Source organism: Lathamus discolor, chromosome 2 (assembly GCF_037157495.1).
Source record: "Lathamus discolor isolate bLatDis1 chromosome 2, bLatDis1.hap1, whole genome shotgun sequence".
Taxonomy (NCBI): domain Eukaryota; kingdom Metazoa; phylum Chordata; class Aves; order Psittaciformes; family Psittacidae; genus Lathamus; species Lathamus discolor.
The window spans coordinates 118,651,179-118,795,357 of record NC_088885.1 but is presented as its reverse complement, the minus strand read 5'-3'; the positions used below and the strand labels follow the sequence as shown (position 1 = coordinate 118,795,357).

The following is a 144,179-nucleotide window of genomic DNA, read 5'->3' as shown; positions in this document are numbered from 1 at the left end:
ATTTTCCCTTTTGTGCGTTGTGTCCTTCAATTGGGAATCCTCCTTCTGACCACATCAAGGCATTACTGGGGAAGCTGGCATTTTCAGGAGGCAGAGGACCCAGTATGCTGCAGCTAGGATGAGGCCTATGTATGCCTGACCTGCCATACACTTTTGAAAGAAATTAATAGACAAGCTTCACACTCTCCATATCCCCTAAGAATCCCCAACTCTTAAAATAATGAGCCTTTAAAAGTACAACTTAAAAAAAAAAAAAAAAGACTGCCATCTGAGATACAGAAATACACCAAAGCTTAATGTAGCTGACCAAATGTGCCATTACAGTACACACTAATACATCTAACAGTTTTCTTCTCAGCTGCAGCACAGAACAAATGGAGTGAAAAGGCAGACAGTAAAAGCAAAAGATAACTCCTTTCCAAGCTTTGTCACATTCCTCCTTTGCCCCCATACATATGCACTCTAAAGCAGCATTTCCTGTGCTCATGACAGGTTTGCAGGTCTTTAAGCTCACATGTCTTTGGGTCCCAAGCAAGATACCAAGGCCCTGATGCAAAGGACATTGAGATTATATGTCACATTCAGCATTTCAGCGGTACCTGCTCAGCATTTTGACATATCAGTAGCCCAATGAGTGCTCTGTTCATGCAGTCTGTGAGCAAGTCCTGGGTCATACCACTGGGGCAGGTCAACTACACCAAGTGCTACAGCTCTGAGTCTCAGCCCAAGGCAAACAGACAAATAAAACCTTTAATCCTACCAGGAACCAGCTCAGCTTTACCAGGTCCAGACATGGTCTTAAGATCACAGAATCACAGAATCACAGAATCCCAAGGGTTGGAAGGGACCTAAAAAGATCATCTAGTCCAACTGCAGGGTAACCTACAGTACATCACACAGGAACTTGTCCAGGCAGGCCTTGAATATCTCCAGTGTAGGAGACTCCACAACCCCCCTGGGCAACCTGTTCCAGTGCTCTGTCACTCTTACAGTAAAGAAGTTCTTCCTGATGTTAACGTGGAACTTCCTATGTTCCAGTTTACACCCATTGCCCCTTGTCCTGTCACTGGATATCACTGAAAAAAGCCTAGCTCCATCATCCTGACACCTACCCTTTACCTATTTGTAAACATTGATGAGGTCACCCCTCAGTCTCCTCTTCTCCAAGCTAAAGAGACCCAGCTCCCTCAGCCTCTCCTCATAAGGGAGATGTTCCACTCCCTTAATCATCTTTGTGGCTCTGCGCTGGACTCCTACAAGCAATTCCCTGTCCTTCTTGAACAGAGGGGCCCAGAACTGGACGCAATATTCCAGATGCGGCCTCACCAAGGCTGAGTAGAGGGGGAGGAGAACCTCTCTTGACCTACTAACCACTCCCTTTCTAATGCACCCTAAGATGCCATTTGCCTTCTTGGCCACAAGAGCACATTGCTGGCTCATGGTCATCCTCCTATCCACCAGGACCCCCAGGTCCCTTTCCCCTTCACTACTTTCCAGCAGGTCAACCCCCAACCTGTACTGGTACATGGGGTTGTTCTTCCCCAGATGCAAGACTCTACACTTGCCCTTGTTAAATTTCATCAAGTTTCTCCCCGCCCAACTCTCCAGCCTGTCCAGGTCTCGCTGAATGGCAGCACAGTCCTCTGGTGTGTCAGCCACTCCTCCCAGTTTTGTGTCATCAGCAAACTTGCTGAGGGTGCACTCAGTTCCCTCATCCAGGTCATTGATGAAAATATTAAACAGCACCGGTCCCAGCACCGACCCCTGAGGGACTCCACTAGTCACAGACCTCCAGCTAGATTCTGCGCCATTGACCACAACTCTCTGCCTTCTTCCTTTCAACCAGTTCTCGATCCACCTCACTACTTGATCGTCAAGCCCACACTTCCTTAGCTTATCTATGAGGATGCTGTGGGAGACAGTATCAAATGCCTTACTGAAATCAAGAAAAACTACATCTACCACTCTACCATCATCCCCCCACCTAGTCACTTCCTCATAGAAGGCTATAAGGTTGGTCATACATGACTTCCCCCTCATAAAACCATGTTGGCTGTTCTTAATGACCCCCTCATCCTTGATATGCCTAGTGATGGAGTCAAGAATAAGTTGTTCCATCATCTTTCCAGGGATGGAGGTAAGGCTGGCCGGTCTATAATTACCCGGGTCCTCCTTCTTGCCCTTCTTATAGATTGGTGTGACCTTTGCCATCCGCCAATCCTCAGGCACCTCGCCCGTTTCCCACGACTTACCAAAGATGATGGAAAGTGGCCTAGCAATGACCTCCGCCAGCTCCCTCAGCACCCGTGGGTGCATTCCATCCGGACCCATCGATTTACAGATGTCCAGTTTGCATAGCTGATCCCTAACCCAATCCTCATCTACCAAAGCAAACTCCTCCTTTGTCCTGACTCCTTCTGGGGCTATAGAAATCCGGGGCCCTCGGGGAGAGTCTGCAGGAGTAAAGACAGAGGCAAAGAAGGCATTCAGCACCTCTGCCTTCTTTATATCCTCTGTCTCCAGGGTACCCACTTCGTTCAGCAGTGGGCCTATATTGCCTCTTGTTTTAGTTTTATTTGCTATGTATTTGAAGAAGCCCTTTCTATTGTCTTTAACCCAACTAGCAAGATTGAGTTCCAAGGAGGCCTTTGCTGTCCTAATTGCCTCCCTACATCCTCTAACAACTGTCCTATATTCCTCCCAAGCGGCCAGCCCCTCCTTCCATAATCCATAGATTCTCCTTTTCCACTTGAGTTTGCCCAGCAGCTCCTTGTTTAACCACGCCGGTCTCCTAGATCCCTTACTTGACTTCCTACTCATTGGAACGCTCCGATCCTGAGCTTGGAAGAAGCGGTCCTTGAATGCTAACCAACTATCTTGAGCCCCTTTACCGCCTAGTACACTTTCCCATGAGACTTCCCTTAGCAGTTGACTGAAGAGGCCAAAGTTGGCCCTTCGGAAATCCAGAACTGTGGCTTTGCTAGGTATTCTATTCCTCCCACACAGGATCCTAAACTCCACCATCTCATGGTCACTGCAGCCAAGGCTGCCATTGACCGTCACCACTTCGACCAAACCCTCCTTGTTGGCGAGTACTAAATCTAGCAGTGCTGCTCCCCTAGTTGGTACGTCCACCATTTGCATTAAGAAATTATCATCAGTGCACTCAAGGAACCTCCTAGACTGTGAATGACTGGCTGTGTGAGTCTTCCAGCAAATATCGGGGTAGTTAAAGTCCCCCACGACGACTAAGGCATGTAGTCGCGAGGCTACTTCCAGTTGCCTGTAGAAAGCCTCATCAACTCCTTCGTCCTGATCAGGAGGTCTGTAATAGACCCCCACAACTGTATCACCCGTGCCAGTCAGCCCCTTGATTCGTACCCACAGACATTCCACTTGCTCCTCATCCGACCCCGGACAGAACTCAATACATTCTAGTTGCTCTCTCACGTAAAGAGCAACTCCACCACCTCGCTTTGCTGACCTATCTTTCCTAAAAAGGACATAGCCATCCATGACCACATTCCAGTCATGTGAACTGTCCCACCATGTCTCTGTAATCGCCACTAGATCATAACCTTTAGCCCGCACACAGACTTCTAACTCCTCCTGTTTATTCCCCATGCTGCGTGCATTGGTGTACAGGCATTTCAGGGAGCCAGTCCTAGTACCCTTTTTCCCCTGCAGGACAGGGTCTAAAAAGCTATCCTTTCCCACAAGTGAAACAAGAGATTGATAGTCCTCCTTAGCCCGCCATCCTTCAATCCCTAGCATGTTCCTCTTGGGCTTGTCCCCAACAGGCCCAGTTAAATCCCCTCCCCCCTTCATAACTAGTTTAAAGCCCTGTCAATAAGCCCTGCTAACTCCTGCCCCAAAACCCTTTTTCCTCTCTGGGACTGGTGTATCCCGCCTGTCACCAGCAAACCAGGTGTCCCATACAGCAGCCCGTGACTGAAAAACCCAAACCCCTGCCTTTGGCACCAGTCACGTAGCCATACATTAACCTGCAGAGTCTTCTTATATATCCCTTCACCCTCGCTTGTAACAGGTATGGAGGCAAACACCACTTGCGCTCCAGACCCTTTAACCAGCCGTCCCAGGGCCCTGTAGTCTCTCTTCATTGCCCTTACGTTCCTCGTAATAATTTCGTCACTGCCAACCTGAAAAACCAGCAGCGGGTAGTAGTCAGACGGCTGCACCAGTTCAGAGAGCTTCTTTTTAACATCTCTAATCCGAGCCCCAGGCAGGCAGCAGACTTCCCTGTGGGGTGGATCCGGTCGACAAATGGGCCCTTCTGTTCCCCTCAGAAGGGAGTCACCCACCACAATTACTCTTCTTTTCTTCTTGGTTGGGGAAGTTCTGAGGTATGTGGGTGAGTGACTAGCCCTGGGTGACTCACTAGATAGATTTGCCTCACCATCTCCATTCACCTGGCCCTGAATTTCCAAGACCTCGTACCTGTTATTCAAGGGCAACTGGGAGGGAGGAAGGGATTGTGAGGGTTTTCGCTTACCTCTCCGAGGAGGAACCTCCCTCCATCCATCCTTGTCCATTAAGCTCAACATTAAGATCTAACAACAATCTTCCACGGACAGAAGAGAGCTCATCTGTTTAACAGATAAGTTTGTGAAAAGCTTCTGGGCAAACTGCAGGATTGGAGAATGTGCCCAAGAAGACATTGAGGTCCTGCTTCACACATCCAGGTGCATTTTTTCCGCCCGTATTCTGATCAAAGCAAAGCCATCTAGGACTGTGTCAGTGCAGAAGTGGACCTGGGCTGATCATTGCTGGCGTAAACAGGCCCTGAGTGGCAGGACTAAATGCTGCAAATGCATCACTGATCAGGTATTCACACACACGTATCTGCCTAGCTTCTAGTCCTGGTCTGCCATGGGTTCAGCTGGCCCCTGGCACCAACTAAGCACAAACACCATTGCCTGCTCTCTGTCAGTCACACCCAAAGAGAATTTGGCTTGTTTAATCTAGAATAACAAAAGCCAAGAGAACATTTGTGTTCTAAAGATATCAACTATGTAAACACTGGGGACAAACATCTGCTTAAGTTTAAAATTAACTTTTGATTGGAGACAGGCATAGACTTCAGATAAACTTGGATATGCGCATGTGAAACCAGCTTTTTGGTGGGAATTGCAGGCCGCTGTGGAGGGGAAGGAGACAGGGCAAGAGCAGGACAAAGCTGTGTTAATGCTGTTTATTTATGGATGGTAGTTAGGAGTGAATCAAGAACTGTGAAGTTAAAAAAAACCTAACCCAAACCAACCAAAAAACCCTCAAGAACAAAGTGGCAGCCTTCCCTATTGCCCACTGGCAGCCAGCTGCTCTTTCCAGTGCTGTGTCTGGAAGTGATATCAAAAGCGCAGATTGAGAATAACCAGCTGACTGCAATCTATCATTTTGGGCTGCTGTTTTTCAGATTAAATACTCTCTTAACTGACAAGACAACTAGACCATCCTCATTGTTTTGGAGAACCTGTGGAAGCTTGGAAGTCGGTGAGAGCACTTGACATGGGCACATGGATCTTTTGGCACATGGACCAGATACTGCTCTTTTTGAAGTAGACTTAAGATAGGTAACAACATTACTAGACCAGCACAGATACAAACCTGTCAAGAACCTGGGAAAAGTGTGAGAGATGCTTCCCATTTTAGACTGAAAACAGTGATCCGTAAGAGTGCAGGGGTGATATGTCCTAAACAACAAAGAGGGAGAGCTGGAAAGATGGTGCAAATACACCAACAAATTTGAATACTTTTTTTTTTTTTTTTTTTTTGCCTTTGGCCAGATGATTTGACAGTTTGTAGTATGTGAATGATCAACTGCTTGGAAGGTGTTGCTGACCTCTTACCAGTCCCTCCAAAAAGGAAAGAGGGAGTAACTTCTATAGATGCTAAAGGCTTCCAATGCACCCCAATAATCCACTTTCAGCAGGGATAGAGATCCTCAGTGAAATAAACTGTATTTGGCCTTTCTGCCCTATGAAGATGAACATGCTGTCAGTCCTGCTGACTTCTGTAGTTAACCCAGTGCTTACTAGATGATAGCGGGATATTTTCCTGAGATATGTTGTCATTATGTATGTGTTTGATAGTAAATATTACCCTTGACCTGTTAAAGTGCTCCTGATTCTCCATATAGATCTCTCCTGACATTAAACCGCCAGGTACTGAAGGTGTTGTGCTTAGATAGAGTGGTATGGGACTTAAATATCTATAAAGAACCCTGATAAATCACAGGCTTTGCAGATAAACCTCTGCCAAATTCTATTCAAATGGCAAAGAGATAATGTGAATATGAGTCTAATGAAGGAAGGCTAGAGTTGCCATAATGCATGCAGGTGCAATTGCTCCAAATCTCTCTTAAAATCCATTTTCCTGCCAGTACTCATTCTTCCTTTAAACAGAAGTTAATACTCTGCTGACATTACTGAACTCCATCATGCTCATTATCTCAGGCTAGCATTTAGATCAGGGTTTTGGAGGTGAAAGACCAATTCATTAACTCTATTGTGTCACTCAATGACTTCCTGTAGAGAGATCATAAGTCAGATGGTGGGTGTCACTGCTGGAAGATAAAAGACAGCAATAAAGTAGGAAGACAACTGTTATAATTCGCAAAAAAATAGGAAAAATTACCCTATAGCCTTTAATTTCTATTCAGAGTTCATGTTTTAAGTATGTTATTTAGATAACAGTGCATTTGAGGGATTTTTTATTTTTTTTAAATGAGTTTCAAATACAGAATGGAAGAGGTTATTGGTTGGTTATTTCTTTTTGACCTAAAGAGAAGAAATAATATAGGCAACAAATAACACAGCAATTTCTGTAAAAATGAATTAAAAATGAGTGGTTTAAAGCCGGATGTTTTGAAATGTCCATATATACTAACTTGTCTTGGCTTATGGGGAAAAAAATAGTGTTTGGAATGTTGTTACTTTGTCAAAACGATAATGTTACTAAACTATCTGAATTTTTGTTAAAGAAAAAAACAGCTGCCAGGGATCAAAATCTATTTATTTGATAAAAACAAAAACAAATCCCCACTGCGTTTCCTCAAAGTACAGAAAATGCTTATTTTTAGAATGCTCTTTGGATGAAAGAATTTTTAAGCCTTTTTTATGGTAAGTAGGTTCCTGCTGCTACTGGTTATCGACTGAACATCAAGCTTCTCAGTGTGCACATGAAAAATGCTTTTCATGCTTGTACTTGAGGTTTTCTAAGAAAAATTTCAAGAACAAGCCTTTTCAAGTGTAATTAGCAACTACTTAACATGAAGAAGTAGTGTCAAATAAGGAAAGCCTTTGCCAGAGAGCTTTGCAGCTTCTGTTCGGCTTCCCTCTACCTGTTGCACAACAAAACCGTGGAAGATAGCATGACTTTTTTCTCCCATTGCAGGTGTGAACCTTTAACAATATAAGTATTTGCAGGGCTTCTCCAGCTTCAAAGCACAGAGAACAAGAGACCATTTTTTAAAAGAGGTAGGGCAGCAGCTTTACAGAACGCCCTGGTCTCCCTTGGAGGACTCACCTGAAGCACAGACCTTCGTAACTGGTTGTTACTGGGAGGTGCTGGTTGGGGCTCTCATTTGCTGAAGAAAAAGAAAAGAACCCTTGTAGAACAATGTTGAGATTAAAACAACTAAACTTACATGTTTTAGTACTTTAGTATTCTTCTTACTTTCCAGGTCTCAAGCTGTCAAAAAACCCCCATGACTTGGGAAGGCCATGCTGGATGTGGCTTTGAGCAACCTGGTCTAGTGGAAGGTGTCCCTGCTCTGTGGAACTAGATGATCTTTAAGGTCCTTTCCAACTCAAACCATTCTATGAGTCTATAAGCTTAAGATCTTCCTCTGTTCCAGATCTATTCAAACCCTCTTATCCCAAAAACCCTCTAAAACATTGGTTGTTTTGTTTTTGTTTTTTTTTCCTCCATTGATTCCTTCATATTCATTAACAATAAAAAGGAGTGCAGTTCCCAAGCTACATATGAAAGAGGAAATAAGTTTTCCTTTCATCAAGCTGTTTTGAATCACTACCTTACCTTCTTAATCCTGCCTGCGTTTCAGCAAACTCTCTTTAATGCTAAACTATTCTTACCTTAAGTGAGAATCCCCTTCTCGGCTCTTTTAAAGATGAAAGACAAAACTGAAAGGGATCACAGAAAAAACTGGAAATGCTATGGTTGTGTCAATCTCTCTATTATTCATGCAGTTACTTATTGACAAATGTTGTTCCTCTTACTGTGTTATCTATCAGCATCCTCGGCTCTATTTTTCATCTAGATTGAGGCACTCTCCACAAAAAACTCCATTACTTTTTATCCGTTTTATTCCTTCTGTCCCCCCTCCTCACACCCTGCAATTGTAGGCTGTGCTCACTTGCAATATTTTCTACTGTTAACAGACTGGTTGATTTTTTTTCCATCAAAGAGCAGCTCTGTAATTGGAGACCTAAGAGTCACTTAATATAAAGATCACCGAGAATCATAAACCATTTTCTTCTTGACCTTTTCTACCAAAACATTAGCTTCTGAGTCAGCCTGCTTTGAAGCTACAGAAGCACTCCATATTGTCTTCCTGATTTCTGACTCGAGGCAGTTCTCTTCTTCCATTTCCTCCTTTTTTTAGCATCTGAAGCCTGAAATTTTATAATATGCTATTGCTCTTTTTCTTTTTTTTCTTCTTTTCTGAGAACAAATGTCAGCACATCAAGAGCCCACTGCCTTTAGTGTGTGTCACTTGAGATCACTAGGGAAAAAAATATGTTGTATGTCTCCTTATTAAATCGTAAACCATGGGTGATACTACGAATATTTTTCACAAAAGTTCTGGGATCAGTCATTTGAGCATCACTTCACTGATAAGCTAAATCCATAAAAACTCTAAACACTGAAGATGGGGGCTAAAAATAAATATTATCCCCAAACCAAACGGCTATGCAATCAAAACATTGCTCTTGTATGTAAATTTTATGTTTTGCTGCATAGTTTATGCTTTTTTCCTATCAATTCTATACCATTTGTAATAAAAATAACTGTACAGTCATATACATATATACTTGAGTTGTTCACCTCTTCTCTGTTTAGATGCCAATCTTAAATCTTCCACACATGAAATGTCTTCTGCAGCAATTTAATTCTCTCAGACAACCATATCATAGTTGATTTTAAGGAAAACAGCCTTCAACTTCTAGGAAAATGGCTCATACCATCTTCCTGGTCTTTAGTTAGCAGGGAGAGGGGTATGTGAAATCACCACAGATACATTTGGCAGTTACAGACAAAAGCCACTCTCCTGCTGCCACACAAATTCACCTTCAGTAGATGCAGAAAGCTATCTCATGATCATATAGCTATGGCTGTGGACAGGGTCCTTCTCCTCATAGCTACAACTTTTATATACCCTGCAACACTAAATAGTTAGAAGAACTTTGATATTTCCATGATAATTGATAATTCCCTGCCCTGCCAGCCGGCCAGAGGTGTTCACTGCGACATTCAGAAGCACTCACTGAATTTAATGGACATCTGGGAGGGGTACAGTAAGCAGAAAGACTTCAGCATATCTGGCCGGAACAGCTAGTACAGATTTTCCATAACTTTTTTCAGTTTGCCATTCATCAAGTTTCTGTCTAACGCAATAAAGAAACTGAATACATTAAACATTTACAACAGGGCTGCTAAATTGCCACCTAGTGGTCTTGTAATGAAGTTAATGTCTCCGGCACCCTGATCTGGGTGAACAAATATCAGTGTGGTTTTTGTACTTTTGTCAGGACCTTCATAATGGTGCTCAGTGACAGCTTGCCCGTGATGTGGCCAGAGTAGAAGGGCAGAAGAGCACAACTTCCAAGCAAGACAGGACTGTTGGGACTGCTGGGGGGCAGCTTGTGCAGGATTTAGGACACCAAAGGGGAATTTCTATGCCAACCAACCAGCCTGTGCACAGGGTTAATAATGCTACCAGGTCTATTCTCTGTACTACTATAATTTTCCTTTTTTAACACAACCCTACCCACCAAAAAAAAAAAAAAAAAAAAAAAAAAAGTAAACAGTTGGTATGAAAGGAAATAGAAGATTTTCTGACTGTTGATAATGGGTAAAAAGTTAGGGGTTTTGTCCTTTCAAGGCTCAACCAGCTCCAGTGTAGGAAGCACTTTGCTTTCTCCCACCTTCTAGTCCCACCCTGCCTGAGCCATATGTTCATCAGCATGTGCTGTTTACACAGAGCCAAGCAGATGGGAAACAACGAAGAAACACAAGTAGAACAATAAGTTTTGCAGTTCTGCTTTTGTGGTTAGTCACATATGTCTCCCCAGAAGCTACTATAAGAGACTAAAAATAATTTTCAGTGTGATGAGCTGCACAAGCAAAATCTTCAGGGATTTACGTGAATCATCTCACCAATAATCAGCTTGGTGTGCACCGGATTGTGTGTTGGCAAAGGTGATGCTCGCAAGAGGTGGAAGCAGCAAAGGCCTTGTGTTAGGAAGCAGTCCTGGAGCGGGGGCTGCAAGCTACATCTCTGGGAGGATGCATCAGCTGTGTCAGAGATAAGTCAGCAATAAGTCAGTCCACAGCAGCAGAATCCAAATGATTCATCTTCCTCCTCCATCCTGTCACCTGCTGAGACATAGTGCACTTAGCAGCTAAAGAAGAAACATCAGCCCTGGGAGACAGGCTGAGTACCTGTATTGCACCTTCAGTGAGGTCCTGGATAGTTTAAAGTGTCACATGAGTATGGCATTGGTCTAAAAATGCTTCATAATCTGAAAGCTTAACCCCGGCCAAAACACATCCCCTCACTGGGTCCTACATCAAGGTATTGGCACTTCTTAAGTCTCCCTACCTCTCATAATGAACTAAAAGCCCAATAACTGAGGGTCATCACTCCCACAGAAAGAATATGAAGTGAGACAGGCCAGGAAAACTAGATAAGGAAGAGAAAAATAGGGCAGGATAAGGGACAGGACTCGCACAGTAACAAAAATATTAAATTGGTAACAGTCTTCCTACATTTGTGACTAGGTTTTGTGACTAAAGTACAACTCACCATATATAGTACCTTATATGGTTCCCTTTTTTAATTTCCAATTCTTTTGGCCTTTTTGAGCTTAATCTATTTTAAAATACAGTCTGATTTCTATTTGTGGACATTTTCCCCCTCTTTTTTTGTTTTGTATGTCACATATAACTTTTTTTGTTTCACACTGTACTTCGTTCCTTTTCAGGATTGATCTGGTTAAATTTGCACCTTGTTTCTCTCGCTTTGCAACTGTTTTGTTTAAAACAAGTATTTATTGTTTCACTGCTGTCTGGCTCCATTAACTTAAACATATTTTATTTCAATGAAGTTCTCTGTACAGTGAATAGTTATCTCTAAACTGACTTAATATTTCTTTTTGTAAGACCACAGCTTCCCTTTTTTTAGCTATTCTGGAAGTACAGCAATAGAGGAAGTTGTAAATATACTCCACAACAAACATACCGCTAGTACAAAGCACCCAGCATAATAAAAAAGGCATGCAACTGAAAATCAGTTTACCCCTTAATGTACTCTAGATCATTTGATCTTTAAGGAGTACACAATAAAAGGTGAAAGGTAATCAATACAATACCGTCTGAGAAACTACAGGGTTAACCGCATACCTGTTTTCAATGAAATTATCCAGGGGCGGAATGCCCTATGAATGCAACCAGCTTTCAAATAATAAATTACCCGTTCCAAAACCCAGAAGCTGGTAAGCCACAAAACAGAATCTAGGTAGTAATTAATCATTTGAAGTGTGATGTGTGCCATGAGTTTCTGTTTCCCCTAGCCTTTCCTGAGCTGGCCTTTTCAGGGTTGATTAGGATTGGCTGTTACTAAGGGATTTACCATAGAGTCAATCTGTCACTGTTCTGCTGTCCTAGTATCCTGATTTTTCAGATCTTGTTCAGACTGCCATGTCAAATGGCATTCACATGACTCTGGAAGAAATGCCTTTAATCTTTTATGCCTGACATAGACAACATTAAAAACCTTCAAACACATCTCTCAACAACTTCTGCTGCTCTTTGCAGGTAGGAAGTTCTAGGTCCTCCTGTCTTCTTCCCTACAAATAGCCAGAGTTAGTGCCTTGAGAACATGGGATGGATCATTCATTACATTTTTTACTTGATGCTTATACACAGATTTACAAAAACACCAAATGCTTCCAGTAGGAAGAAAGCATATTCCAGGGTTACTGTGCTAGCCTTGAACAAGAGACAAAACTATTCAGCTGCCAAGTATAGAGAATACGTGGCAGCTTGAGAGTGGTGGAAACCTATTTACAGTGGCTCCATTGGCTCTAAGATGGTATACTGTCTCTGTCTTGTCTTCATCTTATATGGCTATGCAATTTTTCCTCAGTTCAGAGAAAACAGAAGGAACTATTTCCCCCTAAAAACCCTCAAACTAGTTGTCATACCTGAAGATGAGCTGTGTGGGGCAAGCTACCTACACTAAGTGCTTTAGCAGGGATGCTGGACTAGATGAATCCTGAGGTCCCTTCCAGCATCAATCATCCTTTGATTCTGCAACTAGTCTGGCAAAGAGCTGCTCTGACTTTTAAAAATTGAGGTATGTTCAGACATTTAAAAATAGCCCATAGCTTTCTTGGCCAATTAGCACATCTCAGGTTAACTGCCAAAACAGGTCTTTCACAGAGTTTCTTTGAAAGATGTTAAAAACATGAGCAGGTAACTCACAGGACTCACAGTAACAGTCGTGATCTAAGTTAAGATTAATTTTTGAATGGATAGACTGTGTTTCAGTTAAAGGGATTTAAAAGTTCAAGTAACTGGAATCTTACGGAGTTTTTTAATCATTTTCAATAAAAAATGGTGTGTGGATGAGACAAGTTTGACCCTTTATAAGCAAAAGTTACTTTCATTTATTCATTTTTTATTTTCATTTTTTGTCTGTCAACTCCAGGAATAAAAAAAGCTGAGGATACTGAAGCCAGTTCCCTCCTGCCTTTTTTTATATGGAGCTGGTATCTGTAATGAGCCTCCAGTAAGGTCTGTCATGTTAAAATGAACTTTCTGAATTACTGTTGTCCACCTGATTTCACAATCAGCCCATTGCAACCCACAACACTGTCACTAACCATCTAACCAAAGGCAACAATTTCTTTAATGTCTAGATCAGTTGTGATGAACAATCTCAACACCTTTCAGCAGCAGCAGCACTTAAATACAGCTGGACTTGAACAAAAGAGAACATCTGAATTTTTCCAAAAGCCTCATGTATCCGCTATACTTTCTCTCCTGCTGGAATCCTGTAAGTTATAAATGTTGTGGGCTTTTTTCATTTTTCTGCTGTGCCTTGCAAATACTTTGTGTCTTGTCCTGGGCGTAAACATTAGCAAGATGGATGGTTATAGGAAAGTGAGTTCTCTGTTAGAAAGCCAGTAGATTTATAAGCCATATATAAATACTATGTATAAAAATTTGGGTCAAGAAAAAATATCAATTTACCTACCAGGTATATATCTCTTGTACTTTTTGGTGTGGACAAATCATACAAGCTATTGTGTTTTGGAACTTTACAGGAATAAAACAGAGACGGTACCTTTCCTTGCAGCTTGAAGTCCACTTCCAGTTACCACTTTAGATGTATTTTTCTCTACTTTTCCATGACCACCTCTACTTACTGTTTTTCAAAGAAAGACAATATCAGGTAGATGGGACTGGAGCTGTGGAGAAGAGGTTGCCTATATTCATTCTTCATTTGTCTTTACAATCATCTTTTCATCCCCTTTCCTACAATAATGAAAACCTTCACAAAACGCTAGCTAGGCAATTCTTCTGCTCATTTGTGTATCTGTTGGGGAAAAAGAAAATGTTTCCAATGTCTGGTTCTGATAAGTGTGCTAAAAGAAAAAAAAAATAATATAGATTCACAGCAGTTCTTTGTAAGAAAATGTATGAGATATAAAAAAAATAATAAGGCTTAAAGAATAAGTAAAAAATTATTCTTCTCTGGCAGCAACGGAACTGTTCAGATGCTAGGGTCCAGGTTAAGATGAGCTTTGAAAAAAATACTAGAGATAGGCCACTGATGCATATTACCAGATTAAATCCTTTCTTTGTTATCTAATCCTCCTTGTGCATTAATGATACAGATACCTAAATTCTGAATAAGACATGTGATTTCTTTCTAGTCCTATGACAGTGCAATTCGGACTACAATCTGACTTTAATTCTGCTTCAGCATTGGCATGAGTTTTACCTGTTCCAAGAGCAGTACATCTCGCCCTTGGAAAGGCTGCAAGAGCTCTGAATAAAACCACCTTACTACTAACCTCAACTGCTTGCCAAAAGAGTTATCAAAACTGTATATAGCTCGAATAGCTCTGTCACAGTAATATCAGAGTGGACGAAAGGGTGCACTCCAAACTGTTAATTTCCAGTACTTGACATAAAACATGCGCACCAGCAGAGGGCATTAAATGCCTCAATAAAATGCAGGTTGATAAACAATTTGAAAGGAAGGGGAAATTATTTTTCTAGCCTCCTTAGCATACAGGACATTTTATATAAATAATCAAAAGCTTAATACAAAGTGAAATATTCCAAACACAGGGTCTTTCAGGTATTTCTCAAGTGCTTATTCATCCCAGTATCTCCTTTACTGGGAAAAATAGTAAATTCATTAGTTCTCAATTGTAATCAAAGGATGAAACTGAACTGAAAACATATTTTTACTTTTAAACAGATGAATCTGAGGAAAAAATAATAAAAGTATGTTTATTTTCAACCTATTCATTGTATAGGTTTTGTTGTATTTCTCCTACTGCATAGCTAACACACTGCAGCCTTCTTCTATGAAACTGAGGTGTGTGCTTGCATGGATTTTGCTTCACTAGCATCAAGTAATACTGAATCTCATCACCTGAGGAGCCAGTCTTTTGGGTATCATTAGTTATAGAAATATGTGACAGCTGGGAATATATTTATAATTTAAAAAAGTTATTAGAAAAATAAACCTTTCTGTCTTTCCCATTGCAAGTCTGCGATATTGTATCAGGATCCCAAACTTTTCCATAAATATTTTTAACCTCAAAGAGTTTAACATGTAGCCAGCTTCAAAATTTGTATCTGCAAATTTTAGTTTTCTATAAAACAAGGAAAATGAGTGGAGTCACTAGAGTGTAACTGGAGAGTAACTGGAGAAAACACAAAGAAAACAGTCTTTTTCATGGCCCTGTGTGGTTTTTCATTGCAAGTGGATTAATGTTTGCCTTTAATTTTTTTTTCAGAGTCTGAGGGTTTTAGCAGTTTATGCAATGATCCCTTGATTTCACCCATTAAAACAACTTTACCATGAAAAGACAAATTGTCCATCTGGAGAGCTGAAAAGAAGTTCTCACAAACATTTTCTACCAAGTGATGTCTTGCTGCTTTGTGATACTGGTGTATTTCTGTTCTTCCTGTAGAAGCAGGCTCTTCTTGGAAAGCAATACAACAGGAGAGTTCATATACTAATGAATGAACGCACAATTACGTGTTACAAGACAATCGAATGTACACTTCTTCACTGTAGCATACTAGTAGATTTTCTAGAATGTTCTTAAAATAAAAGAAAAAAATGAGGGTAAATAATGTTTTTTTAATTCAACCCAGCAGACAAAATTTGGAAGCAGCTGTATCTCTGAAAGGCATTAAACACAAAGCTTACTGAATAAACTATGCAAAATAATACATTTCTTTCTAGAAAAATACTGAATTATCATTGAAGTTGTTGATAAAACTCTGTTATGTAAGAAACAAATCTAAAATGTAGGCAAGTAATCAACAATTTCTTCAGAGCCACACTTTTTTTACACAAGAATGTAAAGAATAGAGCAGACAATAAAATTTTATTATACAAGCATTCCGGCTCTTCAAGTTTGTAGATGAGTATGTAACTTTAGATCTTAGAAGGTAAACATAATAATTATTTGTTTGTTCACAAGGCAGGGATATGTAGTGACTAAACATACTGCATATATATCACAAGTCAATTTTCAGGGTGGTTTACAAAGTATCATTACTGCGAAGGATGCATTCACTTGCCTGTTCTTCCAGTATGGTTTTCTGTCCTTACTTGAATAGCAAATTAGTAACTTATGCGTATATAATAAATCTACTATTTGGAAGTACAATGTTTGTATTCAAGCCCAGTCCTAAAATTAAAATACTATTTCCTTTTCTTCAGTGGATCAGAGGATAAATGTCTTTCCAATAAAAGGATAAATGCAAACAATACACTGGCACTTTGTGTATGTTTTCCTTCTGCTTGTTTCAGAACTCAGTAAAACACTCTGCTGGCTGTAGATGAGAAAAGTCCTAAATCTAAAATGGTCTTAACTAAATTTCAGCATCATCTAGTCTGCTCTACAAACAGGAAGAACTGTGCTAGGAAGCAAAGACTAATTGGTTTTGAAAGCAGCTGTCCTGGCAAGTAGAATATATATGCATGAAAAACTATGGGGCAACATTAATTCAGACTCTAAGGTTAATAAGGACAGTATTCGAGATGTAAAACTCTCTAACACAAACAAAAGAAGTCATTTGAGTTTAAGCAGACCAATGTTTAGTGACTTGTATGCACTAAGTCTGTAAGGCACTGAACTAGAACACAGCTTAAAGGCCCATTTCTGGCGGCGGGACCTGGCTGCTGTAAATGCTTATGCAAGTGGTCTGAAATTCGAGCTATCAAAGTCAAGGAGACTACTATCAGGATAAAAAAAGCAAATAATCTCGTGCTTCATGTTGCAAGGATGAGGTGACATATCGCAAACTCTGCGTGACCTATTTGGCATACAAATAGGTTAATTTGCCTCATGTCAGCAAATGCTTCTTAAGTAAAAACTTCTGCAGACATTATAAAGAAAGACTACATATGCACGTGGCAAATTTTCATTCATTCCCTAACCAGTAATAAACTCACTGAAAAGTTCTGGTTTGTTGTCAGAAAGTTGGCTTTCAACAAATGTTTTGAATAATTATTGTTATTACATCATCATCAGATCCATGATTTATTAATGTGTTGGGGGTTCTGTGTTTTGATGATTTTTTGTTGTTTTGGGGTGTTTTTTTTTTTTTCTTTTAACACCATTTTAAATTTTTGATAGACAATAGATAGAAGGGGGTTGCAAAGAATCATCCCAGATCATAACAAACCTGGGGAAAAGAGAAATCTAGCCTAACCCACATGGCAAATAATATGCTGCCACTACTACTGCTGCTGCCAAGAATAGGAACTGCAGGCCAATGGCAGCAGATGAAGGGCTTCTAAAAAAGAGGTGAGAGGATAGTCACCAGCATGATCAAGGAGGAGATGCCTTTGCATCAACTTGTAAACAAGTGCTTTAATCATGTTTGCTACTTCATTAGCATTCGAACAATTCAGGTTGGGATACAAGTGATGGACTTAGCTCCCTTCTCTTTTATGCAGGTCCTGGATTGCTGTATGCAAAGCACTTCTCATCTGAGTAATAAACATAAAAATAAAAACATTTCTCTATCTCAAAGGGCTGATCATGAGAATAAATTAGATACTCAGATGTTTTAGTAATACATCCAGTAAATGAAAAAGAATTTTCAAAACAAAATAATCACACTGACATAATTTTCTGGATACATGCAATTCAAACATTTCTTTTTGGCAATCATAAGCCATTTGCATGTATGCAAGGAATTTATGGATGGTTAGCCCCAGAAATACGGAGAACACATTGGGAAATACTTCAGCTAGTTGACAGCAGAATAGATTAAGATGAGATTATTAAATTATTACATGACCTACACTACAGCTTCTCATATGTAGCTTTGCAGCTGGGGAGAAGTGACTGCAAGGATGCCTAGTTTGGTCTCTTCAAAATGTCTACAGTGAGGCTCTGGTTTGAAAACTGATTATGTAAAAATAGCACTTCCTACTCAGCAGATCTGTTCTTGTGTGCTTCAGTGGGGAGAGGGAAGAAAGAAAAAACATCACTGCGTGTCTTCACTGCTGAGCCACCATATCTCTGGGGGAAGAAACTGCATTATACTCCAGTTTATGCAACTTCATCAAAATCACCAATTTAAAGCTATAGTGTACCTAAGCAAAACCCATCATTTCGAAATCGTGCCCTTTTAAATCAGACCTGCATAACCTCATTACCTTCAGCTGAATGGAAATGAATTAAATGAAAGGAAATAAACCCTTCCAACTGAAAAATTATGACTGGATTTCTTCCAGCTTCCTACCATCACCCAAACTAATCAAGCTGTTTCTCCCCCAGGTGGAAAATGAAAAGAAAGAGAGAGGTGACGATGACTCTTTCTTAAAATATTTGGCAGGTAGTCTCAGAGCATGGAGCCCATATAAGTTTCAAGAGGTTACATGAGGACTACAGAAGGCTAATGGTACGGTAACAGCTGCTAGCACAGGGATGTAAGCAATGCAAAAATCAGATTCATGCAGTTTGGCCAGCCTCTTGCCAGGGTTGTCAGACTCTTGAGTGATGGTGTGGGTTTTGACACTATCAGCTGCTTCCAAAGGATCAATATACCACAACAAATGTTCCTTTTCCAGCCTTTCAAAAGAAGTCTTTATCAATGTGACTTTTTTTATTTTTTTCCCCCCCAAGAAGAGCAGATGAGGAGGCTCTTGTGAAGGGAAAAAAAAAAAAAAAAAGCACAATTCTTAAGACTGGAAAATGCATACTGTCTAGGGATCAGAAAGGATACTTTGATCATTCTTGCCAATTACATGCCTGTTAGAGGCAAGTATATTTACATATTTAATATTCAGCTAATCTCCAAAAACTTCTTTGATCAAATAGACATGCTGTTTATCCTCAAATGCTGTGCCAAAATCTCATCTCTAGATAGCCTAATGTGTGAAGTGATGAATTTGTTTTCAAGTCTTTTACAGAATGCCTTCCATTTTTCACTTCAGATTAAAACACCTACCCTTTTAACAAGTTTATTGCCTCTCCTGAACACTATCTTTAAATATAAAAGACATCATACCAGAATGGTTCCCTTAGGGTTTTGCCTTTTGACATTTCTCTATTTATAAAATTTCTAAGAAGGAAAACTAATAGCATTATGCTTGCAGACTCAGTCCTTTTCTAAATGAACAGAAATGTCTACATATTCCTCTGTGACAAATTTGAGTGTGCCTTACAGACACAGACCCTGACTGACCTTCACTAAGTCCCTGTAGCAGTGGACTTGGAAGCTTGACTAGCCCTAGAATGGCAAGTTCTGATTTAGGGCTTCTCCACTCATTGAAAATAGAAAGATTACTTCATAAGTTTGCAGAAAAAAGTACATATGTTTTGACAGAAGACAGTCCAGCATCAGAAGTTTTGCAGCAGAATCTGGACTCATGTCTGTTACTCAGAGTTAGACATGACAAATCCCAATGAAAAGTGTCATATTTCTGTGATCAGATTGTGTTCTCACAGAATGCATGCTTTCCAAGCAGTATCTAAGCTTTTAATTCATTTCTTCTTTTGTACCACACTTTCTCTTAAGTCTCTTCAAAAAATTCTTTCCCCAAATGAAAATCCACCCAAGATTGTATTATTCAAGAGATGCAAAAACACCATCACGATTTCTTTATGTATTTAGAATATAGTATTTGCTTTGAACCTCAGGCTGGTTCCATGCTTACTGAAGAAGTAACTGGACATTCCTTTCCTTACAGTACCATGCATTCTAACAATAGAAGGTTAAGATGACTTGTGAGTAAGGCATACAGTACATACTGATAACTAAACTGTAATATATCCAGAGTCACTGTCAGCAAAACACTTCTTGTTTACAGCCCTACAATTGAAGTATGATAATAGAGTCTCTCAGAAAAAATACAATAAAAACCACAAGAAAAAAACCACAAAAAAAAAAACCCAAAACAAAAACCACACACACACAAAAACCCCCAAAACAAAACCAACAAACCAAACCCCCCCAAAAAAAAATCACAAAAAAACCCCAAACCAAAACATAACCCCCAAAAAAACTCCCCCAGAAAGACTCACAAACCCCAAACCCCAACCACTTAAGAGTTGCAGTAAGATTTTAAGTCCTACAGAATTACTTTAGTATTCTTTCAGAATACTCCTCAGTAATGTCAGTTCTGGGAGAAGAGGTTTTGTACACGGCCAGATCTGGTCTATCACAGCACAGTAGGCTGGGTCCACCCATCAGCAGTATGCCTCATTAGGACTTGAAGGAGTAACTTAACTTGTACAAATCAGCAAACAGTAGAACTTACTACAAGGACACAAATAATAAAAATTTTAAAAATTACATCTAGTTACATTTAAAAAAACTTAAAAATTTACAAAGGTAAAATTAAACAGCCTTCAGCAAGGAGGTTTTTTAGGGTTTTCTTTTTTTTATTTTTTTTTTCCCTTTAGTCAAAAGACTCATTTTCTTTGCAAAAATGTTCTTTTCTACCTGGGACAAATTTGTAGAAACAGATTTACTGAGAAGAATTCTGACACTTTCCTGGCAACTTGCAGTGATGCCTGGTGAAAGTAGCTAAATTTTGCTGTAGAAGAAATCTGCAAAAATTCATGAAAACAGCTTTTGAACTCATCCAAATGTCATTCCCCTAAAGACAAATCTAAATAGAAATTTCAGGATTGTAATTTTTACTCACTTTAGGAACCCCATTCGTATACTGCCTATACATGTTAATATTAAAGTGTTTAGTGTTAATAATAAAGTGTTAATATTAAAGTGTTAATATTAAAGGCTTGGCTATTTCCGCCCCCTCAGGAAAAACATTGAGATAAACGGTTGATGATGATTTTTCTTTTAAAGCTGCCCAAACCGTATATCTATCATACAATTTTTGCCAGGGGACTGTTTTGCTTCTAGCAATTTCCCCTTGAAGTTTCCAAAATCTGTTAAGATCTATGGAAGAATGAAGAAAACCAAAATGGTGGGTATCCCTGTTTTGCTCAACTCCCTCTAATCAGACACAGGCAAGTAAAAGAGGGTCCAGAGAAAAGCTAAAAGCTGTGTCCCTGAATGTCATGAATTACAGATTACTCTCCTTTGCTTTGTAAAAAGTGTAACGCATGTAGTGCAAAAGCTACAGAGAACATCACCAGTATTTCAGGTGCCCTACAATAGCAGGAAACATTCTGCTTGAAGGAACCCAGCAGGACCACACAATAGCAATTTCTTCTATATAATGACATTTTTTGGGAGCTTTCTGTTGAGTGCTCCAGTCATGCAAAGAAAGTCCACAAGAAATTTGCAGCAAAGCAGCATGATGGTACTTCAAGCTGTCCGCATCCCCAAAAATCTCCAGTGCAATGCTTTTTATATCCTGTCTTGATAGTTCATCTCCTAAATGAACTTTAGCTGCCTCTCATTTAAATTCTTCATGCATACAACCTGTTTAAAGGTGCTTCAGATGACAACTTAACAAAAGCTGATCTTGTGAAAACAGAACAGAACAAAATTACAAGAAATTAGAGCGCTATTCTTGGGCTTTCTTTTTTTTTTTTTTCTATTTCTGAGAAATTTATTTAACCTTGCTGTGCTTCATTGTACTCTCTATAAAATAAGGATAATGATACGTGCCTATGCTATAGAGATCTGGGAAAATAATTATCTTTACATTGAAAAGCTATGGAAATGAAAAATATCATTACTTCATTGTTATTTCATTGTAACAAAAAAAAAAATTATCCTTCAACTTCCACTAAAGTCTTTGGAAACAAATATAATGAGAGTGCACAAAAGTAATGAAGCCATAGTCCTTTATTTTCTCTGTGGGTAAAGGTGTTTACGTATATGAATTGACTGGCAGATTTAAGTCCTTTTAGGGAAACACTATCTTCTATTTGAAGGAAGAGGAATCCCTAACAAATTGCTATCACCGATTTGGGTTAAGTTCTTCCCAGACATTTTGAAGTGTTTCAGGTCTGGGATCCTTGGGGTTTTGCTAGCATTGCAATGCTGCTCTAGTAACTACACTTTGAAGAAATAATAAACTGAAAATAAGGAAAAGATATCAATCTCTCTGGTGTTAATGTCCCAGATGGGAGGAGAACAACAGTAGGACGCTGACAAAACACAAATCTCAGCTTTTTAATGAACTTTCCTCACTACAGTGCTGACATAAATAAGGTGTTTTCTTTTTGTTAAATATCAATCTTATTTTATGACAGAACCAAGGTCCCACTGAAAATCAGTAATAATTAAGAATAATGTAACATAACATCCTCCTTTCTTTGCATTAACCAATGACTGTGTTTCTAAAAACAACTCTTGCAAAATCCTAAGTTCTCAGCAGAAAGATTAGTACATCAATATCATAAGGTCAGAAGGTATTTGATCCATTAAAAGGGAGTGTTGTAAGAGCTGAGCTACACAGGCGAGACGCAGTAATAAAGCCATATAATGACATTCCTTTTTCCCAAAGAATTTATGCTCTATTATTAGGCAGAAGAAATAATGAAGCTATTTTGGAGGTTACTGACCTTTGCAATAACACCACCTTTAGGCATTACTGACCACCTATGACCATGTGCAAAAATAACCCGAAGAATCTTTAGAGGGTGCTTAAATAATAGCCATCAAGGAAGAAGTTTACCAGAGTTATTTATTTTTACATATATATATACACATTTAATAAGCATTTATGGCTTTGGATAAAATGTAGGTATCGAGTGAGTCTGAAGTTTTGGAAACTGGTTATAGATGCTGGAAAGTCTACATCATGTCCCACTAAGAATGCAATTGGCATTATTTGAACACTGGGTCTTTACCTTTCCAAGTTTGCATGTCTTTTACTTTCTGTGAAATAAGTATCATATTTCACCCTCTAACTGTAAATATCTTCAGACATTACAGTCCCCTGCAGCTCTGAGTCACAAATCAGGTACTTATTACAGTCTGGACATTCAGTATCTGATTATGTTTTGAATCCCAAGTTCTGATTGGGAATGGCGTTGCTCTTCAGCAACAGCTAAATTAATTTTAAAAGGCCACACAAACACTATATACTTAGTTTGTTTCTGTTGCAGAAAACTGATCAGCCTGTGATAAAAGAAATGAATTCTAATGTTTGAAGGGGGTCATTGACTGAATTAAATGAAGGTTCTGTTAGACTTCTCTTACATTTAATCACCAGAATAAAGAAGAGCTACTGTTATCTTCTGAAATTATCCTTCCTGGCTGCAGGGTATAAAATCAGTGTAAAGAAAGGTAATACACTAACTTTATTAATGTCAGTGATGCTAAAGATAGTACCAAATGAAAGGCCACAAAAAAAGCCTCAGGGTCACTTAGCTAAATGAACTTGCAGCAGCAGCATACCCACATTACACAAGCTATCCTGACAGACAGAGTCTAAAGAGCCCAAAAATTCTAAGCAAGAAATTTGACAGAAATTTTTAAGGATCTGGGATAAAGTTGGATTGAACAATGTCTACAGCAGCTTCTGTCATAACAGAGAACAAAAAAAAAAAAAAAAATCCTATACTAGAATCCAAGACAGTGCCATTTGTAAAATTATTCAGAAGAACTGTTAGATGTCTATGATGCATTTTTCATTGTGGCTTTCAAAATCCGTTTCTAGTGAATACTCCAGAAAATAAGATGCTTCAACCCTTTCTTCTTCACAACTGAGGTTAAGTAAATTACTGCAATTCCTTTCTCTTTTATCATAGCATCATTGAACACCAGGTTAGAAGGGACCTCAACAATCATCTGGTCCAAGCTTTCTAGGCAAACCATGACCTGGACTAGATAGTCCAGCACCGTGTCCAGCACCGTGTCCAGCCAAATATTACAAAGTGTCCAGCACTGGGGAGTCCATCACTTCCCTGGGCTGATCTCACTATGAAAAATTTTCCTCTGTGTCCAACTGGAATCTCCCCAGAAGTAATTTGTAGCCTTAGTTGTGTCTGATCTTTTTGTTTTGCGTACCTATTTTTTACATAACTGCATAAATTCACCCTTAATACAGATGTATATGAAGAAACCCCATGAACCCAGTTGGATATCAAATAATTTTGTTTGTCATACAAGCTTTAGCTAAGTGCTTATTTGCTTGCTGGGCAGTTTCTAGTGGCTTCTACTGCCCTACGGATTTGAAACCATTTGGATACTATTTTATGAGTAGGTCCTAACCACTAACTTCATGTTCATTACGGGTTAAAATTAAAATAAAATTACATTTTTGCTTTGCCCTATTCTTATTTTCTCATTAGCTGCTTTCTGCAGCCTTCTGTAAATTCTCAGACCCCAGTTTCATATCATACACTTTTAGTCTCTTTAATTCTTTGTTTCCTGTCTTGTGCTTTTATCCATCATCCTTCCTTCACTCTTCACTTAATCTTCTCCTACCTGCCTTTACATCCTGCAAATTGTGAAACTAATGCAATGCTTGCTCCTGCCATATAGTTCACTCATATGCATATTGTTCCCCACAGTCATATTCAATTATATAATTTCAAAGGCAGTATTTTTATCTAGCTAATTTCTAATCTAGTCTCATAATTTTTACCTTACTCACCATTGCTTCAAAAGCTGAAGGAATAAACGAGGGGAGAATACCCAGTCCATTTAATTTCTTCTACTAAATACCTAAAGGTGCAGTGTACAACCACAGATGAGGAATTCTGGGAAAGTACTTTAATTAGCTGAGACCAGATCCATCCCAGAAATCCTGTACATCTCTCTTAACAATCTAGTTTCATATAATTTTACTAAATAATGTGCTCCTCAGACACAGTTATGAAGTTTCACTTTTACTGCCCCAGCCATCTGCACATATATCAAAGACTTAATAATAGTCAACTACATCATCCAAAAAGCAAAAACATGAAAAAAAGTGTAAAACTCCTGCCAAATTTGGAGAAAAATATTTTTTCTTTTTATTTTTTTTGTTGAAAGCATCAAGAGCTTGGAGGAGGCTAAAAGAAAATATTATGTTCTGTTAGAAGACCTTTAAAAAGCAACCTGTGTGTTGCATATTAAGCACAAATCTTTTAATAAGTCCGATGGATCTAATGTATTATTTCTCTGTTTCTAAAAATTATTTTAAATGTAGAATATTATATCCTATAAACTTAAAAAAATTGCATGGTAATTGCAATGACCTCTATAGAAGACATGACTGCTTCCCTGACTTTTTGGTAGCCCGTTGGTAAGAGGTAGTTTTATACAGTCCAAAAGAAAATTAAATTAATGTTTATAACACTCAATCCTATTGCTTAAGAGATTTGAATACTCTTAGAAAAAAAAAATCATATAAAATTAACCTTCAAACTTTGCCAAAAAATTAAATATGTTAGAAATTAAAATAGAGACATTTTGATTTTTTACATATTTACAACATGCATAGTTTTTATCATCTTTACTACTCACAGATGAAAGCAGCTACAAAAATGATCAGAGGGATGGAGCACCTCTCCCATGAGAAAAGGCTAAAAGAGTCAGGGTTGTCCAGCCTGGAGAAGAGTCCAGGAAGATCTTATTGCAGCCTTTTAGATCTTAAAAGGGGCCTATAAGAAAAATGGTGAAAGACTTTTTATCAGGGACTACTGTGATAGGATGAGGGGTAATGTCTCGTAAACTAAAAGAAAGGAGATTCAGGCTCGACGTGAGGAAAAAATTCTTTACAGTGAGGGTGCTAAAACACAAACAGGTTCAGCAGAGAGGTGGTAGATGTGCCATCCCAGAAGACATTTAAGGCCAGTTTGGATGTGGTTCTAGGCAACCTGATCTCATTGCAGGGGGGCTGCACTACATGACCTTTGAAAGTCCCTTCTAACCCATACTATTCTATGGTTCCACAATTCTATGTAAGAAAGATACCTAATAGATTGTCCTTCCAAGTAAGTTGTTGGTCTTAAAAGCCTCTGAAATTATTGCACATAGGCCAGCTGACCATCAGAAAGAGAACTAATGACAGTGTATTATCAGCCCATATACAGAAGAAAGGCTCTACGAGTTAAATGTTAATTCATATAAGTTAAATTACATATTTTTCCATATTTGATTAACAAAACCAGACAAAATTACAGGCAAAATCCTGACATTTATCTATATCAGAACAAAATTTTTGCTATTATTTAAGATACAAAATACAGGAACTTCCTTTAACATGACTCATTCAAGAAAAGACTGTTTGGCTTCAAACTATTAATCATGGTGGCATATGATTTTTCTCAGTTCAGAGGACTATGTTGCTTCTAAAAAAATAGCATTATAAATTTAGCAAAACACCCTATTGATTTAAGAAAAGGATGACAAAAAGAGTCTGCTGTTGACTCACTGTCAGCTACAGCCAGAGACAAATCAACATATTTCCATGGAGAATGTCTCGTGCTTGCAGTTTACAATCCATGAGTGGGACAGAGGTGATAATATATGACACTTTCTGCTGACATATTCATTTTGTACCCTAATATACCTCTGAGATAAGTTTCAAATAGTTGAAAGCAAAAACACAAAAGGAAGACATTTATTTTCCCATCACAGGTCATGGGAAAAAAAAATAAATAAAAAATGTAATGAAAATGAAAACCTTTCAACAGAGAAGAATTGTGTAATATACCCTACTATTTGTAAAATATCATGACAGATGAACAGGTTACTTCTATAATGACAAACACTTGTCTTGATACAAAATTCTAAAAGATTTTTTTCATATTTGATTGCATAACTACATTTTACAGTATGTCAACCATTTTCTAGAAGCGATTTTTTTATTATTATATGAACAACATTTAGTTATACATTTATCAGTAACTACAGACCACTGGAACCCTTCCACTGCTACAATCTCAGGCTTGTTCTTAACACGAAAATCGCAAGCAGTAAATTGGAAAAGTAATGTGAAGAAGACCAGACAGCCGATCATGAGAAACACATTCTTAAGACCTGTGTCTATGGCCACAGACTCCATTTATTTCATTTTCCAGTTCATTTCAGTCATTTTCATCTTTAATATTTTTCTCTTCTAGCATGTGTTTTGAATGTTTAAAAATATGAACTGAGCATAGCTTATGTTGTGACAGCTAAAATAACACTGCTGTCTCTGTGCCAAGCTTTGTCAGCAGCCAGAAGCACTCTCAACATGGCTGCTCCAGGAGGCCTTAGAGTGCTAATACTGACCTAGAAGAGGATTTCACGGCAAGAGAAGAAAAGCCTCCTACACTCTCCTACCCAGATGTATGAAGCACATCACTTTTGGTAATTATCACGCTATTCTTGCTTATTCAGGGCAACAAAAGAAGCTACTATTGTATCACATTTTGCCTGATAAAGCATGTAAGAGTTGCGATCATTTAAATAGGGCATAAGAGGTGGAATGCACTGATAGATTACAGGTATTCCAAACATATGTATGTGACTCAAGCCCCAACACATTTCCTTGGAACTGATTCTGTGTGCTTCAGAGGAGCGTGATCATGATCTACATACAGCATGTGTAACACTGTTCAATTGCTTAATGCAATTCATGTCTGAAAAGAGTGCATTTCAAAATCTACAGCAAAGAAAATCTCTATTCCTACCTTAGCAAGGTTGCAGTACCAACTGCCTTTCTGAAGTGGATAGGAGAGGGACAGTGTGCAGTTCTAAAAGAAAATTAAAGTGGCAAAGAAGTCTTACAGACCAGTAGAAATATTCTGTGAAGTAACGTGGCACATAGACATGGCCTGGACTAAATGGAGATTTAGACCTTTTTGAAGATGGCTTTTTCAATTAACTAGCTCTGGCACTTTTGGGAAACTCTATTCTGATCTAAAGTTTGATAAACATACGACCACTTTTATCTAAGACAGTTGTGCTGAGTTTGTTTATCCCAAATGCAGATTAACAGGACCAAAGGTGCACAGACACTAGAACTTGCATGTGTAGATCCTACCAGTCTTATGCGTGAAATCTTTCAAGTCTCACCTGTTAAAGCAACACCATATAAATGTGACTTAATCACTTCCAGAGCCAGGTCACACCTGAAAGGAGCACAGCTACAGAGCTGGGTAGGCAGTTTCAGAAATCCGCATCAACAGCCTTTGAAGCCTGCTTGGTGTTTCTCTTCAAAGCTGGGGGTTACAGTTTGACACACGGCTGTGCAGTCAGACTACCCCATTACATATTCATATATCCATGAGTGGGTTGGTGCTGTATGCGCAACTGAATGCACTCAGCTTGGGTTTGGCACTCTGAGCTGGGGGCTGATCCAGTTCTCTTCCTGGGAACTTTAACACTACTTACTATAAAGCTTTGGAAATAGCATGGTGGCTGCTGGGATACAGATGAGAGTCGCAGATCAGAAGGTACACTCAGAGCAAAGAATGTAAAAATAAAACATTTTAAAAGTATGATAGGCAGGCCAAACATTCAGAGTAAAAGAAACTGCTTCCCAGCAGTTATTTAATTACTTTTCCCTTTGTGTTACTTAAAATTTTCTCAGTAATACAGCATTTTTTGCTCTGAGACAAATGTCAGTGTGGGAAGCCCAAGTCTGCAAGACAGAACAAAGCCACAGCAGCACTTCCTCATTTCAGAGCCCTCTATCTGAAACAGGCTACACCAATGACAACATATGACACAGTGTTAAGTGCATGCTCACTGTATTCAGCTGAATGACAGAATGTTTTGGGTTGGAAGGGAAAGCTCATCCACTTCCAATTAACCTGCCACAGGCAGGGACACCATCCACTATTAAATTAATTGCTCAAAGTCCCATCCAACCTGGCCTTTAACACTGACAGAAATGGGGCAACCAGAGCTTCTCTGGACAACCTGTTCCAGTGCTCACCACCCTCACAGTAGAGAAATTTCTTCTTATACCTAAATCTGAATCTACCCTCTATCCAGTTTAAAGCCATCACCTCCTGTCCTATCACTACAGGCCCTGGCAAAAAGTCTCTCTCCAGGTTTCTTGTAGTCCCACTTTGGGCGCTGGAAGGCTGCTCTAAGTTCTTTCTGGAGCCTTCTCTTCTCCAGGCTGAACAACCCCAGCTCTCCCTGCCTGTCTTCATAGGAGAGGTGCTCCAGCCCTCTAGTCATCTTCGTGGCCTCCTCTGAACTCACTTGAGCAGGTTCATGTACCTCTTGCGTTGGGGACCCCAGAGCTGAATTCAGTTCTGCAAGTGGGATCTCACGAGAGCAGAGGGGGAGAATCATCTCCCTCAACCTGCTGGCCATGATCCTTTTGATGCAGCCCATGATATGATTTGCTTTCTGCGATTCAAATGCACATTTGCTGGGTTATGTTTTGCTTCTTGTCAACCAACACCTCCAAGTCCTTCTTCTCTGGGCTGCTCTCAATCCATTCTCCACACACCCTGTGTTTGTGCTTGGGATTCTGCTGACCCATGTGCAGGACCTTGCACACAATTGCCAGGAGCGATATCTATTGTAGAGAGCAGAGTTGCAGAAAACTGCAACTGCTACTTACATAGCACATATTTTTTGTACTCTACACCTGTAAAGCTGACCAGTCAAAGCTTGTCAAGAAAGAAAATCCACTAAAAATAAAGGAAAAGAAAGAAGACAATGAAAAGAAAAATTAAGAGACAGAAGAGCTCAATGCATATAGTGTATGAAGACCAGAATAACCAGGAAGATATCAGTCTGAGAAGGCATGCAAAACAGACATAGTAAATCAACTAAATATAAGTTTTCAAGAAAAATACTTGTTTTGTATATATTTTCTGTAGCATTTGAAAATACTTTAGAAGTTATTCAGTAACACTGAACATAAAGTTGAAACTGACTGAAATCAAGCCAACTGAAATGCAATGATACCTAAACGGTTTTAATTAACTAAACTGAGATATGCAAAAAACATAAGCAGTGTAAATTACATGTTGTTACTTTTTATGTTAACAGGATTATATTCAATGTATTCAGTTTGCACCACTCTACTTTTAAGCTAATGCCAATTCCAGGAAGGCCAAAATGCTGTTTTAGTCAAAACCCCATTTTTTTTCTACATAAACAAGAAAATAAATGCACATAACTACTCAACTTATATGACATAATTTTTATTTGGAAATTGTTGTACATATATAATTTTCTGCTCAATACGCTATCAGTTTAGTTTCAATGCTTAATGATCACTAGTAGCAATTTCAAATTTATCTAAAAAATGGCAGCCTTGATTACATACTTTTCTATTAGGCATCTGAATGCCAAAACTTTCACCAACAGCACAGAACAAAGACAAACTGGAGTCTTTCGACGCTGTCCCACATGACATCCTTGTCTCTAAATTGCAGAGACATCAATTTGATGGATGGACCACTCGGTGGATAAAGAACTGGCTGGACGGCCGCACACAAAGAGTTGTGGTCAATGGCTCAATGTCCAGCTGGAGACCAGTAATGAGTGGTGTCCCTCAGGGATCGGTGTTGGGACCGGTCTTGTTTAACATCTTCGTCGCTGACATGGACAGTGGGATTGAGTGTGCCCTCAGCAAGTTTGCCAATGACACCAGGGTGTGTGGTTCGGTTGATATGCTGGAGGGAAGGAATGCTATCCAGAGGGACCTCGACATGCTTATGAAGTGGGCTGATGCCAACCTCATGAAGTTTAACCATGACAAGTGCAAGGTCCTACACCAGGGTCGGAGCAATCCCAGGCACAGCTACAGGTTGGGCAAAGAAGAGATTCAAAGCAGCCCTGCGGAGTAGGACTTAGGGGTGAAAATAAACATGAGCAAGCAGTGTGTGCTCACAGCCCAGAAAGCCAACCGTATCCTGGGCTGCATCAAAACGAGAGTGACCAGCAGGTCGAAGGAGGTGATCCTGCCCCACTACTCTGCTCTTGTGAGACCTCACCTGTAGTATTGTGTGCAGTTCTGGTGTCCTGAACATAAAAAGGACATGGAACTGCTGGAACAAGTCCAGAGAAGGGCCATGAGGATGATCAGGGGACTGGAGCATCTCCCGTATGAAGACAGGCTGAGAAAGTTGGGGCTGTTCAGCCTGGAGAAGAGAAGGCTGCGTGGAGACCTCATAGCAGCCTTCCAGTATCTGAAGGGGGCCTATAGGGATGCTGGGGAGGGACTCTTCGTCAGGGACTGTAGTGACAGGAGAAGGGGTAATGGGTTAAAACTTCAACAGGGGAAGTTTAGATTGGATATAAGGAGGAAGTTCTTTCCTGTTAGGGTGGTGGGGCACTGGAATAGGTTGCCCAGGGAGCCTGTGAATGCTCCATCCCTGGCAGTGTTCAAGGCCAGGTTGGATGAAGCCTTGGGTGAGATGGTTTAGTGTGAGGTGTCCCTGTCCATGGAAAGCGGGGGAGGAACTAGATGATCTTGAGGTCCTTTCCAACCCTAACTAATCTATGATTCTATCTAGTTCAGCCTTTCTTTATTTGCATGATCATGAAAAGGAAGAGTTATCAGGACGAAGTATCAAAAGAGTAAATAATGCTTAAATCTACATAGGCAGCAAAAATCTCCCAGACTTTCACAGAATAATGAAGTATTAGGAGCATGCTGGCCTAGGCATTCCATTGTTTTCTGAGGGTGAAAGGATGTTCACTGTACTTCAACTAAGATAGTCCTGCACATGGGTTTTGAACTCAAGTATTTTATGCAGAGCTGCCATGTAATACAGTCCTGGGTTCAGCAGTAGCAGTCATTTTTCTCCTTCTTAGTAGCTGGTGCAGCACTGTGTTTTGACTTTTGGCCTAGGAACAGAGTTGATAACACAAATGTTTTAGTCTGACCAAGGACTTTCTGTGCTTCATGCTCTGCCAGGGAGGAGGGAAAGCTGGGAGGAAGCAGGGACAGGACACCTGACCCAAAGTAACCAAAGAGTTATTCCATACCACAGCACGTCATGCCCAGGATGTAACGGAGAGTTATCCAGAAGGGCTACTGCACTGCAGGGTTGGACTAGGTATTGGTCTGTGCTTGGTCAGGTGGGGTTGGGCGAGTTATCAGTCGGCTGGTGTTGAGGTGTTGTATTCTCTTCCCTTGTTATTTCCTTTATCATTATTATTATTGGTGGCAGCAGTAGTGATTTGTGTTATACCTTAGTTACTAAACTGTTCTTATCTCAACCCGTGGGAGTTGCATTCTTTTCTATTTTCCTCTCTGTCCCACCGGGTGTAGGGGGAGGGCAAGAAGTGGGGGAGTGAGAGAGCGACTGCGTGATTTACGGCTGACTTTGTTTAAACCACAACAAATATTTAGGCTGAAATAACATTTTTTCAAGAATATTAACTTACATTAAAAAAAAAAGGGTTATCCACATTATGCATATCTCTAAAATACTGTGACAGCAAATATCTTTCACATCAAGAGGCAGAATTTACATACTGCAACAGAGAAAAATGAATCTTACTTCTAGTTTGACAATGGACAACACAAGTTAAGAGATTCGGAGTATCATACATGCTTGAATACAATTTTTTACTTGACCTGAATGCTGAAGCTTCTTTTAAGCTCTGAGAGAAGGCAGCAGAATGATCTTCCTAACTGGATGCCCATGTCCACTGTAAGTGGAAAAAAAATTGTATTAGTTCAAGCATTACACAGTATATACAGGGAAAAGAACCATCTGAAAAATTCTCTTAAAATTAGAAGAGCAAAATAGGGTCATAACTCCTGTCCTAAGTGAATACTGATTAAGTGCACTTTGTCTGACACATAACGAGTGTTTGTCATACACAAGATCTAGGATGTGACGAAAGAGAGAGGGAATGAAACCCAGGAAATCCTCATACATACAATAGGCAGGGAATTCTACACACTTACTATATCTCTGAAAATTCTTAATAGGAAAAAATATTCAATACTCAAATCCAGCAAAAATTATTTAAGTTTACTATCTGAGGGCAACGCATATTTTAATGTTCAAATGAAATTTGTTTCTCCTACCCTCCATTTCTGTCATGCAAGAAGGCACCAGTTACAGAAGTAACAGCATGGCAACTTGTAAGACTATGTTAATCCTTCAGTCCAGCTAAAAAAAGACACAATTGTCAGACATTGCCTAGCAGAAATTCTCCCCCTTATGTTGCAAATTAGCTCCACCTCAGTTGTTGCCATCTATAACCATTATGTGCCACAGGTATTAACTAATTCCACCACACAGCAGCGTAATACTTATTCCTGGACTCTTACCAGCTACATTTATGTGCACCTCATTTCTCAGGGATTTCACTTAGAAATCCTGTTCCACCAGTACTCAAACTTTGGCTAGAGCTCAAAACTTTATGCCTCTCAGCTGCATTTCGTAAAACTCTCAATGCTTAAATCACTGCAGATAAATTATCATTGGAAATGTCACCAAGTTACTTAAATTGCTGTTTTTATTATAAAATCCACTCTAGGTCTTCAGGCTTCTGTATCCGGTAGCCTGAAATCCATAAACACTGCACCTATTGCCTGATCATTTGATGAATATGAATTTACTGCTCCACAAATGTAAATATAATCCCTTTTCTGATACTGATCTCTGGTGTTTCTCATTCCTTTCCTCAATGGAAAGCTGATTAGCCACTCTGCTGCAAGTCCTGACACCTGTGTACTTTTAACTCTTCAAACACCAGAAGCAGCTTACTTTCCCTACTCTCTGACTTTGCAAAATCCATGTCATTCTTCCAGTCCCCTTTCACACCAAACATAAGATGATGACTTTAGAAACCTCACTTCAGAGCTCAGAATGACACAATACTTTCGATCACCTGGCCTTCACCTACTCGCTCAGAGGCTCCAGGGTAGCTCGAACTCTGCTTACTCCTGTCTATTCCCTTCCACAGTACTTTCTCCTTTCCAAAATACCTCTGAGCTTTCCCTGGGATCTCTCTTCCTCCCTGTAGTTTTTCAAACTATCTCATCTTTCGAAGCATTGGCAACACTGAAGCCTCAAGGCCTTTCTCGAGGGAGAGGCAGTGCCACCCCCATTGTGACAGGCCTTACAGAAGTGGCTCCCCTTTGCCTCTGCTTGTTGGAGGAAGGCAAAATTGCTATAAAATGAGAAGGCAAGGTGAAAGCAGAGTAATTTAATAGAATCATAGAATGACCAGGTTGGAAAAGCCCTTTTAAGATCATCAAGTCCAGCCTTTAGCCGAGGCTGCCAAGTTCACCACTAAACCATGCCAGTAAGAGCCTCATCTACATGTTTCCTGAACACTTCCAAGGACGGCAATTCTACCACTTCCCTGGAAGCCTGCTCCAATGTCTAACACCCTTCTGGTGAAGAAATTTTTCCTAATAACCACTCTAAACCTCCCCTGGCACAGTTTGAGGCTGTTTCCTCTTGTCCTATCATTTGTTACTTGGGTGAAAAGACCAGCCACCTCCTCTCTCCATCCTCCTTGTAAAGAGAGACAATGTCCCCCCTGAGCCTTCTCTTCTACAGACTAAATAACCTTTACTTCCTTCAGCCACTGCTCATCACACCTGTGCTCTAGGTCCTTCACCAGCTTCGCTGCCCTTCTCTGGACCGGCTGCATTAACTCGTTATCTCTCTTGTAGTGAGGGGCCGAGAAATGAACTCAGTATTCGAGGTGCGGCCTCACTAGCGCTGCGTACATAGGAATGACCACTTTCCTCGCCCCGCCGGACTCGAGGCACCTGAAGCGTTTCCTGACAACCGGGCCACAGTGTCCTCCTCCGCCCCCTGCGGCGCTGCCTCTCTCCTCCCCGCGGCCAGCCCCGACCCCCGCTCACGCAAGCCCTCCCCCGGCCGCCCCGAGGCGCACCGCCGGGCGCGGGGAGACGGACGGCCCACCCGTGCGAGGGGCGAGCCTGTGCCCGGGCGCGACCGCCGGCGCAACGATCCCTGCATCCCCGGGCGACTGCTGACGAGCCCGCGAATGCCGCCCCACCATTGGCTCTCAGGCTCACAACGCGCAGCCAACCACGTTTGGACGTGGAGCCGCTCACCTCCCCCTCCTCTCCCTTTCAGGCCGCCCCGTGCGCGGAGGGGGACAGGCCGTTTGGGGCGGAGTCACGTGACCGTCTGTTTACATCCTCTCAGCTGTGAAGGCTCCTCCTCCCTCCCGCCGTCTCTCGCGCCGACACCGACGGCCCGCGGACCCCTCTGGTAGGCCGGGTCTAGCGCCGGGGGCACGCAGCCGTCCTCTCCCTCGGCGATCACCTGCGCTGCTGCTCCTGTCTGCGTTTCCCCACAGGGTGGGTCTCGCTGCTGCTACCCCGCGCAGGGTCCGGGATCCGCTGCAGAGCCGGGTGAGTGTCCCGCGGGAGGGAGGAGGAGGAAAGGGGGAAGAAAGGGGGGGGGGAGGAGGGCACAGAACTGCGTTCCCCGCCTGGGCTGTGCTGCGCTGGTGGGAGCAGCCGGGACGGTGAGTTGCGGCTGTGGGGTGATGTGGGGAGCGCGGGCGACTGACCCCTACCCACCCTTTCCCCCTCCCGGTCGCTCCGGTTGCCATTGTCCGGTTGGCCCCGCACGCAGGCGCGCGCTGAGGCGCGGGGGGTGGAGAGGGGGAGGGAAAGGAAGGTTGTTTTTGTGCAGCCGGGACAGGGCGATGGCTTGGTGCCGCTCGCCTCTGCGGGGTGGGCCGGGCCGGGCCGGGCGGGTGCCCTTGGCAGCCCGCTCCTCCTCCTTTACCTGACTACTCCCCCTCCATCCCCGCATCCTTTTGCCGCCTGAGTAAGAAATAGTCTCGGGACCAAAAAGGGTTGGGAGGAGAGGTGGTTGGTGTAGTTGTCGAGGTCTGGGGCAGGTGTGAGGGGACGGCGACGGCGACGGCTCCAGCCTTGAGATCTGGAGGCGGGGAGGGTGGGAGGGTGTCGAGTTATAGGTAAGGTGGAGGCAGCGCTCGGCCCCCGCTGCGGCTGTGCGCCCTGCCCGCCTCCCCCTCCTGCTGGCTGGGGGTTTGCCTTTGAGGAAATGCACTGAGAAACGGATTCTATCCCGAATCCTGGTAACCTCAGGGCCTCGTCGGGGCTTCATCTTCCAGGCCGAGGCGTTTTGGAGGAGGCAAGAGGGGTGTGAGGCAACGTGTTGATTTGTTTCAGGAAAACCCTGAGGGCTAAGGAACGGTATTTCGGGAGAGGAGGTGGTGTGGCAGCAGCGAAGGGAAAATACGTTGTTTACATAAGTGAAGTGTGTGAGGTGCAGGGTAACTTTGCTCGCCGCCCCGCAGGCAGCGGTGGGCGATGCTGCCTGCTGCTGCAGGGAAGGAGGAGGCTGCCCCTGGCCCCCGCTTTTCCATAAACGCACGTTTTCTCTCTGTTTACATTTTGGTCTCTTGTTTTGGCTGGGAGCAGCGTAAGGGGAGGAGCAGGAACTCGCTGCGGGGCAGCTACCTCCTCCTCTCTGTTTTCTTTGTTATTATCTGTTCGGGGGAGGCGTCTTGGGGTCACGTCTGCCTGTAGCTGAGCTGCGGACTGCGGTTAATGTCTCGTTGGCCCGAGATCTCGGGTCGCCTCCTTCTGTGCATGTGTAGGCCTTGTCTCTCCCCCGTCGTTCCCCTCCTCCTTCCAGCTTCGGCAGTTGTCAGCTGCTCCGAGTGAAGTTGGAGGAAGGGGAAGGGCGGAGGGGGAAGGAATCTTGGCATTTATTTGATACGCAGGCAGCAGCCTAGGCCTGCTTTGTGCAGCTCTGTCTTCTCTGACAGCAAAAGGGAAAAAGAAGAACCTCCTGAGGTGGAAGGGGGTGTGTGCGTGTGCACAGTTTTCTTGGTGGAAGACGAAGAAAAGCATCTTTAGGGTCTGCAGGAGAGACGAGCTGGGAGTACTAAACTGCTGCAGTGTGCAGCGAATGCTTGTGTCCTTGTGGTACTTACCAGTGCCCACGTAGCTACTGTTGTCCTAGTGGGTGGGTATTTTTTTATTCCTGTCAGGTAAAAGTCAGGCATAGTTGAACTGCAGACTTTAACAAGGAAGTAAGGTTTCTTCTGAAAGTGAGCAGTAGACTGAGACACACACAAAAAAGATACACAGGTAAGGCCATATGCCCTTTGTATTGTGGAGAATGCTTTTAAGATGAAAAAAAAATCCTTTAAAGTTAGTAAACAGTGAGAATAAGAATGCCTTTGTAACCATAATTTCTTATGAATCGTGGTACTTTTTTTTTCTTTTTTTTTTTTTTTTTTTTTTCCCCCACCTCTTCTTCCCTGCCCCACATGACCCTTACTTTACTCTGTGCAGACCCCTTCTGGAAGGAGTTAAGCTTGGATGAATGAAGCTGTCTGCTGCAGAACTCCTGCCTGATTTGTTGGGAAAGTTTGAAGAATACTGTGGATGTGTAGGTGGACAAATGCATAAAAAGAATCTATTTGTACTTTAACTGACTCTGGGTGAATAGATGTAATATATGAATGTAAGAAGTATGTGAGTGAGGTCAGAGTCACAATGTGGCCTTTGGAGATGGACACGTAGCCAGATGTTGTTATAACAGTTAGTGTCCCTCAGAAATGCAAGGAAAAACAATTGGATGTTGTTGTGAGGACTGCACTGAGGAGAATGTCATGCAATTGTAGAAACAGAAAAGAGTTTATAAGGCTGGACAGTCCTGGATAGCCAAATGTTATCACTGGGTCTGTGCAGGATCAAGTTCCTTCCTTTCATAATCTCCAGTCTTCAGAATTCTTGTAAAAAATCATTCTGCCTCTCCTAATTTGCATTTCTTTGTGTTTTCTTTATCCAGTCATAGAGTTTGCACTGTGACTTGCTTTAGATAGTTGATCAGCCAGTTTCAATCTTGCAGTATTCTTATTTATAAATCTATGAAGTCTTGCCATCTTTATGGTCCTAATCTTGGCAGATGGGTGATTTTTATTGCTTAGTCTTCTGTTTGACTGTCAATGACTGCCCCAAGCTGAAATAGCTCCTTTTGAAGAGGACCAGACTGCCAGCTATTTATTCTAGTTTTCCCTGTCTGTGCTGAGCCATACCAGAGCAGTCACTTGGCTGTATTACTGTAAGCTTGAAATGCAGTTGCTTTGAGATGGTATGTATTCTGAAGCTGCAGGTAGGTTTAGGCATGATGCCAGTGCAGGTGGAAGTTCCTTAAGAGACTATTTATCTATGAGTTGCTTATTTTTAAGCAACTTGAAGAAGAAACAGTAACACAGAGATCAAATTTGAAGTTCCTACTGCAAGACATGATCAGTAATACGGTTTCACTTGTTTGTTTTTTCCCCTGAGATATTCCTAAAACTCAGTAACAGGGAAAAAGATTTTTTTCTATGCAGTATTCCAGAAAGGTTTGTGCCAGGATGTTTAAGTGTCCCCCAAACCAAATATGTTAAAAGCAATTCTGAAAAAGGCATTACGGGAATGCTCATCTCGGTCTTCAGTGCAGGGTGAGAAACACCTAAGAATCCAGTAATTGTTTCAGGATGAGAAGTGTCTTTACGCATACCTGTTGTTTCCATTTCCTGCATTGTTCCCATTTTCAGCAGGATTGTCATAGAGATCTGCTGACCTGAAAATGATGCTTTGAAACTGATCATTAACTCTCTGTGTAAGAAAAGTTCCTTGAAGTCTACAACGCTTGACACTCCTGAATGCAAAAATAGTTGAATATTATCTCATTTATTACAATAATCAGGTGTATGACTTGCCTAAGGCATTCCAGGACTCTTCTGGTAGGGTCAGAAGTTGATGTGTATGCTTCTTCTTATCTAGGCAATGAGTGTGGGTTTTTTTGGTTGGAGAATTCTTTTAGTGTGTCTGCTCTGCAGATTGTTATGGTGGACTTTTAAAACTGTTCCACTTCTTTCTTTTATGGAGTTCTAGGGATTAAAGTAGTTTATGTTAAATATTATGGGTATAATTACATTAAAACATCAGGAAGTAACCACTGTGCTCCAGTTCCTTTGGGACTTATTTGTGTGCGCTGGGGGTTAAAATGTTTGAAGGCTGTGTGCCTTCAAACCTGCTTAATGCAAGCTCTTAAAGCAGTTGCTGCTGGTGTGTTGTTTCAAGAAAATCAGGCTGGACATACGGGCCTTGAAGAAAGGATACCATTTGTATCAGCTTAGGATGCTGAATACAATTTTTTTGCAGGGATGGAAGATTAACTGGCTGCTCTTCAGAACAGTAGTGTCAGTTTTCTATTGTTTTTCGTCCAGTTATATTGTGCCAACTTCATGTTCCACAGTCAGCTTTGCTACTGCAGAGTTGACAGTGCTGTTAACTAATCTCAAGATGCTTGAAATTCTGATGGATGTATGTGTGTGGATTCCTGTTAAATGTACTTCTGATAAGAAGCTTATTGGAAATGTTGAAAGTACAAAGTAGAGTAAAAGTAAACTGAAGGCTAAGATGTCTTTAAAAATGGCAGTTAGTCCTAAGAAACTTAGAACTGAAAGCAAAAAGTATTGGCAGCTGTATGTAGAGAAAAATTGTGGTGTCCGTCACTTGTGCATTGTGACTGTAATTGGTGTGTAACTTTTTTCTTGACAAATTTCATCAGTCCTTTAAATTTGAGCACAGAAGTATAAATTGTCCTTCATTGTGACAAAAAATTGTGGGTTTAGAAGTTGTCGTAGTTTTAAAGAAAAAGGGAAAGAAAAAAACCAAACCAACAAACCTTCAGACTCCACACTCCTAGAGCAGTTTAGGTATGACATCAGGAGTCACCATGGTAACTCTCAGGCTACAGATCCTGGTGTACTCACATGTAGGGGAGTTTTGGAGTGGGGAGGTGACTGTGGAGCAGGGGTAAGCTTTGATGGTTGGAGGGTTGTCCTGTGGCAGGAGAGTCTTGGTGCTCTCTGCTTAAAAGAAGGATTTAATGACGGCTAATTCTGGAGTTCTGGCTTTGTTTCGTGTTACATTTAGTAAAGAAAGGATGTAAAGTTTGTTAAAATTGCAGAATATCTCCAGAAATTGGAGACTTAAGGTATTGTGAGTGTTGTTAAGGTGATGACATTCTAAGCCTTATATTGCAATATTGCATTTCGCTCCAGATTGTCTCAAAAGTAGTATTTGCTAAGCATACAGTTGATAAACAAATGCTGAATTTAGATTTGCAGTGTTTCTAGGAAGTAAAAGATGACAAACGGAATTAATGTTTAAAAACTTGAGGAAACAATCTGGAACTTGCCAAACCCCCTTAGAATTAGGTTTAAAAAGTTACAGGCTTAGAGCAAATGGTTTGATAGTGATGTGGGATGTCTCAAATCTTGTGTGAAGGACATTCATATGAAGGTGCTATAGGGCATCTGAGTTTTCAGCACGGGGCTGTTAGATACAAGATGAGAGTTTACTGGAGGCCTGCATTCTTGCGAAGTGGAAGAAGAGATAGCAGGCAGGATAAATCTTAAGTAGAGGTAGCTGAGCAGTAAGAGAAGGGACAGCCTTTGTCTTTGTTGTTAACGTGCAGCTTTGCTGGAGATTATGTGTGTTTATATGCCCGCATGCACAAAGCATACCTGCACAACCAACCTGTTACGTGGCAGTGTAGTGACTGAACAAGATCTGTCCTGAGAGTTTTTACAACCTGGTGATGACAGACTGTGCATTCAGTTCAGGTTACAAGTCAGTCTCCCACATTTGGTCTCTTTCCAGAGTCTTTTGACCAACAGTGCCTTAATTTTTATCTGCTTGCTTTTCGAGTCCCAACTGTTAGCATTCCTTTCAAAGGACACATCCCACAGCTTCTGTGTGGTTTAAATCGTAAAACAGCAGCAGTTCTTCTTGCTTATTTGCAGGGAAGCAAGGACAGGATGTGGGTAGAAGAGTTTTATGGTGTGTTACTTGACAGTAATTGTTACCATATCGTAGGCCAAGTAGCCTATAGTTAGCATAAGCACCTAAAATAGCACTAGAGGTATGTGTTCAAGCACCTGAGTCACATTGCAAGTACCAAAGGCTTGCTGTTATTACTACAAAAACTTTGTTGCATGTTTTCTAAATAGATAGTGCTTATTAAAGCTGTCAGTAATCATGATAATTTCTTCCTTTAAAAGAAAAAAACAAAACAAAAAACGAAACTCCCAAACAAACCAGTTGGCTTGTTAAAGTCTTAAATAATAGGCACATATTTTTAATTAAGCAATCTTGAAAGCTGTTTTCAGGATGCGTAGCTGCATCTTTGTGATACTTCAGAATGTTCCATGAGGAGGCATTTAGCTGTTAACGGGAAGATTTTTCTAGTTAACATCTAAAAATGTTTTTATAGATTTAATGGCAGGAGAGTCAAATCAGAGTTCTTACACAATAGTAGTTTAAGATGTAGTGAAAGGAAGTATGCAGGAATACAGTAAACATAAAATGCATGTACTCCTGAATGTAATTGTGTAATATATGTGTACTAGTACTATCCTTCAGGCAAGTCAAATGTTATTTGCCATGAGTTCCTGTTGTCTTCAGGAGTGAAAGGGTATAAAATTTCAAAGAACACATCTTGGAGATGACGTGTCTTAGTTATTTGTTCGTATTAAAAAAAAAAAAAAAAAAAAAAGACAAAAAGCTACTTCTCCAAAAAGAGATACTTGCATCAATGTATGGCTTCCATAAGTGAAATGGGTAAAGAAATTGTTTATGGTAACAGTCGGCTTGTGAATCGCATTCAGCAACTGATACGCCTGTGGTGTCCCTGTCCCAAATGAGATGCTTAATTCCTATAAATTTTAACGTTGAAAACATTGAAAGAGGAATTGGGAGAAAATTAGAAGTGGTTACTATTCTGAGAATTTGTTAGTGTTATTTCTGTAGCAAATGCTTTCAGAGGTATTCAGGAATTACCATGTGGGTCTTTTTGATAAATACTTGAAAGAAAAAGCCAAATGGTACTCCTCAGCCCAGTCAGGATCACTGTGCTTTGTAAGAATCAATATATTGAAGTTAAAAAAAGAGTTGGAACCAGTATCCTGGTAATCATAATTTCAACATAATTGTTTTTGCTTGATAGGTATGGCTAAAAAGTATGCAAGTTAGCATTGCTGTAAGAATGAACTCTTGAAGTTTACTAAATGAGGTTCTCAATTTCAGCAGATAAAGCGAAAGGTTAGTATTCCGGCAGTACTAATAATTTCAAGTAATTGGGAATGAAGGAAGCCTAGAACCATGGAACAGTTTGGGTTGGAAGGGACCTTAAAGCTCATCTAGTTCCAGCCCCCCTGCCGTGGGCAGGGATACCTTCCACTAGACCAGGTTGCTCAAAGTCCCCTCCAGCCTGGCCTTGAACACTTACAAGGATGGTGATGAATGCACTGAATATTTCTAGTAGCACATCAGTTTGCCATAAAAGGGTTTCGTTTCCATCTGATAATGTTTACTCTTGTGTTCATGTTGGAATCTGTCAGGTGGAATTTTGCTGGATCTTCTGCTGGAGCATGTGACCCTGCTGTTTATTTGCAAAACTCTCTGCTTTACCCTTTTGAGAATGAACCGTGGTTTTGTTTCCATTCAGTGTAGTTGCCTGCTGTCCAGTTTATTAAGCTTTGCTGTGTTCTTCCTTGAAGAAACTCTAAAGTTGGTATTACTGCAATGAGGAGGTCAGTGAAACTGTAAGGACACAGGAAAAAAATGAGTTGCTGAATTTCTTTATAACTCCTGTTGAGCTGACAGTTGCAACATTATAAATCGCATAGGCCTTAGTCTCTGCTTATTTACTTCATTTAGTTATGCATTCATTAAGACTCATTACTACCAAGTTTCCTGAGATTCTGTGATAATGTCTGGAGTAATCCAGTTGTGCAGAAAAAGTCAGCGTAGGATTTGATTTACCAATTCTGGGATGCTCTGGATAAGGTGAAGTTTTTCAGTATATAAATACAGTAGGTTATGTGACTGTACCAGCCTCTTGTGTTATATCTGTAGACTACGCTTCTCTCAGGTGAAAACTGCTTTGTATGACTGAAAAAATCAGGTAGGATTATGGGAATGAAGATACATTATGCATCTGCACAGCTGCTATCTAAGCAATAATAAAAGGTGTTAAGCTTCCATTTCTTGGTGAAGTATTTGCATGAATATTTTGAAATGATCACTGAAGCTTTCCTAGATGCTTCAAATACCCTCCACAGTATATCTGCTGTTGTTTGTACTGTAAGTATATTATAACTTTGAAGCTGTATTTGCTGTAGTGCTTGATTCATACCTGGGGACAAAAACAGTGGTGCAGAGGCATTTTCAATTTAAAAATGTGCTTATGTATTTTGATTTCGCTTTTAAAGAAGGCCATAAAGGGGTTTTGTTCAAGTATTTCTAGTTCTTAGTTTAGGCATGCATGGCCCCAGGTCCAGCCAGTAGTGAGTCTGTGCACCTAGCCTCACTAGCACAGAAATACACGTATTCAGCATGTATGTGTATAAATGCATAGCTGGCCCCCACATTAACACAGAAAACACTAATGCAAGCACAGCCAATGCAAATGGCCTTAGCCTGTTGCCATTTCTGTATGGTAGAGCTGAATGTCTTCTGGTGGCAGAATGGTGCATGTATATAGTATGGATCTTTCAGTTCCTGGGTTTAGGCATTCTTTCTGCCTCGGGACTAGCCCTTGGCTTCCTTTATCCCCCATTGCCTCGTGTACACGCTTGGATACATTCACACTCAGCCACTAGTCCCAAACACCACAGATTTCTCCAGCAGCTCACTCCTTCAGTTACCACACTTGGACAGTCTGCCCTGTTCCTGGTTCCCAGCCCACACTGTTGGTTTGCTTGTTAGTCGAGCCTGGTACTCTGTGTGATCACATCCTGACCTGCAAAAGCTCACCTGCACTGTTGTCTGTACTCAGACCTTGGTGATCTGTGAACTACTTGGCTAATGTACAGGCAGGACAGACAGAAGTGATTTGGAGGAGAGCACATCTAGGCATGCATAATGACCTACAACCTGTTCACAGGTGGTCTGTCCTTCTTGTCCCCATTGTCTGTTTTCCCATGCTTGTTCCTCTCCAAGTCATTTTGATTCCTCCCTTTCCTCAACTTTGGTTTCTCCCCTAAGTATCCTATAACAAGGTATGTGCAATCCCCACATGCTTTTCCCCTGCACCCTGTGGTAAATCTGGTAGCCCTGTAAAGCGGTCTCAATCTGAAAAGTATCCTGGAGAAAGCCAGTGGTGGTGGGGATATGGGAAGAGCCCATAGTTCCCCTGTGATCGTCCTTGGAGCAGCTGGTAAGGGTGTCTTGATGGTTTCCCCCCACCCACAAGTGTGACTCTGCACCCTTTTGTATGTATAACAGACTTTTATTGCATAATCTAATAGGGTTAACTTTGATAGCAAATGATCTGTTTAATCATTTGCAAGGCCAGTTGTTAATGCATGGTAGAAGTTGCTGGCTAGCCACAGAGGTGTGAATTAAAGTGATACTATTAGAAACTCAATACTTCTGAGATGTTACTTCAGAGTAATGTATTTTAATAGCAGCAAGAACTGGGAGAATGCTAGAATGGTTGCATGAATCTTTCTGGAACAAGCTTTGATAACAGGCTTTGGTAAGAGTGTTAATGCTCTAACCTTCTTGCAATTGCATAGAGACTCCTTTGGTAGATTTTTAAAGTAGATTTAGCTCATACTTGTACGTTGAAACATACTTGAACATATGTTCATCTCTGTGTTGAAAGTTTTGATAAACCCTCACTTTCCTTTGGTAAGAATCATTAAGTTAATCTCTGATACATAAAGGAAGCATTGGACATTTTAAGAAATAGGGATTCATGGACAAGGTCACATCACCTTAGGGCATGCTGTTTATGGATTTATAGTATGTCTGGAGAATGAGGCAGATTGTGACATGGGCCTTAAAGTGTGAAATACTTCGCGATATGCAGGATTTGGGGATTAAAAAGAAGGGTGCGAGTAGATATTCATTGTTTTCTTTGACAAGATAAAAGTAACTGTTGTTAGTGTGTGGGGTTTTGGTAAAGAAATTACATTTGAAAGAAATGGTGAATCCAGCATGATGTTTCTGGAGAGCTGCATCAGTAAAATAATTTTGTCATGGTTCTGAGGAAGAGAAGCTGGCCTACTCATTCTTCTCTCTTGAGGATTACAGGCCCGAGTAATAAAATAACTTCTCCAAAACATACTGTTGTGTTGCACTGTACTATTTTAAGAAACTAGTAAACAGGATCAGAACTTGATTTTTTTAAATTAATTTTTTTTTATAAGAGAATGCATAATAAATAAAAGTTGAGATTCTGAGGCCGAAAGTAAATATTTTCATAATACAACATTAAATGTTGTTTGTTGTGTTTATTGCATGCTATTTTGATGTTTTTAAATATATCTCTAAAGATCATAAAATCCAAAGGTTTTGCAGCACTGGGAACTTTATCAAGTTGGTTGATACTTTTGTTTATTTGGCCCTGGTGTTTTGATTTTTTTTTTTTGGTAGAGACTGCAGTAAATGCATAGCTCAGAGATGAGGTTTCAAGTGTCAGGAATGTAAGTATCTTCTATTTTTACACTTGACCTCATTTCTATTTTCTTTTGCTAAAGGCAACAAGCATATGTTGTTTTGTTGCTGCTCAAAGTGAGTTATTTAAATAACTTGAAATGTTTGTGTGCAGTAAGCTTTTGAACTTTGGCACTGGTTGAAATAGTCAATATTTTGTCATGGGCCACATGTTGCCTACAGAAAATTATATGAAATGTGACTGGATCTGCTTAAGAACTGTAGTTGCAGAAACTACATTTGTGGTAAAGGTTAGGAAAGTATGCTTCAGTTCTTGTATTAAACTTGCTTTGTATTTCATTATAAAAGATGATTCTCCCTCTCCGGTTGTTACTGGTTACTCTCTGAAGGTGATAAAGTAAAGGAGTATCATATTTTACTGTGGTTTGTTACCTTCTGGTCATCACAAACTAAATTATTAAGCCTTTCCTGAAGAAGAAACAAGTTTTGTTTCAAACTTACTGAATACTTGGCTTGTTTTTTATGTCAGGGTGTCTTAGTTTGCCGATGATTAGAATAATGTTAAAATTTGCAGAAATGTTTGTTACTTGCATGCCTTTTGCGTTTTCAGACTAAACACGTTAGATATTTTAAGGTTTGTTTTTGGTGTGTTTTTTTTTTTTTTTTTTAAGCATCTCTTCCAGTGCTTAACATATGACTGTAATGACTTACATAAACCTGGTTGAAATGAGTGTTCTGTTAAATACTCTTGTACAAAGCCGTGTGTTGTGGCAATGAATTTTGCAGTCTGGTCACTCTTTAGCTCACTAATTCCTGTGAAGTATATGCACAGACAGCAGTTTCTTTTCCTAAAAAAAAAAAAAACCCAACAAAACAGGTGCACAGTACAAACTTGATGAATATCAGACATCTGTATCTGTTAAGCATCACTGATTCATACCTGTCTTATGAAGCCCTGATACTTTAAGCTTGATAGAGGAGAAGCTATTACCTTTTAACTGTTCTTTTTCTCTGTTTCTCTATAGAGAAGCTTGTAATCTTTTGCCTTTTTCTCAGCCAGTCTGTGATAAAGGAGTACTATGACTAGTTTATACTGGACAGGCTAAAAATAGTTGTAGCCTGGGAATAGATAGAGCTCTAGGTACACCTTTGAGGAGCCAAGACCTTTAAAATGTGTGCTATAAGAGGACTGCCAGGTTCTTTCATGGACACTGCTGTTAGAGGAAGGACAGGGGAATTTTTGTTATGTTGGACATTGGATAAAGCTGACATCGTTTGCTTATGAGATCTTTTAGTGGAACCTTGACAGGTTACTAAGCCACTTTGAGCTACCCTGAGATGAGACCATTTTATACAGTATCTTACAAATAAAGCGCCACCAAATGTTTTCGACTGGTGTGGGTAGAAAAACAATGTTAATTAAAATCTATAATTGATGGGATACTAGAAGGTACACAGTTCACTCATAAAGGTATACATACAGCCTCTTGAGATGTTATCACTAATTTGCATATAGCTGGCCTCTAATAAGCAAGAGACTGGCAACTATTGCATTGTTAACATCTGTCACTGAAAAAAAAACATGCTATGCACCTTAGCTCAAGTATTACTAGCATGAACTGTCTAATTCCACCAGCCAAGCTACATCATACACTGCAATAGACACAGTCAGGTGCTCAGACTTTTCTTAGCAGTTAACACTGCTGTCTGAAATTCTTAAAATAATCCAGGTTTTTGTGTTTGTTGGTTTTGTTTTTTAAATCTTACAGTATCACTTCAGTAACGCATAAGTTTTAGTTGTTTTTCTGATGATACTAGCTAACAGCATCTTGCTGCTTTAGAAAATTATTTTCAGAGCACATAAAAGGCTATTATCAGCATTTCTATTTATTTGCTTCAGAATATGAGGAGGAGCTGGTTCTAGGGACTGAGAAGGAGCTGGTTATTAGTATTGTCCATCAGTAATGGATAAACTTTATGCCTGACAGACTAAAGTCTACACATGTTAATAATGTCAGGTGCTTAAAATCTCATGAGACTTTAGCAATGGTGGGCTAATCAGAATATTTTGGAACTGTATCAGCTCATCAGCCTCTCATCCATGGAGGCTTTTTCATTTTACAGATACGAGCATTTCTTAACAAATGTACTAAGGCAGATACTGTCTGAATTAAAACTTACTGTGAAATTAGATACTAGCAAATCAAGAAGACAGTGTTTCTTTGTTTGTTCCTAATGTAAAGCTTTTTGTAATAAGAATGACTAGATTCATAATATTTGTACCTATGAAAATCTTGAAGTTCTCATGTATTTGAGGGGAGAAGGGGAAAAATTTTGTTCAGAAGAGCAACAGGTACTTGTCACTGTCAATTAATGAGTCAGTAAACTGGGGCAGTGGGACAGCTTTCATGTCTCAGCATGGAGTTTTTGCAGGATATGATTAAGAAGGGTCAGTTAGTGGCCCAGAGGGCATTCTAGGATGTGAACACTGAAGCTGAGTCTGTGGTGATTATAGAGGCAATTGTTGGAGAATCATAAGCACAGCTTTAAATAGACAGAGATGGCAGCTGAGGACTTGCTCTCTGAGAGAATAGGGCTCCTTGAGTATACCTCTAAATTTCAGAAACTATCCTGAACTCCAGGTTTCACCCCAATATGGCAAACTATGCTTCTAGTTATCTCAGGTGGAAATGGTGAACTCTTTTATTTCTTTGTTTAGAAGTAGGCATTTGGAACACATTTATGTAGTGTCACAGGTGAAAAACTTTGAAGAAGAAACTGCTTCTGAAGCCTGGGAATCTCAGCAAACATGTTTTGGTTGCTCAGTCCTGAAGCAGTAAGGAGGACTAAGTAAAGATGTGCTATTAAGCTATGCATTAGAAGGAGGTATGTAGGATTCTTTGCTTTGTAATAAAAGGTGATGAATTTTAAAGTCTTTATCAGCGTACCTGAAAACAGGTCTAGCATATGGAACTGGTATGTAGAAAATATTCCTTTCGGCTTTCAATCCATGCCATCATGTGAAGAGGCTAGATAGATTTTCAGATGAGAAAAACAAATCCAGTGCAGAAGAAAACAGACTGGGAAAGGAATGTACAGGAATTACACCCTTGTATAACAATCACGGTCAAGGTCATTTGATCACACAATTTGTGCTGATATGTGTGTTGCTGTTTGTGACCCTGCTGTTTGTGGAGTGCCGTAAGCTTCAGTGCATCTTCTGAGAGTAACGTAATACTGTGTGTGCTATTTGGTGTGTTCAGGTGACTGGATGTGGAGGAAGAGTGAGATCAAGCACACACTTGGAATCTTGTATAAACAGCTGTTGAAGGCCTAAACAGGAGGATCAGGGCTTGGGCTTACATCAGGCTTGACAAACATTTTCTGCCCAAGTAGGTCAATGCATTTCAGGTTAAGTCAGTAGTTGTAGCTGTTTACGTTCATTTGGCTTAACGTTAATCCTGTGGTCTGTTCCTTGTTCCATTGCTATATTACAAAGAACCTTGAAGTATGCTTTGTGGAGTGCATTACATCAGAGAGCTGACTGTACTTGTTTTTGTACTTGTTTCTGTTTAACTTGAAGAGCTTCTTGAAGTGATCTGCTGAGCAGTAGGCTAGAAGTGAATGTTTTTGAGTGAGATGAGTCTATAGACTTCAAAAACATGCATTTCCGATAGAGTTTTCCTTAATGCACCAAGTAGTATGTTACTATATCCTGAAAACAACAGTTTTCCTTTTTTTTTTCTGAACTGTTTGGGGTAACAAAACAAATAGCTGTGAAAGAGAAGGCAGTTCAAGTAGTATCTAATTTTCCAAAGCACTTAGACTTTTTATTGCCTTCAGTAGCAGTTTAGCAGTGGGGCGTATATATGAAAGTTTAAAAAATGTTTGAAAATGCTTCGTGCTGAAATACCTCTATGTCCCACAGTATTCTGTTCTTGTATTACATTTTTTGTAGTCACCTACTACAGTTACTCCAACACACGCTTCAGATCTTGGTTTTCTCTAGTCTGCCTGGTGAAGTTAATGTTACCATTTCTCTTTTACTTTCAGATAGTAATCAATCATTCTGTTTATTCAGGAGGTCCTGCTGAAATCTTACACTTGGCTGTTTCGCTTGGAGTTGAATTTCTTCTTGGTGTGGCACTGTTACAGTACTTGGGAGGAAAGGGGAAGCTGAAGTAAAATTTGAGTCCTTTTGTTGTAGGAGTTGGTGGATGGGACAAGAACAGGTAAAACATGATCTTGAGTTCATTACAGCTGCAGGAGTGGCACAAATTGTGCCTGAACAGAAGGAGGTCTAACACTTGGTTGGTGGCCTGGAAAATTTAAACCTTTCCTGATCAGAGTGGTGTTGCTGATTTATACTATGAGTAAACTGAAACTGTTAAATGAACTAAAGTGTTTCAGGCCCTCGTGTGCATTTGTGGTTAATTCCATCCTATTGCCAGTCACAGACTATTCCTTTTGGGGGAAGCTTAACAGCTGACTCCTATGTCTATATTAATGCGTAGCTCAGTGATGCATTGTCTCTTCTCCTTCCTGGGTTAAAGGAGAAGGTTCACCAAGCAATTTTGTATGTCATCTGATTTTTAAAATAATGTATTGCAGTCTTGATTCAGTGTGGTGTGCTGCAGACTGGTACCTTAGTGAAAATAGTTCTGAGGAGGAGGCTAGAAATATGTCTGATCCCGTTTATATTTTTTCTTCTGTTTTTAATCCTTTGAAGCAACATAAAAGTCAAGTTAGTAGTCTCAAATAACTTGTATTTTTAAGGAGTCATCTCTGTGGAGTCAGGATGTATCAGTATCGCAAGATACTGTATTTGTAAGATACTTGACATTGCGTGGATTTAACAGAGGCAAGGTTTTGTCTGTCAAATTAATTGGTTACCTTGCTAGTATGGTATTTAATCTGTATTTAAGAGAGTGCGCAAGTCCTTAGTGACCTAAAGAATTAACTTGAAGAGCAAATGTAGTTGTAAAAATTCTGGAACATGCAAAACTTATGTTCGAGAGCTGTTAAAAAAACCACTTGGCAAACCTTCTATCTGGTTACTAACTTCTTGGAGTTCTGTGTAGCTTGTGAAATAGATTCACATAGCTAAAGAACACCTGTTCGATTAAAGTGACAGTACTAAAAATAAATCAGAAATTATGATGAGGAATTAAAATCGGTTACAAATTAGGTCAGAAACAGGTCAGAGTTGTGATACAGTTCTGTGGATTTTTGCAGGAATTGGAAAGTGTGAAATTTAATTTTTATTGTGAACATAAACTGCAAGATGAAGTGTTTCAACTTGTGAAAAAATCATGAATAGCATGAACAGGGTTTTTAAATTGTAATTGGTCTTAATCAGTGAACTAACTTTTTTATTCAAAACTGTATTGAAATTTTAATTCCTAACCTATATGTTTTTGTTGGATTCTTTATTCCAGAGATTCCTGAGGGTAAAGATAGTTGCTGTATTTTGTTATGCGCTCTTCCTTTCTTCTGAAATTTATATAGCTTTTGGTGTAGTATGTCAGAATGCTGCGTGTGCTCTTCGTGAATTGCATTTTAGGTATTTGTAAACTTCACAGGATGCCCTCTGTGAGCTTTGTAGCTATGTAGAAGTTTTATCTTAGTATGTTCTGCTCTCTTTATTTTGGTCCTGGGTCAGCTATCACAAGAAAACCTTTGATTAACTTGTGCTTTTTCTCTGGGTGTCCTAGAATAGCTTGTGAGGTGGTTTCTTATGTGTATTTAAAACAGTAGAAAATGTATCTGACTTCACACATCTGTTGTGTCTGTTAAAAGCAGGTATTTTACTTTCATAAGGTAAAAGTTTAGAAACATAAAAGCATTGAAGGAAAGTAAAATATAAAAAAATACTTATGTGCAGCACAAGAGGTCACTTTTCATGAAAAGCTGTTTAACTTCCTAGGATGTTTTGTTTTTTAACAACACCTTCCACTTTTTTGCTGTATCACGTAGCTGTAGAGTCCAGAGTAGAACACACGGTTGATTAGCGAAAGCAAGCCAAAAGCAAGAGACCTAAAAAGCAAGCAGTATCACTGCCTACATAATGTCACCTTTCCCAGCCAGGAGCAGTGTATCCAGAATAAGACCCAAACTTCAACTCTTCTTCCCAACTAGCCACTGTTCTGCTGTATAAGCATCCTGTTCTTGAGAAGGAGGCTCTTGTTTTCTCGCCAACATTCCTCAGTGTCATGCTACATACCAGTTGTTTTCTGTTCTTGCCTGTGAGATTTTGCGTGATAACCGTTAAAGAAGGTGAAATGTTCGGCGGGTGTCATCAGCAGGGAACCTGTGATACCACAAAAACTTTAGCTGACAGATAATACCAGGAATTTAAAATTATAAAATATCTGAAGAAGTTAATTCTGTTTTAGTGTAATGGCTATATTTAAATTAGTAAATGTTATTTATGGGAAAGAAATTTTATGTGAGATTACTAAAGACATTATTTGATGGAAACGATAAAGTCTTAGGTTGGAAGAACAGCCCTTTCACGTCTGATGGGTTTGTGTATGTCTGCTCACCGGATGAGTGTAGATAGTTGGTGAAGTTCTCCATCTGCTGGTGCTGGTGGTGAATGCATTCTGCAGGTAGGGCTGGAAGGGGTATTCCTGTTTTTCAAATGTAGCTGCAGCATTGGTCTCAAAGTATTCAGTTCTTGCATTTGCTTTTTCAGTTAAAATTATTTCCAAACATTTCTCAAGACAATAATGAACCTTTTTAGGGTGATTCTCTTGCAAAATCTCTTGCTTTAGTCGCTGTAGGACTTGCTATCTATCACTTGGTTCAGTAGTTGATTGAGCTTTTAGGTGTGATGCAAGTGCAGACAGGAAGGGCTGGAATATATTTGTAAATTTTCTTTTTATTTTTTTTTTTTACTTAAAATTCTCCCTCAAGTTCCATATTTCTGTCTAAATTGTCCCCCATTTTTTTCAGAATCAGAAAGGGACATTCTTATGCAATTAAACATGCACAGGCCTACTGTCTGCTGTGGAACACGAGGATGTTAAGTGTGAAAATTGTGTTGCAGTGATCACCAGAATGTAAAATTGGGAATTGGCTTCATTCTGATAACTTAAATGAGCTTGTGCATCTGGATTGTGTTTGAGTTCCTGACTCTCAAATTTGCACAAATAGGCATGTACAAAACAGGAATTTGCTGAATTGCATTGGAGTGTTCTCAGATGAAAGATTGCATTCGTACTTTAAAAAAAGTGCTTGGTGAAATATGCTTGTTTGAAGAGGCAGGGGGAATTTATTTCAAGGGTGATACTCAGCAATGCAGTTAAAGAGTCAGCATGTGTCCAGGTTTTTTTGTTTGTTTTGTGGTGGTTTTGGTTTTGTTTTTTTTTTTTTTTTGTGTACCTGTGTTTATCCTTCTTTAACAAAGTTACCTGGAGCATTCATCAGGCTCATGATGGTCTTTTCTTTTGGCTATCTAAACTGACTTTGTAATTAATGTTAACAATTGGCTCAGTATAGGTACTCTTATTTGTCTAAAAGTGGTGGATTAAACTTTCTTTTCCTTTGTTCAAGTCTTCTGTTGCTATTTTACTGATAATTCATGCTACATTAGAATTTTAACATCTGGATTTTAGGTGTTTAGTGATTAATAATGTAGTAACTGCAGGTAAAATACAGTTCTGAAGGAATAACTTTGAAGTGAATATGCTCCATAGAATTAATGAAACTTGCTAATTCTTAAGTGCCAGCAAGTTCTTGAAAACTTTTAGGTACTTAAGGAATTCGTGCTCTCCTAGTGAATATTGCAAGCAGGAGGAGCTCAGATATGCAGAGGGATTTCCTGTGCTGAACCCAAAACAGAGTAATGTGGGTTTGTGTCTGCGCTGGTATTCTAGTTCAGCTCAGAATTAAACACCTGAGAAGCATTTCCTGGACATCACTACTCACCTGGCTTTGTCTCCTACTGAGGGTTGATTTCGGAGCATATAAATCCATTTTCTTTCAACTGTAGCTAAGTTGATAACATGCTCCCAAGTGCTATTGGGCACTTAGTTCTCAGGATGGGACTACAGCTAGTCCAAAGGTAGTTGCTGTTCCCCCCAGATATATGTAATATATGTGGTTCTTAGCACTGTAGCATTTTCAGTGTCTGTGTAAACACTTATGTTGCATTACTAATGCTAATGTAGGTAGCCTGTGTGGACATAATAAAACCAAGCTGAAAAATGTTGAAGGGCAGAATTTTGATTAAATACTAGCTGTCCTGACTGTTGGTAGTTCTGCTTCCTAAAGTGATCCAATACTAATAATATTTCATCACCTTCTAAGAGTTGTTGGTTTGTTTCTCTTTTGAAACTTAAGTTATGTAAACATATCTATTTTCCAGGATTCATTTGTGATGTGCTTCTGAAAGAAGAACTGAGAATCCATTACATACTTCCACTTTTGGAAAAACTCTTCCCCTAATGTATTTTGCAAACTAATTGAATTATCATAGAAATTCAGCATGGGAGGAGCCGTGAGTGCTGGAGAAGACAACGATGACTTAATTGATAACTTGAAAGAAGCGCAGTACATTCGCACTGAGAGTGTGGAGCAAGCCTTCAGAGCAATTGATCGTGGTGATTATTATCTGGAAGGACACAGGGACAATGCTTATAAAGACCTGGCCTGGAAGCATGGAAATATACACTTGTCAGCACCCTGCATTTATTCTGAAGTCATGGAAGCACTGAAGCTTCAGCCTGGATTGTCATTTTTAAATCTGGGTAGTGGAACCGGATACTTGAGTACAATGGTGGGATTAATACTAGGTAACTTCAACCTTTTAATACACTGTTCCTCCACTATACAGGGTTGTACAAGTCCTTTAAAACTTCACTTTTTCTTCTTTAAAAATGACAGTGCTACACTTAGGACTAGGTGTTTGAGATGTGTTGTTAAGATACTGTATGTTATGTACGGGCTGTTTGCTGACACTGTTGTTCAGTGTGAATTCATGGAGTGTTCTGGAAGAGGTAGTTGTTCCTGTTTGCCTTTCTGTAGTCTAAAATTCTGATTTGAGTGGAAACTGTTCTTTCGCTTAAAAGGAAAAGGCATAAAGGAACAATTTAAGAAGTATATTTAGAATACAGAGCATATTTACCAATAAATAGTTCTATTTTTTACAAATCAATTTCATTACGTGAAATAACTTCATTTATTTTAGTATGTAGTTTTGATATGTGTAAATTTATTGACTGTATTACATGGAGTTTTCATACCTGGAGTATTGTGTGCACTTCTGGTGTCCTCAAAATAAAAAGGACATGGAACTGCTGGAACAAGTCCAGAGGAGAGCCACGAGGACGATCAGGGGACTGGAGCACCTCCCGTATGAAGATAGGTTGAGGAAGTTGGGGATGTTCAGCCTGGAGAAGAGAAGGCTGTGTGGAGACCTCATAGCAGCCTTCCAGTATCTGAAGGGGGCCTATAGGGATGCTGGGGAGGGTCTCTTCGTCAGGGACTGTAGTAACAGGACAAGGGATAATGGGTTAAAACTTAAACAGGGGAAGTTTAGATTGGATATAAGGAGGAAATTCTTTCCTGTTAGGGTGGTGAGGCACTAGAATCGGTTGCCCAGGGAGGTTGTGAGTGCTCCATCCCTGGCGGTGTTCAAGGCCAGGTTGGATGAAGCCTTGTGTAGGATGGTTTAGTGTGAGGTGTCCCTGTCCATGGCAGGGGGGTTGGAACTAGATGATCTTGAGGTCCTTTCCAACCCTAACTATTCTATGATTCTATGATTTTCTTAGTTGCAGAAAGTGTTGACAGGTACTACACGAGTTTTTGCATCTCTATTTATATACACAGCTGAGGTGTGAAGAGTTGGTTTGTTAATTGTGAATTAGTTACTTTGTGTCATCTGCTCTTATTTTTTAAAGAGTAGAAATTATCCCTAGTAGTATATAACAAAAGTGATTTGTTGGCATCTCCAGCAGTGTCTTTTGTTCCGGTTAATACCTATCAGTTCAAAACATTCCACTGTTCACTTGTTGAAACAGGAATTGTATTTATTCCTAGGTAAAAATAAACTAAAAAAAGATAATCTATTCTATTAGTGGGTTTTTTTTTCCCTTTTCAAGATTGCTTCTGTTTAGGAGTACTTACTTCTAATTAGATTGTAAGTTCAGCAGTCTATTCTGTTATTAAAACAATTAATAAATACTGCTGCTTTTTTTTTTCCTCTAAAGTCTTTGCCTCAGGGTGGCAAGTAACGGTCTTCATTTATTTCTTCGTCATGTGGAAAGCTTTATTATTGCATTATTCTTTCTTAGCTATGATATTTAAAAAAGAAAATGTGCCTTATATATTGCAGTTGTGTAATAATCTGACAGCTTTTGAGTGGCTGTTGGTTACTGTGGAATGCTTCTCTGTTTGACCTCCTTACCAAGCAGAATTCCTGTCCTTCAGAATATTCTATGCACAGTTGAAGAAATTAAACAGGAAAAGACTTGTCTTCCACAGGGGGTGAGATTGGCTGATAGCCTCTGAGGAGCACAGTTACGCTGCAGACATTCCCACACAGCCAGCTCAGGTGCTGATACTTTTCTAGGAGTGCTGAGGAGCCTGGAGCAGGTGGTTGCTCAGCTACTTGCAGAGTAGACTTCCCATATTTCTGTAGTGCTGTACCTAGTCTTTGAAGTCTACTTGGTATTAGAATGTGGTTGGTTTGAGTACTAGGGTGAGACATGGATGGTATAAAGACAATTTGTGTGCCTTTATTTTCTTACTCTGCTCCATTTGATACAATTACTAGTTACATATAATCATTATTTTAGTGTAAGTTTTAAACCAGGGAACAGCTGTTTTGACCAAAAAAAAAAAACCCCAAAACCAACCCAGATGAAATTTTCTGACAAACTACAGGTATTTTTAAAAGTTCCCATATTTTTAAAACCAGTTTCAGTGTATGCTGTAATTAGTAACAGAACCATGTGGGTTTTGACAGTAGTCGGGTATCTTTCAATTTGACAACATAGTGAGTAGTATTTCTGCCACATTGGCACTGTCAGAATGGCTAGATTAAATTAGCAAATAATTCAAAGCTGGTAAACAACAAGTATAGCAGCATACTAAAAAACCTCCTCCACTCCATTAAGATTAAATTAACTGTTGCTGGTATTATAAAAATGGAAATGTGGTTCAGACTAGATAGCGGAATTTTTAGCATGTTATGCTGAAAGAAGCCAGTTGACAAAAGACAGTAGCAGCGAAGTTTGTTTCACACTTTTAAGACTAGCTGACTTAAATGTACAGCTGTGATTTTTTTTTTTCTGGTAAAAGAGAACATGTTTATCGTATTTCTGTTCAAATTACAAATACTGTGGTGTATCATTACGTTGTGTTTTGTATTCATAGATTTAATTCCAAGCTGATGGAGCGACTGACATTTACAGGTTTTTAGTTCTTTGTTTTTCAGAATTGAGTCTTGAAAGGAATGTATATGTGAATTTTGGGATGGATGATGTTGTTTCATTTTTTAAATTTAATTTTAAATTAATGGCAGTAATTTTTTAATTAAAGTGCTTTGGATGCTGTTGTGTGCTCTAAAACTAACTACACTGCTTAGAAACTTCATAGGCTTTTGCTATGCAAGTAAATAATTAAACAGTTAGGAAATAATCATGTATCTTAATGGTTTTCTCAATGTGGTAGATAATAACCTAAATTTACAGTAGGTGTGAGTGTCAACAGGAGGTACTTGCTTTCACAGGTTCTAAGAATATTCCTTGGATGATCTCTTGCCTGCCAACAAAGAGCTTTTATAAGCACTGTCTATGGTAACCTAGTGGATTGGTTTTATTTCACCTAGCAGAAATTGTATTATACTATGTTAAGAATTGCAGTTATTCATCAGCTTAGTGGTGTACAATATTTTCTTTCTTGCAGTAAAATGAAAGTTTTCTCAGTAACCCTAAGTCTGTTTTATTAGTGTGTGTCCTAGAAAAGACAAATTGAATTTTGATTGGAGTAACATCTTTGAGCTAAATATTCAGGAAAGATTTAAAATGCTGTAGAGGCTATAAATACAAGGTTTGTTTCATCTTACTGATGTTTACTTTTTCTTCTTCCCCTTTTCCAGTTCTGCGCTCCAGTGACTAGAGTCCCTGGGCTACTTGTGCATGTTAAATATAGAATCCCCACAGCAAATGTGACTATCTGATTCAGATTCCTTCCTGATGTGGATAATCCTCATAATACTGTTATCATTTTTTTTTTCGTTTTGTTTCTGAAAAGTAGCGTTAACTATTGGCATGGTAATTGATTTGGAAATATACTTGGATCAATTGTAGAAAAGCAGTGTTACAGTTGTGATGAGTGAACATAATGTAGCAAATTTCAGTGTTCTAGATGGAAATTAATTATATAAGTAAACAAGAAGCAGACTTCTGATTTTGGAGCCTACAAAATAGAAGAGCAGATGTGGCTAAGAGTTAAAATACTCAGTCTTCCAAATTGTCAAAAGATGTGAGTTTTGACATCATAAAAGTTCAAAATCTAAAGACACAAATACAGGCTAAATTATAATTTGAAAATGCTATATTCCTACTAAAACTGTTGAAAGTTTCTCAGACTTTTCCCCTGCATATTTAAGAAGAAAATTAATTCTATAGAATTGTTTTACCACAGTTCTATCCCTGTTCTTTCATTGATCCTTTGGCCTTTACCTTCCTTGTAAGCTTTGGTAATTCAGATGCAAGAAATAACTTTGTCTGGTAGTGTTTGCAGACTCGTGTGTTTTACATGATGTTAGTACGTTCACAAATGAAAGGTATAATAGTGTTCTATTCAATCATGCTGTGCTTAAAGGAAAAAAAAAAAACCAAACCAACAAGCCAAACCAATAAAAAACACCCTGCTGTTTTTATTTACAGGACCTTTTGGGATAAATCATGGAATAGAGCTTCATTCAGATGTGGTGGAATATGCCAAGGAAAAGCTGGAGAGCTTCATAAAATACAGTGATAGTTTTGATAAGTAAGTATCTTAATTTGTCTAGTTAGCTTTGCAGCAGTGTTTTTGTTTGTAAACTGAATGTGTCATTACTTGAGTTTAGGGAGGGGAGAATAGCATCACACCACCAAAACATAAAGATTCCCGTTTGCGGCACTAGTTGATGAGGTAAGTGCTTAAGACAGCACTCTAGAAGTGTGGGAGTATTTCTGCTGTGTATTAATTAACAAAACCGGTATGTACACATTGGCATGTGTATGTATATGCATGTACATGCATATGTACATGCATACTTAAGAGAATGATGTAGTACATTGGTGTCTTTGCATGTATAGGGTTATTTGTATCTATATGAGTTTTTATTACATAATTGTACATAATCTTTCTGTACAGAATTAACTTTTTCTAACCTATAACTGTTGATGTAGACATGAGTGAATTTATCTTTGTCTTCATGTTTATTACCTGAAAAGATGGACTTACGGGCATTAATTTATTCTCATACACCACTTATTTTTACTGCTGTACTTCTTGGTTACAGGGCTTTGAACCTTATTTGTTCTACTTAACAATTTTTTATTATTAGTTTGAAGCTGACCAGTAATAATCTGGATCTTGGGCCTCTTTGCCTCTGTGAAAGAAAAAGCAAGGGCTGTTCTTCTGTAAAGACTTTTTTCCCTTACAGGCAATAAGTTCTCCAACAGTGGTTATAAGGTAGCTTCTGAAAATGAAGAAAAGCTTTTGCAGTGTAGTAGCCTAAGAATTGCATCCGCTACACCTTCTCCTCAGCAGGCAGCAGAAACAATTCTATCCCTTTACCTCTGTGCTTTATGAGCTGCTGCACTCTTGGTTATGTTGGCTGGAGCTCAGTCCACTTTTTCCATACCCTAAACTTTGGGAGCTGTGGTCTGGCCACAGGCCTTAATCCTTAATGCTCCTAAGTAACAGAAAATTATCATCCTGTTGTTACCTGTATCTGAATGAAATTCTCTACTTATGATATTGACTAGGTGATTTTAGTACTGTTTCTAAAATAAAATTATGTAAGAGAAAATGCGTGTGTTTCATTACTACTTTAATTTTTATACAGGCACTTGTTAGATGAGTTTAATACATAACAGAAGCCAGAATAAATAAAAATTACTTCAGTAAGGAGCTTTATGATGTACTTCATATAATCCATCTTTAAAAAAAGTGTGTGAAATGTAGTTACTTATGATCATTAATAATATTGCAGTAGTGGCTGTTTTAAGTTAGATCTGTTTCCCAGCTAGTCAGTTCCTGTACTCCTGCATTCCTGTAAGTTTGTCTGTGAGACATACAAAAAGCTGGTTTTGATTGAAATGTCTTTCCAATCTGGTGATACATTTATGTACAGACATAGAAATTGAGTGAAGGGGTAGCAAGGAAATGCTACTATTGTTTAAGCAAAATCTGATTAGGATGTTTCTGTAAATGAGTATCAGAGTACTGAGGTTGATAAACTTGGCAGAAGTGAATGTCAGAGTTGCATGTATATGGTGTTTGAAGAAGTGATCATACATAGTAAATGATCTAAATACTCTTAAAGGGCAGGTGGCATATTTTACTCTGGTTTAGCAAATATCAGCCGTGGGGGCTGTTACAAATGCTTGTCTGCTGTTTGCAATAATAGTTAAATTGATCTTTAGTTCTACAGTGCTATTCCAATGAGGGGGAGAAGTTAGCAGGTCGGTTAATATGATCTAAACTTCATTTGTATGTTATATCTTGGCATATGCTGTTTAACAATCCACTTTTTCCTCACAGGAGCAAAATACTAAGCAATGGCTACAAAAACATCCTCCTCACCAACCTAACAAAAATTATACTTCTGTGAAAGTGCTTTTTGATACAAATCCACTCAGTAGTAGCTGCACTACAGCTGATTGGCTGGTTGAATTTTGTGGTTTCGGGGGGGATTTGTAACTTGTCTACACAGCTGATTCTAACTGCTTTCTGTGTAAATACTGTATTTTAATGTAGCTAATGAAGATGATGTGTGAGTTTTTCTGTGGTGGGGTCTTTGTATATTCTACTGTAAGCAAATTTATACATCATGTTTTCAGTTTTAATCTGCCTCTCAAAGTAATGTGCTCGGGGTCAGTATGTCTGGTTTAGATTCTTGTTTCAGTAACTTTTTCCTGCATCTTCATTTATAAGTAGAAAATATTTACCCAAAATTGTGTCGACTGTGGCATCTGAACTTAACTGCTGGATTGGTCAGTTTAGTATTTGGACAAAAGACCACTCAAGTTAAAGGGAGTGTGGTGTCTGTCTGCTGTTGAATGCTGGTGTATCTTTAGCAGGTGTCCTTACTGTTTGAAAATAGATTTTATGTGGCTGACTGGTATGAATGAAGTTAATTGTCTGAACTGATGTGTGTGTGTGTGATGGGAGAAAAATGTCTTAAACTTGCCAGCAGCTTCTAATGAGGCATGTGGGGGACAGAAGGAGCATAGAGACCACGTTCAGTTTTCCTGGCAGTTAGTGGAGTTACGTGGATGGGGGGAATTCTATAAAACTTTGCATTGCCACTTCCCAGCACTCTTTGTTCAGTATATAATATTCTTCAGTCTGGTCTGAATACACTCAGCCATCTTATTTTGAAACAAACAGTGCGTTTAACCTTATGGGTACATACATACAGGCGAGCTTCAACCTAAATAAATGTTTTGAAACTTTATGGTGTTCCTTTGCTTGGTGCACTAGGCCATTGGCTTTGCATCTGACTTTTGCGTGGAGCTGGGTCATAATGATTTAAGCAGGTTTTCACCTGATGAGATGAAATACTACTTTGATGCCATTTTTACTGGGGAATGATCCAGTGCTTTGTGGCATGACTTTTTTCTTGATTTCTGTAAGAGTATTGTTGGAATGTAATTAAAACCTTTTTTTTTTTTTTTAAATGATTGGGGTGGGTGCATGACCAAAGACTGGAAGCAGTGTAAAAATAGCATGTCCAGAAGGATCTGAGACTCTCTGTGCTTAAAAGGAGGGTTGTCTACCTCTGGAAACGGGACTTCTCTCAGTTTTGGCCTCTTGAGCTGTTCATTGGAGGAAAGGGTTTTCAGATGCCTGTTTCAGAAAGAGAAATGATTCCAGTAATCATTTGTATCTGTATCCATATCCCACCAATCTATAAAAATAGTTTTCTTCTAAATGGAGGTGGAGTTGTTCATTCTAAGAGGTAAAATGCTCTCTTGGGTTTACTTGACAACGTATGTTTGCCAGTAGAAGCAAAGGAGGAGTTCCATTTGAAAGTGTTGTCATGGTTGAGGTGCAAAGATTTTAGGTGTACACTAAAGAAAGTTGTCTGAGTCTGAAATATGTGTAAGGCTCTCTTTGTTCTTAAAACCTTCAGGGAGTGCATGCCGACTAAGGGGGAAAAAATCATTCCTTAAGAAGGCGTTATCTGAAACACGTATGTGCAAGTACCAGGCCCCGCTTCACCTGTTTATTGAAGGGGAATGTGTTGTCTTTTCTGCTCCCAGTCAACTTCTAGACCTAGAATATCCAGCTTGGAGAGAGAGCCACAGGGCAAGGCTAGGTTGCCCATCTTCTAGCACCCTATCAAAAACCAAACCTGGGTAAGCTGGTGAAGTCTCTGCTGTGAAAGAAAATCAACCCTTCTCAGGATCAAAAGAAACCACTTCAATGGTAAGTGACAAGAACCCTAGTACTACTTCTGGGATAACTGTTACGGGTGAAACTTCTTCCTGAAGTCTGTAGTAGATTGTGTTGGCATTGAAAAACAGTATGCTTAATATTCCAACAGAATATTCATTTGTCTTCATTGAAATTCAGGCCTCCTGCTAGGACTTTGAAGGCTCACTTTCTTTTCGTTGAAGCAGATTTGAAATGGAGAGTTTGGAAAGTTCCTTCTATATACACAAAATAAAGCTCCTTCCTTCCTGTGCAGCTGGTTAATCATTGCAGTGGAGGTCTAAGCAGGCAAATCAAACTGTCTTCAAAGTTCACTGACTTTCTAATTTTAAAGCTTATTGATAACTTAGTCTTAGTTGCAAATAGTGTAACTAATTTTTTTTTTACTGGTGAATGAATTCTTGCTGTGGTTTAGTCTTAACTGGAACAACACAGGGACTAAAAGAATGCCAGTGGGATTCTTGGATGCCAGAGATAATGTTAAATAAAAAGGAAGATAAACTTCTGGAATATTCCTTCTTTAATTTGGACATATTAGAAGTAATATTTCGAGTCCTACACCTTGCAAACCAAAATTCTCAAAAAATGACAATGTAATCTACTCTTACCTAGGAAGGAACTAAACCTGCGTTTTTAAAGCATTTAATAGTTGCAGAAATACATATTTTTGCCCCCCTCAGAACCATGCGTAAAATGTCTTCTAGAAATAAGCAACATTGTGGAGACTGCCTTTCTTTGGAAATCTGTTATTGTAACAAGTTTTGGTAGTAGTACGAACATCTGTTAAATTAAAGCAAGTGAAGACGACACTTGGTGCTTGTTCCTGTAAAATCTGTTGCTTCACAAAACATGACAATTTTGACCTATAAAAAACATTGCTTCAGTAAAAGAAGAAAGCAAATACTCCTCTGTTTATGTAAACAAATAGGTTGTTTTCGAGTCTTCTGTCCATGGATATATTAGGGCTCTGACAATAAACTGAAGTGACAGAAATTTTTTCTAGTACCAGTATTCCTATATGCTTTAAAAAGTATCCCTTCAGTACAATTCTTCATTTTGGTACCATAGTAGCAAAAAATGAAGTTTACAAATTTTAACCAGTGTTGAAGGGAGAGTGAGATAAGTCTTAAAAGCCAGTGTTTCAGTTTTTCTTAAGAAAAAAAGAATAATGTGTTTGTTTCAGTTGAGTGAAAGTGATGACTGTCAGAAATTATAAAAAGGGTGAGGTTATATAATAGACAAGCAATTTTATTCATAAGAACAATATAATGGAAGACAATTTTATTTAAAAATGAAGATGACACATGCAAGCAAAGTATAGAGGTGCAGGTTTCTTACTGCCTGGAAGCTGAAAATAATGTTAGAGGCAAAATTACTAAATAGAAATTTTACCAGCATCACTTTAGTACTGATAAAAATAATATTATTGTGATTAGATACAGGGGACTTAAAAGTTGTCATTGTAGGTTTTGTTTTGTTTTCAAAGATTGAATATTTTTGTTTTCATTTGTTCTAGAATTTGTAGTTTACATGCAGAAGGTCTCACAAAGAACAGTACTAATAGGTAAAATGTAACTTTTCCACAAAATGTGCCGGCAGTCGCTGAATATGCATTTATATGTGAACCAAAGACTGGTTCAAAGATGTTGAAAAAATGCTTGAATACAATTGAATGGAAAATGGAGAGGAAAAAAAGAACTTTCCATCTTATTGTGCTGTTGTCTCTAATAGGGAAGAACAGTCTTTAGAAATTGTATTCCCCTATTAGCTGGTGCAGGTTTACAGTTTCTTGGATAGTGATTTTATCTTAAATAGACATCACTGGCAGGATATAACGTGGGAAGTATTTATTAAGGAACAAATGGGAAAACCTTTTCTTGCAGTGTATAAGTACCACTTTTAAATCCGATTGATACACTAGTTCTGAAGCACTTTTACGGTCAAGTAAAAGGAGAAGGCCTAATGAAGCATAGAAATTGGAAAGCGTTTCATTATTCTGTTCCATCTTCTTGTGGCATCTTGTATTGCACAAAGCTGTGTGAGTATTGACCTTTGTATGTGGTTCTCAAAGAAGATAAGTTTTGTGTCAGTTTATAACCTGAAATATTGGCTGAATTACCTGAACACTTCTTCACAGTTTCTTTCAGTGAATGCATCAGTACTTAAATAGGTTCTAAGAGTACTTGGAGTAAAATTACCAATTTGGTAAATTGTTCTGACATAGGAGAGGCTCTGAGAGGCTTGTCTTTTTAATGCAAACGGACAAAGGAGTCAGAACTTTCTAGATTAAATTATGTGGGGCTTTTCAGTCCTTATCTTAAAATAACTGCAGGAAACACTAATTTTTCAGCTGCTGTAGCTGTGTTTTAGAAAGATAGGCCAGTGTTTTGTAGGTGAAAAGAGTAAGAAACTTCTAGACCAATCTACTAGTTTTATTTTCTCTCCCTTATTCCACTATCTTGAGGAGTCCTTTTGTATCAGATATTGGTCAGCAATATATTAGAATTAGAAGAGCGGTATGTTAGTTTACGATAAAAGTAATTGTTACTTCTTTGTCACAGTAGCATAAATAGTCTAATGTTCTATTATAAGTTTTCACAGTCTACACATTTGCAAATTAATTTCGGGGTCTGGTTATTAATGTATTTGATTTAAGGGAAGTTTCATGTAAAGCTAATTTTATTAGTTCTTACTTTGGATTTACGATTCTATTTTGGAATATCTATTAAAACCTGGTTTTGTTTTGTTTTCTTCTCCGTGATTTTTAATGAAATTTGCATTGCAGTGCTTTCGAATTCTTTGTTCCATTGTAGTAGCACTGTAGATTAAATGGCAAGTGTTAACTTGCCAAGCTTTTCTTACACGTCATTAAAGTTGAAGAGTAGTCCTTTGTGCCTAAATTTAAATACATGAGTTTTTTACTAGAGGGAATGGCTGGATGAACTGGAATAGGCTTTCTGTTAAGGGCTGTGAGCAGCAAGCTGAGATAAAAGTGTGTTTAGTAAACATGGGGTAGGCTGAAGAGTACTGTTAGGTGATATTCTGGTATGAATGTAGTGGTTCAGAGGTGTAAATGTAGTTGGACTGGTGCTGGTTTTTAAGAACTAATTAATTTTTCTCCCAGCAAAAGACAGGCATAAGTTGTTTAAGTGGTTCCTCAATATTGTACTTTTTAAAGCATCTTGTAACATCTTACTGTTTCCTTCAAACATGGGCCTGTGAATGTTGAAAATTGGTTTTTCCTTAAATTATTTGATTTTTTTTTCCTTCTATTGAACTCGTTCCTTTTTAAAGAATCGAGTATGTATTTGCTCCTAGTTTCATCTTGAAGAGACATCAGAATAACATCCTGCACTCATGAAGGTTGTATAGGTAGAATTGCTTAGCCCAGGAAGCATCCTGTACATCTTCAGAGTTGGAAGTAATTAAAGGGTCCGTTCTCTGGGTGGTTATTATGGTAGGCGCAATGAATTAACCCCCCTTTAAAACAACCCCTGCTGTTAGGCTAGATTATTGTACTATTTTCTCTTTTTTTAAAAAATGTCTTGCAATCACACAAGTATTAGATTGGTGGATATGGATACAAGAGCAACAAACTTTTTAATCTTAGTTCTTCATCTGTGTGCTGTCTTTTAAATGGATGTTCATTTTATACCAGAGTGTAATGCTTCATTGTATTGACATCTGTGGGGAATCTTACTTAAAAGATCATGGTCAGTAAATCAGTAAATCTATGACTTGGTAATTTTTGTAAGTTGCTGCAGCAGACAGAAGTGCTCTTAAAATTCTACAGATTTTTTTTTTTTTTTTTTTTTTTTTTTTTTTTTTTACGTTTAGTTGGGATAAAAATACCATGGCTGTTTTGAGGATGAACTTGAAATGTTTGAGGGACAGATTACAAAAATTCAAAAAATGGAAGGGACAGAATCAGGTCAACAGATGTTCTGTGCGCTTGAAACTGTTTGATTACCTTGGACCATTGCTAAATGTGATCTGTGTGTGCTTAAATTTATCCTGTGACAAGTGCTCATTTAAACAAAAGTGCTCATTTTCTGTTGCTATGTTCTGTTGGCAGTTGGTTCTCTCATAATTAAGATAGCAGGTTCAGCTGAAGAACCTAATGTGATTAAAACTTCTCCAGATTGTTCCAGCACTTAATTATTCCTTATTTTTGGCATCTGATGTATGAAGTAAAGAGTTTTTTCGTGTTACCTATATAAAGGTCTGCAAAGACACCCTCTCCATTTGGTGGAGATAAACAAATGGCAAAGAACACTTGGCATTTCTTAGTTCAGTTTCAACTCAGTAACCAAAAAAAAAAAAAAAAAAATAATTGTGGTATTATCTCATCTTGATAGATAGCTTATGCGATTGTCAATACTGCATGTTAAAGCAATAAGCAGTTTATTTTCAGCAGTTTCATTAATCTAATAAAAGATAGCATTGAATGTCTGAAGTGTTCTGATATCCCAAAGGCAATAGGAATAAAATCAACTTGTTTGGTATAGTGACAAGTAGGATTAAAAGAATTTGGGTTTGATTAGGGCAAGTTCCATAGTAAAACAGTGTGCTAGATAGGACTTTCATACTGTAAGACTAACAGGCTTGTGATGCTGCTGGCAGGTATTCTTCAAATTGCTTACTCCCTTGTATTTGCAGTATCTTTGTATTTAAGATTTAGATAGAATCATAGAATAGTTAGGGTTGGAAAGGACCTCAAGATCATCTAGTTCCATCCCCTGCCATGGACAGGGACACCTCACACTAAACCATCCTACACAAGGCTTCTTCCAACCTGGCCTTGAACACCGCCAGGGATGGAGCACTCACAACCTCCCTGGGCAACCGATTCCAGTGTCTCACCACCCTAACAGGAAAGAATTTCCTCCTTATATCCAATCTAAACTTCCCCTGTTTAAGTTTTAACCCATTATCCCTTGTCCTGTCACTACAGTCCCTGACAAAGAGTCCCTCCCCAGCATCCCTATAGGCCCCCTTCAGGTACTGGAAGGCTGCTATGAGGTCTCCACACAGCCTTCTCTTCTCCAGGCTGAAAAGCCCCAACTTCCTCAGCCTGTCTTCATACAGGAGGTGCTCCAGTCCCCTGATCATCCTCATGGCCCTCCTCTGGACTTGTTCCAGCAGTTCCATGTCCTTTTTATGTTGAGGACACCAGAAGTGCACACAATACTACAGGTGAGGTCTCACAAGAGCAGAGTAGAGGGGCAGGATCACCTCCTTCGACCTGCTAGTCATGCTCCTTTTGATGCAGCCCAGGATACGGTTGGCTTTCTGGGCTGCGAGCACACACTGCCGGCTCATGCTCATTTTCTCATAGACCAGCACCCCCAAGAACTTCTCTGCAGGGCTGCTCTGAATCTCTTCTTTGCCCAGTCTGTAGCTGTGCCTGGGATTGCTCCGACCCAGGTGTAGGACCTTGCACTTGTCATGGTTGAACTTCATAAAGTTGGCATCAGCCCACCTTACAAGCGTGTCAAGGTCCCTCTGGATGGCATCCCTTCCCTCCAGCGTATCAACCGGACCACACAGCTTGGTGTCATCGGCAAACTTGCTGAGGGCGCACTCAATCCCACTGTCCATGTCAGTGACGAAGATGTTAAACAAGACCGGTTCCAACACCGATCCCCGAGGGACACCACTTGTTACTGGTCTCCAGCCGGACGTCGAGCCATTGACCACAACTCTGTGTGTGCGGCTGTCCAGCCGGTTCTTTATCCACCGAGTGGTCTATCCATCAAATTGATATCTCTCCAATTTAGAGAGAAGGATGTTGTGTGGGACAGTGTCAAACACTTCGCACAAGTCCAGGTAGGTGACATCAGCTGCTTTACCCTTATCCATCAATTCTGTAGCCCCATCATAGAAGGCCACCAAATTGGTCAGGCAGGATTTCCTCTTAGTGAAGCCATGCTGGCTGTCACCAAGCACCTTCTTGTTTTTCATGTGCCTTAGCATGCCATCCAGGAGAATGTGCTCCAAGATTTTGCCAGGCAGAGGTGATACTGACTGCTCTGTAATTCCCCGGGTCTTCCGTTTTCCCCTTCTTGAAAATGGGGGTTATATTTCCCTTTTTCCAGTCGTCGGGAACTTCACCTGACTGCCATGATTTTTCAAATACAATGGCCAGTGACTTAGCAACTTCATTTGCCAGCTCCTTCAGGACCCACGGATGGATAGATAATTTCCTGATCAACTGATGGAGTCTTTTTTTTTTTTTTTTTATATTTGAGTAAAGCTGAAATTAACTTTGCTTATTTTGAAAATTATTTGGGCAAGTTATTAGAACATTCTCAAAATTGTACTTCAGTCTCAGAAGGTTGTCATGAATTACTGGATTAGATGCATTTATCATCTATTTCTAATTCAGATGTGTATCTTTGTAATAATGGAATCAGTTGAAAATTCAAGGAGTGGGGAAAGAGACTTGGGGCATCACTGGTGAGGGTTATGTTACAGGGGAGTGTGGAGGAATAAGTTTCGCAGTTGTATGACTTAATTAGGTTTGAAAAGCCCGTAATACTCTACTAACTATGATCTCTGTATGCCTTTATTGCTGGTATTTTGTCACTGCTCATACCATAACATGTGAAGCAGTTGGTTTCATGGGAAGCACGAATGAAGAGATTTGGCTTTTGAATGAACTTACTGCTATGACCAGAGGCAGTGAATGACCTTTTACTCCCATTTCTTACTTTTAGCTTTCTGGACAACAGGAAAGCTACATAAGGCAATTACTGAATTGCATATGTTTGAGTGGCAACTAGCATACCAGTGCAGCTGTACCTGTTACCACTGAAGGGCCAGGTGAGCTGAGGGGACCCCCTTATTTTTTATCTGCTATGGACTACAGAGATGTCTTCAGGAATTATATGTACTCCAGTCCCTGCAGTGTTTAGGTTTGCTGTGGGAAATGAGTCTTTTGTTGAAACTTCAGCTGTTGACAAGTTGGGTTGAAATTAGCTGAAGCTATTGGGGAGGGGTATTTTTTTTTGAAGTAAATGGACTAATAAATAGCCAGCTGTTTGGGTCATAAGGCTTGTGTCTCCAAAGAACTGCTAAAAATGGGAGCACAGTCCAGCCAATTTGTTTCCATAGGCAGAGTTGTTCTGTAGTGTTTAACCCATCTCATTCTTACAGGTGTAATACAGAAATTGCTTCTGTGCCTTCATTTGCCCTTCAAGCCATTCTGGTTGCAGGCTATGGAGCTAAATGAGAAATTACCTTCAGCTTTTACAATGTTTGTAAAGTCCACTATGGATTTTCATTCACAGCTTGTGTATAGAGTATTTTGTGTCTGGGGAATATTTTGTGGGGTTTTGTTTTGTCTTGTATTTTCGATTCCTTGGGGAGTTTGGTGTTCCTGCTTGTTTTAAGAGGGTGTGAGACCACTGGTTTCAAGAGCTTTAGGGTAGTTTTTACTAGAGGAAGAAGTTAGGAGTATCTGGTTATAAGTTTGCCATCTTTTAGAGGAGCATTATGAGAAGATGAGAAGTAGTTGTGAAAGTTTCCCGGTTAGGCAGGCAGGTTGTCTTAACTTTTCTACAACTATCCAGAGACTTGTCTCTATATTTAAAACTGCATTTTGGAAAAGTACCATGTTCTCTCTCTCCTTGCCTCCCACCCTCTCCGTCTTGTATTTTTGAAGCCCACAAAGGTACTTTACTCAAACTTTTAAATTTGATGTGGTGATGCTTGACTTTTAAACTGCAGGCAACCTGAAATTAAAGCTGTAGCGTGAACTGCCTGATTGACCTTCACTGAATGTAGAAAGCCATGTGATAGCGCAAGTGCTTATGAAATGAGATTGCTTCTTTAGCGCAGTCATCAATGCCTTCAGTTTCAATTTCTTCACAGCATTTAACCTTGCCTAATGTATTTCTAGGTCTTTCTGTGTTAATCTGAAATTGCTTCAGCCACAGTTCAGGCTGGGCTAACTGCCCAGATGTGTGCAGCAAGGCAGTCATTCTCCACTTCCCTCCCCGCACCTGCTTCGTTTTTCCTCTTGAATCTACCAGATGTGTTCGTAGCTTTCTGTTTTTTCCTCTGGATTTAGAAAAGGAAACGGCATTATGACTGATGGCCACATATAACACTACTGCTATGCAGTAGTTGGTAAAGGATTCTAGTGTCTGTCTCTGAATAAAGTATTATTTTCAGGGTCAAGCATCCTGGAGTCTTGGGGAAAAAATATAGCTCCAGCAAAAACTTCAGTTTAATAGAATTCGGATTTGTTAATGGCAGTGTTGGAGATTGGAAAGTCAGCCAAGCCTTATAGTCAGAGTCCCTAAGCAATGATAGCTGCCAGGTTTTGTTGTAACTGAAGAAATAGTTCTGAATGTTACCAGGTGGTGTACTGGGATTTGCTACTGCTAGGCAAGTAAAACAGCTCTTTTCTGATGACAGTCAGCTGGAAAGTCAGCATTGTAAAATACAGTGGCAACATATATTTGAAGAAGTTTTTAGAAAAGAAATAATTCCTTCTGGATGAAGTTTGAGATGCACTGGGTTTTAATACTGCTGGATGAAGTTTATCAACTGTTTCATGCAACATCAAGGTGTTAGCTTATACTTTCTTTTTTTTTCCCCTCTCCAAAGAAAGCCATAAATCCCTTCTATGAGTAACTCTGTAACCTCTCTTCTTAATTTTAAAGTGCTTGGGGAAAATGTAAAGTTCCTCGCTGAAGGAAATCTTTGGCAAAAAGGTAAATTACTTTCATTTGGATGTCACAGCTGAAGCAGTAAGGTGCTGCAGAGATTTAAAAAATGTCAAAGTATCGGTGTAATGGAGATTATATGCAGCTTTGGCGCTAATGCAGTGTGCTGTACAATGTTCCTTTGGTATTTTATGCAGTGACAAAGTGTACTTTCAGACCTTCCAACGTCTGTATAAATTTAGGTTCATTTAAAAGCAGTTTGGGTAACTTTCATTTGCTGATGAAAATCAGAATAGATGCTTCTGAGATCATTAATATTTTCTTTTTTTTTTTTTTTTTCTCCTTGCTTTACGGACTTTCAAAAAAAGGGGGGTGGGGAGTATTGAACTTTCAGTATTTATTCAACAGCCTGGGTATTGCACATTGTTGGTGAATGTACTGTTGTAAAGACTGTTACTGTACGGCTTGTCAGGTTCCATTATACAAACATATTTGCAGGTAGGAAGTCTGGTGATGCTTGAGGCCTTTTCTCTTTTTCATGATATATAATTATAACTGCTTAAGAGTTTTTCTTTGGTCCCTGATGTGGCAGAAAAAATAAAGAGGTTATTTTCAAAGTAGCATTGCTTTAATACAGACTTTTAAAGTATGTATGCTAATCTTTCTTTATTACATAAAGGAAAATATGAAAGATATTTTTCTGTCTTTATCTGGACTGGCTTTTCTTAAAGATCCTAATTTGAAATTTGTCCCGTCTTTTTTTTTTTTTTTTTTTTTTTTCTTCCCCTTAGATTTGAGTTCTGTGAGCCTGCCTTTGTGGTTGGTAATTGTTTGGAAATAGCCTCAGACAGCCATCAGTATGACCGGATTTACTGTGGAGCTGGAGTCCAGAAAGACCATGAAAACTACATGAAAATTTTATTGAAAGTTGGAGGCATTTTAGTAATGCCTATAGAAGATCAGGTGACTTAGTGACAATTTCCCTTTTTATCTTTTAATATGAAAAATACGTAATTTAAGGAATGCTTTTAAATGTATATTTGACTAAATTAATGTTCAACTAATATCTTGATTCACTGTATTTGTTGCAGTTAAGCAGATGCTAGTCTTTTTAATGAAGTCGCGAACTTTTTCTCTTAAACTTGTAGGAAGGTGTCAGTATCCTGCTTCCAGCAAAGCCTGGGACAGAACTGTCTTCAGTGATACTAGAAGTCCATTCATAGTATTTTTAGTGTATTATACCAGTCCCAGAACTGCTTTGAAATTTCTCTGCTGCAGTTATTTTCACTCATAACTTCAAAACAAAGAAACCATTCTCTAAACCAAGACAATTTATTTCTGATAAATATGAAATAGTTGTGAATTGTAGGACATTGTAAGGGGAGGGGAAAAAAAAGAGAAAATATGACATAATTTTCATCAGATTTCAGTGTTGCTTTTCCATGTTAGATTAAATGTTTTACAGACAGGTGTATTACTTTATTAATACTTCACACTTTTTATCACCTTTACTTCTTAAATCTCAAAAGGCCTTACAAAGGAAAGTTGTTATTCTCCCTGTTTCACTCGTAGGGAAATTGAGAAAAACACGTAACATCAGTTGATGTCCTCCTAAATACAGATAATTGCTAAAATTGTTGATGATAAGCATTTTAGTTTTACCTTTCAGAAAGAGGTATCATATCATGTATCTGCTTTCTCAAAATGATTTAAAACATAAATATTTAAAATAATTTAAACATAGCCTGCATGATTCAGTTTCTTTTTTTTTTTTTTTTAATTGGCCTAAGGTACTGTCAGTTGAAATTGATGGAATCCTCCTTAGAAGTAGTCACAATTTGAAACCGAATTAAAACTGTGACCATTTCTATGTTATATACAAATGGTTAGGGGAGTAGAGCATGTAAAGTAGAAGGAGCAGCTGAAGTATTTCAGTTAATCTATCCTGCAGTGAAACAGCTGAGGGAGCACTTCATTCCTGACCTGGCTTCCTAAAGGATTGGAGAATTTACCTAGTAGACAGGAATCCAGTTCTCACAGATGCCGATCAAACTGAAAGAACAATGTTACAGATGGCAGCATGTATCCTGTAGGGTAGACAGTTTTTTCATAATGAAAGTGGTTGTACACTACAGCATGTTGCCTAGACAGACTGGGGAATCTCAATCCTAGAAAATCTCTTTTTAACTTACTTGGAAAAGCTTCTGAGTAACCCAGATTACCTTCGAAGTTGGTCTTGTTCAAGCAGTAGGTGGGACTCCAGAGGTTGCTTCCAATTGAAAGTACTCTGTGAACTTTTGGAAAAAATCAGAAAAAGCAAAACTTAACCTTGGGCCTTAATTTTCCAGTTGCATCTCTTCCCATTGCCGAAGAGTCATGTTCAGTACTCTGAATGTACTATGTAATATTTCAAGGTATATGAAAGTCCAAGGTATATGAAATCAAAACTGTCTTTCATAAGACAGCCTTTATAAATCTGAAGCAGCTCAAAATACAAGTGTATTTGAACACCAGTCTGAATAGTATTGAGTACAGCAAAACTGTAACCACTGATTTAACTTATTTTTGTTTTTACGCAGCTAACCCAAATCTTGAGAACGGGACAGAACACGTGGGAAAGTAAAAATATCCTTGCTGTTTCATTTGCTCCACTTGTGCAACCAAACAGAAATGACAACGGCAAACATGACACTGTGGGACTGCGTAAGTGTCGTTTGTGCTCACTCCTTTTGCAGCTCCCTTTGATGGATTGCTAAAGTGCCTGCTGGTGGTTGGTTGGAATTGGAGAGACTGTGCTGTACAGACATAAAGTGAGAGAACAGGAACATACAGCTTCACAAGACATACGCTTTTGTGCTCCTGACACATGTTCTGTGTTGCTACATAGTTAATATCCTGAACTAAAACTATAGTGCTTCTAGCTTGTTTTTCCAGTCTTCTTTTCCTTCCTAGTTCAGGTTTTTTTATTTCCAGGGAGGTATAGATAAAATAGCAAACTACTATTACGTCTGTCAGGAGTGCTAACTTTCTGATGGTCTCCCAGAGGGATTTCTTCTTTTCACACTGAAATGGAAGGAGCAGTCCTAAACTGCAGCTGTGGTGTGGTAGTATATTAATAGCTGTGTGCTTGTGTCTGTCTGCAACTGATCTAGTCATTCGTAGCTATATTTTATTAGTCACTGGGGTTGGCTTTCTAGCTGCAGTGCTTTGAATTGGGTTAGTAAATGCATTTTGAATGCCTCTGAAAGTACATCTGTTGCCAAGATGATAACTTGATAAGGGGAGGGGGAAAGAAGTGGCAGATAAAGGTGTAGAGTTGAAATTCTCTGTCAGCGTAGACAGTCCTAGGTGTAGAATTATACTGAGAGGTTCAGTGGCGTATGTTAACTTAAATAAATCTGAAAACCCAGAAGACAACAGCTTTTCTCTCCTATTTTGTTCTGTTAACATAATTGAAGGGACCTAAATCCCCTGTCCTCTTTGCCTCTTTCTTGCTTCCATGCACATTTTTTAACAATGAAACAGGTATAAACCCCTCAGGCTATTAATTTTGAGAGTTTATGAGAGCTTGCCAAGGGTAGTGCCTTATTGTATTTACCTGTTTTTGTTCAAAGTAAGGAAGATCCTTTTCTTTCATTATTTCTGCAGAAGAATTATGTAATTTTTGTTTTGATGCTTGGTTTTTAAGACCTCAGAAGTTACTTCCTGAAATTAATTTGCTTAATACAAGATTATTTCATCCTCCCTCACTTCCCCCCCTCTGTTCTTTGCTTTAGATGTAGTCCATGGTAGATAGGCTGTGTCATGGTAACAGGGAAGTACAGAGGTGGCTTGCCAAAATTTCTGGTCTTACTATGATTTTATATGTTCTAATTCCCTAGAATTCAGAAGAGGATTTTCAAGTGTTCTTTATTACCATTCCTGAATTTTCAGAATGAAAAAAGTGCAGATCAGTAGTGTTCCGAAGTAGGCTTCAAATTACGCTGTAAAATGAAATCTGTTAGGTTTCTTTCCACTGCTCAGGCTGGTCTAGTTGTATCATAGAATCATAGAATAGTATCATGAAGCTTAAAAAAAAAAAAAAAAAAAAAAGGAGGGGGAGAGTGTAAGAAGTAGGGATCTGAAGCTCAGGAAATAAAAATTCTAGCAGATTTCTCTTTTATATAGTATAGTCTGTTTGTTTCAAATCCAGTAACATTATCCTTCTGTAAACTTTAGAAATTGCAGATTTTGCTACTAAGCAGACATCGAGTCTGTGCCATACTTCGGACAATCATTGAATGGTTTCTGACACAGATGTAGTGTTATATATAGACTACAGTTATAACTCTCATATGTGTATAGAGCTTAATAAAATATCTGTCAGCCAGTCATTCCCAAAGTACGATCTTTTTCTCATAGAAAACTGCAGATGTGTTGGTAAAACAACTTAGTTATTGGTGAGGACACAGTTCACTACTACTAGATAATTGGAAAGAAGTGGACATTAGGACACTAAACTTTCAAAAATTGCATCCTGTTCTTCTCATTAAAATATAATAAATAAATCCATTAAGTGAATGGTTTGATTAATGCTTCTAGGAGACAAAATGAGACAGGTTTGCAGTAAATTGCATCCAGATTCGCACTGTATGTGTAAATGATTTAAGATGAGTTATTCAACACCAGAGAGGCTACACTGTGTGGCTTGTTGCAAGGACAGACTCTGTCTTTGGGTAGACTGTAAGATACATGATGAAAGGTCAAGCACCACTAGCACTGGTAAAATAAATATTCTGCATTTCAAAAAAGTTCTGCACTTCAGCAGGATGTTAACATGATTGTGCAGCTTTGTGCTTTTAACTTACTGTGGGAAGTAAACTTGTATTGATCCACAGTACGCTGTATGTATTAAAAATCTCTTAATCATGAGTCTAGTCATCCCTGGTAAGTCACAATGGTAGATTTTATTGAAGTTTAATTTTCTTTTTTCCATTTTCTTTAAACATAACAAAGGAGAAAAAAATTAAACTTCTTAGATAAAGGGTTAGTTAAATCTCACTATGTTTTTAAACATCAAGCGAGTTTGAGAAAATCACTACTCAAAAAAAAAAAGGAGTTGTCTTTCTTGGTCAGTTTGGCTTAAATCCATGAATGCCAGTGGAACTTAAGACTACTTCTGTTACTTGAAGTTTTCACTAGGTATCCTCCTGCGTAGTTGTGTATTCAAATGGATTTTAATACCTGCATAGGGAAGCTTTGTGACTGTCTCACTGTTAAGACTTCTTAACGATCTTTTCTACCTACCAAGCATTTCTCCAATTAAAAAAATGCAGCAAGTCTGAAGCTTTCTAAAAGCTGATTTTCTTTGTAGCTTGTGTGTGTGCCTGGAATTTCTGAACATAACTGCAGGAGTTTTAGGCCTTGACTTTCTTTAAGTACTGCAAATTGTTAGTAGTTACCAGTTACAGTTTAGGATCTGTATGTGACTATGAGTGGCTTACTTTGTCTTTAAACCTTTTAGATTATTAAATTATTATTAAATATTTTACAGTAATATTTTCTTATTATCAAATAGCATATAATAATAGCAACTGTATTACAGTATTAATAATACTGTATTTGTTTTATTTTACTTCACAGGATAAGAAAGCTGAGAGTTTGCTGTTATTAAACATTTTGTGGGACAGAGTGTTTCAGAATTTCATTCCATCACCTTTTGAAGGAAATAATTACTTTTCTTTCTTTCTGATTTTATGATGTCTCTCTTAGACAGTTCTGTATATGGGACCAGTGCCTGCTAGTCCACTACTTCAACTTTATATGTCTTCTGCTTGCATTTATTGTCTGCAATCCTGGCTTGTTTAGCTTGGTATTATAAATGTGTTTTTTATGTTTAGGTAGGGGTTTTGTTTGGTTTTGAATTTTGAGTTGGTTTAATAGTAAAAAAAATTGCGGCTTGGGTTTTTTTTGAGGGTGGGGGACTGTTTGTTTTTTGGTTTGGGGAGTTGTGTGGGTTTTTTTTATTTCTGTTGGCATGAGCTGAAGTCAGTGTTGATGGTTATAACCATCCTTTCTGTCTCAGATATGAGTAACTAGCATGCAACTGAAGTCAGTGTATGAAATGATAGATTTTGCTTGAAATACATTGTTTTGGGTTGGGTGTTTTGGGTTTTTTTTGAGGTTTTTTTAAGCTGAAAGAAATACTGGGAGTGTGATTATCAAAACTATTTCTGCACTAGGTTTTTTCTTGCTGTTAGTCCCCATTAATTTTATGCTACTTTGTATAGTACTTAAAATGACAAGAAAGAAAGTTCAAAAGGCTGGTTTTTTGGTTGATTGCTTTCTTGCTTTTGTTTTTCTTGGAATTAGTCAGCCGCAGATGGTCTAGGGCAGGCATCCACCAGCCCAGCAATACTTCTACACCACCACCTGCCTGTCATTGGAAAATATGTGGCTTTGGCTTCTTGTTACCTGCATTTTTATTTTTTATTTTTCTTTTCCTTCAGATCTTCAGTAATTCTGATCCTTTTCTGCTTCAAAGCTATGGGTGACTTACCTAGTTGGTCAGCTGTGAAGTTTACATGGCCCTCCTTCATAAGTTGGATTCAGTAGGAAGTAGGGAAAAGAATAGTGAGTAGAAGAGGGAGGAAAAGAAAGGCAGTTGCCTAAACAAATGTGACACAGGGCTAGAAATTGTATTCCATCAGCTGATCTTGAAATAGTGCCAGCAGTAGGTCCCAAGATGTCCCAGGTGCTAAAAGGTGACAGTATTTGTTGTATGCTTTCTTACACTTATGTTAATAATCTCTTCATGCTTTCTACTTTTCTTGTGTATCTACCAAAAGACCTCTTAATTTCCTGGACTCTGCCACAGGGTTTGTCAAGGTGGCTCTTTCTACCCTTGTTTCATTTGCATATTATAGCATGTGCTAAAGTTTCAGTTACTCTTGAGCTTCAGTCTTAGCTGCAAAGCAGTAATTTTTGTGCTAGAGGGAACTTAGTATAACTTAGTTTCTTTTCATTTTTAGCTCCATGTGCTGTTAGGAATCTCCAGGACCTCGCTCGAATATATATCAGACGCACCCTTAGAAACTTCATAAATGAGGAGATGAAAGCCAAGGGTATTGCTCAGAAGGCTCCCCCGAAACGAAAACGCAGGAGATGTCGTAGACGCAGGATTAACACCTATGTGTTCGTTGGTAATCAGCTCATTCCTCAGCCACTAGATAGTGAAGAAGATGAAAGAATGGAAGATGATAACAAAGAGGAGGAGGAAAAAGATCACAGTGAGGCCTTGAAGCCAGAAGAACCTCCTCGAAATCTGTTGAGAGAGAAAATTATGAGTCTACCATTACCTGAATCTTTAAAAGCATACTTGACCTATTACAGAGAGAAATAAATAACTTGGTTTAAGTAGAAATAATGCCTACTGATAGTTCTTTTATTCTTGAAAATGTAGCATTTATTAAGTAGGTGGACAAATAATTATTAGTCTTTCATCAAGACTGAAGTACAGCGATAAATTGTAACTTGTCTCTATCTTGTCTTTGCTACAAGGAAGACTTGCATTCAACAATAGAATCCCTTTTTAAAAATCTATTTTTCTTTAAATTTTGGAAATGCTGTTTTAACTCTGATAGAAATATATATTCCATTATGCAGCACTAATCAATATTTTGCATGGTAAGTCTTTTTTGATCCCTAACAGATTTGTATTGATAAAAAGGATGAGTGAAATTTTATATATGCTAAATAGTTGTTAAACATGTGCATCTGACTTGATGAGCATTTTGTCTGTATTTATTACTATTAGGGGAACATTTTAAACATGCAGACACTTATCCTCTAATGTCCGAATCAGACCCTTTTATTTTACTATGGCTTTGTTGCAATCATTATTACTATGTTGGTATAGATGTATTCCAACAACACAAGTGCAATAAATGTATACAGACACTGAATGAGCTGGCTTTAATGATACATGAAAATATAAGTTCTGAAATGTCAGATGACCCTGCTATTTCTGTGTTTATATCTCTTGCCAAAAGATCTTGAGAAAAACTAACAGCTTCTCTCAGAGCCTTAAAGAAACACCATCTTGAAGAAGAAGCGAAAAGCAATGCTTACTTCAGCTCTGCTTACGCTTAACTCCGTTCTACACTTTCAGTATTTCTGACTAGAGGTACCTTCTCATTTATGGGAAGTTTGGGACAGTACATTTTGTTTCTGCAGCTCACAGCATTCAGTCAAAATGTTTGGTAGTACAAGACTAATTTAGATTTCAGCCATCTATATTTACTGCTTTTAAGTAGAGGTAGAATTTCAACAAAGTTTAGTTTGTATTGCTTACTGGGATAGCTATAATAGTAGAAGTTAGAATTTGTTCTGCCAATGCACTTTAGTAACTGAATTTTATACTTAACATGCATCTCCAGGAAGGTAAACTTGTGCTAGCCTTTACTTTGTTTCTGAGCATGGCTCTTAGCACAAAAATATTTATAAATTCATTTGCATCTTTTGGAAACCTAAGAGTAGCAGTGCAGCTGTGGGGACCCACAATAGTGCTGAGTGAAATCCTTCTACAATTTTTCCTCTTCTAGTTGTGAAGCTACTTGCAGTTCTCATTTTTAACTTTGTTTGCTTTTACCATCTTAATTTCTTCACTCTGTAGTAACATAACCAATGAGGGAAAACTTTTTATTAAGAACTTGGCATGATATGCATTAAAAGCCACAATCATTGGAAGCATATGCCTGTTGGACCCAGTGAAAAACATTCCTCTTGAAATATCCTGCACGATACATTTTATAATACTGGTAACAATTTTTTGGTGTAATAACAATAAAACAAATAATCCCGTCTTTCTAAAACAATAAATGTTCCTAGTCCAGATATTTATAATCAGCCAGTATTCATGTGGTCTAACAGTCCAATATTGACTTCAAAATACATAAGCATTTTGTTGCATCCGAGGAGGAAGATAATACATAATCCCATGATACTTGACTCTTTATGGTGCATTTCATGCTGTAGTCCCTGTTTTTTAAGGTACATCATAGTAATGTTTAAGTGGAACTTCATGAAGGCCTGTTGTACCAGCATGTGGAGTTACTTTCCGCAATGTATTTACAGTGTAAGTGAACAAAACTATTTGAGATATTCTGACTTTTATTTTAAAAGCGGAAACATCTAATTAAGAAATAGTTTTCCCAGATAATGATACTAATAGAGTAATTGTGATGCTTCGGCTATAAGAATTGAATATAATCTTCTTTGAAATGGATTATTTTAGATGGAGTTGAAATAACCTGAAGTTTGAGATGGTTTTTGTCTCTCCTTTTCTTGGAATCGACATCCATAAGCTCAGGAGTATGAGATTACTAAATATGACTTAAATATTTTAAGGACTTTATACAGGATGCTTTTGGAGAATAAATTTCTGTATTCTGTCATGCCTGTATACTAGGAAAAATGGACAGCGGCTGACTTGTCATGGTTCTTCCGTATGTAAGGTGTTTTTGGAGTCACTGAAAGAGAATGTTCTGTGTTTTATATGTGGATTTATTTTACACTCTTGAATTTATATTTACATAAATAAAAGGTAGAAACAAAATGAATTAAAACTTAATTTTTGCCATCTCAGTTGATGATGGGGACGTTGTTGCAATAAAATGGCTTTTTTTCGGTTTTGGGGTTTTTTTGTGGTTTCTGTGTGCTTGAATTTCTGTGTTTCTGTGCTTGATTTTTTGTGGTTTCTGCGTGCTTGAATTTCGGTGTCTCTGTGAAAGTACTTTCAGTTATTTGGAAATTCAGATACCAGTTCATAGTTAGGTCAGTAAGTTTTTTAAAAAAGGCTAGTTTTGAATTTCAGAAACAGAGTAATACACCTTCTTGCCGAATTTCAAATTTTTGCAAAGGTTGGAAGATGACATGTCACTCATGACTCAGGAAAAAACATTTTGGGCCCAGCACTGCTTTCGAAGTATGTAGGTGGAGAGCCCAAAAGCTACACTTGGGTTTCATAGTTGGGTTAGATTTTTTTCATCTCAATATATTGAGATTGGTTTTGCCCTCAACAGAGCAACTGTCTGGGTCAAAACAAATAAGGAAAACTTTGAGGTAAGAACAGTCAGGGTGGTGAGCATCTAGCTGGTCACGCTTTCTGTTGAAACTCCCTCTTCCTGCAGCCCTGTTCCATTACCACTAGGAGGAAAAATACAAGGTGGGTAGGGTAGGCTGACTAGCAGTATGTGATGAGTTGGAACTTGCAGAGATTTTTACCTTTGGTTTGAAGGAGGACTCAAGACTAGTGCAGTCTTCAGAAACCCTACTTTTTAATCCCATGTTGTTCAGGAAATACAGCTGCATCAAAAACTTGACACTCTTCATTGAAATAAATCTCAACAGTTCTGTTAAGCTGAATGCTGTCTCTTGCTTGCTTAGGTGCAGGCCATTTGAGACTGTTTTTGTAAATGCTGTCATCTTTTTCTGTAATTTTTAAAGTGCATCTTTACCTGTCAGCTTGAAAGCAAGTAGGGAATGTAATCATATATGCTGTGTTCTGATTAAAGCGGTTTTAACTCATTAATCCATATTTCCTTGAGAGTGTCTCCTTTCACCATCCATGTAATTGAAGGCTTCTACCTTTGTGGGATTTACTGATCAATTAAAAAAGGTAAAGGAGTATGTGCTGGGTTCTTAGAGGTTTGTACAAAACTCCACCTTAAAGAGCTGCTGATTATTTTGACAACACTTAAATCATGTATGAGGATTGTTGGAGTGCGACTGGAACAGTAAGCCTTGAAAGTTCTGTTTCTTGCTGTCATTCAGTAAGAATAAATCCATTAAAATCTAGATGTCTGGCTTGATAAACGCCTTTGGCTTCTGTAACTTTACAGTGTACCTGTCAAAATGTTTAATTACTCTGCTCAAGCAAAGCTAGCTTGTTTAGCTGCAGGCTTGCATCATGTTTATGGTCAGTATGGAACCAAGAATCTGATGCTGATTTACTGCTTCTTACCATGATGGTAATATTTTCTTTCTAGAGTCTTCTGATTTGTCATCCTTTCTGTTCTGTGGTGCTTTAAACTGGTTTGTAAGGGCAGCTGAAGAGCTTTGACACCTCCCTGTTAAAGCTCTGTTCTCTGCTGGCTGTGAACTAGAAGTCTATGAAATGCTTGGCCAGGATGTCCTTTTTAAGATCTTAAGACAGTGTGTTCGTTTGATCACGTTTCTCTATACTTTGGTTTTGAAGTCTACTGGCTTCTGTTCATGTCACATCTCTGAAAATTGGGTTATTTAAGCAAGGAAACTAACTAGGAGCCTTACTTAAGACTCACTTCTGAAATTGTGTTGGTAAATGGCTGTTCTCTATTACAAATCTATATGACAATCTGTTTGAGAGGGACTTGTTCCATCTTCTGATAGAAACAATCATGACTGATTACTGAAGCTTTCGCTAGATTCCTAGTCAAGACTTGGAGGCTCATTAATCTTTACTTCCTAGAAAGGGGTGGGTAGTTTTCTCTCTTGAAGGTGTTACAATAAAATCAATTCTTTTGGGCAGAGATGTCTATATACACATACAGACTTTGAGATCTTAAGAGTCTAATTCAAGAATCATGGTTAGTCTAGACCTAAATATTTTAGGAAAGAATAGTGCAGTTAGAATACTTTTACATAGAGGAAAGAAAAGTCACAGTAATGCAATTTAAATTGTAGCGCATGCACTTTATTTCTGCTCCTTCTCTTGGAATCTCCCTTTTCCTCGAGTGTTAAACCATAGCCTGCGGCTGCTGGAAAGGGTAATGCAAAGTTCTGCAGTCCATGGGAAGAATATTTCATTCATGTTGCTGGTTCCTTCTGGGATCAGTTTGGGAGTCATTTATGTTGGATAGCGTGCTTTTTCATCTTTCTTTGTTCTGTTGCGCCAGCTTGTGTCAAGTTCTGTGTGTATGATAATCTGCATATGTTAGATACTATATTTTGTTACCCCTAAGAACGGTTTTATCAGGCTTTAGGTTTACATTTTGATTTTACTGGCCATTATAGAACTGCACAGCTGTTGGATCTCCTCATAGCAAACCATCTGTGTGCAAGATGAAAACCAGCCCCATCTGTTGCCATCCCATTCCAGTGTTCACCTCTGCTCCTTCCTGTGTCCTCACTTCTCAGGGCCTCGCTGTGCTCTCATACCTTGGGAGTGTTTTCTGCAGTAATATATTGTGTGAAAATTATAAATGCCTTGTTCTGCCACCAGTAATACCTTGTTACTGTCACCTGTATAAAACTAGGCTTGTACCACACAGCGATTAAAATGAGCAAAGCAGGTTACCTGTAGACACACTAGGTCAACTGTGTGTCAGCTAAACAACTGTGTGTCAGCTAAACAACTGCTGTGACAGCTAAACAGCTATGGGCAGGTGAAGGAGAGCTCAGGTACAATGAGTCCAGGAGCCTTGCAAACTCAGTACTAAGTGCGTGGCCTGCTGTTAGCATTAGACAAGTAAGCCTTTTTATCTCTACTTCACTAAGTGATCAAAAAACCTTTTCTCAGTCTATTTTTTAGGGTTGGGACAGGAGCAGCAAGAAGGATTTGAGTGGTGGGACATTTGGATGAGGGAAGTGACTGATAAATTAACAGTAGCAGCAGATCAGTTACATCACAGAAAAATTAGCAAGAAGATTCCCATTTCAATACTTTCTGCCCATTCCCACATCTGTACAATTGATAGGCTTTGTATATGTTAGCTTGAAAGGAGATTTTGCTTAGTGTTTTGACTAGTTTAAGTGCCTGATTTTTAGTCTTTTGAACTTTACCTTTTGTCTGGCCTTCAGTTTGTGCCTCCTAAATGGTACAGTGCATATCTGTGGTGTAATCAGTAAGAGCAAACATCTAGTGCACTATTTTTGTACTGTTTGGTCCACATATAACACATTCTGTAACTTAGCTTTCGGCAATCTGTTACCAGTAGTGACCTTTTTTTATCAATATCCTGCAAAACTGAGTAAGTCTGTTACTTGTAGTGCTTTGGGTTTGATTTGGATTTTTTTGTTGTGGGTTTTTGTGTTTGGGATTTTTTGTTTGTTTTTTCCCAAAATTCAAGGGGTTGCTTTTCTACAAAATAAAAGTGTATCCCTAAAACATGCTTCCTAACCTTGCTGAAAATTCCGTTGTAAAACATTGTCCATAACGGGTTGCGCCAAAAGAGGGCAGTATTGCCCTTCGGGAAGCTTGAGGGCTGTGTGCTGACAGCTGGTAGAAAACACAAGGTATCTACATCTGTGTTTTATAATGAAATATTTCTTTGAATTACTTGCTTAGATATATGTATGGAGGATGTACGATCATTCTCTGAGTCCTTTTATGATTAAAAAAAAAAGCCCTGAAATGTCTCTTTCAGGAGTATAGTAGTTGGGTTTTTTTCTAGGGCATGTTTTAATGTAATCTGAGTCTTTTCCAGAGTTGCTGATGTGGATAAAGCCTTACATTCATAGAAATTCAAGGTACCACAGTGCAAAAGGGTCTGTAAGGGCTTGACTAGCTGTGTAATTGGGCATCAGATGTCTTCAGCTGCCAGGGGTGTTTTGGATTTTGTACTAATGCTAACTTGAGACCGTATCTGAGGACTGGAGATTTTGGCATGTGAGAAAAAGCATGGCTGTGCAGAAAACTGCCATGCATGATGTAATCCATAACTGTGCATAGCTTACAGACCTATGTTAATGCAGTAGCCCGGTACTGTTGTGCTGCTATTCCCTGCTGTTATAGTGCTGCTGCTCATCTCCTGAGCTGAAAAGCAGGAAGTGTGTGTTGCAGAGGTATTGGCTGGAACTGAGACTGTAGTTGTGAAGCAAATGCGCATTAAATGTTCTAAAGCATGTGTTGCTAAAGCCTGGCCCCAGCAGGACAATGTTTCTCAGAGTTGTAAGCTGAAGGGCAGCATTTTCAGAGCACTGCTTGCTCCTTCTGACAAGGGCCCTAGCAAGAGTTTTGTCCATTCCAGATCCTCTAGCTAAGGCACAAACAGATCCCAGTCCTAACTTCAGTGTCTGCAGCATCATCCAAACTAGCTATCCAAGCCTCTGGGTAATTCAAACTGGCAGTTTTGCAGTCCTGAGAGTTTATAGTCTCTGGCTGATTTCATAGTTACTGATTTCAGTTTCAGATGAGCTTCAGATTTACTTTGGAATACTGGGGAATATATGAAATGGTGGCCAAAAAAAGCAAGTGTCATGTTTAAAGCATGAAACAAACAGATCTGTCATACTGTTTACACAGCATGATCTCTGCTTTGCTAATGATGCCAGTGCTGAGATTAGCATTGGCAACAATCTTACTTGGATGCAGCTTCAACATTTTTTGAAAAACAAAACACGTTCCTAAGCTATTGTGGTACCAGGGGAGGATGAGAATGTGTAATGTTCAGAGGCCTGTGATTCTTTGCATCAATACGAAGGTTGACAGGCTTGTTTGCTCAAATAGCACAAGGTACATAAGCAGCTATCTAACAAGCAGCTATCTACTAAGCAGCTATCACACTGGAGTTTGTACATGCTGACATGTGGAAAGGGGTAACAAGAGGCATCTCCTTATGAAAACCTCTAGATTCACAGTTCTTTTTTACCCTCAGTCACTCCTTAAAATAGGGTTGTGTGAACATATTACAGCAAACCATTGCAAGATCATAATCTGAAGGACCTGAACTCAGTGATTTCTCCATATACAGACACTGGGATTCTAGATTTTCTTTAACCCTTGCGTTTTTTATCTACTACTGATCTCTTGCCTTGTGTCTATTCCATGGACTCCAGCCGTCACTAATTGCAAGCCGCTACCTGTAAAAGATGTTGGCAGGAGAACGTAAGCTCTAGGAACTGGTCACAGATAAAACATTGATCATCAGTGGTAATGGAGTTGAGATCCTTTTCAGGCAAATACAAATTAAAAATAAGTCAAAGGACTTAGAAGTCATACAGGCAAAGGTCCACAAAAGAGTTCAAGTGTCCAGCTGCTACCTGAAGCACCTAAAATGAAGGTTTTTATGTTTATAGCTTCTCAACTCAGCTACTACCTCCAATTCCCACCTCACTGCTGTGGAGTTTAATATAACTTAATTGTCCCAAGTCCCAGTAAGGATCACAGAGCATGTATTCCCCAGTTCAATTTGGCCTCAAAGCTCAAAACACTCCTGCAGAATCAGGCCTCAGACCTCAGAGGTGGTGAATGATGCTATTGCAAACAGCAGGAGATACTGATGCAAGTGCTCTCTCAAAACAGGAAAAGAAAGGTTTTCTGTGAAAGTTCCCTTGTGACAAGTAAGAGATGTAAATTCCACATTGGGAGAATTTATGGAAATGAATGACAGCCAGCTTTTCCTTAAGCTTCCGTATTTGTGGCTGGTTGAGTCAGTTCTCACGTCATTGTGCTGATTGCTGTGAATCCCATGCTGTTCCCCACAAGTTACCTCAGATGTGTGGTGTACAGGTAGCAGGATACCAGGTCTCAATTAACCCATTTAACCCTTCTGGGGGAAAAAAAAGCCCCACATCGTCCCCTCCCCCAAAAGTTTTGTAAGCTTCCATATCCCCAGCAGGGCCTGTTGGCTCTGATACGTGGTGGTTGGGCAGCTATTGCACCCTTGCTGGACTTCTCACCTAGTCTTGACCAAAGGTCTGACCAAGAGAGATACCAATTAATTTTCCCAGATTTCTCCAAGTAGCTCAGTGGATGGCAGGAAAGTTTTTTTTAAAATGCTTGTAACATTTCAGTGGTCCAAGTCCTTAAATCTTCAGTGGGTTGGTCTTGTTCACATTGAAACCTTGGTTCTGCAAGCTTCATTCTCTGACTCCCTTGCTTTCAGGGTTGAATCTAAAATGTATGTAAGGCCTCAACCCCCAACACACCACAACCCATCCCCCCCCCCCCCCCATTCTCCAAAAGAAAAACCCACTAAACAATAGCCCACTGAACGTATGTGATAGGCCCCTTGCATCTCTGTGCTAAGTCACAGTGTTTGAAATGCCTGTCTTTTGGATGTGTGCGAGCTTTTGAGCTATCGGTTATTCTGTGTGCAAGATGAAATGTGGTTATTCCAAGTCTTTTCAACTGAAATAATTTACATTTACATGGATTTAATTCAGTAAGCATTAGGTCAGACACAACTAAGAAAATGTTTTAGGTGGGTAGGGTCCTCAGTGGGCAGAGAAGGGACTCGAATTTCAACTTTCAATCCAATGTGTGTTTAAATAGTTTATTTTAAGCACTTTTACGAGGAACACATTACATCCAGAAAAAGCCAGGTAGGTTTTCTACCCAAAAAGGGAAGAATGAGTGATGGAGAGACAAGGATTTGGCTGAGACACCTCTTAATGCAGTTCTGGGGAAAAGAAGGATGGGGACATCATAATACAGCCATGGAAATGGAAGGAAAAGGAGGAAAAAGCAGTGGGAAAGGGGCAGGGGCAGAGCCACAGAAGTGGAGACAGTTCTGACTGGAAACAGGTAAAAGGTAGCACATATGCAGAGATCGGGGAGGCAAAATGGCACCGTGTCCGCCCCTGAGAAGGGAGTGGGATGAGCTTGCTGTTAGCCATTAAGTGCTGATGGGGGCATCAGCTCCTGCTCCCTGTGGGTTCTGGCAAACCCTTCCCCAGCCAGGGCTCACCATGACCACCCCATCTCCCTCCAGCACAGCAGGTTTCCTTTGGGGGATCAGAGAAAATACTAGAACTTGTAATTTAACTACTGAGGAAAGAAAGCTGACATACGCACTTCTTATGAGAAAGGAGCAGCACAGGCATCTCCCAGGTGAATGCTCAGCCCTTTCAGTCTCAATGAAGATAAATGGTAGGACTCGATGAAATACTCTCTTCCTAAACCTGAAAATTCAGACAGACCTTCCAGTCCCACCTTTTCTTCAGCCTTTCCTTTTGGTTGAATGCTCCCCCTGGCCTTTGTGGTTCCCCTATCACCTGGCCCCAGCCTTGATTTTGGGGCCTCACAGACATGGAAAGAGAGTGCTTAATGCAGGGTATCACACACCATTAAATCTGCAGTTAAACAATTGGCTGACTGAAGGTGCGGAGGGAGCTGCTGTGAAGTACCGCTTTGGTATGGGGCCCATCAGGAGACCCTGAATAATTAGAGATGCTCTACACCATAGTCCAAGATAACTACATTGATTTCCTCTGAAGATGCCAGTCTATTCCCATTTTAATGCAAAATTGAAAGCAAACAGCACGTCTCCAAACGTTTCTTCTTAAAACTTCTTTAGAATGTCATGGGGCAATGGTAGTACTGATCTATAGCAGTATGTCCAAATACTAGGGAGTCCTGTGCAAAGCTAATGCTAAAACTGTGAGATCAAAGCTGTTTGGTAGCTCTAGCCACAAATTTCAAATTTTGACAGCGTATCTGAGGAAACAGTCTTTTTTAGTAGCAGGGATGCAAGAAATCTAGGGGGAACTGCAGGCTCCTTCTGTGGTCTATTTGTGACCATACACGACATCAGCCTATACCTGTTTGTCCATTGGGAAAATGTTTTGTGTCACTGAACCCATTTGGCAAACGCTTTTACAAGAAAAACTACTTCACTTTAAGAGGCATTTTATTATTTAAATTAAACCTTATGTAGCTGGGCCTAGATCTTGGTACAGGACAAACCAAGTTAGCGAGCTGCTTTTCTCCTAGTTTCTCCATACGGGGAAGCAATGGGGAAAGGCAAGAGTGAGGAAGAGCAAAAACGAGGAGTTTTGCCTGCCTAGGCTGCAGTGATGTGATGTAGCTTTTATGCTCTGCACCTAGATAGTTTCTTTTGCTGGTCACAGCCTGAGGTTGTTACTGTCTCCAAGGAATTTTGGAAGCGGACTGTGTTTGGCAGCTCTCCTCTTGCAAGACAGGTTGGCATCAGCAGCATGTGCGTCCTCTCCCTGTGGGCATGTGCGTAGCTGAGTTGTCCAGCCTGGCTTCGTTTGCTTTTCAGGTGAGAGCTCTTCCTCTTCTTCCCCCTTCCCTTGGAAAAGTCTCTGTGCCTGCTGGCATTCAGACACCTTCCTTGGACATTACCCCAGGCCACAGGGTAATGGCCTTGCTCTGCTGGATACCAGTAGAGCTCCGAGACTACTGGTGATTGCTTGGTTTGTAAGAGTTTGGGTGGCAAGGAAAGATGGGGCGGGGGCTGGGGGAAGGGGGAAAACGTCCCAGTGCCTGAACAGGACCTCAAAGTGTGTGAATGTCTGAAGATACCAAGGTGAAGTGCAGCAGCTCCAAAGTGCTGGCAGGACCTCTGAGCACAGCAAAGGGCAGCAATAACAGGACAGAACATTGTCTGCCTACATGAGAACTGATTTTTTTCCACATCATGTGGCGGTATCGCACAGTGCCCGGGTGCCCTGCCTGAACAAAAAGGCTGCTGGATACTCTGCTAATGTAAATAGTAATAAATGTCTTTGTCCATGGAAGGTAAAGTGTACTGCATAGCAGGCTTGAGACCACAGTGTGCTTACTGGTGGAGGAGATGATGTTCATTTGAAGGTTTGGGCTTTGCTGTTTCTCCTTGCTGCTAAGCCAGGATACCTTTTTCTCTGCTCACAAGGTAAGCCTCCCACACCATAGTTTTTAGAGTGAACTTCATTGCACAGCCAGTAATGGCTGATCTTTTTCAGTCTGATTACTTCCACTGTCATTTAGTTAAGGTTCCCACATGTAATTTTTCTCTCCTTATGTTTGTTCATAAGAAGGGGGTGCTTGGAAATGCTTGTTTTGTGGGAGTGTATTATGGACAAGGAACACTGCATAATTATTACAGAGGCGTGGGATTATCAAATGACTATTATTTCAGAGTATGTGCTTGTAAGTGATCAAGTTTTTCAGCCTGCCACCTTCTTGTGAGCTTTTTAAAATCAGAATTGGTTTGACTATGACAGACTAAAGCTGCTGTGGACAAACGTGTTCTGTTTGCCTGTGGAATTCTGTGTATATGGCTGGGATGATCTGAGTTGGGAATTGTGCTAATTCGCCTTCAGGAAAGAGTTGTGACAACGTTGAGAACTCTGTAATCACTGTTTCTGTCTTTACAGCTTCAAAATCTGCCTGATGCTTTTTTGGAACCTGGGAACCAAGTGGCAGTTTATTAAATGGGTGAGCAATGGATGTCTGGAAATTACAGGTGGGCGAAAGAACTTTGGGTTGGATTGGACCACAATTGAATTAATCTTCTCAAATACAGTGTATTACCTGAAGATACTAAGCAGTAAATTTTATAGCCACAATGCTGTGTGTTGTTCCTTCAAATTCTCTTTACCAAAGCTCAGATCAATGTAAATTTCACCCTACTTCACCCAGTTATTTCTCCTGACAAAGAAAAGAGCAATTTACATTCACAGCACCTACCTACAGCTGCATGATGGAGACTTTAGTTAAGAAGTTAAGTCACCTGTGAATTATGTTGGAATTAATTAGTGAATTACAACAAGGTTATCAAAAAATTGCTGTTATTGTTTCTACTGTTTCAATTACTAATCATTCACGCAGGGCCCACGTGTCAAGCTCATTGCACAGCCTGTGTACCCGTTCACAGTCTCAGGTCAGATCCTGCCTATCATTCCTTCATGAGGGAGCCTCTTCTGCAGAAGGCAGTGAGGTCCTATGAAAATGCTGCCAGTTTCCTGAGCAGCTTAGATTGCCCTGTCAGAGCCAGTGATCTGCTGAGATGCTGCCCACAGCTGAAAGAAATGGGGAAACATAGAGAGGGTGGAATAACACTGGGGAGACATTATATATGCAGTATATACGACAGCAGATAAAAAGCCTATAAGAAAAATTACTGAAACGTCCTTTTCCTCAGTGAATGCCTGTGGTTTTTGGTTAAAAGTTGTGTTATTTGGGAGGGCACCAGTCCTTTCCAGGCTGCTGCACACAAAGGATCTACCATCTACCATAATCATCCCTGCTGCATACCTTCTACAAGAAGAAGCGTGGCCTTTTCTTGGTAATTTTCTGTATCTGTAGTGCTATATAATAATCAGTGGTTTGCACAGCCTTAATATGGGATCTCAAAAGAGAATTAAGGCTGTGTTCTCCATAGAAGGTGGAATATACATAGAAAATTAAAACTCCTCGGAGCAGAGAGATTTATTTTAAAGTATTTTAATTAATTTAATGGTAACAAAGGTCTACAATGTATTATAAGCAACACCTTGAACTCCCACAGTGTACCCTTCTTCAGGCATGTGAACTGAAATGATACCAGTGATAAAAGGTCCGCTCTGGAACAGATCTGCTTACTTACCATGAGCAAAATACCACCCAGCACTGCAAACATACCCACAAACACATTAGGGAAAGGTTTGTGTGCATTTAATTGGCCCTGTTTACTTTATTTATTAATTTAAGCTTTAACCTTATTCTGTCAAAGTGTACAAAACTAGGGCTGTTTAAGCATAAGCCAAATAAACTTCAGCTAAACGCAGAACTCCATCTGCTTGAAATCTTATCCTCTATCTCCAATATTAATCTGATTGCACATGCATGTGACATACCATTAAAGTCCCTCAAAGAGTGTGCATTCCATTTTCAACCTGAAAGATACCTAAATTTTCTGCTTTTTAAACTGAATCAGAGCACTGAGAGATTTAAAAGATCCTGATAATAAACATAGAGTTTTTTTAGATACAAAATAACTGCTTTTTAACAAAGAGTCTGACACATCTCGACTGTTTCAGCTGAGTGCTCTGCATCATTGTCATATGTAATGCAGTTCTCTGATGAATTGTATGGTTATGTATATGAAATTTAATCAACAACTAAAGAAGTCAGGTAAGTAAGTACAATACTTGGTTTTCATTTGAATATTGCAGTGCTTTCTCAAATATAAATTTTAAATACCTGTTTAAAAGTTGGGGATTTATTTTCTATTTTAGGATGCCTTTCATATATTTTGGGCTGCATTTCTCTCACTTGCATTGTGTCAAATCTTTATTTGATCAATGTGTGGCATGTTTTCCTTGGTGTAGAAATAAAGAATATACCTATTCCTTGAAGAAATGAAACAAGCTGGTCAAAAAAGATACTTTTCCATCTTGAAGAAGTCATTTCTGCTTTGTCAAGAGCAAAATAGGTTTTTGCTTGAGATGTGACAGTTCTCATTCCAGCTGTTAACCTATGTGTTTTATTGGATCAAAAGAAATTTGTTTTTCCTTAGTGGGAATGGTCATCAAATATAGCTTTGTTTTTCACGTCTTGGATGATATGCTTGGAGCTGTAATCAAGTGTGTGGGGGGGTTCTTTCTTTTATTGTGTACTGATACTGTCTGAGCTGGAAAACCTTTCAGTCTGGACAGAAACAATTCTTTTGCGAGATGGTTATGAAAGCACTCAGCTGTAGAAATTTTGTGAGATTGGACCCAATTCGATACCTGGTTTCCTGAATAGAGTCTGCATTCTTCATCTGTCCCTTTACACCTGGTGTCAAACCTGGCACTCACTGATAGCCAGCTGAAAATGTGTTTTATTGTTTTGTTTTTGGGGGGGTTATTTAGTGTACTAATTCTGTCTAATTATGAATCTCCCAGTAGCTGTGCAATCTCTTGTTGGAAGCTTATCTGAACTGACTTTAGAAACAAAGGAAGCATGGATGGTGTCTATCCAGTTGCATATTGTTATGAACAGTCCTGTATCTTACCTCTCCAAAACTGAAATGAAGAGGCAAATAAGACATGAGAATTTTGTAGTAGGAGGCCAGATGTTCTGGTTTGAAATCCTTCATAAAGATCAAGTGATTTTGGATTACGATATTTTTTTAAATGGGGTATGCTAACAAAAGTGGCATGCTAATGTTCTTTAAATGTGTATTTTGTTGTATGGTGTCATGCGGCTGCACAAATTTGCTTTGGTAATGTCAGTGTCCTGGACTGTGGGAGAGGTTGTCAAATATAACTCAGGAGAAGCGGGATGCTTTAACAAATGCATGCAGCAACCAGTTATGTTTATGCTTAAAACTTCTGTATGTACCTGTTTATATCTTGTTCTTTAGTTCTTAGGAGTACAGTTTGGCAAAGGTGAAGTTTTCTCTCCTCTCCAACACTCTACCTTGATTCTAAAAGTTTCTGAAAATATTCATGAGTTGAGGTTTAAACTTGACAAATTGGTTTTAGAGAAGTAATGGAGCATTTTGTACAACATTCCCCTGTACTTTTAAGAAATGTTTTGTCCTTTTTTTTTATTATTTTCTCTTATCATTTTAGTAAGACATATACTATCAGTTAGTGTAAGGGTTCCTGATCTTAAGAGTAGTTCTATCTAAACAAGACCTAAGAGACTCCTGCTCTCTTCTTTCCCCATCTATGCTGGCAAAATATCAGGATGCATGCAAGACTGTAATCTACTGGTTCAATTGCCATTCACGAAGATCTAGTCATATAGCAAACCATTAGAAGAAACTGAGCTACTGGTAATGCAGTGAACCAGCTGCATACATTAATAACCAGGTTTATAGAAAAGCTGCCTCAATTAGTTGCAAGTCAAATTTAAGGTGTATAATGTGAATGCATTTAAGGAAACTTCAAGTGTACTTCTTGCAAGCAAAATGTCTCTGTGTACCTTTTGCAGGTACTGGATGCTTCTAAGCCTGTGTTAGATTTCCCCAAAGACCTCCACGAAGTATAAAGCAAAGCATCAAACAAAAATAGAGAATTGTTCCAGAACAAGTTCCAGCAAACAATTTCTCCCTCTCCATTTCGCCCTGTTTGGAAGAGTTTCTTGTATAGGTTTCCATGTCTCTTAGAAATCTATTTTTCATTCTTCTTTTCCCTGGCTGACAACTTGTTTTCTAAAAAAAAAGATGCACTAATGAACTGCGCACAGATGATGCCTGGGACGCGCAGCCTGTCATTCATGAAGAGCACAGAAAATACTTCCAACACGCTCAGCAATGTCACTTTGAAAAACATATAATGACACCTTTCCTTTTGCAATATGCAGCTAGAAATGTGTCATGTAAAATGTGCAAGGAGAGATGGATAGCAGACATCACAAGAGAATGCTTTCAGGGGAGAAAGGAAAATATTTTAGCAAAACTTGCCAATTTTACTATGCTTGTAGCACAATATATTGCATTTTTACACTCCCTTTCTTTTATGTATATTTGTGTTGCACAAGATTAAACTGAGAACAGATTTTATTTTATAGAATAGGGGAAAGTGCAGTTTATTTTCCTTTTTATGTAATTCACTGGAAATTACTTAAGGAATGTTATCTCAGAGCATCATTCAAAACCTGTCAGTTACCATGCTAGCTGGTATAGCTAGTATAGTATATGTAGCATGGATCTATAAGACTATAAACTTCTCAATTTCTAGGTATCAACATTACGTTGTTATGAATTCACTATTCCTTTAAAAAAATCCTTTATCAGTTGTTTTTCTTGATATTCTTATAGTTCTTTTCTTTCTTATTGAGTAAAGGTGTAGGCAGGTTCATGTAAGATATAAATGTTTTTATTTAAAGGCAAGATTTCTGAGCATATAGAATCATAGAATAAACCAGGTTGGAAAATCCCTTTAAGATGAAGTCTGACCATTACCCCAGGACTCTCAAGTCCACCACTAAACCACGTCACCAAGGGCCTCATCTACATGGCTTTTGAGCACTTCCAGGGACAGTGACTCCACCACAAGTATCAGTAGTTTTTTTTTAACAGGTTATAAGAAATAGTGTTAATAATTTCATTGTCAATAATGGAAAAAGAAAGGACTATGGAACTATTAGAAGGGTGTGCTTTCAAATTTCTAATTGGTCCACTAGCTTGTAAAATATTTGCAGTGATTTTTTGTTTTGGGGTGTTTTTCTTCCTTTTCCCTTTTTTTTTTTTTTTAAATAATAATAGAAAAAAAATAAAATCCTAATTTTCCTCTGTTCTCATCTTTCACTTAATGGGAGGTGATCAAAACAGCTTCAGTGTAAGTATGGATCTCATTAGCGTGTGCTACTGTACTGGTGTTAATGCCTGATAATTCATTCAATTTTGAGTAACAGTGCAGCTTACAGCCTGGGGTAATAACTAGCATATTCATAGATTACTGGCAAGTTTGGGTAGGGTTTGTGGCAAGTGATTCAAATTTCAATCCTTTTTTTTTTTCCCCTAGAAAATGTGACAATTTTTAAGGCAGTTTCTCCTGATAGGCTGGAATTTCTAATGACTGTCGTGCTTACTATACAGTATTTGTATTAACCTTTCTGGGCAAGTACATCTGGAAGGAAATTCTTGGTTCTGAATGAAGTTCTTATGGTGAAAAGTGGGACTGGAAGGCACAAAAAAAGCAAAGAAAGGACACAGAGAACACTGCTGGTTCTGTTTCCTTTGATTTCTGTAAAGGGGTAAGCACCAAGGCCTACCATACCCATGTTGGTCTGTACAAAATTGCTTTCTATTTCAGGGGACTTTTTTTTTTCCAATACACTGCCTTACTTCATTTGAAGTGGGGAATTTTTTCTTAATAATCCGCTATGCTTCTGTTGATTGTCAGCAAGACAAAATGCAAAATGCCTTTGTTATTCTTTCTTTTTGTTTACTCCTTGTGACCTTTATGCTGATCTTTTTAGAGCCCAGTGTGGATTCTGGGACAGTAAATATGATGTCAGACTAATCAAATCTTCATACCAAAGAGCAAATGACTGCTTTGGGTACACACACAGTATAGATGGACACATCTTTCCCTCTGCAGCTAAAGTTACACTATCAGTCTTTGCAGGTTCATGCCTGTAGACTCAGCCATCAGTTTTGTTGGGCAGAAGTGTGAAGGCAAAATAAGGTAAACACTAAAGTTTACTGTGGAGAATTTTACTTGAAGATCTCTTGGACTGAAGTCTGTAATTTCAGTAGACATGAATGTAGATTGCAATTTGTGTGTTTAGACTAACAATGGGAAATATCTGATGACAGGAGCATATAAAAACTAAAGGTTTAATTTTCTTGAATGTCCCTTCATGGGAAAATTGTGTCTTAAGAAGCAGGACTAAAAGAATTTATTTCATTATGACTAGAAACACACAAGTTTCATAAAGAAATGGTTGGATATACAAAAAAAAAAAAAAAGAGGAAATTTATCAGTCATTTGTACTGAAGAGAATAAAGTCAAAGGCTGTGGGTCTGTGAAAGTAGCACTGCTGCAATAATTACCTTAATTGTTAACAGGAGTCCTTCAGGGAGAAGTTGAATTATTGGACTGAATGGATGAATATGGACAAGGAATTGAAAAGTGGGTTTGCGAGGCTTCAGCATGGACTGTTTTCTCAGATTATTTAGGAAGACCTTGTACATAACACACCTCTAGCAACAAATATCTTTAATGTACTTTTGACAAGAGATACCTTTCAGAGCGATGACAGAACATTTGGCTTCTATGATACAAAAAAAAAAAAAAGTCCCATTTTTTTATAAAAGTTTTAATTTAGTGGAAGGGAAAGAATTGCTTTTCCTTCCAACTTGTTGGGTTGTTTGGTGTTTTAGTTTTGAGAAATGGAGAAGACTGTGACTAAGCAGCTAGTTTGGTAAGTTAGTTTTCTTGCTTAACCCTATGCAAGGGATACAGCCTCTTAATGGTATTTAAAAATTACCACCTATTCTTCCAAATGGAAAAAAAAAAATAAGAAAAAAACTCCAAAACAAGCAACCCCCCCAAAAAAACCCCAACACTTACAGGATGGCTTGCGCTGTTGAGTCAAATGGAAACTGTCAGAGGGTAGCAGAAGTCATACTGGATCCCAAATAAAAATATCTGATACCCTTTGTGTCCTACATCAAATATAGTGCCATTAGTAAAAATTATGTTTAAAAATAAAATATTAACAAGCTCTGAGGAACTCCTGCATCTTCCTTTTTTGCTTTTTTATTCAACATTTTAACAGCAGCCATGATTAACATGTCACATTCTACTAAAATACAAGGAGCAGAAGAAAAAAGTGTGGTGTGTGCCACCACAGAGACACTATGTCCAGAATTTTGGCCAGCAAAAGTCCAGGTCCCTCACAGACAGTGCCTGATTAATTGAGCTATGGCAGCTTGAACTGACCAAAGTCAACATATCTATACCTCAGGCTCACCTACTGATGGGCCAGCAAAGCTCCTTTTTGGCTCTTTGCCCTAAATGTCAGTCTAGGAACTGGGGTAGCTGAGGTGTAGCTGGGTGTTTCTAGCACAAGTCGGATGTTGGCCAGGTATTGAAAAGATAAAGGCTTAAATCAGCAGAGTAAGAGTCATCAGAGGAACTACTGGAGCCTGAGTACCTCTGAGTAAAAGCTGTATGTCAACAAGTAACACTTGCCAGGAATGAAGTGTGTTCCCTTGCTGGTTCCTGCATAGTATTTGAATGTTAGCTGCTGGTACCAGCATAATTCCTATGGAACTACATCTGTCCAACTTTTCTGATAATTAGTTGGAGGCAGCATGCTATCGAATTAAATAGTAGAATAATTAGATTACTTCAGCAAAATTTGCTTTGCATGTAGCCAGTGATGTGGAAACAGACTCCATTAATCTTTTTTATTTTAAACTATGTGACTGATTTGAAACTGCATTGCAATTTAAACTGCAAAAGAGCAAAGTACGCTGCATTTATCCAATTTAAATACAATTTTGCTTCTCTCCAGGCACACTTCAATATACTTCTGGCACTACATTTTGTGCAATTTCAATTGTTTTTTCTTTCTTAAGAGTATTGCTGCTACTTTTACAAAGAGTGGTAATAGTAATTATCATTTTCGTTTTATTCATGAAATTCAACCTCACAGAGAAAAGTACAGCTTATCCCCTGGCTTACTTACATTGTTGCTTATACATTTGTGGTCTCAAGTAGGATTAGCAGCATTAGACCATATGGTAGCTCTTTGCAGTGTTGCAGAGACCTAATAATGCATCTTATGCAGATTATCTGACTGATAAGAATTTGACTTTTCACATTCTTTTCTGTTTGATCATTAGGGTGCTAGATGGGAAAACTTAGCTCAGTATCCATATGAACCCATTTTCACAGAGCAATTAAATGTTTGCTAAACTTGTTCTTTTTCTGCTTCTGCCTTAGGTGTTACTGTCGGTGTAAGAAATCTAGTGGGTTTTTTAAACATTCAAAAGGCTTATACTTTTATAACTTGTCAATTGTTTTAATCAAAATTTGGACAAAGAACATAGAAACAATAGTCTAGAAATTATACCTAAATACGATGAATTTCTAAATTAATTTCAGATTTGATTTTATCAGTTATTTGTCCTGTTATTTTCTAGGCATTTGTTGCATTTCAGGTGTGGCCTCCAACTTTAAAACTGTCTGCTGTGGTTTAAAAGAAATAATGTTTTAATTTCTATTTACATATGTTTCTGGTTAATATTTTCTTACTTGTTGATGGAAAACCACCAGTGCCTAACTCCTGTTTTAACTTCCACTCTGCTTGATGCTGAGGCGCCATGAAGAAAATGCATCTTTAATATGTCATGGTAAGAGTAGCAAGGACTCTTTTCTCCAGATGAAGAGAGTGTTTGGTTTTATAGAAGTCTGTCAATCTGTGTGTTTGTTCTTTAGTCTCCTTCTCGTATCAAAATAGAGAATAGAGTCAGTCAAAACACGAATGCTGTAGACTGAGTTTCTGCTCTGTTTGCGAGAAGCTTACAAGATTGAGAAAGGACTTATTTGTGCCTCTGTACCAAATGTGCCAATACATAAGAAGCGTTATGGGTTACTTCAGACACAAAATGTCATTTCTGCTCAGAGAAGATGTGCATTCTTCTGTGAGTTCAGGTTTATTTGGGAGACCGGAGATGGAGAGATGGGGGGAGCTGAGGAGCTCTCACCCCTTCAGACTTCCTCCCCCAGGCAGCAGCTCCCTGTGCTGGTGGTCCTGTTGCCTGGCAGGGCAGGTGCTTCCTGGACAGGAGGGGTTGTGGGGAAGAAATGGAGACCTTGATCACATTGGGTGGAGATACAGAACCACGTGTGAGCTGCCCTGGGGAACTTGAGAATAGCTTTTCCGATCCTGCTTCTAGCAGCAATGCATTTGTCATGGTTGGTAGAGGAACGCTTTAAACACTGCGTTTCATTCTTTTCCAGAGTGAAGGAGATAGAGACCAGTTTGTTAATTGTCTGACAGACTTGACAGTGGAGTTTCACCAACTGCACATTCAGAATACTTACTGGTGGCCATTTGCACTCTCTCTTAGTAACCAAGGTTGAAACAAGATCTTTGGGGAATCTAATTGCAGTAATACCAAGGCTCTGGGCAGTAAGTCTGGCTTGACATTTATGTATTACTTCCTCTGATGGAAAGCAACATGTGTTATTTATTACAGATCATTGCCAAATTTCGGGCTTGAATTGCATTCTATTTTCTTTCAAAAAAAGTCCAAGTGTCTAAATCTGTCTAGCACTGTTTGAAAATCTGCAGACACCTATTATTCTTCCACCTACAATTAATATGGTATTTTTTTTACTATAGTGTAGAACTGAATTGATTGCAAAATCTTACAATGTTGTAAAGGCAAGGAAAGAAATATTTTCTAAAATAGGTTCGCTTCTAAGCAGAAATTACATTAGTTGTTCTCAGAATGCATTAGTACTTCTTTGATTTCTTGTGTGTATATTTGTATTTGAAATATCAGATGTGGGATGAAGTATTAAGAGAGTTTAGGAATAATTCATTATCATCTCTGACTTTTTGATGTAGGTATTTAATTTAATCTTGTGCAAGTTTTGATTTACCTGGCTTTTTTCTCTTCCTGTGCCAGATGGATACTGTGTGTTGGACAATGTGGTTTTATTTTTATACACTTAAGTGCTTTAAAGTTTCTTTGTTTATAAAAGTGCTTCTCAGGGGCAGAGCCCTTCCTCGTCTCATATACCCAAGTACCCTCCCATCCACCTGCTCATTTAGAGCAACATAAATGCCTGCTGCTACACCGAGGCACAGGAGAGCTCGCATCAGCAGTAATTGTTGACCTACCACAGTTCCAGTCAGTGATCAATAGATAATACTTTGCTGCACAGCAACAGCGCAGAGAAATTGCAGAACCCACTGAGAATTTGTTTTCGACATGCAAACCCAGCTGATGGCCTTCAACTGTAACAGATGTCAGAGAGTGACAGGCACCCTGGGGCACTGCTAAAGTACTGCTGGAACTTGACTGGGGAAAAAAAGAACGCTATCAAATTACTAAGTGCATTCTAACAAATCACATCAAAGTGGGGAAAAAGCCTGCGCAAAGGAAAATTACTGCTTTCATTTTCTTTCTTATCTTCTGCTCCAACACAGTATGTGTGCTGCCTTATGCAATGCTATCAACTACTGTACTAATGAGCAGTTCAGCCACATGAAATGATGAAGCTTTTACAGTACTGGCTAAGGGGCTGTGTAGCAGGAGAAACTGGAGAGATTAGGAAGAATGTGTGCTCCTAGGAACACATTAACTGACTCTTTTACTTCAGCATATGTAGATTCGAAAGTGTGAATATTTGCTAACAAATATCCTTACCTGATTATGTGAATTCAATCCAATTCAAAGCAAAGAAAAAACAAACCCACCTAAATTAAATATGGCACTTTTTTTCTTTCATTGTGTTGATCTTGCATGTGTACAGAATTTAGCCCACCTGTTTTGCTTACTTTCAATGCCTTCGTTTCTGGAGAGGTTAATTCAGAGTTGGGACTAGGCTGGATAGCGTGTTTTAATGTTTTGAGAGCTTTGGCAATCTCTGTGTGGTGATGATCAGCAGAATTGATTAGAATGAACATACATGTAACTACAAAACTAAACATGCAAAGGGTTTATTTCCAGAAAATACTTCAAGTTCAGTGAGACATAAAGTAATACTTAGAGAAATTCTGTCTCCAAAAGGAAAATAGAAAGGTAGATGTCTATTTGTATTTTTTTCTGAGTCTTGAAATGGATTATTACCATTTCACCCAGTATAAAGAGTAACTATTACCAAAGTGTTACTGAGGTGTATCTTCAAGTTCTCTTATCTTTGAAATACAAAGCTCCTAATGTTGCTTATACTTGTGCTCAATCTATGCACACTTAAACATGAAGGGTCTCATTATAGACAATGGAACTAGCATAGTACTTCAGAGGAATATTATACCTCTGACAACAAAATAAAAAGTGCATCTAGGAAGATGGTGCAGTACTCTACGCTTGTTACCCTACCATAGCCTGGGCACCATGAAAGAGCACATGTCCCAGAAGCAGCTTTCCCAATGGAGGTTTAAAATGGATTTACATGCTACCCAACTGAGTAGCCTTTAGTAGCTTCTGCAAGCTCTCTCTTCCTAAACAGCCCTTGCACTCTCTTTGCAGAAGGTCAGAAGGGCCAAGGCATCCATTTTGGAGGATCAGAAAGGCAAGATGTTCAACAGTGCAACAATAATATCGCTAAGACTCAATATTGCTAAGAATTGGCTGATTTGAGCTATCATGAGGTCTGTTGTGAAACAAACGACTATCGGCAAGGAATTAAGTTATAGTGTTTATAATAAACTGTGAAGTGCTTTGCTCAGAATCTTTTTTGTGGAGAATGGAAGCATGCCTTATATGTCTCATATATATATATATGGCATACACATATGTTTATATATCTCCATATGTAAAGCCAAGAACTTCAGTGGAAATCTTAGTAGTCTAATTCAAGCATCATCACTATTCTGTATCTAATAATACAGCAAAACAAAGAATAGTATAATCAGAATACTGTTAGAGAAAATGTCACAATAATAGAAATAATGCTATTCAAATTGCAACGTACACTTCTACCCCTTTTCCTGGGGTTGTGCTCACCGTTACCCTGTTCTGCCAAGTCCAAAGGTTAGCTGCTTCAGTCTAGTGTGTGAAAGGGTGTTACAGCATATTCCCGGTATCTGAAGTCCTTTACCAGGAGAAATATGATGTTCATGTTACCAGTTTCCTCTCCCAGGATCATTTGGGATCCATTATTTGTATATTTGCTAACACTTCTGTATTGTTCTTTTTCCCCATTGCTCCACAGCTCCAGGTTACATCCGGGTTTACTATATATGGTACTTTTTGCATTTATTAGATGCTGTTTGTTCCCTTTGTTAACCCAAAGACTAGTCTTGTTCAGCTCCAGGTCTTCTTGTTTTGTTTGTATCATTTGATTTTGTTTTTTTTTTTTTTTTATTGACCATTATAGAAATGTGCACAGCTGTGGGATCTCCCATACTAAACACTAGCTCCATCTCTTGCCATCTCATGCCAGTATTCACCTCTGCTGCCTCCTGTGTCCTCAGTTCTCATGACCTCTGCTTTCATACCAGGGCTGCATTTCTCTGCACTACAGCATTATGTGAGAATCATAAATATCTCTTTCTGTCAACAGTAATGGTTTGTTACTGCTGTCTATATAAAAGTAGGTTTGTTTCATACAGCCATTCAAAAAAACATGAGTAAACAAGGTTAGCTGTAGACATCAAGTCAGCTAGAAAGGCTGCTGTCACAGCTACACAGAATAAAACAAAGCTACAGGCAGGTGAAGGAAAGCTTAGATAGATCAATCCAGAAGTCTTGCAAACTCAATACAGGAATGTGATCTGTCACTACCAGTGGCAATACCCTATTACTGGTCTACATAGTTACAAAAGTAAAAAGGTGCTTTTGTAATGTGGCCATTTTTGATATGGTGCTTATTTTTCTCAAAAATTTTCCTTGCCATCATCATGTCTCAAACATTTGGGTTGCTTAAACACCCCCTTTGTTTTGTATGCAAAACCCATACTTTCTCCCAAAGAAGACTTTCAATTTACAATACATAGCAAGAACACTCTAACCATATTTAGATGTCTTAGATCAAGGAAAGCTGTTCTGTTTGCATTTTAACACCCTCCACCCCCACACACACTCTGATAAACTTTAGCTTTTAAGACTCTCCAGCTGTGCCTCCAGCAGTAATTGGGGTCATTAGTCTTTGCCTCCCCAGTCTAATTACCAGCACAATCCAAATGTCATCTCCTAAAGAAATGGAGCTTAAGCAGGTTGAATGCTGCAGCCACATGCAGGTAGAAATAAAAGGGAAAAGATAAGTCAAGACTGTTTTCTGTGCCTGTTTGCATTTTGTCCTCTGTCTAATAGCAGTCTGTACTTGCTTCTACAGGCATCGACTATTTTAACAGGCTTCTAAATCTTAAGTGAGGCAAGCACAAAAGAGATGTTTGTGTTTTGACTATGTTCATACTTAAATTGTGTGCCTCTTAAGTATATTTCTTAATTAGAAATCAAGTCCTTTGTATTTTAATCTGAAGGGCACAAATTCTAGTACCTAGTAACTTTGTTTCTGGCATGGTAAAAAACTGAAAGACATTTTCCAAGTTTGACCAATGTTAAAATTCCAATCATGATCTGGAAAAGCCACAAGAATGCCTAATGCACTGTAGTATGAGCTCTTCTTTTTAAAGTAAAATTTTGAAATCAATCTATGAGGTATTGTATGTAAATATACAGGTGAAGAGAGAGAGAGATGTAAAATGTATCTTTCCTATACAGAAAAGATTCCAATTTGACTTAAAATATAACCTGAACATTCAAATGTTACAGTTAAATCCTTGAAGTCATACTAACACACAGAAAGCATTTGTTTCAAAGCTTTGCTTTGGCAAGTATACTCTATATTGAATCCTGGGAAAAAAGTGTATGCTGAACTGCATTCCTCTGATGAATGGAGGAAAAATAAGTTTTCACCTCAGATCCAGAATTTTGCTCTGAATTGTCAGTTGTGTTTAGCATAGTAGATACTTAGTAACAGGGTAAATCAAGGGTTCTGCCAGTTTCTAAATACAATTTTGAGGAAGACTTCACTGTATCACCTCATGTTTGAGATAACTTACAGTCATGCTGGTAAAATTTATTCTATGAGGAAAAAATGCAAATTAGTGGGTCTCTAGGGCAGGATTGCAGCTATATTTGCATTCCTTTAATAACAGTATGAGACAGGAACGTGCACTATGCAATATGGTTTTCCTAGATAAGTATACAGGGCTCTACTGTGTAGCTCTACTGGTGACTGACCTGTAGGGCAAGCTTCTGGTCACTAAAGAGCTGATTTAGAGAGGCTTCTTTAGGACCGTTGACTGTTTACTGCATTTGATCGTCCAGAGCTACAACTTTTGGAATATGAGTGTGGTTTTGTATTGCCCTGTAAGAGAAGGAGAATGGAAAATGGGTCCTGCTTTTGTGCAGAGTGTCTGAGCTTTTCCTTATGAGCTGTGTGACCAATAAAGCGAGGCCTGACAGCTTTAAAGCTGCTGTTTAGGTTTGCAAGAAAATACTTTGCAAGAATGAATTCTCAGTAAATGAAGAAGGAGTTGTACTCTAACCACTTCTCCATTTATGTTTACAGCTCTCTTCCAAGTTTTGGGTATCCTCACACAGTTTTGAACATCCTACCAGCTGTCTCTGGTGGAAAAGGTCAAATCTTATGATGGAATAGTTACACAGTTATACAGGAAATGTGACAAATTCCTTATCTACTGAATGCCAAAGCTGGGATTGCATGTAGATTTGGAATAATTTTGTATGTAGTGTAGCATATTTGCAAATTGAGTGAGTCCTTTATTACAAATTTATGATTACAGCTGAAGCAAACATCTCCTTTGTGATAGAGAGAAAGTGTTATGTGTAACAAAAAGTATATACTGTATGGGTAGCAAAGGCATTTAGCTCCAATAGCTGCTTATATTCTAGATGGCCAAATTGTAAGGCTTTTTTGCTGTAAAATTTCTCTAGAAAATGGCTTCTCAATAGTGAAAAGGTTTCATTTGTGACTTACCTGTGCTTGAAGAACAAAAATGTGAGCATGGGAGAATCACTAAGGGGCAAGAAAGTGACATGAGATCTGCAGGCAGGAGATGTGGAAGGAAACATAGCTTGTTGTGAACAAGGGCCTTGTATATTCCCACTGGCACAGATGATAGGTGGGGGGGTAAAAGTAAAGGGAGCAGAGTCCAGGAATTCCTGAGAAACCAGGAATATTTTGCAAAGGTGAAGTTTACAGTCAATGTGCCTGTCCCCTCAGTATTGGGTGGAAAGATGTCAGCAGGTTGAGGGGACCCTATGAGCCTCCCTTCCTGCTAGGGGAGGATGTTTTTCACCAGATGTAAGAACTGGAAAGTGGAACTGATTTAAAACTTTCTGCTGGAATTATTATGCAGTAATACATAACTTCTCCAAATGAAGCTTTGTTTGAAGATACTTTTTTTTCTTTCTTTTCTTTCCCTAAGAGAATTGAAGAATTTCCAGCTTTATATTGTGACTGCACTGAGGAGGAAGCAGAATAGCTGATTCTGTGCCTCCTCTGTGGCCTGGCTGGGGAAATAAGCAGGAAGAGTGGGAGTTACTCAAAGGCATTTGAAGCAAAAGACTTTCTGGTCTCACTTCTCAAGAAAGTAAAATAGAAATGACAAAGATCTGTCAAGGTTAGTCAGCTAGTGAGCATTGAGTTGTGCACTGCTTCTGCAACACGTTTCTGAGAAATCCTCTCTGCAGTATGTTCTGTGGGTTTGATTTTTGCTGCCCTTGACTCTTTTTGGAAAAACACGCAGTTTAATTTTAGAACAAGCTGAGATCAAAACTTGCCATGTTGCTTCATGACAAATTATATTTTGTTGGTGTTTTAATATCCAGCATAATTTATTGCACCTTTTCATAGGCCAGCTCATCTGTTTGCCTGAAAAAAAAGATGTCAGAAAACCAATTTAATTAGTATTGTACTTATATGCTTAGGAGTATTGCACTTTTCTTGGTAAGAAGTTACAGTATTGCATTTTGAAAGCTAGTCAAAATCATCTGGAAATTCTTCTTCTCTGTAAAAAGTGCAGAAGTGTATGTTTAGTTTTATTTCCTTCCCCTCATCAGATTTATTAAGGTTAACATTTGTTTTTCTGGGCAGATTCTTTTCCATAATTGCAAACTTGAGAAGTGCCAGCACTGATGCTGCTGTTCTACCAATTCAGGTGCAAGTTTTCTGTTCAGACTTCTCTTTTTATTAGTGCGGACAGATTATGACACAAATGGTTCATTACATAGAGGGAATTCAACTGTTTTTACGAAAACAAATAATTCTATTTACAGGCAAACTGAGAGAGTGTTCAAGAGAAATAATAAAAACCTTTTATCTAACTTGAACAGACTGTAACTGGCTATAGGGCTGCAGTTCTGAATGAAGTTGGAAATAGTGTAAATTATGACCATTAACACCATTATCCATTTTTCCAGTTCATATCTATTGTGTGGTAATTCTGCCTGTTACCCATTCTTATTTATTATACAGTTTTGTCAGGAGGAGAAAGAAATTAGAGATCAACAAATGTATAAGGCGTGTGTATGTGTGTGTGCATGCGAGACTAAATTCTTATGAAATACTGGACCAAATTACTGAGTTCTTAAAAAGATATTGATGTCTAAATCCTTTGTTGCATCCTCATGTGGCTATAAACCACAAAAAGAAGAGAGTTTTTGAGAAGAAAGGTTTTTCTGTTGCTTTTGTTTTACAGCGGATGAAAGTACAACTTTGAAGAATAAAATATTCTATTCTGGCTTTGCCAACACAGCTACTGCTAAATCCACCTCACTGACTGCTGCAGGATTCTCCTTTGGTGGAGAATAGAAAGGTAGAAAATTACCGAACTGGTTTCTCTACTTCCTCCTCTACTTCACTGTGGAAAAATGATGTGTGAGTAGTGCGTTCTCAAGCTTTGGCAGTCCTTGCTTGACCTATGTAATCTTTGAGATTTCTTTTAACTTACACTGGGGACTGGCTGCAGTTCTGGTGCTTGAGTAAAGCCAATGTTCTACTTCTCTTCCTCTGTGCTGGATATTCAGGGCTTGTTCAAACTGCTGTATGTATTATCTTACTACAGACTGTATATGTGGACTTCAGTGAGCAATACTAGTAATCCTATCACCAAAGACTACAGATTCAACATAGGGAAAATTAACTAAACTTACTATAAATTAAAATAAAAATGTAATTACTAGTTGGGTAGTGGTAAGTGAAAGAGCAAATATTAAAACAATATCTGTCCTACCCCCTGCCATAGGCTTAAGTTCACTTCAGACTCCTCTAGCCCCTCCACACCACCAGTGGAGCAGCAGGAGTGTAAGGAATGGCAGGCTGCAGTCAGTCCATAACATCTCCTCTCTGTCATTTTTATCTCACTACACTCTTCCCTGCTCCATCATGGGTTCTACGTGGGCTGGAATGGATATCCATCAGGAATATCCATTGGCTACAGTATGGGTCCTCCAGAGACTGCAGGGGAACCTCTGCTCCAACACCTGGAGTACCTCTTTCCCTCCTTCTCTGGCCTTGGTGTCTGCACGGCTGTTTCTCTCAGGGTTTTCTCACTCCCCTCCCACAGATGCTGTGCAGCACTCAGTGGCTCCTCTGCCCCGGATGTCAGGAACATTTCAGGTCCTCCCCCACTGATGCAGCCTGGGCTTTTTCTCAGATAAAATTCAGCAGGTTTCATCCAGCTATTAGAAGAAAGCGATAATGGTCTTTTTAATGCAGCTCACGCCTTGAAAAGGGTGCATTGCTTTTTCTTGGAAGCTCACAAGTTCTAAAGATCTCTTGGATGTATAAGAGATTTGTCAATAAAAGAAGAAGTTAGACATTTAATAAGGATAAAAAATATCAGATCCATTCCCTTGCTCTGTTCTATTCTAAAAGAGATAAAAAGCATCACTTTTTGACCTTTAAAAGACCATAAAAACCCCAACAGATCTGTACTACTGCTTTGTAGCTAAAATTCTGTTTTCTTTCGTCCATCGATGCTATGTGAAAAAGACATAGAAACATATGATGTCTTTCCTCTTCAGTTCATTTTAAGGTTCTCTTTAGTGTATTAATGGCAACAGTTTAAATGGAATTTTACTCATGTCTTTCATTTCGGATGTAATGGTTTGTAAAGTAACCACTAGTAAGAGAGTATTTCTTGTGAATGTGATTGTTCATTAAATAGGTCTTTCCAAGATGCCTCTACTGTAAAATATTATTGATCACTGAAGTTAAATTAGGAGATTTTATCAAGAGTTCTGGAAGCTGTTTTCTGTTTAAGGAATAAATGGTTTCTTAAATCCCAGCGTTCATGGGCAAGATATGTGTTGGGTTTTTTTAAAGCTATCAAAATTTAACTAACTCTTACTTATTACTGGACAAGGGGGATTGATTTTTAACCTGGAGAGGGTAGATTTAGATTAGACATTAAGAAGAAATTCTTCATTATGAGGCACTGGCACAGGGTGCCCAGAGAAACTGTGGCTGCCCCATACCTGTCAGTGTTCAAGGCCAGGCTGGACGGGGCTTGAAGCAACCTGGTCTGGTGGAAGGTGTCCTTGCCCAAGGCAGGGCAGTTGGAACTGGACGAGCTTTAAGGTCCCTTCCAAATCTAACATTCTGTGCTTCTGTGTTTGGTAGAGCTTTAGTCTTACATAGATATCTTCTTTTTACCTATAAAATTTCTGAGCAAGTCTTTGAATCCTCAGTGTTGTGCTTGTAGGAAGCTGTGGGCAAGCTGAGCTTTTAATCCTTTCATTGCAGAGGGGTGGAGGAGCTTTCTCATTGCACATAGATGTGTGTACATGAAGAGAAATCATAGACTTATTTTTTTAAGGAACTTGGGAAAAAGTGCTTTTTTGGTATGTAATTTTGGTATGCCAGGTACTCTTTTCTTCTCCCATAGCTTATATAGCCTGGCTTACAGAAACACCGCATTTTTGTGTAAACAGGATCATCTACTACTTCAGAAGTAAGAAGAAGACCAGCATGGCATTTAAACTTTCCTCATTCTTTACCTAGGTATGTATGACAAATTCAAGCCCCAGAAAATTTTAGTGCAATTAATTTGCATGACAAATATTCATAGTAGGGAAAAGGTATAATCTGCATTTAATATTCTTTCAAAACATTTCAGACTATGCAAAAATACTGCCTACTTGTCTTGCATATGCAAGAGAAATAAGATAAAGACAGCCTACACAAAACAATGAGACAAAATTGATAAATGGTGGGACACTGTGTAGACCTTTTTAGGTAAGCTTCTCATGCTAGCCTGCTGCTGCAGTTGGCAGAAGTGAAAACCCTCCTAGTCTGCATTTCTGACCTATTTTTAGTTGTCTGCTTTAGGATAAGATGGATCACATGCTAGAAGGAATGTATTCATAACACGGACTTGAAAGGAAGCCTTGGGTGACTAGCTCAGATTTAAATGTCTGTGCTAAAAGATTAGGGAAGAGAAATGCCATTCTTCTGTACTTATTTCTTCTTGGTGCATGATGGGAAGATTTAACAGGTAGGTGATTTTGTGTGTAGCTGTTGCAAATATCGTATTTTGAGGCATAAATGCCTTGATTCTATTACCACTAACATTTAACAAACCACAAATAGAGATCAGGAGCTTACAGAAAATGCGTATGTTCCTGAGAAGTCACCTTCAGGGGAATGATCTTACAACTTTGGAAAGAAGAATAGTTTAATGATATATTTCTGCTTGACTGATTTAATATCCTCACTTTAAAAGAATAAGTATCATGCTGTCTTCTTGAGGCTGTTGTTCTGACTCTATTTTACATTCTTACGTGGCACTTGTGAGCACCACATATTTATCTGCACAAAATCCCTGGAAGAAATGAAAAAGCTACTTTTCCTTTTTTTAGAAATCGGCGTCTTAAGCACAGACAGACTTTGCTGTTGGCCAAGTTCCACAGCAAATCTATCACAGATAAAGAGACTCGAATGTGTCTCTCCCAGGTTATTGACTTAATTAGATTAATCAATTTTCTCTTTTAAGAGACATTGATAGGAAACCTCATGTATCAAGAACAAGTATGTGATGGCCATAAAAAACCCTTGTTCCTCCTGTCAGGAGATTATACTTAGCATTGAACCAAGATCTTGCTGATGGAGTTGTATTTCTTCTCGAATTAGACTCAGTTATCATTGTGTATTGCTGTGCTACACCTGTAGAAACATACTTTACAAGTAGTTCACACATCCCTAAATAGCACTGAAGGGTGAAGTGAGTCCTAAGAGTAACAGCAGGGTATTCCTTAATATTAGTCTTCTCAAAGAATCTGTATTTATAGAAGAGCTTGATTTCCTCTGGTAGTGAAGAGACGTTTCAAATGTAGTAAGTTGAACCATAAAATATATTCAAAGATGAGTGTATCAGATAAAAAACCCAGCTCTACTAAACAGTAGCTTCTGTCATGGGTGGGTATCTTAAGAAAAAAAACAAAGCTAGATTACTCGTCTGTATGTGTGTACATATACATATATATATATGCACACATGTAGGACTTACAACAATATTAGAGCTGTCCTGTTTTAAATCTAGCTGGCTTGGGTACTGGTAGTACACTAGCTGAGGGACGTGGATCAGCAAAGACTGCAGGACTTGCTGGAGCAGCAGAGAAAGCTTTCGGGTATCTGACATGTTCTCAGTTCTGTGGCTGGACCTGCACACGTTTGAATAAATTAGGTTGCATCTAGCTTGTCAGTGTTGTGCTACATCACAGACTAAACATGCTTTGGATTGGTACATGATAAGGGTAAAGCTTTCTGACAGCACATGGTAATACATTAAGTTGAATTTTTCTCTGGTTCAGTATTACACTTACAGTCTTACATCTCTCAGTCTTGGTTATGCATTAAGCTGTCTTTGCAGGCAAACGGGAGGTTAAATCCCAAGCAGTTTAGTGGCAAACAATAGAGAAGAAGTCTATTTATGTGATTACAGTTCAATACTAAATATCACCATCCTTCCAAGCAAAGAGTGAGAACTTGTGAAAGAGTGAAAAACAGACTAAGGACAATATGAGCCCTCTGAGGAAGCTATTGGGGGAGCTGTCTACCCTGGATTTGGAGAAGGCTGAGGTTCTTAATGACTTCTTTGCCTCAGTCTTCACTGGCAAAAGCTCTGACCACACCACCCAAGTCTTGGAAGGCAGATACAGGGACTGTAAGAATGAAGATCCTAGGCCCACTGTAGGAGGGATCTGGCTCAAGACCATCTTAAGAACCTGAACATGCACAAGTCCATGGGACCTGATGAAATCTATTCCCGGGTCCTGAAGGAGCTGGCAAATGAAGTTGCTAAGCCACTGGACATCATACTTGAAAAATCATGGCAGTCAGGTGAAGTTCCCAATGACAGGAAAAAGGGAAATATAACCCCCATTTTCAAGAAGGGGAAAATGGAAGACCCAGGGAATTACAGACCAGTCAGTCTCACCTCTGCCTGGCAAAATCTTGGAGCAGATTCTCCTGGAAGGCATGCTAAGGCACATGAAAAAAAAACAAGGTGCTTGGTGACAGCCAGCATGGCTTCACTGAGTGGAAATCCTGCCTGACCAATTTGGTGGCCTTCTATGATGGGTCTATGGAACTGATGGACAGGGGTAGAGCAGTTGATGTCATCTACCAGGACTTGTGCAAAGCGTTTGACACTGTCCCACATGACATCGTTGTCTCTAGATTGGAGAGACATCAATTTGATAAGTGGATCACTCGGTGGATAAATAACTGTCTGGATGGCCTCACACAAAGAGTTGTGGTCAATGGGTCAATGTCTGGCTGGAGACCAGTAACGAGTGGTGTCCCTCAGGGATTGGTGTTGGGACCAGTCTTGTTCAACATCTTTGTTAATGAAGCCGTTAACATAATCTGTGTTGGTTTTATGAATACTAGTTTGCAGAATTTCCTTCAATCTCAGAATACTTTGAGTTCAAGAGGATTGCTGCATGAAGAAAGATGACTCAAAGGTTTTGGGGACCCCCAAGGGCAATGGAAATGCCCATATCATGGAATTAAACCTTCATGTCTCTTGTAGAGTCTCCAGAAACCCACTAAAAATTTTCTGTTACTCCATTCTCTTAGTAAGAGGAGTTGGCTTCTGCAATATCAGCTATGAAGAGCTATGTATAAAAAATATAAAGACGGTTTTGGTCAACTTATTCCATCCCAGTACGGATAATCTTTGTATGTGAGCTTCTATTCCCTTTGGGGAAGGAATCTTCATTAAGGACTGTAGTGATAGGACAAGGGGTAACAGATTAAAAATTAAACAGAGGAAGTTTAGATTGAATATAAGGAAGAAGTTCTTTACTGTAAGGGTGGTGAGGCACTGGAATGGGTTACCCAGGGAAGTTGTGAATGCTCTATCCCTGGCAGTGTTCAAGGCCAGGCTGGACAGAGCCTTAGGTGACATGGTTTAGTGTGAATTGTCCCTACTCATGGCAGGGGGGTTGGAACTAGATGATCTTGAGGTCCTTTCCAACCCTAACTATTCTGCGATTCTATGATTCTGTGTAAGCAGGAGAAAAAGCAATGCACAAATTTGAGCCTGTCAATGAAAAGGTATCTATCTCAGACATTATGAAGAGCCTGTTGCTGAAGAATAGTGAGCTGGCATTAGGTGCCTGCCACAAAGACATGGAAAAGCATCTTGCTAGTACTGGTGTAACAGAATGCCCAGAGCAGGCATGGATTAACATGGAGGAAATGGGGTATGTACTGTGTGAGCATACTGTCCTTTGAGCCCAAGCCACTGTGTGCAAAGTTGTGTGGAAAATCCAAGTCTGTGAAAGAAACAAATACTAGTCAAAACACTCCTCCCCTCAGAAAATATACTTTCATTTATTTATTTATTTATTAATACAGGAGATGCAAGACTGTGAATGACCCTCTGCTAAAGATTTTTCCCACTTCCCAGACAAATTCTTTAACTTCTAGAATAGAAATTAGACCAGAGTCTAATTGCCTCTCTCAGGGCATTCTTCCTATCCAATTGCTTTACCATGTGTAGAGGTACATATTGTCTAGGTACCTCAGCGTGGAGCCCTGACATTGCAGACATGCATCCTCACTGCTCAGTCTCTTTTCCTCTAACCCTGTCAATCACTGAGTGGTTTATAAAAGGCAGAACACTTCAGCCTTTTGTGTATTTTGGAGCATAGTCAAGTTCCTAACTCCTATTCTTGCTCTCTTCCAGCCTGGCCAGTAAAAAAGATAACTTACTGAAAGTGCAATGTGAAATCTCATTCATTTCCTCAAAAGCTGCAGTATCTGTGCAAACATTGTTTCCAGGGGAAAAGAAAGAAGGAAAATAAATAAATTCCCAGCTAGCTTGAATTCTTATACACACAAGCATTTCCATTAGCTTCATGGGGATGACTTGTACAATTAACAGTCTTGCAAAATTGAGTGTTAAATCAACATTTTTTCTTTTCCAGCACCCTGAGGAGTGAGAAAACAGAGCCTCTGAGGACAAATTGATAGGATAGATTTCTGCACTAGAAACAAATACCTTAATTTGTGTTTGTAGAGAAACATTGTGCTGTCTAATGAAAACCAGGCATGTTTGTTAAAGCTATATTCTGTTACTAACACTCTGAACCAAAGACCATGTTTCCTTTTAATTTCAAAATGTTTTCAGGCTATAGTTCTCCTTTATTTAGGGTTTTGTTTTGTTTTTTTTGTCCCTTTCCTGGTAACTATTAGTGCTAGAATTTATTGCCAAAATTAAAACAAGATAAATTCTGTAAACTGTGATTTTATGCAGGTTTCTTGTTATGAATTTAATTTTCTGGTGCTAATATATGAAAAATAGAATGCAATAATTATAGTACATTTTGGGACATAAAAATTTTTAATGCTTTTTTTTCAGCTTTTTTGTTTGTTTGTTTGTTTCTTATTTTTAATTTCAGACAGAGCCTCAGAAAATGCCTGGATGAGTTTGGCAATAATATCCCATTTTTCCTATTCACTTCAATTTTTTTTTTTTTTTTTTTTTTTTTTTGCTACAAAGGGTTGTTGAGACTGTTCTGAGTTTCCTCTCTTTTGGAGAGAGTATATAAGCACACAGCAGTCAGTGCTCTGTATCTGCTTTAATTCTTGTCCTGAAACCAGGCTGAGGAGCTAATAAACTTGGGTAAACAGCCTTAAAGCTGAGGAGGAAAGCTGAAAAGGAGTGGGAAACTACAGAAATTTAAATGTGTATTGGATGACTTTAACAGATCATGTGGGATAGTGTCACTGATAATTTCTTGAAGTTTTGCACCTGGAGGCCATAACCTGCTACACTGAAACTGGAGCCCTGAAATCCTGGATCTCTCCTCTCCCTCTCCCTCTGCTCTCCATTCCTGTTGTAATATTAACAAAAGGTCTAAATCCAAGTAACACTGGGACAACTTGAATCTGAACCTGAAAGGGCAAGTGGGGCCTTAGTGCCACGATTTAACAGTGCTCTCTGATGAACAGACTGCCTGGATCCTCTGCCTGAGCTGGACTGTCCATTCAACACATACGGATACCCTGGTAACAGAGGTATCCTTGCTGCCTAAAGGAGTGATCACTCTCTTCTAGCTCATACTGAAAAATATTAATCAGGCAAATCTTGCAGCTCAGTAGGAGCACAGCAGAGATCCTTGAATTAGCTCCTAATAAGCATGGGGGCAGCTGAGTTTATTGACTTATACAGATCACCTTAAAAACACAGCCATACTGCTTTTGGGATGTGTGCCTGGCTACCTTCATGGGCCTAAACTGCATTGTCTACATGTATTATTATCCATCATAAGCTTGGGGATTTCTGCACTCTGCATTTTTATGTGTAATAAAGTCCCTAGAGAAATCAGCCTCTTTCAGTGGTTCTGTCCCACTGTCCAGCTGAGTTACCAAAACAGTTCGAAACAAAAACTTTGGGATAAGGATAGTTGTGCACATGTAAGGGGATTGGAGCAGGCATTAGGAAGATAAATGTTGTTTTGCTCTGTTATCCCCAGAAGAAGGCTGTTCTTTTTGTCTTGTGGCAGAGCATACAGGGAGATGAAAAATAAAGGCATGTAGGCTGGTTTTTACACTAAGGTCACTTTTTTAAAAAATTACTTGTTCCAGTTGTGGAATAAGCCTGCTAGTCTTGGCTACCAATCCCAAAATCCTGAAGGGAAAAATGCTTTCAAATAACAAGTGGTAAGGAGGACCTGGTGAATGCAGGAGGGTAGCTTGTGCCAAGTGTAAGAACCAAGGACTGCTGAAGTTCTCCAGGAGATAGGGTTCTTGCTGAAAGAGAGTAACACAGGCTTCTTATAGCCGAGGTTAATCTCATATATTGAAATTTAGGTCACTGAGTATTGTAGAAGCCTATTTCTCAAGTAGCTGGTTTTTGAGTAGTGGTTTGCTCAGGTGCAAAACTGGTGGGGGCATTTTTAGGAGGCACAAGGCTGTTTCGGCAGACATGAAAGATCCCATCCTGAAAGGTGCTCCTGCAGCTGTGTGGTGAAGGCAGCTGCCTCATGTCAGTTCCAGCTACTCACTGCAGACTGGGGATAAGGGTGACCCTGAGGTCACTGGAAGTGTGATTAGGGATGCACCAGGGGATATTTTCTAAGGTTCCCTTTTAATTCTAATATAGCTTATTGCTCCTATCAGCAGCATCCCATCCTTGTTTGTGAACGCAGTGTTTTCAATGTTCATTTACTGTTCATCTCTTATTTATGTACTCATTTTTGCCCATAGGTTGAAAATGTGCAGCCATGCTCCACAGAATGGCTCAAAGACCACCAAGGAAATTATCAAGGAGATGCAACGTTCTTGTTCTGTCCTCTCAGTCTGTGTAGCATCTCAGTGGCAACTGAACTGCCACTTGAAATCTAGATTTGAGTATTTTATGGGAACTACTAAAGCTGCTGTAATTTCTAGCAGTTTGAGAAGTCGTTTAATGCAGCAGGCTCAAACCTCTAGTACCATGGCTTCAGAAGGGACACCAATACAGACTGTAGAAAATATGTTTCAAGCCTATGAAGATTCATTAGCATTTGTTGACTTTTTTCTCTTTGTCAGTAAATGACACCACACTCTATATTATTCAGCTCATTTAAGTACAATGAATAGTACAACTGTTCTTTCCTCGCATTTCTTCCTGTATGTTAAATGAATAGAGACAGGAAAAATACCAGTCGTGACGTGATCAGTTCCATTAGGAACCTCCTCATAAACAGTCATGAATATGATGCAGTCTCACTTTACATTCATCATTCACAGAGTGCCTTGATTACAGAGCTTTGCAAAGAAGACTTGTGCAAACATAAATAAAAAACAAATTTTCTTAAAACATTTTCCTGAGATGCTTCTTGCTTGCAGCAATTTAAAGCTGTATTCTACTGGGGAGAGTTCCTGCACAGTAAGGACACATCCATCCAAACATGTCATGTTTTGTTCCTGGAACCACAGGAAAATGACAGGCAAAGATGGATTTGAAGACCTCTGACCTTGTATGTGCTGTTTTTGAACTGGTGGGAGTGCTTAAACTCAGGGATGGATTCTGCTGACCTGGGATCAGAGGGCTACCTGTAGCCATCACCTACCTCTCTGGCAAGGTTAGCCCTTGTTCACCTCTGTAATGATTGAAGAAGGTTGATTCTGTAGTTTGTGTTCCTTGCTATTTGCATAAGGGAAGTTGTGTCCACTTTTAAGGCTAAGCAAAAGTAAAGATTTATATTGGGAAAAAACTTGCAGTTACTCTAATTCCCTTTGGGGTTTGGGGTTTGGTTTGGATATTGGTTTTGTTGTTGCTTCCCCTCCCCAAGGACAATAATAAACCCAAGAAGCTCCCAGATCTGTTTCCAGTGAGTAAGCTCCTAGTTATGTTAAAATTAACAAAATTAAGAGTTCTATACTTCTGTTGCCAACTGATTTCTCTATTGCAGCTGTATCGTCTGTGAGCAAAAGAGTAAGTCTAATTCACTAATCTTGAAAAAACCCCCACCCTCTCCCCCAAAACTCCCCAAAGAACCCAAAACCAAAAACAAAACCTCCAAACCCAGACTGCCTGTTTAGTTATTTGCAGGTACTTAATCACAGGCCTGAGAAGTGCTCTAGGTTTTTCCTTTTCAAGTATGTGGTAATGCCACCTTCTGATAATGTGTATGATGGCAATCCAAGATTTAAATCCTATATTCTTGTGTCTTCCTTGTACGTTTTAGAACCACAAGAACATGTTCATGAGGCTTTCCTCACCCAAGCCACCTTTCTTCCCAGCACATTGTACAGATGTTGCAGTCTACCAATGGCAGACAATGATGGGGTAACATTCTAATGCCAGACCTCAGGAAGCCATGGGCTCCGTAAAACTGATGCTGTCCAATCTGAGACCTTCACTGCAAACTCCCTTTACAAGGGAGTTCAGGAGTTATCCTAGACAAAAGTGTGCAAGGTGCTAGGGATCCCTTCAGCCAGGCCAGAGCTGGTGGTTTGAATCTAAATGTAGTTGGAGACCCATTGGGACTATATCGACCAGAGGTTTAAATTCCTCTTCTTTTCGTGTGGTGGTAATGGAAGCACACATTTTCTGTTTCTCACTGTTGTGTGTATTTACCATACAACTCATGTAAGATGTACATTTGAAACAACAGGACATACTTTGGAGATGACTGGAGTTATATGAGGATAAAGTAGGCGTTAGAAAAGAGTTGCTATTTGTAGTTTGAGTTCTGCCGGTGAGAAAAAATCTGTCTAAGCAGTGTTCTATAATCCCTGTTGCTTCAGAGGTCAAAAGAGAACAGTCTCCTTCCTGGGAACCTTTTGGCTACCTTCCTGCTGCTCCCTGCAGAGCAAGGTTTGTGTTCTACTTTTCCACTAGCAGGTAAGCATTTTCTCTCTCTGCTGATAATCGTGTTGCTTTTCTAAGTTACAAGATTGAAAATTTGCTTCTTTTCTTTGACAGTGTAAAAAATGTTGGGAAAGTCAGTGTTTTTTCTCTCGAGGTTGCTGTCAAAATGCATGTGTTCCTGTGTGGGGTGATTTTGAGCCCAAGAGACTTCAAATTTTTTTGACACTTCTCATCGGTGTCATTTCTGTAACTGCCCTCTTCCAAATGGGACTGGCAGGAATGAGCAAGAAGCTGTCCAAGTAGTAAGTCGCTTCTTACTGCCATTTTCTGTCTTTCAGGTATATCCTGTACCTGTGACTAGTAGTACCCGTTCTGGTTTAGCCAAGTTTCTCAGTTAGTTTTGAATATAATATTTATTTCTCTTTTATTCCATCTTCCTATACTGCAGTCTTTTATTCCTATGCTTTCTACGCTGCAGTCCCAATGGGATAAAAAATACCTTTCTGGCTTTCTGGCAGAAGATGCCTGTGAACAAAGCTGTTGGCTTAAAGTGCTCATGTGTTGAACAAATGTCATTTTCCCCTTTTCAGAGCCAAGTGTATCACCTGTGATGTGTCTAATTGCTCTGAAGTCCAGATTTTATACCCTCTGGCACAGCATCTACAACAAAACTCTTGTTTTCATGAGCTAAGGCAACTGTGTTATGTAGTGCCATATGCACCAGTTAGTAGAGAATAAACACTTTTCTAGGAGTTAGATAGCAAAATATTGCTCCAAATGCAGGGAATTATGCCTGGAATAGTCTTTTGGGATAAATATTCCCTTTCCATTTCAGAAGGTTCATATTTTTTTCTGGTTTTCTGTTCTCTGTGTGCATCAGTGCATTGCTTATCTGCTATACAAAACTAAAACTAGGTTATGACTTTTTGTGATCCATTTGAAAATGACTCTGTAGCTGAATCAGTTCTGGTTTCCAAATCTGCCTTACTAGTGGACTTGCTAACCTTAAGCATCCAAGAATTAGATTCAATTTTATGGTTTAAGTTATCTGGCTGTTGACAAACAAATACTGGGTGAATATACCGGTTTTCTAATTCTTGAAATTAGGGTATGTCTATATAAAGGATATACCTGAATCGTGTTTTCATTTATAATCAGTATTAGTAAAGAAATTATAAATGTTTCATGAGTTAATGTGGTTATATAATAGGGAACATAAGAAAAGTGTAATAACAATAATAATAATAATAATAATAGGTACCTTGATATTGCTGGGACAAGTGAATGATATAGTAGCTACTATGAGCCTTAAAGCAGGTAGACCACAATGTAAGACTTCAACTGTGTGTGTTGTGAATCTAAATGAAACCAGTGCAGCTGTATCTCTTGCATATTTGGCCCATAGCAGGTGTAATATTTCCTATTATATCAAAAGTTCTATTCATACTGTGGTCAAGTTTCTTTTTGTTTTATCTTTACTTAAAAATAATTACAATGCAAAGTAGTTTGAACATAAGCCGGTAAAGTATACAAGCCCTATTTAAAAATACCTGAAATTATATTCATTCTACTAATGGTACATTTCTCTCTCTTTTCTGCAGATATGTCCTTCAAATTCTACTTAGCCACCTGTGTTTTGGGCTTTTTACTTTAAAAAAGCGTCTGTTGATCTAGGGTAAGGAGTCTTAATAGAAAAGTAAAATTTGTGTATATTTTCTGAACTGGGCCAAACTTAAAATATTTTCAAATGTTTTGCAAAGACAAAACCTCTCAAGCGAACCCAAACTAACAGACCCACTACATTAAGATGATCAGTGTGTTTCAATTTCACTTGGGCAAAACTTTTTAATATGTATTAAGAGCTGGAGCAACCTTGTGTGGTATAGAATTTTCCATTTCTTTTGGTTAGTTTTGTTTGTATGTTTTGTTGTTTGGTTGGTTTGTTTTGTTCAGTGATCACCAAAATGTTCACAGCCTCTGCAGTGTCCCTCTTGACTTACCTGTTTTTCAAAAGGCTCCTTAGTCCTTTCTAAACAATAAATTATGAGACCTGGGCACAAAAAAATTCTACTGAGACTGTCATTTACTGCTACTGCCTGTGAGTTGTGTTTCTTAAAAACTGATTTCTTCTCCTTGTTTCAGGTAATGAATCGGGATATTAAATCAGGTGCTACTTGAAGGATTAAGATACCTCTGAAACTTGGAATAAATCTAGGCAGTCACCAGGGTGAGAATACTTGGCAAATTTAGAGCTGATCATGTATTCCTGTTACCTTCACAGATAATTACCAAATTCGTCTATTCAGGCAGAAAAAGCAGGAGCCTTTTCTCTAAAGATAAACTTCTATATGCTTGAATGAATGCTTCCAGGAGCCCAAGAACACTTGCTTGTCAGCCTTCTGCATTGACACAGAAGCGTTGAGACGGTAGGAAATGCTGGTGCTCTTTATCAGGACAGCACAGGTGGATGGCCTTTGTTAACAATTAACACTGGGATTTTAGGTGATGTGGAATTTTTTCTCAGTCTCTCAAGAATACACTGTTCTGTCAGGATCTGAAAGCAAGTTAATGGCATAAGCCCTGAGCTTTGGCCAGGTTAATGCATTCTACGTATAGCTAGAGCTGTTGCAGCTAAACTGTTTCCTTTACATCCATCAGGTATTCTTTGTTGTCTTTCCTTGCTTAACCTTTCTTCTCAGAGCACTGCTCACCCTGTTTTTTATATTGCTACTGCCTGCTTTATTCCTCAATTGCTTGTTTTCCTCCCTTCATTTCTGTTTCTCACTGCCTTCTAAGGAAATGACAAACCAAAAACAGTTGAGCGGTCAAGCGCATCTGAAATAAAGCAAGCTGATGCATATGGCATGGTTCAGTGGATGGAGCATTTCATTCTGCATCAGAAAAAAGGGGTTTCTCTGCCATTCATCTTTTTTTACAGCGCTAAGCAACCTATTTTATCTTAATTTAGGTAGCAGTGAGACAGGAACAATGCTATGTGCCTGCTTTTAAGCCCTGTGAAATTCAGGTTTGTAACATACCTTTTGGTGTAGGTGTACCTTTTACTAATCGTAGGAAGAGAGCTGAGTAGGTCTGTTTATGCATTTCTGGCATAAAAGAGAAAGAACAGCTAACAAGATAGGGTTTGTTTTTTTTTAACTGCTTGCCTATGGAATATGTTCTTCTCTTTGATGTATAATAGTTCAAGTTTGTCATGTTCCTCAGATCATCTCCCAAAGAACATCTTAAAATACATGATAGCTGAGTGCAGAGGTCACGGAGAATGCAGAACCTGTGCATATCTTTGCAGGAGTGCCATGTTTGTCATGTCCTGTTTCCCACTGTCAGGAGGGCAATCCCAGGAGACAAACGTGCTCTACAGGCAGAGGCAGCACTGGTGCATCTTCAGCATGCACCAGTCCTGCTGGAGATACAGGCATCTCTCCAACCTCAGGCAATGCTTCATCCCACAGGCACTGGGCAGAGTGATGCAGACATATGCAAGTCACTCTACATGGAGCCAATGCAGGTCTATCTGGGCTTGTTCAGCCTGGCCTAAGTAATGTGCTAGTATGTGTCCATTCAGCAGCACTTTGGGGATTGCAGCAGCTGTACTGGCTCAGTGCTCCACCTGATCTGATAAATCCAGCTGGTCTGGAGCACCTGAGCCTGTTTTGTTTTGCAGCAATGGCTGCAGGCAATGAAGCTGTGAGGTTAGGGGCTGTCATCTGCAGCTGCTTTAAGCTATCACCACAGTAGTTGTGGCATTGAGGGTGCCAACACAGTCTGTTTGAGTGGTTTTTAGTTTATTTTTATTGACCAGATGCTTGGCTTGGGGAAAAGAAAGCAAACAACAGATAAGTTTAGGCCAGGAGCCATTCCTCTCCCCTTTCCTTTATGCAACAAAACAAAAAAGAAATCCAAACCACGCATCTCAAGAAATCCAATCTGATAAAGAATACAAAAAGAAAAAAAAAAAAAAGAAAAAAGCTGATAAAGCAGAGAGCTTGTAACAAAAGTGTATTCATTATCTTTAGATGGAGATCAGCAAGAGCGTTTTAATGGACTACAAAACCTGTGAGTTATTTTGAGTTCATGATTATGCTGCCTTGTAGAACTCATAATTGTTACAATGAGTAATGAGTGGGCCTTAAATGCATTCATACTGGGAGAAACTTTTGCACTGAATTAATAGACCCTGAGTCAGAGACAATTTGTGTGTGTTGACTTTTAATGTTATAGAACAATACTTCTCATAAAACACTTCAAAAGCAGGTGTAGAAAGTTGAAGTCTGAAAAATCAAAGAAAGAAACAAAGCAAGTCTGGTAGTTATTAATTTGTGAGACAGTGCTTGAAGAACACTTCCTCGTAGATTCAGCATGAAAAGAAAGTGAAAAAAAACGGACTCAAAGTTGCAGCACAGCAGTGTAATTTGTGCTCTGATTCATATGTACCGTTATAAAGATACTGGAATAATATAAAGGAACTGAATGTTCTCATTGGAATTCCCCTGATAGATGAACAGGCAAACAGTTGTCTGAGTAAAGTATGTTATCAGAAAAGAAATGCAATAAAGCATCAGATCTTTTTCAACTGAGCCACCCTTTCATTTTTCAGATAGTTAAAAAAAAATAAAGTGAGTTCATGCATTAGAAATGTCTTTTTTCTCCCTTTGGTCTAAAGGAGATATTTGCAGATATAAAATCTAGAAAAGTTTTTATTCTGTCTCTTAGTGGCTAAGGAGACATTCATCTTATGGAGGATTTTGTTTTTCTTATGTGGTACTACCTGGCTTGGGATTTCCGTACTCTGGCACAATTGATTTTTTGGATTTGCATGAACAAGGGATTTAAGACTGTATTGACAAGTCCTGCTCTTGTCTGAGCAAAGGCAGTGAACAGTGTTTTGCCTTGGTGACAGCTGTGCTCAAGAGTAGCGAGAGGGCTTAGGAAGGACATATACCTAAAGCTGCTTGGTGGCGTGGAGTGAGATGTCTCGGGCTATTTGCACACCGTTAGGTGATGAATGAATTGTCCTCTTGGAAATCTGGACCATTAGGTGTTGGTAAATGCTTTATTTACTCTTCTTGTGTCTGTTGGGTTCTGCCAGAGCTCCTGAGTGCTGTTTCTGTGGCTGTGTCTGAAGTTGTTGCTCCTGCACATGATCTAGGTTGAAAAAGAGTGAGGGTGCCCTGGCCCTCTCTCTCATACCTGCTTTGTTGGCTGTTCACTAAGGAATTATAAAAATCATTTTGATTTGTCTATATGAGTTAATATCTAAAAAACAAAGGGGTATTTTCTACAGAGAGGATAATAACTAATTAGCCTTAGCATAACTGTTACCTACCTAAAAACTCCTTGTGTATTTTTTAACTTTGTGATATTTATTGAAATAAAAATATACTAAACTGCACAAAAGAAATTCCATTAACTTGATATCTTTTTTCTTCATATTTATATTTAATTGAATATGTTCCAGCCTATTATTTGTTATTTAACTATGTAAACCTTTACTTTAATTATAGAAATTTGTAGTTGTTCAGGTACTTTCATAAATATAAGTGCCTAAATAAAGGTTAAAGAAATGTTTCATTGTAATATGTATTTATGCAGAATAGCTTGATGAGAAACTTTGGTTTAGCAATTCCATTTCCTCGTATCTCGCCACTGCTGATGCTTGCAAAACTAACATTTATTTTGATAATTCTGTGCTTCCTGGAGTGCAGAGAAGCACAAAACTGCTCTTTTTAAAGGCAAGTCCATAGGATGCTGTGTAAATGGATACAAAAACCAGGGTCCTTGAAGAACTACTCCTGGTATGCAGAAAGAGTAGAACATAGTTGTGAATGCTGACTGATAAGAGGAAGAATTCTGTAAAGTTCCTAAAGCAAAAAAAAAAAAAACATCTTCTCGATAAAACTCCTTTGGCCATAACATATAAAGATAGTTGGTAAGTTCCATTACAAGGGAAAGAAATTTGGATATGAGAGAGGGGGATCTGGAAACATTAGAGTGGTTGCTCTCATCAGGAATTATTTATGTTTTGCATTGGGCATTACACTGCTGAGGAATGAGCTTAACATTACACTTAAACTGAGTAAATGCAAATTTCTGCTTTTTTAAAAGGAAATTCTGCAGCTGCTGAAAGTTCCTGTCCAACAGTATTTACTTTCCATTGGTTTTGTCATTGCTATCAAGGTTCACAATTTTCATGGCAGGGCTTACAGCTTAGACTGCTTCTATCTTAGATCCCACTTTAGCCCTCTAAGAGTTTAGAGGACCATGCTAGGAACTTAGTATTCATTTGATGTTCAGTGTATAACACACAGAAGTATTCATGTGGACTGCTTTGAATATTTGTTGTAATATGTGTGTGGATTCTCTTATTCTGAAGTGTGCTGCAATAGTTAGACCTAGAAAACACAAGTTGTCAACATCTGATTTCCTCAAAGATGAGAATGTAATTCTGAATTGTTGGTATCTTATTTAATGATGAAAAGATTAGCGATAATATCCTGGGCTCTTCCTGTGGGCAACAGGACAGTTTTATGGTGGAGCTAGTGGCCAGAAGAAACACCTCTGCTTTTCCTGTTTGTAGTGTCAGATGGCTTCTCAGTCCAGCAGCTGCTCTTACTCCACCATTCTGAGAGCTAGCATGTGCAGTGATGCATGTGATATTTAAAGCAGCCTATGATGGGGGCACTTGTGCAATTCAGGCAGCAGCATCGGGAATTTTTCCCCTGGGAAAGTGAAGAGCTGCGAAACAGAACATAGCTTTTTGAGGCTCACTTGGGTCTCTATGCAGGATATGTGTGCCACAAGACACGTGATAAACTATAACCTAAACCCCACATTTCTTCCCTGTTGCCTTAGGAGAAAAAAAAAAAAAGAAAAAAAGCAAACATAAACCCAAACACCTGGACATGATTTTTAGGTGGTGTTTTGGTTTTTTTTTTTTTCAATGCAGAAATTCAACCTTCAGCATATGGGCTAAAGCATGAGCTATAGCACAGATGAATGAACTCTGAACAGTCTTCTGAAATCAAGAGAAGCAACATAATATTCAGCCCATTGAAGAGAAAAGGATCCTCTGTTTTCCACAAGCTTCATCATGATATCTTCAAGAATATATTAATATGAGGCAGCAGTAGTGCTGCTAGGACCCTAAGATGCAGCTGTCAAGTAACATCTGCCAAAAAGGGTCTTGCTTCATTAGCTTTAAACCTCTCCATTGCTCATTAGGTTTCACTAGATGGGGATTCAGTATTTTGAAGTCAGTCATCCTGTATGAAATAATTTGTTCATGACACTGATGAACAATTATCTACCCATACACTTGGGACTTGAAATTTATTTCAACTGAGTGTCAGTACAGGCACAAGCTTAGTACTTGTTTGTCTAGCAAGACGAATTGAAACACAAAAAAGTCAGTTTGGCTAACTACATAGATGAGATTGAAAGCTTTCTATAATAATCTGTTCTTAATTTCTTTTAAAGAGAATCTATTATTATAACCCCTCATGAGGTTTTGTTACATGTTTTTAACTTTTTCAAGTACTATAAAATCTTAATTAAAAATTAAAAAGTATTGTTTCAACCCATCCAGTGGAAGATAAACTGCTGCGCATAATAACTGTTGAATTTCTGTTGGCTGATAAATGTTTAATGGTTTGTTAGAAAACTAATTGTCAATTTAATCAGGAGAGTGACAATAATAACTCAAATATTTGCACTGTCATCTGCAAAGGCAACTGTAAATATGATTTGTTCTAAATCCTGTCTAAGGGTATGAATACACGGCAATCCCCTTGAAACAATTTCCTAATCTCTATTGAAATATTTCTTTTCTATTTTGTGTTGCTCACAGTCCATGGACTTTCTGAGCCTCATGCTCTGCCAGGGAGGAGGGAAAGCTGGGAGAAAGCAGAGACAGGACACCTGACCCAAACTGACCAAAGAGGTATTCCATACCACAGCACGTCATGCCCAGTATGTGACGGAGAGTTACCCGAAAGCGCTGGGGACTGCAGGGTTGGATGAGGTATCAGTCGGTGCTTGGCTGGGAGGAGTGGGGCGAGTTATTGGTCGGCTGGTGTTGAGGTGTTGGATTCTTTCCTCTTGTTATTTCCTTTATCATTACTATTATTGGTGGTAGCAGTAGTGATTTGTGTTATACCTTAGTTACTAAACTGTTCTTATCTCAACCCGTGGGAGTTGCATTCTTTTCGATTCTCCTCTCTGTCCCTCCGGGAGTAGGGGGAGGGCAAGAAGGGGGAGAGTGAGAGAGCGACTGTGTGATTTATGGATGACTTTTGTTTAAACCACGACAATGGTAAAGGGATTTGCGCACTCATTTTTTCATCTTTTCAGGAAATTTTCAATTGACTGCATAGGGAAAATTAGGGTAAGACTTCTCTTATAGCATCATGAGAATCGAGGCCAATTTATGAAAAATGGAGCTGTCAGCTTCCTTCCTCATTTTCCAAGTTGCCTGGCAAACTTACGGTCAGGTCTTGCTTTACAGTTCAAGACTGAGCGCATGCTCTATAGAAAAAAAACTTTAATTTCCTTTTTTCCTCTAATATCTTTATATAAGCTTCTGCTATTGAAGAATAGATTTTTTGGTCTGAGGAGGAAAAGAAAAAGGGGGTTGGAACTAGATGATCTTTAAGGTACCTTCTAACCCAAACCATTCTATGTAAGTAGAACGTAAAGTAAAAAAATAAGTAAACTCTGTTTTCCTTAAGGAACTCTAAGGGGAACACAGGTTTTCAATTTAAAACATCTGGTTACCACAGAGCATTTGGGGACCGCGTCCCTACAGCAAAATGTTACCCTTACAAATAGGATGTTTCTGTATGGTCAGTTAGTACATGTATGTAATTGCAAATGTATAGAAACATCTGAAGATTAATGTTTGAGCAAAATCTAAATAACTTGACCCTGAATATTATTGTTCAGAAATGTGATGAAAATTCTTCCCTGACTCAGGCTTTTAGTTGTAAAGGAGTTCCCACACCTTTCTTGAAGTTTCAAGGTCAATATGATTCTTAGTGTATAAATTAAAAATAAAAAGGATTGTTTGTCATGTACATTGTCTGAAATATCTCTGCCTCTTTTGCGACTGAGATAAATAAAAGCAGTATCAGCAGAAAAAATCAATGTAAATCAGTAGCACAAAACATGCTGAAGTGGAATGGAAAGAACACAGTGCAGGTCGACAGATCGCAATCTTGCATTACCTTGGAGTGAAGACACCCATGTTTGGCAATTCCTACCAGAACACGGTAGTTATGTGCTGAAAGTTCCCTCTTTCCTCTTTTCATAAGTTATGCAAGGACCTGTGTATAATTGTCCCGTATAGCTGGCATGTGAGCTGAATAAGCCTTTATGCACTATGTTAAAGGAGTACAAGGAATGCAGCTTTCAATACTAGTGTATTATTCTTGTCTCCTTGGCATTTTATTCTTGGCAGAATATAGCCTTGTAATGTTTTGAAAGTTGTGGAGTAACAACTCTCCTGACTTAACGGTGAAGTCTAATGAATAGAGGCTCCACAAACAAGACATGTGGCCTCAAGAAGACAGAAGAATTTAATTTCATTACTAGTAACATTTTATAGCTATGCCAGTTTATGTGTGGCAGTACAAGCCACAAACTGACTTCCACAGGCATCAAGAATCAGGATGTGTTTTTCCAGCCAAGTGTGTGGTAATATATTGGCAAGGTTTGTAATTCTGGTTTCTTCTGCAGCAGTATGCTTTCTTGTTTCACATGCTGAAGGCTGGGATGCTGTTGGACCTGACTGCAAAACCCAGGTTTGAATGTAAGGGCTAAATTCAAGATTTCAGGAGAGTAAAAGGGTGTGAATTTCAGTGGATTCTTGTGGTTTCTGCTTCAAAATAGCAAGCATACCTGTTCTAAAAAGGTTTATGCCTGGAATGGTGGTAGAATAGTTTTTGAGTGCATGTGCTCCCTCTCTTCAGAAATAATTTAAAACATGTACAATGGATTTGTGGATGTTTGAAAACTGACCCTCTTGAATAACAGCGACATCATATGCATACTTGCATAAAAGTAAAACATCAGTAATTCTGTGCCTTATTTACTTTTGTTGAAAAACCTTATTTAGGATACAATACTTACTTGGTAGCTCTCAACTGCTGTTTCCTTCAAGTTAGATAACAGGTTGCTGAACACTGTTAGTTTAAAACATGGGTTTCCCTGGCAAAGGTGAAGCAGAAAAGCTGTTCGTATTTCCCGTCTGTGTGCCAGAAGTCATTTATAGCAGCAGTTTTAATTTTCTTTTAAAATTTAGTTAAACACTTCTAATCAATTTTTATTATGAAATAAAGTATGTTTTGATTAAAATGCAGGCTGTGAGCTCTGGCAGTTTTACTAGCAATTTGTGACAGTTGCCTTTTTTTTTCCTCTCGTGGCTAGACTGTTTCATGTATAATTTACTGCGACAAAACACTGGCCTTAGTTATTGTCAATAAATACCAGCCCATTGGAAATGTGTCTGAGGTGTAGCTTTTTAATGTTCTTGGGCCTGGAGTTAATGGAATAGTAAACAACATTTTGGTCGTGAAAAGAGTGAAGCAGAAGTATTCCTCCATAAAATAGGTTTATTGTAGATGTATGGATATTACATGACAAGGACAATAAATTGTATCTACTTGCAGACAAACATGAATTCTTCTCACCTCAGTGATTTGAATATTTTTGAAGGTGTTAGGCTCATTTTATGATGAGCAGGATTTGGCTGTGTACTCTCGCTACAAGAAGAGTAAAGGTTGTCACTGTAGCAAGCCTCTTTATGATGCTGTAAGTAGTGTCAGTAGAGATATGAATTAGACAGCTTTTGATAAATACAGATGGTTTCCTTCCCATACACAGAGTATGGGAAAATACCCCTACAGCATATGAGTAGGAGGTAGTTAAGTCTGCAGCACTTGAAAAAAGTCCATAGTTTATAAAAAGAACCCATAGTAATTTACTAGCTTTTTGCTGTATCTTAATTATACTGCAGATGTAAGAAAAATTATTACTAAGAAAGTCAGGTGTGCTAAAGAGAGAACTTCAACTGAGGTAGCAGTTAAAAGGAAGTGGGCTTACTTGCCTTTTAGAAATTGTTATAACCAAAATGAAAGAAAAAAATTGGAACAACTTCCATGTCTCTTCCAAGCAGAAATCCCATCAGAAGAATTTTCACAAAGCCCTGTATTTCTCTGTGCTTTGAAAATCACTTTTTCTGGTCTAGATCATCCCAAATAGATGTTATCTCATTCTTTGTTTTCAGAGAATCACAGAATGCCTGAGGTTGGAAGGGATCTCTGGAGGGTATCAGATTCAATCAGAGCCACCTAGAGCCAGTTTCTCCAAGACTATGTCTTTTGATGTGGCTTTGAATATCATCTCCAAGGATGGAGACTTCACAACCTCCCTGAGCAACCTGTGCCAGTGCTTGGTCACCCTCACAGTCAAAGAGCATTTCCTGATGTTCAGAGGGTATCTCCTGCGTTTCAGTTTGTGCCCATTGCCTCCGTTCTTGTCACTGGGCACTACTGAAAGCAGCCTGGCTCTGTCTTCTTCATATCAAAATATCTGCAGGTATTTATATACACTGTTAAGATTCTCCTGAGCTTTCTTTTCTCTAGCAGTCCCCATTCTCTCAGCCTTACTTCACAGGAGAAAGATGCTCCAATCCATTAATCATCTTAGTGTCCCTATGCTGGCCTTTCTCCATTAGCTCCATAACTCTCATGTACTGGGAAGCCCAGAACTGGACAGAGCGCTCCAGGTGTGGCCTCAGCAGTGCTGAGGAAAGGGGAAGGATCACCTCCCTCAGCCTGTTGGCAGTACTTTGTCTAATACAGACCAGGTCACCGTTAGTCATCTTTGCTGCAAGGGCACATTGCTGCCTCATGTTCAACTTGATGTCTAGCAGGACCTTCAGGTCCCTTTCTGCAAGGCTGCTTCCCAGCTGCTTGGCCCCCAGCATATGGTGACTGGTGACTGCAGAGGTTTCAGCCTTCAGCAGCAAATATTCCAAAGCCTTTAAAGCAACCTATTCCAGAAAATCCTTAAGATTAGATGTTGTTTTCTTTCTATGTAAATTATTTTTTGCTGTATTTTAGGTCATATTTTTAATGGTCTTTTACATTTTGAGATGGACTTCATTTCTCTCCACATTTTAGCAGCAATCTTAAATATTTCTACATTTATCACATACTTTCTCAAACTTCTCTTCAACTAAGTAATCCTGATTTTCCCGATATTTTCTTATGGGTCATATTTCCTAGCATACAATTGAACTAATTTTCTGATAATTTTTGTGGGGTGTTTCTTTTCCCCTCTTGACTTTCTGTCTTGAACCAGACCTTTCTTGAATTTTTAGTGTTATCAGTTGAAGCTATAGTTATTGCAGAGTGAATTAACTTCTATGTCTTGCATAAAACATGCCAGTGTAGACATTTGTTGTGTCATCTGATCATTTATGTATGTATGTTTGGTTTTTTTTTAATAATGGTTTCATAGCGTGGTTTGGGTTGGAGGGGACCTTAAAGATCATGTAGTTCCACACTCCCTGTCACAGGCAGGGACTGGCAGTTTGTCAGACTCCCTGTCACAGGCAGGGACTGGCAGTTTGTCAGACTCCCTGACACAGGCAAGGACACCTTCCACTAGACCAGGTTGCTCAAAGCCCTCTCCAACCTGGCCTTGAACACTTCTAGGGATGGGGCAGCCACAGCTGCTCTGGGCAATCTGTGCTGGCACCTCAACACCCTCACAGTGAAGAACTTCTTCCTAATATCTAATCTAAATCTACCTTCTTCTAGTTTAAAGCCATTATCCCTTGTCCTATTACTACCTGCCCATGTAAAATGTCCCTCTCCAGATTTTTTGCAGGCCCCCTTTAGGTATTGGAAGACTGCTATAAGGTCTCCCTGGAGCCTTTTTTCCAGGGTGAACAATCCCAGCTCTCTCAGCCTGTCTTCAGATGAGAGGTGCTTCAGCCCTTTGATCATTTCCGTGTCCCTCCTCTGGACTTGCTTCAACAGGTCTGTGTCCTTCTTACGCTGGGTGTTCCAGAGCTGAACACAGTACTCCAGGTGTGGTGTCAAAAGAGTATAACCGTAATACATACCTTGATTTATTTCCAGTTTGTGATCTGTTATAACTCTCTGGATTTGTGTTAAAAGCAATAGCTCTTTGGTCCTGATTTTGTCCTTATATGGTTGATTATTCCTCATAAATTTAGTTTTCTACACTGCAGTTGCAGGATCAAAATTTGAGCAACTTCTTGGCAATATCTTGAAACATATCCCTACACAGTCATCGGCAAATTCTCTAAAATTGCTACTGGAAATTCTTCCATTTTCTCATCTATTCACTTCATGATAATTTCACTTAGTCCCATGCTTACCTTATCAAACTTTGTACTATTTCAGCTGTTTTCCCCCTTTGTGTGCCTCAGCCCTACATTAGACAAGAGCAGCAATTTACAAAGAAGATGATTACTACCTTCTGAGCTGGTGAAACGTCACAGCTACTGCATCAGCCTTTACAAGGGCCATAATTTACAAACCTCCTGCTTTTGGGTCATCTGTAAGGCTTTGATAAAAGCTTTCTCTGTTCAGTGGAATTTAAAAAGCTCGTGATACATAAATATGTCTAATGTAGTAAAGTAGTTCAGTGGGCCGAATAAAGTAGAGCCCAAGTAAGATAGAGACAAATTATCCAGTAAAGGAATTTATATATTGTCTGCCAAGTTTTTGAGATCCCACTGTCGCTTTCTAAGTCTTTGAGAAGGACTTGAAAATATATCTGTGTTAGGAAAATCCATGAAATTATCAGTGCAATCAACCTCCTTAGCTGACAGCATCACACTCAGTGCTAAGTCTTTCATAAGACTTTTATAAGAGTTTTATAAGAGCTCACTGATAAAAGTGAGCTGTAAGAGTTGCTTCTGAACTGAACTCATCAGTTCTGTCAGTTCACTATCTGGTTGTTGAAGAAGAGAACCTTCTTTCTCTGTGATAAAACAATTTTAAGAGAGAAGGAGGCAAACCAAATGCACGAGAAATTGTATTTTTTTCTGCAGAAAAGTTTGCAACGGTTTCTTAAAAATGTTTTTATTACAGCTCTGAAGCTAGATGCTGATGTACAAAAATATTAGTTGGGCTGTACTGAAGGATAATCAGTCCTGTTAGATCTTCGTATTAGACTGTCACAGATCTGATATTTTTTTATCAGACACGATTATATTTGTATAAGTATTCTGAGTTCTAAAGCAATGTAAGCCTTGTTTTGGACTTAGAAATGTTTTTCAAAACAAACAAACCCTTTTATGATAATATGAATTATGTCTTTTTTATTTGCTGTGTGTTAGGAGAATGCTTGTCTTTGAAATATCAGTGAAAAAATTGAGATACTCAAGTTTAATTTAACAAAGTTTTCAAAGTGATCGAGGACTTGTCATGTTCAGTTGGGAATAATTGAAAAAAGTACTTTGAGGAGAGAATGAAAAGAAAATGGAAGGAAAGCAAAATAGAATTGCACAGAACTTCATGTACATGAATTAAAATGAGCTGCAATGGAAAAAGAACAAAAATCTGAACTATAAAATTGGCAGATTCATCAAGTAATATTCCTTTCAAGCTATTTTTTCAGAACTTTTTACTCTTTAAAATTTTCTTTTGTTGGAATAAATCCTTTGATGCTTGGAAATACAGTTAAGTGCAAAAAATGCATACTAAGGTAAATATTATTTATGGTGTATTTACTTTATTGGTACTACAACAGCAACAGAGTGAAGAACTAAGAATTTTCTTGGCAGTCTAAAAGGTTTTACAGAGTAAATCCAGGAGTAAAGGACTCCCCCTTTTTTTTTTTTTCTCATTCCTCTTCTTTTGTCTGTTATGAAGACTCTAGTAAGACTTGCACCCAGATCAGGTACATGGCAGTGATATAAATAGAAACATTATCATCTGCTTGTGAAAGAAGTATTGTTACTGAAATCTATCTGTGTAATTATCTACTGAAAAAAACCACTATGAAAGAGATTTATTCCTCAAAGAAGCTGCTAGACAGCATTAAAATACCTGTTAAAATTTATTAATGAAACAGATTGCTCTGAAAGAATCTGTTGCATTGCGAGTGAAATATTTCCAAACTCCTTAAATTTTTATAATCCTGTTTTTCCTGAAAATGTATGTCAGTTAATGAGCTTGTGATGAATGCAAGATAAATTTACATTACATTACATTACATTCTAATTTACTAGATCTGTTTCTTCATTCTCTAGCTTTTGAATCATGGTAGCTAAAGTATTTCAGAGAATATCATGATCTGATTAACTCAATTGAACTAAAAGTTACCATCTTTAGTGGTACCTCCATTGGTGTTAACCAGCATTAATGTTTTTATATTAATATGCAGATTTAATATTTTGTTGTAGTCAGTTTGAAAACTGTGTAAATAATATAAGGGTATTTTCCCAATTCCACATGCCTAATTCCCGCTGATGCCAAGGACAGCATGGCATTCAGAGTATACGCTTTAATCTCTCATCGCTCTTTTAGTTTTCATTGTAGCATTAGACATATTCCAACTGATCTTCATGTATTTTAAAAGACCACATAGAGCCTTCTGATCTTTGCTGGATCACAAAGCAAATCCTGGAGTAGTCTCTTCTAACAGAAACATTAATCAATGCGGGTTGTCTGAACCGATTCATCATGGCTGGCAGCTTTCCAAGTAACATCTTTTCTACAGTTTCAGCTGCAATAACTTTTCGTTTATCATGTATTTATTGCTTATTGAAATGTTTCAGGAGAAAATTATCTCTGAGGATGAAAATGAAGATGGTGCAAATAAAATGGCTCTAAGACATATGAATTCTTAACAGAGGAGCTATAAATCACTTGTTGTAAAAAATTATTTACTGCATAGTATTCTCCAGTTCATTTCACCTCAGTCTTGCTTCCTTTATAGTGCTTTGTTAATTGCATCTTGAATGAAATTCACTTCTGTTTTCTGTGTTTAGTTTGTTGCGGAAGTATTTAAGTAACGCATAAGCCTGTATTCATTTCAAGAATTGTTAATGGACCTGAAAAACACTATTGGTTTTCTAAATATCTCTGAACTGAGGAACTGCCTGAGTGCAAAGATGTTAGATGATGTTTCTAGAGCTATGTAAGAAAGAGACCTTATTGTTTCCTTGAAATGGGACTGATGGAAGTCTAGCCTTTGGTATCAGTCTGTCAGGCATGTCTTTTGTTGGATACTTTTCTTCAGGCTGGGATGCATTAAAGCAGGAATGTGCTCTGGCAAGATGGGTCTGAGTATGCTAACTACCTGATTGCCATAAAGTTAGAATAATTTATTCCTGTTGTAGTGGTCTAATTGATTTAAGCTGTGTAGGTCTTCCATAGATTTTAATCAGTTTCTAATGAATCATACAAGAATCACTTCTTACACGCTTGAAATATTCTCTAAAAAGTTTTAATTAATATTTTACTTACAAACTATGTATGGTTTTTTTTTAATATTTTTATTCAGTATATCGTGTATATATATCAGTATATAGAAAGTGGAATGCTGTTAGTTGTCACCTCATAATACAGAAAATTTCCTGTTCTCTTTAAAGCAAAAATTAGACCAAACATTTGCATTTTTTTGTATTGTTAGCATTTTTTTTACACCTAGTTTTCTTGTTTGCTCTTTTTGAAGTAATGCTAAAATCACATAGTTATTTCATAACAGTAACCAAAACCAGATGTGTATTAGGATAAGCATTGCCTTTTGGGTTGAAGGTCCTGTTGAAGTTGACTAACCTTCATTAAAGTTACCTTGGCATAGTATAGTTTAGTGTAAATTTCTAAGTGAGATATATAGCTTTCTTGTATACCATGAACAGGGCCTTGAAAATGAAAATTCATGAAATTTCATGAAAATGAAGTTTGGTGTTGTAAGAAAATAGCTTTAAAAAAACCCCAGTAAATAGAAAACCAAATGTTGAAAAAAATAAAATGGGGTGTATGTGTGTCTGAGAAATATAGCTAAACCTGATGGGTATTTTTAACACCTCCATAATTGTATCCAGAATAGCAAAATACATTCAAACAAATTTGTTGCACACTAGGGACATGAGTATCTTCTTTATGGTCCCAGGAAGATTATGAACTAGTCTTTAGAAGAACTGAGATCTATTGCCAAATGCATAATTAGTATTTTATTTGTATTTACTTTTTATAAAAGAGGGTTTTTTTAATATTATTTTAAAGGCTGCCATTGTGGTTTCTGGCTAGTGAACAAAGCTGTTTTAACTATCTGTTACAAGGTAGCAACTGGATTTGGCCCTTGTAATTGTAAAAAAAAATCCAACATTTTTGCAGCCATTACATATATAGAGACCAGTAAAAACATTACAAGGAAACTGGGGAAGTGATTCATGTGCTATGAGTGTAACTCAGGGTGCCTCACCTGACCACCAAACCCTGCTTGAGAAAAGCACGTCTCCAGTAAGTCCTGTGGGAATGCCTAGGTTGTTCATAATCACACTTTTGCTACTGGTGGATGAGCATACCTTCAGCAGGTGTGTTTATCAGGTTTTACAACAGAAGAGGGGTAATATTAAGACCCAGAACAATGAGGAACCACTCAGAGGGTTCCTAGGCAGTTTAGTATCTGAGCTCTTGGTTCTTCCCTCTGTTGGGGAAGAACAGTCCCTCGAGTTGTTCTTGTGAGAACAGCTGGATTTAAAATGTCGATCTCTTTATGTAAAAAAAAATATAATATTAATAAATAAAATGAGTAAAAGACATGTAAATACCAGGAAATATTCCATTTTCCATTAGAAATTTTCCATCAAATAATTTTGCTTTTTGCTTTTCAATTTCCTGGGGAAAACTCAACTATTTTTAATGCAGGTAAGCCCTTTTCAGCAGTGGCACCCCTGTTTCCTCCCTTTATTTCCCTGTGAAAGACAACATTGAGGGGAAAAAAAATATTTTTGTGATATGACAACTAAAAGTATTTTAATGTTTCTCTGTATTATGCATACCTTTACTTTTCATCTGTTTACACTGTATTTCTCTTTCACGTACTTAGTTACTACAGGCAATATTGTATTTTTCCCTGTACACGAATGCTTTGTTCCAATATAGCAGTAGTTTCTTTGTCCTATTTTTTTATTTTATTGATCCCTGACTTCACCATACTTTACCTGCTCTAACCTTATTGCTGCTCCTGAGGTCCTAAATGTGTCAGTCTGGACTACAAAGGCTCATTTTCTGTCCAAGTTATGACTCTGTCCAGAATTTAGCTGTAACTTCTACTTGTCTTTAAAGCAGTACTTTGGGTGAAAGACTACATCAATAAAAAGCAGATGATACTTTCCAAGACTTTATAAGGTTACACCTGGCTCAGTGCAGATGCTTAGAAGAAACTAAACAATGCTGTTCAAACATAAATGACATCTCCAATGCACTTTGCAACTGGCAAACAGAAAACAGTAAATTAAATTAAGATTGCCAAATGTCTTCAAATTTAGTGTAATTGAAGTGTGCGTGTGTGTGTAATTAAGCCTAACAAATTTAGATGAAAATCCACAAAAGGCAGAGCAGAGGTCTGGGATAAAAATCCTGCCTCTGCTGAAATCAGTGAAAATATCACCTTTGCTGCCAGATCAGGACTGAATTTAATTTCTTCTTTCTGTTTTTCCTTAAATGCTTCCATGAATCCATCAGCAAGTATCCCACAAACCAAAAAATCAAAATTCAAAATTACATATTGACTTGAGTTGGTAGGAAGTGTATTGTGGCTGATTCACTTACAATCTTAGACTTGCTTTAATGGGAAGAGCCTTTCTTATGATGAAAATAATTCAATGTGCTTGCACAGAGAATAAAAATACCTTTTAAAACATTTTTTGCCTGTCCTACACTAACTCTTAGAATTCCTTTATGATCACCATACAGGCTAGTGGTGAGGATTAATGAAGTTTACTCATTTTGTCGTTGATGAGAAAATGAACATGAGCCGGCAGTATGCGCTCGCAGCCCAGAAAGCCAACCGTATCCTGGGCTGCATCAAAAGGAGTGTGACCAGCAGGTCGAAGGAGGTGATCCTGCCCCTCTACTCTGCTCTTGTGAGACCTCACCTGGAGTATTGTGTGCAGTTCTGGTGTCCTCAACATAAAAAGGACATGGAACTGCTGGAGCAAGTCCAGAGGAGGGCCACGAGGATGATCAGGGGACTGGAGCACCTCCCGTATGAAGACAGGCTGAGGAAGTTGGGGCTTTTAAGCCTGGAGAAGAGAAGGCTGCGTGGAGACCTAATAGCAGCCTTCCAGTACCTGAAGGGGGCCTATAGGGGTGCTGGGGAGGGACACTTTGTCAGGGACTGTAGTGACAGGACAAGGGGTAATGGGTTAAAACTTCAACAGGGGAAGTTTAGATTGGATATAAGGAGGAAATTCTTTCCTGTTAGGGTGGTGAGACACTGGAATCGGTTGCCCATGGAGGCTGTGAGTGCTCCATCACTGGCGGTGTTCAAGGCCATGTTGGATGAAGCCTTGTGTTGGATGGTTTAGTGAGAGGTGTCCCTGTCCATGGCAGGGATGTTGGATGTAGATGATCTTGAGGTCCTTTCCAACCCTAACTATTCTATGATTCTATGATTCTATGATAATGGCTTGTGTGCGTGTGTCCAAGTTAAACAAGGCTTTCCTGTAACTATATGTAGCAGAAGCAGAATGCTTTTCTTCTCTCTTAATTAGACCAGCTTAAAAGAGTGGGCAAGATACTAAATTTGGGCCAAAATCACATGAACAGTTTCTTGGTGGCTCTTCCCACAGGCTATGAGCACAAGTATCCCAGGTTGGATGGGATTCTGACAATCATCATACCCTGGACCATAATTCAGATCTGTTCCCCAGGTTCAAAGCCTTCTATTGTCATCCTTCCTATGGTAATATAAACAATAACAATAAAGAATAAAATCTTCCTAAAGTTATTGTGCACTACAGCTACTTTTTCAGAAATTAAATTGTCTCCTCCCAGCCTGCCTTATTAGTTTGGATTATTGTTGTTGGATGGTGAGGTAGTGCTCAGTAACATGGTAGTCATTCTGCAACTAGGGCCTAGCAGCTGGAAGACTAAATGATGGAAAATAGTCTTATATAAGTAGCAGTGTATGTTTGTCCTTTAGCAACCATGTGATACCTGTCCAGCTATGTATTCAAATATTTTCTTTCCTGTTTTGGGTTTCTATGAGGGGGTCATTAAGAACAGCCAACATGGTTTTATGAGGGGGAAGTCATGTATGACCAACCTTATAGCCTTCTATGAGGAAGTGACTAGGTGGAGGGATGATGGTAGAGCGGTAGATGTAGTTTTTCTTGATTTCAGTAAGGCATTTGATACTGTCTCCCACAGCATCCTCATAGATAAGCTAAGGAAGTGTGGGCTTGACGATCAAGTAGTGAGGTGGATCGAGAACTGGTTGAAAGGAAGAAGGCAGAGAGTTGTGGTCAATGGCGCAGAATCTAGCTGGAGGTCTGTGACTAGTGGAGTCCCTCAGGGGTCGGTGCTGGGACCGGTGCTGTTTAATATTTTCATCAATGACCTGGATGAGGGAACTGAGTGCACCCTCAGCAAGTTTGCTGATGACACAAAACTGGGAGGAGTGGCTGACACACCAGAGGACTGTGCTGCCATTCAGCGAGACCTGGACAGGCTGGAGAGTTGGGCGGGGAGAAACTTGATGAAATTTAACAAGGGCAAGTGTAGAGTCTTGCATCTGGGGAAGAACAACCCCATGTACCAGTACAGGTTGGGGGTTGACCTGCTGGAAAGTAGTGAACGGGAAAGGGACCTGGGGGTCCTGGTGGATAGGAGGATGACCATGAGCCAGCAATGTGCTCTTGTGGCCAAGAAGGCAAATGGCATCTTAGGGTGCATTAGAAAGGGAGTGGTTAGTAGGTCAAGAGAGGTTCTCCTCCCCCTCTACTCAGCCTTGGTGAGGCCGCATCTGGAATATTGCGTCCAGTTCTGGGCCCCTCTGTTCAAGAAGGACAGGAAATTGCTTGAAGGAGTCCAGCGCAGAGCCACAAAGATGATTAAGGGAGTGGAACATCTCCCTTATGAGGAGAGGCTGAGGGAGCTGGGTCTCTTTAGCTTGCAAAAGAGGAGACTGAAGGGTGACCTCATCAATGTTTACAAATATGTAAAGGGTAGGTGTCAGGATGATGGAGCTAGGCTTTTTTTCAGTGATATCCAGTGATAGGACAAGGGGCAATGGGTGTAAACTGGAGCATAGGAAGTTCCACGTTAACATCAGGAAGAACTTCTTTACTGTAAGAGTGACAGAGCACTGGAACAGGTTGCCCAGGGGGGTTGTGGAGTCTCCTACACTGGAGATATTCAAGGCCCGCCTGGACAAGTTCCTGTGTGATGTACTGTAGGTTACCCTGCTCTTGCGGGGGGGTTGGACTAGATGATCTTTTGAGGTCCCTTCCAACCCTTGGGATTCTGTGATTCTGTGATTCTGTGAGAGCCCTTTGTAGACTACAGGAAGTAAAACATGTTTTGGGATGAGAATTTCCATGACCTTGATTTGTGTTACATATCCCTCAGGCATTTTCCTAAAACCTTGTGTTGCTACTTCAGTATTTACAGCCTCAGTTCCTCTGTCCCAAAACTAATTATTTTGCTTGTTGCTGTGATGAATACTACTAGCACCATGTTAAAACTACACATAACGGTAACCCTGTTGCCCTGTGCTCAAAAGCTAAAGTACTGAAAAATCAATGTAATCATTAATTACACAAATATGTGCTGTTAAAGTTATTACCCCACTTTTCTGCAAATTGCTTTCTTAATTAAGCGTGTAGCCTCAGTGCTCTAACAACACTAAACATGATCACTTCTTAAAAGAAAAAGCATTTTGTATCATAAAATTCTATGAAAATTATCATTAGTGCTACAGAGTTGATAAATTTGTCAGAATGTTGACATATAGTCCCATTTTTAAAATACTGATCTCCATGTTGAATGATATCCTCCATAAATATATTTCTTGATGCATCTATTCTTCTTTCTGATAAGAATTGTACTGCAGATGCCCCTTGACTTTGAAACTGCAAAAGATATTCTAAATCATAGAATCACAGAATGGCTGAGGTTGGAAAGGGCCTCTGCAGGGCACCCGATCCAATGCCCCTGCTCAAACAGGGCCAACTAGAGCCACTTGCTCAAGACCATGTTCAGACGGCTTTGGCATCTCTCCAAGAATGGAGACTCCACAAATTCCCTGAGCAACCTCTTCCAGTGCTTGGTTAGCCTCTCAGTCAGTGATTCCAGTTTGTGCCCATTGCCTTTGTCACTGGGCACCATTGAAAGGAGCTTGTCTTGGTCTTCTTTGCATCTAAATATCTTTAGTTATTTATGTATGTTGATGAGGTCCTCCTTTGAGCTTTCTCTTTTCTGGGTTAAACAACTCCAGTAAATCACTCCAGTAAAGAACCAAAACTGTTTACTTAGAAATCTGATATTTTTTTAATGATGACTGCTCTGAGTATGATACTGAGATTTTACCATACTATTGGTTTTTTTCAGACCCAAAACCAACCTATGAAGGAAAGAGAAATCTTGAGATCTATTTTTTTGTTTTGCTTTCTTTTACAAGGTGATTATGATTGCTCTCACTAGGTGAGATGCTGCTCCTAAAAAGAAAGGAGAAAAATACAGTGGTTATGTACCTTTTATTGCTTAAAATACAGATATAAAGTTGCTGTCTATTAGGGAATATTTTCAATGTTCTAGTAAACTTTTAGTGACAAAAAAGCCTTTTAGAATTAAGATTATTGTTTAATATTTCTTTAACTGTTAAAGGGGATAAAAAAACGTTAAAAGCGGATTAAAAAGAGTTAGCTACTGTGACAGTATTTACTTTTTGTGTGCGTGTGTGTGTCCTTCTGATCTCCTGGGAATTGAATAATATGAAGAAATACACTCAGTTCACACAAACACATGTGAATTAATGGCCTGACTCCAGTAATGGTGAAATCTGTCCTGGCTGTCAGGATGCTAAAACATTAGCATTAGAATAGCCACACTAAATACCATGGAAGAAGTTTGCTTACAAAACGCATACTGCAAAGCATAGCTGTGGAATATTTTCTATCTGATAAATATTTTAAATGAAGACTGTTTACATCACATTAGTTTGGACCAACTGCATGTCTCATTTAATGTAAGTACTTTGTTTCCACTGTATAGTGGTGTCACATCTATTGCTTTGAAAAATTGATACTTGTTTTTAAATAATTCATAGTATCATGCCTGCTGAGATGAGTGAAAAATTGTTAATATATTCATGGTTTTACTTCTGTAACATTTTCAAGGTCAGACATTTAATGGATGCTTGATTCTAATTCTATCAGTGTCAGTATATTCATTTTAAAAAAGTGAATGACAAAAAGAGCATTTTTTAAAATAACTTCTAGTGTCTGAAGCGTATACAGAAAATATTATGAAGGCCTGATTTATGTTGGCTCTTCTACGAGATGAGAACTGCTTATCATATAGCCTGTATTTTATTTTTGGGATGTGGCATAATTACTGAGAATTTTCAAGACTGTGGCCAAGGGATTCGAAATATTTTTCAAGAAAAATATTGTATATTTGGTTTTATGTTGGCTGACAAATGTCTTTGGAGGGGAATTTATCTGGCTATGTTCAAGAGCCTTCCATCCTTTGGAAGTTGCTTTATGAATCTTCTGCTCTCCTGGAAGCAGTCCTGGAGAAAAAGTGGTTACATGAACGGTATACTGGGTAACAGCATCCTGGTCATGCATGCCTGTCCCTCAGTCTTCCAAACCTCTGGGCCACTGGTTCTTCTCAGTTGTCCTCAGCTTCCCTCCATCCTTTTGGTATACTTGGACAGAACCTCCTGGTAAGCTCAGACCACATCTTAATGAAGCTGGTGGGCAGCAAGAGCTGAGAAATGTTCACCTTCAACCAAGTGCACTTCACTGATCTCCTGTCTTTTGCATCAATGTAACAGTGATAGAGCTGAGAAATATTGGGAATTCATGTTCACCAAGGGATTCATCTGACTTTCAAGCACAGAAAGTGCTGAGAGATAAGGGCAATCAATTAAACGCTGTGCAAACAGGAGTGGAATTGTTCAGTTTTGTCCAACTACCCTAATGCAGCACTGATGAAGCAAATCTTAGAAAAGTCACTTGCAGACCAACTCTGCCATTATAAATAACAGAGATAAGTCTGTAAAATGGACAAGATCAAGCAAGCTCAGCTGGGAAAAATCCAAGTGACCCTCTAAAGACTTGCAAAAAAGAGAAGGTGAGTGTAGAAAAAACAGGATTGGCTGAATTCAGCAAGTGGGTGGCAGTATTGTGGGTAGGGAATGTGGAGAATATGAACTAGAAAGGGCGAGAAAAGTCACACAAATGCAAATAATAAAACATGGGGTTTGGCTTTTTTACTTTTTCTCTATTGTGTCCTCACCAAAACTTAAAATATACTTAGAAAAGTTTCCTTATGGTATTTTTCTTTCTAGTTTAATCCTTGTTTCAATATACACTTTGTCTCCCTAAGACTCAGGAGTACCAAAAAAAAGGCAGTAACTCATTCTGTTTATTCAACTTTGTTGAAATAGGATGATACTGTAAGGGTGATATGAGCCACCAGTGTTAGGCAGATGGTTTGTCTCCTGGGAGGTCTGTGTCCCTAAATTGTAAAGGAGAATTTAAGAACTTAAATGAAGTTAACTTTCTTTAAAATGAAAAGTTATGGCATTACTCTGAAAAAAAGGTTCATTTTTGTTTTCTTCATTTCTTGCATATGCTTTGGAGTTCTAACACCAAATGAAATAAGGGAAAATTATGTAAAAACATAGACTTTTTTTTTTTCTTTGCAGTGGCATTAACTGTATCTTTTCTGCGCTCTTATCTTGAAGAATCTGAGGGAAAAAAAAAAACCAACTTGAATTAGATCAGAAAAAATAAAGGTAGAGTAGAGCTGAAGAGGATTATTTGGGCCATCATCATGTCTGGAGTTAACACTGACCTGTCATAGTTTAAGCTCAGCTGTAAATCAGAACCACGCAGTCTCTCTCTCACTCCCCCCACTCTCTACCCCACTCCCAGAGGGATGGGGAGGAGAATCAAAAGAATGTAACTCCCATGGGTTGAGATAAGAACAGCCCAGTAACTAAGGTATAACACAAATCACTACTGCTAACATCAATAATAATAATGATAAGGGAAATAACAAGGAAAGAGAATACAACCGCTCACCAACTGCTGGCCGATACCCCACTCAACCGAGCAGTGAACTAGCCTTTCTGGGTAACTGCCCCCGGTTTTACACCCTGGGCATGACGTGCTGTGGTATGGAATGCCTCTTTGGCTAGTTTGGGTCAGGTGTCCTGTCTCTGCTTCCTCATGGCTTTCCCTCCTCCCTGGCAGAGCATGAGACTCACAAAGTCCTTGGTCAGATGAAATATTACTGAGCAGCAACTAAAAACATCAGTGTTATCAGTCCTGTTCCCAGGCTGAAAATCAAAACCACAGCACTGCACCAGCTACTAAGAAGGAGAAAAATGTATGTTACTGCTGAACCCAGGACATGACCGTACCTAAACATTTCCCAGTCAATATATGCCTAATCTCTCCAGTGGTAGATCTTCATCTGTCATTAAATTTGTAGTCTAGACAAGTGTTTAGCCATCTTCCTTTTTAGATTTCCTTTGTTCTTTAAGGTCTAGTCTAAGAATCTTCTATGTCAGAAATTCCTGACTCATTCCTAGCAGAAGTGCAACATGATTTGTTTGTCAGTCCTGATAGTTACAGTTAAGTCCCCTTTTAGGGTTTTCCAGCCTAAACACTTTAAATATCTGTTCATGGACTTTGTTCTTGAAATCTGTCTGTTCTCACTGCCCCTCTCAGACCTTGTTCTGCTGCTTTACCACCTTCTTAGGAGCAAAGCCCAATAGGGAAATGGCACTCCAGATGGGCTAATCCTAGGAACCACATGTGATGATTTGCCCTGGGAAAACAGTGACCAGGGTAATTCCTGACTTTGGTTCTAAACTGTTTAAATTAGACTTCTCAAAAATTGTTCTTCAGTGTATGGTCTTGCAGCTAAAATGTTCCAGGGACAGTTCTTAGTGGGGATGGAGTGGGCATTAAGGCACTCTCTTTTCAATGATAAGGCAGTTCATAAGCATAGATTTAGGCTGCTCTGACATTTCCAAGACCACTTAATTTGCCATATGAATGTTACAACTGCCGTTGAAGGATTGCTCTTCATAGTAGCAATATATATCCTGTTTTCATTGAAGTTTTCTAGTTTCTTATCAGATTGTTTTGTGGTGAAAAAATATTTGACGAATTACTTCCTGAAAAAAAAGTGTAGATGTACTCTTTTTTTTAAACTTACTAGTATTACCAGGACAAGTATTCTTTTTTTTTACAATTTATTTGGGATTCATGTGGGTTTGTTTGTTGTTGTTTTTTCTTTTTTTTTTTTTTTTTGTTGTTTTGTTTTTTTTTTGTGTGGGTTTTTTTTTTTTTTTTTTTAGAATCATAGAATAGTTAGGGTTGGAAAGGACCTCAAGATCATCTAGTTCCAACACCCCTGCCATGGGCAGGGACACCTCACACTAAACCATCCCACCCAAGGCTTTGTCCAACCTAGCCTTGAACACTGCCAGGGATGAAGCATTCACAGCTTCCCTGGGCAAACTATTCCAGTGCCTCACCATCCTAACAGTAAAGAATTTCTTCCTTATATCCAATCCAAACTTCCCCCGCTTAAGTTTTAACCCGTTACCCATTGTCCTGTCACTACAGTCCCTGACG

General features: G+C 39.0%; 1 protein-coding gene and 3 long non-coding RNA genes across 9 annotated transcripts; 3 read left to right on the top strand and 1 right to left on the bottom strand.

The window, feature by feature from the left end:
* Positions 1-31,046: 31,046 nt before the first annotated feature.
* On the bottom strand, positions 31,047-34,882 carry LOC136008668 (uncharacterized). The gene is made up of 3 exons (XR_010610187.1): positions 34,755-34,882; positions 32,897-32,981; positions 31,047-32,511 (listed from the first exon to the last, which is right to left on the bottom strand). It is a non-coding gene; the product is annotated as an uncharacterized LOC136008668 (long non-coding RNA).
* Positions 34,883-34,980: 98 nt separating this feature from the next.
* On the top strand, positions 34,981-80,317 carry PCMTD1 (protein-L-isoaspartate (D-aspartate) O-methyltransferase domain containing 1). 5 transcript variants are annotated; one of them, XM_065668248.1, is made up of 6 exons: positions 34,981-35,212; positions 53,682-54,108; positions 58,210-58,312; positions 71,439-71,610; positions 73,227-73,350; positions 77,658-80,317. In XM_065668248.1, the coding sequence occupies exons 2-6, from the start codon at positions 53,802-53,804 to the stop codon at positions 78,026-78,028; spliced, it is 1,077 nt and encodes a 358-aa protein (XP_065524320.1). In that variant the 5' UTR covers positions 34,981-35,212; positions 53,682-53,801; the 3' UTR covers positions 78,029-80,317. The 5 variants fall into 5 exon arrangements, with proteins under 5 accessions (XP_065524320.1, XP_065524324.1, XP_065524321.1 ...); XM_065668249.1 differs by lacking the exon at positions 34,981-35,212 and adding an exon at positions 35,524-35,636; XM_065668250.1 differs by lacking the exon at positions 34,981-35,212 and adding an exon at positions 36,789-36,931.
* Positions 80,318-108,848: 28,531 nt separating this feature from the next.
* On the top strand, positions 108,849-115,789 carry LOC136009368 (uncharacterized). The gene is made up of 2 exons (XR_010610531.1): positions 108,849-108,970; positions 115,195-115,789. It is a non-coding gene; the product is annotated as an uncharacterized LOC136009368 (long non-coding RNA).
* A 1,449-nt stretch (positions 115,790-117,238) lies between these two features.
* On the top strand, positions 117,239-125,100 carry LOC136009367 (uncharacterized). 2 transcript variants are annotated; one of them, XR_010610530.1, is made up of 4 exons: positions 117,239-117,319; positions 118,888-118,961; positions 119,429-119,513; positions 124,251-125,100. It is a non-coding gene; the product is annotated as an uncharacterized LOC136009367 (long non-coding RNA). The 2 variants fall into 2 exon arrangements; XR_010610529.1 differs by lacking the exon at positions 124,251-125,100 and having other exon boundaries at positions 119,429-119,675.
* The last annotated feature ends 19,079 nt before the right edge of the window (positions 125,101-144,179 follow it).

What these genes read in the sequence shown, in the direction of transcription:
- PCMTD1 (XM_065668248.1), top strand. Translation starts at nt 53,802, where the DNA reads ATGGGAGGAGCCGTGAGTGCTGGAGAAGACAACGATGACTTAATTGAT. An exon ending in AATGGTGGGATTAATACTAG is followed by an intron (nt 54,109 to 58,209) that starts GTAACTTCAACC and finishes TTTTATTTACAG; the next exon opens with GACCTTTTGGGATAAATCAT. An exon ending in ACATGACACTGTGGGACTGC is followed by an intron (nt 73,351 to 77,657) that starts GTAAGTGTCGTT and finishes TTTCATTTTTAG; the next exon opens with CTCCATGTGCTGTTAGGAAT.